Source organism: Taudactylus pleione, unplaced genomic scaffold, assembly GCF_031769625.1.
Source record: "Taudactylus pleione unplaced genomic scaffold, aTauple2 ptg000229l, whole genome shotgun sequence".
NCBI classification, from domain to species: Eukaryota; Metazoa; Chordata; class Amphibia; order Anura; family Myobatrachidae; genus Taudactylus; species Taudactylus pleione.
Window position 1 is genome coordinate 2013313 of NW_028284631.1, and position 140621 is coordinate 2153933.

General features: G+C 44.4%; 1 protein-coding gene across 2 annotated transcripts; it reads right to left on the minus strand.

Annotated features, from left to right (window-relative positions):
* Window positions 1-2664: 2664 nt before the first annotated feature.
* Window positions 2665-116619, minus strand: DGKD (diacylglycerol kinase delta). Of its 2 annotated transcripts, XM_088479209.1 has the most exons (30): window positions 116438-116619; window positions 84303-84413; window positions 59279-59359; window positions 53002-53106; window positions 52417-52549; window positions 50855-50961; window positions 47640-47765; window positions 39933-40035; window positions 39688-39850; window positions 39400-39508; window positions 39022-39161; window positions 38801-38885; window positions 38591-38685; window positions 36914-37013; window positions 36374-36629; window positions 35768-35914; window positions 33589-33687; window positions 33408-33504; window positions 31196-31306; window positions 31010-31106; window positions 28259-28366; window positions 28055-28168; window positions 27089-27223; window positions 25848-26014; window positions 23943-24048; window positions 21212-21304; window positions 19946-20065; window positions 18629-18743; window positions 13034-13164; window positions 2665-3846 (listed from the first exon to the last, which is right to left on the minus strand). In XM_088479209.1, the coding sequence occupies exons 1-30, from the start codon at window positions 116561-116563 to the stop codon at window positions 3760-3762; spliced, it is 3567 nt and encodes a 1188-aa protein (XP_088335335.1). In that variant the 5' UTR covers window positions 116564-116619; the 3' UTR covers window positions 2665-3759. The 2 variants fall into 2 exon arrangements, with proteins under 2 accessions (XP_088335335.1, XP_088335336.1); XM_088479210.1 differs by lacking the exon at window positions 13034-13164.
* Window positions 116620-140621: the final 24002 nt, after the last annotated feature.

Consider the following 140621-nt stretch of genomic DNA (forward strand, 5'->3'; position numbering starts at 1 on the left):
CCAGGCAGTACACACCATACACAAGCCTCTGAGTGTCCTGTATTTACAAATGAATGTGATTTAAAAGTTATGTTGAACTTAAAGTGTAAAAACTGGAGTAAAATGGTAAAAACATAGATATAGTACTTTTACCTGTTTATGGTTCATACTTATTGGAAGCTTTACAGAGCAGGGGACTCACTGTCATTATTATTGTCATTTGAAGTGAATGGTGTTCCCAGCTTGGTTGTCAAATACGCTTTATAGACGCTATGTACATTGTGTGGCTGTTTGATCTGTACCATGTAACCACTGGTCCAGTCACCACAAGGGAAAATGAGCTGGTGGGCCCGATTCATGGTGCGCGCAGACGTAGCTGCGTCTTTCTCCACAACTGCATTTGCGTCTGGGGACGTCTCACCCTGTTTGCAGCATATAACTAAGGTGCATGGACAGGACTTCTGCTACTGTAGCCCATACAATGCTATATGTGGTGTACTGATGAGGCCATCTAATTGGTGTGATTCAGATTATCCTTAATTTGATGCACTGTTGCCAGTCTGTGGGACTGAAGAAGTCAACCCACTCTCCGTTCACCTGGAGCATCCAGTAGCCGTTTACAACTACAGACCCTATGCAAAGAGCCAGTTTTTCTTCTGCTGCTCCACTGTGTGTACTCTGTAACAGCTGCCGTCCTCCAACAATTCACCAGTGCAGCCGTTTTGCTAATGCTCGCACTGCAGCTGCCAGCAGTCATTCCACGTTCAAAGTTTGTCAGATTCCATTGTTTACCCATCATTTCATGAGTGATTCACTTCATCAGTCTCTGCATACCTTCGCCTTTCCGTTCTTATACAGAGTCAGACATCTTACGTCAGCGTTATCTGCGGAATAGCTACTTTGCATAATATCACCTGATGGCCAGAATAATTTGGCCACTCAGTGTATAATTGCCTGTAACTACAGACAGCTAACAAATACTTTGACCCAGTACACGTGTCTCCTATTAATAAGAGCACTTACCATGATCACAATACGTACTATTGTCCTGAGCATGGAACGGTCAGATCCATCCCATGTGTGGGCAATTGGAAAGAGGTCAAACTGCTGGAGAATGAGTCACATAAAATGATCGGCCTCCGGCCAGCTTAATATTACTTTTATTGTTGAAGTCGCCATTTTTTTTCTTACTGTTCCGCTACATATACATGTTGACAAACATTGAGGTCTTACGGGAATATTTACTAAGAACTGGTTTGTTAGAGTGGCCAATTATTGGTGACTTTGACCTACAGTCTTGAAATGGCAATAAGAATAATTGCTAAGCCAGGCTTGTTTATTTCTTTTGCCGTTTTAAAACTATTGATCAAAGTAGGCCATGATTGGTGACTTTGACAAACCGGTCCTTTTGGTTTTGCCTTTTATACTATTGCCGCTTGCAGCCCAGATCACTGGAATCGTGCTGCTACTGAAAACTCGGACCCTATTACATGGCCCCAACATAACTGCTGTAGCAATGTGGCATTATAAAGACAGTGATATAAAATGGATAGATTTTGATGCAAATCTGTGCAGAAAAGTTACCTGGTGGTAAGCAATCAGCAATGGTAGTGTTATAAAGGGGGCTGGAATAAAGAGGGATCAATTTTCCTTTGTTGCTGAAAAAAAACTCACTACAGCCAGATGCTCGAAACCATTTGGCATGTGTGTATCCCAAGAGACATGAATAACAGATCTACACAGGGCTGAGGGGAAGTAAATGATGGCTAACCCCTATCCAGGTACATTTTTTGGCTGGTGAGTGGAGAAGAGACAGGTAATCACACAGAAATCACTGATCTCAATATAATGACAGAGCAAACAGGCACTAAAGAAAATGGGGGGAAATGATTTGAAAGCTGAGGCAAAGAGCGAGAGCCTCTATTGTAGGAATTAATGGCTTTTATTGTGCTCACTTTCCTAAGCGACACTGTGGGCTTGATGTATGAAGCTGTGAAAAGAGTGGAGAAGTTACTCATATCAACCAATTAGCTCCTACCTATTATTTTATAGAATGTACTTCATAAATGCAACCTCAAAGCTGATTGGTTGCCACGGGCAACTTCTCTACTGGCACACTTCTCTACTATTTTCACTGCTTCATACATCTACCCCACAAGGTAGCACATAAATGAGAAAATCTACCTCACACACAATTGGATTGTAAGGTATGGGAATATAAAAACATACATTTAATCCCTCCCATGTCTGGCTGCTGAAATTTTCAACGCTGATTTGTAATTGGCTACTGCCCTACTTATGATTGGCAGAGGTGCAAATGCTAATATTACAGCTAATGCTCTATTTCCCTCATCTCCACTCTGACATCACACATCTGTAAGGGGCTAATGTGCGCTGTCAGTGCATCTCTCCATAGGGATCAGTGATCTCTATGCCAATTGCCACCTGTCCCATGGTCTCTGGTGGAAAAACTGAAAGAAAGGAGATGAATAAAAAAAAAGAAGAAAAGAAAAGCCCCAAATATAACCATTAACAGTTTGGAATTGCAGTGCAGGATTAGGATATTATGGATTGTACAAATGCATATTATGTAAAATATCTTTAAAAACAACTTGTACACTTTGCACTACGATCTACACATAGCCCAGGAAATGCAATAGTCAATAAACAAGGCAAATATCATCATTAAGACATTATTTACTGTTAAAACAGAAACCAATTTTACAATATTGCTATTTACAAGCATTAACATCACTTTGGAAATGGGGTAGGGACTGCAATAAGGCACGGGAGAATAAATACACACAGGCGGGGTAGTCAGGCTTTATCTGAGGGTTCCAAAGTTTTTGTCTGTCCCCCATAAATAAACAGAAGCGAGGAAGGGACCTGCCCAGGATTAGCTTTGTAAAAGTGTCGGAACAGAAAGAGGAATGGATGCGGACACCTCAAACCCACTGTCCAAATGCAGCTTCAGGAAACAAGCCCTTCATCGTATCTCCCAGAGAGCGGTTTCCCACGCTCTCGTTAGTCAGAAGCAGATTATAGGGCAGACGGTTTCCTGCTTTATAAATGTACCTGGAAATGTAAACAATCTTTTGATCATAGACCAGAGTGGGATGTTGCAATGGTCTCACCTCACAGCTGAATTTTTACAAAAAGACCAAAGCAACCACCGATTAGAATATTTCTACACAATATCAGGAATACCTACCTACACACCAAACAATTTACATACAGAGCCTGAGAAAAGAGCATCCATCACAGCACAAAGTACAAAAACTCCACAGTCTAACGTTCATTGCATGTGTGAGGAAACCGTTATAGGCCCAATTCAGTTACCATGGTCTCAAAGTCTTCGGGCAAAGGACAGAGAGTGAGCATCTGCTCGTTGATGGTTTGTAACGCACTCACATCCTGGTAGAAATGCATTGCCTGTCCCAAGCAACACGAGGTAGCACATCAATGAGAAAGTCTACTTCAGTCACAGTTGGCTTTTGTGGTTTCTAGAACAAAAAAATCTGGCTTCAGAAGTACCCAGAATAAACAGGCTAAAGCCCTTGCTGTATCCATACCCTGGACACACCTCTTCTGTGACTGGCTGCAGAGATTTCCACGGCTCATTTGTGATTGGCTGCTGGGGATTAGTGATGCCTACGTCTTACAGGCTGCCATGATGCTCTGTACACTTCTTACAAGGCGCAATGATGCAGTAAAACTTTGGGCGGACCTGTGCTTTAAACGGTCACCCAGACTGGGCCACGCACGCTGTGAAAACAGACCCTAGTCCGCACTGACAGGAGGGGGGCTCAGCTCTCGAATGCTGTGGAGGATTCTCTTCATGTGACCCACTTTTGTCACACCCAACTCCTGCAAAACAAAAGAGGTTACCATCTACACTTTCATTTCATGTACTGGGAGAGCAGTCCCCATGCAGAACATGTCATGATAAAAAGGTGGTCATTCAATTTGCTGCAAAACTAATGATCGGTTTTGTTGGGGTTTTATTTTATTTTAGGTTACACCTTCACATAATGAAATGTATACCAATTATTGTCACTATCTACATTATTTATTACTTTTATATATAGTTATTTAGTGAGTACTCTGCAAGCATGTATTTCTCACCCGTATACTGCTGGTGAGCGTGGGAACATACGGCTTTTGCAGATTATTACCGCAAACATTGGTCCTGACTCTGAGTCAGACGCATCGGTGGCCTATTTTCCGTACGGGAGCTGTAGCCAGCTTACGCTAATACGAGAATCTGCCCGTGTATGAAGAACATTGTGTCTGCATGTGGAAGTCCTTCTAGCACGCTGTTTTTATGTCTGCAGCCATCATCATCTGTATTGGGACCGGCACACGCTCCATGCTGGGTACAAAGGATCCATTACAAACAGGCGTCCTATCTGCGTCCACACAATACGTACCAAGCACGGAAGATGGCGTACATGTCCGGGAAACTCCCACGAGATGGATCAGTTCCGTGCGTCTGCTCGGTCGCCACCCACTTACCTCCAGAAACACCCATGTTCAGCGCCTGCACGTTCTTTGATTTCTGTCTATAACGCATGCGCAGTATGCAGATGTCCACATTTCCACCTGTGTCTGACTCAAGAGGCAGGCCCATTATATTGGTAACTGCTACCCCCACTGCTCTGCGGGCTGTCTGCGTATGTTATTTCAGATTAAACCAATACCCCAATATTTAGTACAATAAACTGTTTTCAGGTTTGTTTTAATGGGTCTGATCCTATTATTGTATTTCCTAGTGGGTCTCAGGGTTAGGCAGTAAGGGCACTATATAGACAGACTGTCATCTGTGGTTCTCAGGGTGGGGTAGTATGGGCACAATATAGACAGACTGACATCTGTGGTTCTCAGGGTGGGTTAGTATGGGCACTATATAGCCAGACTGACATCTGTGGTTCTCAGGGTGGGGAAGTATGGGCACAATATAGCCAGACTGACATCTGTGGTTCTCAGGGTGGGGAAGTATGGGCACAATATAGACAGACTGACATCTGTGGTTCTCAGGGTGGGGAAGTATGGGCACTATATAGCCAGACTGACATCTGTGGTTCTCAGGATAGGGAAGTATGGGCACAATATAGACAGAATGAGATCTGTGGTTCTCAGGGTGGGGAAGTATGGGCACTATATAGACAGACTGACATCTGTGCTTCTCAGGATGGGGAAGTATGGGCACAATATAGACAGAATGACATCTGTGGTTCTCAGGGTGGGGAAGTATGGGCACAATATAGACAGACTGACATCTGTGCTTCTCAGGGTGGGGAAGTATGGGCACAATATAGACAGACTGACATCTGTGCTTCTCAGGGTGGGGAAGTATGGGCACAATATAGACAGAATGACATCTGTTGTGCTCAGGATGGGGAAGTATGGGCACAATATAGACAGACTGACATCTGCACAGGATTAGTACCATGACCTGAGAGTGTAGAATGTCTGCCTGAATGGTGCTTAGGACATTTTTCTGAATAGTAATTTAAATTGGTTTAAACGGTCTGATAACCTGGAAAATGACTGGTATACTTATATTAGTGGGGATTAGCTGCCACTGATACACATCTGTAAGGAGGGGAGTACTTATATAATCTCTAAAACACTCAATATTGAATATTGTTCATGCTGTACTTTGTAAGGCGCTGCGGAACACTTGTGGCGCCATATAAATAAATAATAATAATAATAATGGTGTGTTAGTAATCTTCCATTTTAAGCTATGTGCCTGTTATTGTAGACCTTAATTTTAAAGCTTTGCAACAAATTGAATAAGATACCCACTGCCATGTAACAGAGCTCACAGCTGTATCACAGGGGACAAGAATAAACATTGCATTGGTAGAGTAGTGCATATTATGACAATGATGGCATGTGGCAGTATAATATGAAACTAGGAGATGTTAGTAATAAATGGCATGCAACGATTGGTTATAGAGTACAGACAGATACTTGAGAGGATCTTGATAATCTCGGGCATACAACAATTGCTTACACAGTTAGGAAGTGTTACAGAATAGGGTACATAGTGATTATTTACAGGGTACAGATAATAGGCTGAGGGGAGTGGCAGTAAGGCATGCTACATTTTATTACAGAGCACAGGGAACTACTAGGAGAGCCTATAATATATGGCATGCTACATTTTATTACAGAGCACAGGGAACTACTAGGAGAGCCTATAATATATGGCATGCTACATTTTATTACAGAGCACAGGGAACTACTAGGAGAGCCTATAATATAGGGCATGCTACATTTTATTACAGAGCACAGGGAACTACTAGGAGAGCCTATAATATAGGGCAGGCTACATTTTATTACAAAGCACAGGGAACTACTAGGATAGCCTATAATATAGGGCATGCTACATTTCATTACAGAGCACAGGGAACTAGCTAGGGGAGCCTATAATATAGGGCATGTTACATTTCATTACAGAGCACAGGGAACTAGCTAGGATAGCCTATAATATAGGGCAAGCTATATTTTATTACAGAGCACAGGGAACTAGCTAGGAGAGCCTATAATATAGGGCATGCTACAGGGAACTAGCTAGGAGAGCCTATAATATAGGACATGCTACATTTTATTACAGAGCACAGGGAACTAGCTAGGAGAGCCTATAATATAGGGCATGCTACATTTTATTACAGAGCACAGGGAACTAGCTAGGGGAGCCTATAATATAGGGCATGCTACATTTTATTACAGAGCACAGGGAACTAGCTAAGAGAGCCTATAATATAGGGCATGCTACATTTTATTACAGAGCACAGGGAACTAGCTAGGAGAGCCTATAATATAGGGCATGCTACATTTTATTACAGAGCACAGGGAACTAGCTAGGAGAGCCTATAATATAGGGCATGCTACATTTTATTACAGAGCACAGGGAACTAGCTAGGGGAGCCTATAATATAGGGCATGCTACATTTTATTACAGAGCACAGGGAACTAGCTAAGAGAGCCTATAATATAGGGCATGCTACATTTTATTACAGAGCACAGGGAACTAGCTAGGGGAGCCTATAATATAGGGCATGCTACATTTTATTACAGAGCACAGGGAACTAGCTAAGAGAGCCTATAATATAGGACATGCTACATTTTATTACAGAGCACAGGGAACTAGCTAGGAGAGCCTATAATATAGGACATGCTACATTTTATTACAGAGCACAGGGAACTAGCTAGGAGAGCCTATAATGTAGGGCATGCTACAGGGAACTAGCTAGGAGAGCCTATAATGTAGGGCATGCTACATTTTATTACAGAGCACAGGGAACTAGCTAGGAGAGCCTATAATATAGGGCATGCTACATTTTATTACAGAGCACAGGGAACTAGCTAGGAGAGCCTATAATATAGGGCATGCTACATTTTATTACAGAGCACAGGGAACTAGCTAGGAGAGCCTATAATATAGGGCATGCTACATTTTATTACAGAGCACAGGGAACTAGCTAGGGGAGCCTATAATATAGGGCATGCTACATTTTATTACAGAGCACAGGGAACTAGCTAAGAGAGCCTATAATATAGGGCATGCTACATTTTATTACAGAGCACAGGGAACTAGCTAGGGGAGCCTATAATATAGGGCATGCTACATTTTATTACAGAGCACAGGGAACTAGCTAAGAGAGCCTATAATATAGGGCATGCTACATTTTATTACAGAGCACAGGGAACTAGCTAGGAGAGCCTATAATATAGGACATGCTACATTTTATTACAGAGCACAGGGAACTAGCTAGGAGAGCCTATAATGTAGGGCATGCTACAGGGAACTAGCTAGGAGAGCCTATAATGTAGGGCATGCTACATTTTATTACAGAGCACAGGGAACTAGCTAGGAGAGCCTATAATATAGGGCATGCTACATTTTATTACAGAGCACAGGGAACTAGCTAGGAGAGCCTATAATATAGGACATGCTACATTTTATTACGAGCACAGGGAACTACTGGGAGAGCCTATGATATATGGCATGCTACATTTTATTACAGAGTACAGGGAACTAGCTAGGAGAGCCTATAATATAGGACATATTACATTTTATTACAGAACACAGGGAACTAGCTAAGAGAGCCTATAATATAGGGCATGCTACATTTTATTACAGAGCACTGGGAACTAGCTAGGAGAGCCTATAATATAGGGCAAGCTACATTTTATTACAGAGCACAGGGAACTAGCTAGGAGAGCCTATAATATAGGGCATGCTACATTTTATTACAGAGCACAGGGAACTAGCTAGGAGAGCCTATAATATAGGACATGGTACATAGTACATGGAACTAGCTAGGAGAGCCTATAATATAGGGCATGCTACATTTTATTACAGAGCACAGGGAACTAGCTAGGATAGCCTATAATATAGGGCATGCTACATTTTATTACAGAGCACAGGGAACTAGCTAGGAGAGCCTATAATATAGGGCATGCTACATTTTATTACAGAGCACAGGGAACTAGCTAGGATAGCCTATAATATAGGGCATGCTACATTTTATTACAGAGCACAGGGAACTAGCTAGGAGAGCCTATAATATAGGACATGCTACATTTTATTACAGAGCACAGGGAACTACAGTAGCTAGGAGAGCCTATAATATAGGGCATGCTACATTTCATTACAGAGCACAGGGAACTAGCTAGGAGAGCCTATAATATAGGGCATGCTACATTTCATTACAGAGCACAGGGAACTAGCTAGGAGAGCCTATAATATAGGGCATGCTACAGGGAACTAGCTGGGAGAGCCTATAATATAGGGCATGCTACAGGGAACTAGCTGGGAAAGCCTATAATATAGGGCATGCTACATTTTATTACAGAGCACAGGGAACTAGCTAGGAGAGCCTATAATATAGGGCATGCTACATTTTATTACAGAGCACAGGGAACTACTAGGAGAGCCTATAATATATGGCATGCTACATTTTATTACAGAGCACAGGGAACTAGCTAGGATAGCCTATAATATAGGGCATGCTACATTTTATTACAGAGCACGGGAACTAGCTAGGATAGCCTATAATATAGGGCATGCTACATTTTATTACAGAGCACAGGGAACTAGCTAGGATAGCCTATAATATAGGGCATGCTACATTTTATTACAGAGCACAGGGAACTACTAGGAGAGCCTATAATATATGGCATGCTACATTTTATTGCAGAGCACAGGGAACTAGCTAGGATAGCCTATAATATAGGACATGCTACATTTTATTACAGAGCACAGGGAACTAGCTAGGGGAGCCTATAATATAGGACATGCTACATTTTATTACAGAGCACAGGGAACTACTAGGAGAGCCTATAATATATGGCATGCTACATTTTATTACAGAGCACAGGGAACTAGCTAGGAGAGCCTATAATATAGGGCAAGCTACATTTTATTACAGAGCACAGGGAACTACTAGGAGAGCCTATAATATAGGACATGCTACATTTTATTACAGAGCACAGGGAACTACTAGGAGAGCCTATAATATAGGACATGTTACATTTTATTACAGAGCACAGGGAACTAGCTAGGAGAGCCTATAATATAGGACATGTTACATTTTATTACAGAACACAGGGAACTAGCTAGGAGAGCCTATAATATAGGGCATGCTACATTTTAATACAGAGCACTGGGAACTAGCTAGGAGAGCCTATAATATAGGGCAAGCTACATTTTATTACAGAGCACAGGGAACTAGCTAGGAGAGCCTATAATATAGGACATGCTACATTTTATTACAGAGCACAGGGAACTACAGTAGCTAGGAGAGCCTATAATATAGGGCATGCTACATTTCATTACAGAGCACAGGGAACTAGCTAGGATAGCCTATAATATAGGCATGCTACATTTTATTACAGAGCACAGGGAACTAGCTAGGAGAGCCTATAATATAGGGCATGCTACATTTCATTACAGAGCACAGGGAACTAGCTAGGAGAGCCTATAATATAGGGCATGCTACAGGGAACTAGCTAGGAGAGCCTATAATATAGGGCATGCTACATTTTATTACAGAGCACAGGGAACTAGCTAGGAGAGCCTATAATATAGGGCAAGCTACATTTTAATACAGAGCACAGGGAACTAGCTAGGAGAGCCTATAATATAGGACATGGTACATAGTACATGGAACTAGCTAAGAGAGCCTATAATATAGGGCATGCTACATTTTATTACAGAGCACAGGGAACTAGCTAGGATAGCCTATAATATAGGGCATGCTACATTTTATTACAGAGCACAGGGAACTAGCTAGGAGAGCCTATAATATAGGGCATGCTACATTTTATTACAGAGCACAGGGAACTAGCTAGGAGAGCCTATAATATAGGACATGCTACATTTTATTACAGAGCACAGGGAACTACAGTAGCTAGGAGAGCCTATAATATAGGGCATGCTACATTTCATTACAGAGCACAGGGAACTAGCTAGGATAGCCTATAATATAGGGCATGCTACATTTTATTACAGAGCACAGGGAACTAGCTAGGAGAGCCTATAATATAGGGCATGCTACATTTCATTACAGAGCACAGGGAACTAGCTAGGAGAGCCTATAATATAGGGCATGCTACAGGGAACTAACTGGGAGAGCCTATAATATAGGGCATGCTACAGGGAACTAGCTGGGAAAGCCTATAATATAGGGCATGCTACATTTTATTACAGAGCACAGGGAACTACTAGGAGAGCCTATAATATAGGGCATGCTACATTTTATTACAGAGCACAGGGAACTACTAGGAGAGCCTATAATATAGGGCATGCTACATTTTATTACAGAGCACAGGGAACTAGCTAGGATAGCCTATAATATAGGGCATGCTACATTTTATTACAGAGCACAGAGAACTAGCTAGGAGAGCCTATAATATATGGCATGCTACATTTTATTACAGAGCACAGGGAACTAGCTAGGAGAGCCTATAATATAGGACATGCTACATTTATTACAGAGCACAGGGAACTAGCTAGGATAGCCTATAATATAGGGCATGCTACATTTTATTACAGAGCACAGGGAACTAGCTAGGATAGCCTATAATATAGGACATGCTACATTTTATTACAGAGCACAGGGAACTAGCTAGGAGAGCCTATAATATAGGGCATGCTACATTTTATTACAGAGCACAGGGAACTAGCTAGGGGAGCCTATAATATAGGGCATGGTACATTTTATTACAGAGCACAGGGAACTAGCTAGGAGAGCCTATAATATAGGTTATGCTACATTTTATTACAGAGCACAGGGAACTAGCTAGGAGAGCCTATAATATAGGGCATGCTACAGGGAACTAGCTGGGAGAGCCTATAATATAGGGCATGCTACAGAGAACTAGCTAGGAGAGCCTATAATATAGGACATGCTACATTTTATTACAGAGCACAGGGAACTAGCTAGGAGAGCCTATAATATAGGACATGCTACATTTTATTACAGAGCACAGGGAACTAGCTAGGAGAGCCTATAATATAGGACATGCTACATTTCATTACAGAGCACAGGGAACTAGCTAGGAGAGCCTATAATATAGGACATGCTACATTTTATTACAGAGCACAGGGAACTACGAGGAGAGCCTATAATATATGGCATGCTACATTTTATTACAGAGCACAGGGAACTAGCTAGGAGAGCCTATAATATAGGGCAAGCTACATTTTATTACAGAGCACAGGGAACTACTAGGAGAGCCTATAATATAGGGCATGCTACAGGGAACTAGCTGGGAAAGCCTATAATATAGGGCATGCTACATAGAACTAGCTGGGAGAGCCTATAATATAGGACATGCTACAGAGAACTAGCTGGGAGAGCCTTTAATATAGGGCATGCTACAGGGAACTAGCTGGGAGAGCCTATAATATAGGGCATGCTACAGAGAACTAGCTGGGAGAGCCTATAATATAGGACATGCTACAGAGAACTAGCTGGGAGAGCCTATAATATAGGGCATGCTACAGAGAACTCGCTGGGAGAGCCTATAATATAGGGCATGCTACAGAGAACTAGCTGGGAGAGCCTATAATATAGGGCATGCTACAGAGAACTAGCTGGGAGAGCCTATAATATAGGGCATGCTACAGAGAACTAGCTGGGAGAGCCTATAATATAGGGCATGCTACAGGGAACTAGCTGGGAGAGCCTATAATATAGGGCATGCTACAGGGAACTAGCTGGGAGAGCCTATCATATAGGGCATGCTACAGAGAACTAGCTGGGAGAGCCTATCATATAGGGCATGCTACAGAGAACTAGCTGGGACAGCCTATAATATAGGGCATGCTACAGAGAACTAGCTGGGAGAGCCTATCATATAGGACATGCTACAGAGAACTAGCTGGGAGAGCCTATAATATAGGGCATGCTACAGAGAACTAGCTGGGAGAGCCTATAATATAGGGCATGCTACATTTGATTATAGGGTTAAGAGAACTAGCTGGGAGAGCCTATATTATAGGGCATGCTACATTTGATTATAGGGTACAGAAAACTAGCTGGGAGAGTATATATTATAGGACATGCTACAGAGAACTAGCTGGGAGAGTATATATTATAGGACATGCTATAGAGAACTAGCTGGGAGAGCCTATACTATAGGGCATGATACATATGATTATAGGGTATAGAGAATTGGCTGAGGGGAGAGCTTATAATAGGGCATACTATGACTGGTTATAGGACATAGATAAATGGCTGAGGTGAGTGCAGGTAGTATAGGGCATGTTATATTTGATAGCAGGATGTAGATAAGTGATGAGGGAAGTTGAAACTGCGGGTGGATGGCTATGACTGAATGTACGATACAAAGATATAGCAAAGAAAAGACGTGTAGTATAGAACATGCAATGGCTGGAAGCAGGTATACAGAGAACTGACTGAATAAGAGTGCACAAGGACAATGATTGCAGAGAAGAGAACGTGCATTAAGCATAAATACAGAGCAGAGGAGGACCAGAATCCACTTTGGGTCGGACATCTGTAAGAGATACCTTGAGGTCTCGGCGCTCCAGATGTAGGAGCTCACAACCTCGGATGTCATGGCGAGTAAAGACCTCCTTGTACTCAGACAGACTGAGACGTTCCAACCAAAGAGACACCTCCTCCGTCCCCCAAAGGTGAGCTGTCAAAGAGAGTCCCTCAGTAAGAAATATCCCAAAGCAAAGGAAAACCACTTCCCAAGATAAAGGATTACCCACAGACCAGAGCAGAGGAATCCAATTACAAGATAAAGAACCCACCGAGGGACGTACAGTATACATTTGTGTACTACATGTAAGGCTATGTGCAGTGCTTTTCTACACATGATCTTCCCTATGAGTCAACCATCAGGCATATTATAAAACGATATACTAACTTTGGAACCTCCAAACCATCACCCATCTTTTGTCTTTTAACAGATTTTAGTGATTATGGATGACGATGTACAATACTACCATGAATCCTTATTGCATTCTACAATAAACTGGTTTACAACAGCATGTACTAATCTCAGCTCCATGTTCTCTGTTGTAACATAATATTTAAAGGAATAAACAGCTATAGCCTTTGTCAGGTTACGCCTAGGAGGTATGCGATAGTACAAGAGCCACTAAACCTAAAATACAAGTTTCCTTATATGAAATACCGATACGTTTCACAATTATAGGAGTAACAATGGCTGATTCCACCGCTTGAACCGAGCACCCAGCAACTGGATCGCTGTCCAATGTGGCCACAGATATCAGCTGTATCATCTCCAGTTTTTTGTGGCCATTTTTGTGTGGTCTTTAGGTGACCAAACACACAGACTAAAAGCTGGCTGTCATACTGCATTTAAAAACATACCCGAAAATAGGACTGTAATAGACCCAATATTATTAGCAGTTGATGTACCACACCTGCTACAATATTAGGTCAATGTCCCCATGTGGTAATATCGCAGAGTTTGGCCTCATGCAGTAACTTGACAGAATGTGACATGTTTGATATTGTAGAAACGAGCCAGAAATATTCCCCAGCACTCAGCTATGAACCAGTAATAAAGCAGTTATGCTATTAGTACATAAAATGCACAAGTTTCAGCTCTTGCTAATAGAGTGGACCAAACTCTAAACAAAGTTCCTGTATTGGGTCACATATTCCTGAGTTTTTAAAATGAGATACAATTTACTCAGCGGTAACCCAGGTGCTTTCATATATTTGCGAATTTGTGTAATGAAGTCTACAGCATTTTAAGTACAAATAAAATAGCAGCTTTCTCTACTTGTTCACAGGGGTGTGTTGGGGCTGTTTCCTGTGTGTCTCTCCTGTAGATTAGCCCTCATTTTCTATTACCTGCTGTGAATTTAAAAGCGGATTAAGCAACTTGCACGCTATCACTAATCAGACAATTCAGGCTAAAACAGGGCTGACTGCAGCATCTGCACTGGGATTACTCACATGAAGTCTGCAGTGTATAAGAAAATCTCTCCCCCCCCATATGATCACATTATGTCAAATATCTTCAGCTCTGGCAAGTTTTGACTCAAATGTATTTGTGATAGTTATTCGTATCTGATTCATATAAGACAACTTTTAAGTTAGGAAGACCTGTAACATAAAAACCATTAGCAGATTATACTTTCAATTCAGTGGCGCTTTCACATGGATTTTAACTCCCGTATTTAAAAACATATCGATACTATGTAGAAACGTTGGTACTGGAGATGAGAAATTACCTCACAGCCTACTGGGATTGTACAAACGTGGAGTTTGGACAGCTCAGTACAATGTTCGCATAGATGTCCTTTGAGCAAAGTACAAATATGTGGGATTATTTGCCTGAACTCTAGACTCAGTCACTCAACAAAACTCATATGTTTCATCTACATCAATTAATTATTGATGTCACAATCTCCATCCCCCACACAGCTAAGCCATTAAAAACAATATGACTTTACAGAACATGCCCTGCAGTGGTGGATCAATGGGATAAGGTACAGGTATAATGACTGGAAATTACACCAAAGTGGACATACTGTAACTGAGATGCACTCTGGTGTTTCTTACAATGAAATTAAGAGCCGATGTACACTGAATTGCAAAAAGTCATGGGGTAGATGCCTAGTATCATGTAGAACCCCCTCTAGCCCAGTGAAGTGCAGCAACTAGATCTGGCATCGATTCCACAAGTGGACGGAAGACCCCTGGAGAGATATTGACCAATGCCGTCTTAATAGCTTCCCAGAGCTCCCTGAAATTTGTAGGTGCAGGATCTTGGCTGCAAATAGACCTCTCCACCACGTCCCATAAATGCTCATTTGGGTTCATGCCAGATGAACGAGGTGGCCACACCATTCGTCGGAACTCCCTAGAAAGCGCCTTGAACCAATTCTGGACAACTTGGGACCGATGACACAATGCATTATCGTGCTGGAATATTCCATCGTTTTTGGGGTACATGAAGAGCTACAAATGGTCATCAAGCAATGCAATGTAGCGGTTACCAGTCAATGACGTGTTCAGGCGAACCAGCAGACCCAACCCATGCCACATTAAACACACCCCACACCGTTATGGAACCGCCACCAGCCTGCACGGTGCCATGTTGACAACTGGGGTCTGTAGCCTCATGAGTTCTGCCCCACATCCGAACCCTACCATCAGCCCGAAACAACTGGAACCCGTGACCACATGTTGCCAGCCTTTCAGGGTCCAAGTAGCGACGTCACAAGCCCAGATGAGGCACTGTGTTCAGTGTCATAGTGTTAACAGGGGTACTCTGGTGGGTCTTTTGTTCCCATATCCCATGGAAGCTAAAGAACGCTCCACTGACCTGCTGGATATGCGTCTGGCACCTCCTGCATTGAATGTGGATGGAATTTCAGCAATGTCGATTGTTTGTTACAACGGTGTTTGTAACAACGAACAATTCTGGCCAGACGTTGCTGGTCACATTTATTAAACACCCGTAGTTGGCTACTACGCTATCCACGGTGGGTGGTAATGCCTTCCATGAGGTATTCCTGGTACACACGACACCGTAGATTGAGGAATGTTAAATGTCCGCACAACTTTGGAAGTGAAATGTCCCATCCATCGGGCACCCACTATCAGTGTTCAAACTGACTCACAAGATGTCAGATTACAATTGATGCAGGTTTGGGTATTTCCAAGATGTCACAGTACAGTGATGCCACCTACCATTACCTTTACATACTGCCATCCCATGACTTTTGGCACTTCAGTAAACAGCCAAAGTGGCCAAAAGTTTTGAGAATGACATAAGTATTGGTTTTCACAAAGTTTACTGCTTCAGTGTTTTTAGACCTTTTTGTCAGATGTTACTATGGTATACTGAAGTATAATTACAAGCATTTCATAAGTGTCAAAGGCTGTTCTTGACAATTACACTAAGTATATGCAGAGAGTCAATATTTGCAATGTTGACCCCTCTTTTTCAAGACCTCTGCAATTCGCCCTGGCATGCTGAGAAAATCAACTTCTGGGCCACATACTGACTGATGGCCACCCATTCTTGCCTAATCAATGCTTGGAGTTTGTCAGAATTTGTGGGTTTTTGTTTGTCCACCCGCCTCTTGAGGATTTACCACAAGTTCTCAATGGGATTAAGGTCTGGGGAGTTTCCTGGCCATGGACCCAAAATTTTCGATGTTTTGTTCCCTGAGCCACTTAGAGCACCTTGCCATAAGGAAAAAGTGATAACTATCATGCTAGAAAAGGTATTGTTCGTCACCAAACTGTTCTTGGATGGTTGGGAGAAGTTGCTCTTGGGGGATGTTTTGGTACCATTCTTTATTCATGGCTGTGTTCTTAGGCAAAATTGTGAGTGATCCCACTCCCTTGGCTGAGAAGCAACCCCACACATGAATGGTCTCAGGATGCTTTGCTGTTGGCATGACACAGGACGAAGACTTTTGGAGGATGGCCTTGTGTCAAGAAGGGCAGCAAAGAAGCCACTTCTCTCCGGGAAAAACATCAGAGACAAACTGATATTCTGCAAACGGTACAGGGATTGGACTGAGGAGGACTGGGGTAAAGTTATTTTCTCTTATGAATCCCCTTTCAGATTGTTTGGGGCATCTGGAAAAACGCTTGTCCGGAGAAGGAAAAGTGAGTGCTACCATCAGTCCTGTGTCATGCCAACAGTAAAGCACCCTGAGACCATCCATGTGTGGGGTTGCTTCTCAGCTAAGGGAGTGGGCTTACTCACAATTTTGCCTAAGAACACAGCCATGAATAAAGAATGGTACCAAAACATCTTCCAAGAGCAACTTCTCCCAACCATCCAAGAACAGTTTGGTGATGGACAATTCCTTTTCCAGCATGATGGAGCACCTTGCAATAAGGCAAAAGTGATAACTAAGTGGCTCGGGGAACAAAACATCAAAATTTTGGGTCCATGGCCAGGAAACTCCCCAGACCTTAATTCCATTGAGAACTTGTGGTCAATTCTCAAGAGGCGGGTGGACAAACAAAAACCCACAAATTCTGACAAACTCCAAGCATTGATTAGGCAAGAATGGACGGCCATCAGTCAGTATGTGGCCCAAAAGTTGATTGACAGCATGCCAGGGCGAATTGCAGAGGTCTTTAAAAGAAGGGTCAACACAGCAAATATTGACTCTCTGCATAAACTTAATGTAATTGTCAATAAAAGTCTTTAACATTTATGAAATGCTTGTAATTATACTTCAGTATACCATAGTAACATCTGACAAAATGGTCTAAAAACACTGAAGCAGCAAACTTTGTGAAAATCAATACTTGTGTCATTCTCAAAACTTTTGGCCACAGCTGCTAGGTCACTAGAGCGGAAAAGAGTATAGTAACATTGCCTATTTCACTACCCTAACTTATACTGTCCACTTTTATTGTTATTATATGTTTGCCGATTACTCCTGAGTCTCTTTTCTTTTTATAACACTCCCTCTAGAGGTGGATTTTCAGATTACACTTTTCTGAACTCAAATTGACATTGAATTTTTGCAGTCACATCTCCTCTGTATATCACTGGCAATATTTTGTGGTTTCTTATTTTACAGTACATAAAAAACTCTTCTAGCTTCCTACCACAAATGATCTAAGTGTAAGCACTGAAATGTTCGTTTACGAAAAAGCTTATATGTATAGATTTAACAAGTACAATAATTCTTCTTGCACCCTCCTGAGCAGAAATCAGACTAAAGTGTTGGCCGCGATGCTGTTTTTCAGCTTAGTGTGGCGCTAACAGCCTCGCGGCCAGCACTTTAGTTAGATAATGCCGGTTGGCGTGACTAAACACCCAGCTTTAGTTGCGCTAACCGGCATTCTCCGGCTTAAGTCGGACTTCACAGCACAGTGAATTGAATAGCTACGGGAACTGCTACTCAGCGCTATTCACCTCGCGTCCTCATTATGACAACTAATGGACAAGAAAGTAGAGCTATAATCATCAGTTTAAAAAAATTAAAGCAAATGTCTGGTTGCTATGGGTTACAGCACTTTTTCCACATGTATTCCCCCATTATAAATAACTGTTCCTACTCTGAATACAATTAGCTGTAAGTGTCTAATCCTCTAGCAGAAGCTGTACAGTAAAGACTTCCTGCTACACATGAATTTACCAGGCGGCCCTGTGCTGCTCCGGGTCTCCTTATTCTTAACGTTCTTCTCCTTCTTGAACTTGTTGACCAACCTAAACCGACTGCTGCGTCTGAGTTTGGAGTAATCTAGGGCACCCTGCAAAGAAGTAGGTCACATAGACATGCATGAGGTGTCTCCATTTTACTGCATAGAAGAAACAAAAAACTAGACAGGAATATTAAACAACAAAAGGAAGAAAACTTTATTTATTTCATATGTTCATATGCACTGAGAAAGCAAAGACAGCTCAGGTTCTTCTGCAGCTCAGTGGTGAAACTATAACTGAGAAGAACAGTGTAGCAAGCTTGGTCTACTCAATCTACTGTACTTGGACATTTCCGGAATGATGCTGCAGCTTAGGCTCTTGGGAACTGATGCAGACTCAGGTACAAAATGATTGTAAGTTACACCTAAAAGCAAAATGAGTGATTTTCCCCTGTGCCCGAGATGCGTAGCCCTCTGCAACAGATGCACTGGTGCCTGCATTACAGAAGGAACACATCACAGGCACATAAGCCAGAGTTGAATCCACCTTTCAAACCACTTCCCTTATGTGTCACACTTGCATTTGCTATTCTGCATTGCTTTAACTCAGTGGTTCTCAAACTCGGTCCTCAGGACCCCACACAGTTTACGTTTTGCAGGTCACCCAGAAGGTGCACAGGTGTATTCTTTACTCACTGACACATTTGAAAAGATCTACAGGTGGAGCTATTTATTTCAATTGCGATTCTGTGAGGAGACCTGGAAAACGTGCACTGTTTGGGGTCCTGAGGACCGAGTTTGAGAACCTGTGTTTTAACTGATAAAACATCTCTAATAAAACTCCACTATCTACTGTATACAAAGAAAAAAGAAAAAAGAAAAAAACATTTTTTTCCGAAACATGCTCAAAGAAACATATTCTATGCCCGGGTGATGAAGGAAGCACCAATCACTGTCAATAGTTGGGGCATTCGCAAGCAGCCAATCAGAATTGGCTTGCTAGATCCGGCAACCATTATCCAATGATCCTTATATTGCCGGCATGTTTTGGTGTATTTATAGGTATGAATGTGTTTGAAATTACATTAACACCACCTTACTGTTCTTCCAACAGAATGCCCCTTCCCCAAACGCCTATTTGTAAGTGGTAAAAAGCTAGAAAGTAGCATATGTGTTTGCAGACAGTTCTGAGCATGAGAACGGCGATTTTGCGCTCCGACATCGGTTGTAATCCTCACTCTGCATCAGCCCCCTAGTGGCTAGATTGTAAGATTTATGTTGAATTGAAATGCAATGGAAGTAACAATACTCACCTCTTCTTCCCCAGCCTCAGCGCTCTGGCACAGCCATGGGATGTCAGCAAGTTTTCGCAGCTCATCTTCTGTGTTATTGAGCAGTGCCATCAGCTGCTCTTTCTGAGGAGGATCGAGTAGCTGCAGGAATATAAATGCAGGAACTGTCTTATAAGTCAGAAAAAGGTAATACATTCTTCCATATACAGTCCTAGGGGCAGCACACCCAAAAGTGCACTTCCTATTTCTGTCCAGGTTATATCATTTATTGTTATAAATAGCTATGTACTGAATCCAGGACTGGTGTCTAGCCTTATGATCCTGCCATTGTAATACTGTTGTTTAGGATGCTGAGAGAGGCTGAGTATGCTTTGTTTTAATATGTGTATTAATGAAGCAGACCCATGAAAAAAATTAGGCAAGTTTTTCTCATGACCTGTAGAGAGTGTGGGTCTCTCATAAACCGCAGAGAGATGCTAGCTCTCATGACCTGTAGAGAGTGTGGGTCTCTCATAAACCGCAGAGAGATGCAAGGTCTCTCATGACCTGCAGAGAGTGTGGGTTTCTTATAAACCGCAGAGAGATGCTAGGTCTCATGACCTGTAGAGAGTGTGGGTCTCTCATAAACCGCAGAGAGATGGAAGGTCTCTCATGACCTGTAGAGAGTGTTGGTCTCTCATAAACCGCAGAGAGATGCTAGGTCTCATGACCTGTAGAGAGTGGGGGTCTCTCATAAACCACAGAGATGGAAGGTCTCTCATGACCTGTAGAGAGTGTGGGCCTCTCATAAACTGCAGAGAGATGGACAGTCTCTCAAGGCCTGTAGAGGGGGTGGGTTTCTCATAACCTAAAGAGAGATGGACGGTCTCTTATGTCCTGTAGAGAGGGTGGGTCTCTCATATACTGCTGAGAGATAGGTGGTCTCTCATGACCTGTAGAGAGTGTGGGTCTCTCATAACCTACATAGAGATGGTGGATTTAATTTTCTATCACTACATTTTTGCATGAATTCTATCAATGTTATTAGCATTACAGTATGTTTTACCATCTATAAACAAATGTGCTACATACAATTGTTCCCCTATTACATGCGAATGTAGTAACAACTCCTTTGGCCCCACAAGCAGTACAGCTAACAAAAAGCATCTCATAACAAATGCATTAGTATAGGGTTAAGCATACATTTCACTTAATAATTGTGAGATAATAAGAGAGCTTCACAAGAATTGGGCAGCAAAATAGAACCTTAGTTGCAGCTAGAAACATCTACATTTTGTCATTACCCACCAAAGCCATCTTTCCTGCAAGCAGCAGCTCTGTCTCATTCAGTAATACTCGGACATTTGTCACCATTTCCATAACATGACTGGAGCACGGACCCTGCAACAGGACATAGCATTGGAAATCATTAGCAGATGCATCAGAAAATATATAATCCTAAATTGTGCAACAAATTATTTCTTTCATGCGCTGATGGGCGGGAAGAGGGGGGAGTGTCCCAGTCTTGCCTGCTCACTCCTATTTTTGGTGGATGGTGTGCTATTTTTTCTGCTCTCCTCTTTATTTTTCTAAGATGAAAAAGGAAGTAGTGCCTGTGTAACAGCTGGTTGACTGCAACTAGTGTATCCTTTTAAGCGTATCAAAATTACTTTGGTCAGATCTGGTAACTAGTTATAGCTTGTCAGTTTGACAACTGAAAAGGTGGAGCCTTGTTAAGGTAGATGCAGCGTAGGCAAAACAAAAATCTTGGCGTAACATAGCACGTCTTTTTGCAAGAGGGCACTCGGCCCATCCCTACCACATTCTCCCTACAAACATTAGGTAATAGCATGCTGTACTTGCTTAGTGCACTTGGTCATGGGCTTCCTGGAACTTTGGTGACCTCTCCAAATAAACTGGCCTGGATACGCTGCCTGACTAATGCCGGGTACACACTAGACCAGGCCTGGCCAACCTGTGGCTCTCCAGCTGTTGTGAAACTACATGTCCCAGCATGCCCTGCAACAGTTTTAGCATTCCCTAATAGCAAAACTGTAGCAGTGCATGCTGGGACTTGTAGTATCACAACAGCTGGAGAGCCACAGGTTGGCCAGGCCTGCACTAGACGATGTCTAGTGTGTACGCCATCGGCAGTGGCAGGACCTGGCGGGGGTGCCGGCATTGGCAAGTGCATACATACTGGCCGATGCCAGCAGTGACGGCCATACTGCATATGGCAGCATGGCCCCCGGTATCGATGTCGCCCGTCGCAGGTCCAACGGAGGATGTTGCTGATGACACACGGGAGCGCACATTGTCAGCGGCATAGTGGGTACAAACTGGCCGATGTGGACGATATGTCGTCCGATCCGCCGGATTGGGCGACATATCGTCAGGTGTGTACCCAACCTTAGTCAGCCAAAGGCCTGGTTAAAGTTAGAACACTTCTCTAACCAGGCCTCCAAAGTGCTGGACACTAATTGTGGTTCAGTCTTGGGTACGATCACACTGAATGTTCCACTAAGAAAAAGTTAAAGTGGAGGGGCTTCCACTAGACAACAGGTGGCAGAGGATGGGTGAAAAGGACAAAATAGATTTGTTTCTCAGTCTGGAAAAGACTCTTGGATCTCAGACAAACCTCTATAGTCTTCTGCATGAGGACCTTCAGGAAGATGGCCTTGATCTTCAAAGCTATATCGTACACACAGTTTTAGCCAAGGAAGTTCCAGATCTAGGTAATATCGAAATGGAACAAGTTCAACCACAGCTTGAAGATTCATCTCACCAGACTGTCCCCTAAGTCGTCAATCTCTCTGGGAAATGGAATCATCCTTTTGGTCACATATATTAACCATCAGGTAGGAAGGCGGCACTCTTTTACAATGAGGGAATCCAACAGACTTTTGCATTGGTCAGGAGCATAATGTTAAAACAATATTAATGGTGTTCATCCAAGGTAGACAACTGGGAAGCAGATTCTGTTTCGTCCAATAGGAAAGCTTCCAGGCATTCTCAAAAAGTTAGAATGGTAAAGTGTCCACACCAGACTACCCAAGAAGCTTGTTGTACTCAGATATTCTTAAAGTACATGCTTTTTTTGTAGGGTGTTATACAAGCAACCTCCATAAAATCCTTGTTATTTTACCGTGGGATTTAAGTCTGATCTTGGTGATTTCACAACATCCTCCTCAACTGCATCTGGTGTAGATGAAGTGGTGTTCCTGACGATTATTCCCACAGCAGAGTATTGGAGCTGGGGCCTCTGTCTTGTAGCTCTCCATATCTATTTTATATACACACTAAGGAGGAATTGTACTAGCTAGCGACTTGCAGGCATTGGTGAGATCCCAGCGAGTCTGGCAGACGTTTTAAAGTGGCAATCATTTAAAAGGCAAAACCAACCTGGTGTTGCCTTTTAAATTATAGCCATTTTAAAACATCTGTCATACTCGTCGGATTTTTGCCGATGCCTGCTAGTCACAGGCTATTACATTTCCTCCTAAACCTTCTTTAAACCTAAAGTGGTGCCCATATTCCATTTATATTAGGATTTGAGAATGCTTTTAGCCCAGTCTGTGGGTGCATGATGATCCAGTCACTTTTTGGATGTTGTTAGGACTTTAGAAATGTATTTCAAGAGTACTCTTGAGATTCAGAAGACTGATGATCTTTTGATCCTTTGTGTTGCCCACAACATAGGAGTTGGCCAGTGTCAGCTCAAACAATTTCTGTAAGTCAACGGGCTGACATCAGGGACAGGGAAAATGACTGAATGTAAAGTACAATCATGCAGTTATCCTATGTGTTACAATGGAGGACACAGGAATAGTGGGATATCACAAAGAAGTCTTCAAGAATCCAGTGCAGGCCAGAAGCCAGTAACACACACTGCAGCCTGCGCCACTGCAATCCCAAAGCTTGCATATGTCTCACAAATCTAGACAGGAACGAACAAACTGGCTGACTGCATGTGTGACAAAGTTACAGTACCAGAAGCAGATAAAGAGAGAGCGACAACACACAGACAATGAGACGTTACCTCTGAGTTCTTGCTGTAAACCTTCTCCATGGACTTTGAGCTTGCGTTGACAGCATGGGCCAACTCCTGTTCCATGCACTGGTGGGAAACAGCTATTTCTTTAATGCTGCAAACACAGTGACAAGTTCATTCTTTCACTGAGTTTTGTTTTGTTTAGCAATGAAATAATGTATCTTAGACCTTACTTATAACCTACAGATTGATTCTGAGACCATATTTAAGACAAAACACAAAACTCCAAAATAGAATAAAGATCCTTATTCTCAACACCACTGCTCCTTTTCCTTTTTTATATTTTTTTGCTAATGATGAAGTCGCCAGTGGGCAAAGAATCGCATTAGACCAGCTATACTCCATCACCTTCGTTCAGTAGGTGCACTATTGCCATTCAGACCACCACCATTTACAGTAGGTCTATACCACCTCTATTCTGGATTTTTTGTCAACTTTATTTTAAAAACTCTGTCGATGCCGGTTACTGGGCCAACCCGTCTGCCAGTCCTCTGCTAATTCCAGGAGACCATGAAAAACAGTACTATTATACATTATTCAAAAGGGACATATTGAACTGTGCAGTCTTGTCCTGGTAATGACTATAGTCCCAACATTTATTGTGAACTGTGCAGCCTTGTCCTGGTAATGACTATAGTCCCAACATTTATTGTGAACTGTGCAGCCTTGTCCTGGTATTGACTATAGTCCCAACATTTATTGTGACCTGTGCAGCCTTGTCCTGGTAATGACAATATTCCTAACATTTATTGTGAACTGTGCAGCCTTGTCATGGTAATGACAATATTCCTAACATTTATTGTGAACTGTGCAGCCTTGTCATGGTAATGACTATAGTCCCAACATTTATTGTGAACTGTGCAGCCTTGTCCTGGTAATGACTATAGTCCCAACATTTATTGTGAACTGTGCAGCATTGATCTGCTAATCCTCCTTTAGCAACAATTTCATTCCAGACAAAAACAAAAACTATATTATTAATGTAGTGGATCAATAAATGGCTTTGTATTCCCAATATGTGCAATTGCATTATAGATACATTGATTGTGTCAAGTTTGCACCACAGGCTATTCAAGTGTATTTATGTTGTGCTAGTCCTCATGGCTGACTTTTTTTTCTTTAAATGTATATGCCATGATGTCATTTTTCTCTTATTAAGTATGTTAGCAAATAAGTTTTGCATTAGATCCACATATTTGTTTGATTTATAATCGAAACCAAAATATACTAACAGGTTCTGGTGCTTATTATATAAAATTATCTCCACTCATGACAAAAGCGCTAATAAATGCGTAGACGTTGCTACACAAAGCTATGCGTTCTTGAGTGAATTTATTTTCTGGAGTGCCGCCTTTGGATGCATATGTTACAGAGGCTTGTCGTTATGATTCTTATGGTGGAAGGCACCCAGGCCAGTATTCATTTTACCCACTGAGTGCCGGATATTGGATGTGGGTGACTTATCTCCAGCAGTTTCATACAATGAACAGCCTGTTGGTTCTTTACACCCACTCCAGTGCTGTGTAGCAGTCATACAGCTTGTCTGACACAGAATGCCTAACACTACAGTAGCTCAATTTCCACAGCCCTGACTATACCTGGCCACTTGCTGGCGTCAGGAGCACGGACCACTCTCTCTCTAGTTCAGTTATATAGGGAAGTTTCTCTCTGCAGTCTGTTTCCAGGGAAACCCAGATTCTGGACTTTGGGATGGAGCTCCCTCACTAACCTCTCTCAGACTACACCCAGGTTGTAAGCCGGTATTAGTGGGTTCTCCCGGGTTCCGGACAAAACACTTTTTCTTTTGCTGTGACTATATATAAAACACATATATCCAGGCTATGCTTTCCTGCATGCAAAAAAAACATTTAAATGTTCCTAAAGGATAGCTACCTATGAATGAGGGCGCCAGCAGCATGGCCAAACCGTGACACTTGCGTTGACTCCTCCTCAGACAGCACTTCAGGGTGCAAAGAAGTCGGAGAGAGGGTTGAGGAAACTTGTCGGGAAAGCTCACATTTCTGCTTATCTTTCCAAGATTTTAATGTACTTTCAAAGGCCTGAAAAAAATGATAAAATGAGATTATTAATAAGCAGCAAATAGGACACGAATGGACAGAGATCTGAACGCTGCAATTTGTTAATCTATATAATAAGCGAGAAAGCGTGTCTGTCTGTCTGTCAGGCTTTTTGTCTTTTATGCACACCCAGAGTTCCAAAAAATTTTGCATGGTGGTGTAGTTTGACCATAATTAGGTTTTTGCCTAGGTTTGAACTTTGTCAGGGCCACACACTGTCGCTGAAAATAGGGACACTCTTAAATTACACAGATTCCTGGGCTGGCTCCAGTGGAAATTGGCAGTCTGCCAAAAACCTGTGAGAATGCAACAAAAGTATCCTTTTCACCTCTGAGCAAACTTGATAACTCATGCAAGATCATATTAAATCTAGAGCATCTGTGTTTACATGCAAAGGCGTAACCATGGGCATAGAGAGCTACCCGGGCCCAGGGAAGGAGGTGTGGCCTAATCACGGCAGGCGTGACCATGGCCCCTTAGAAAAGAGAAATCTTTTTTGCAGTGCTGTACAGTGGTGCAGCGCACTGGGGAGGCAGCAGCAAGCAGTCTCCCATCACAGCCCAGCACACCCGAGTTCTAATTGCCTCGCGACCAGCGGCGCTGTCTCTCCATGACTGTCTGCCAGTGCGCCAGCTGTAATCAGCTGGCGGTCCGGGACCAAATTAACATTGCTTACACCCAGGCCCTTCTCGATGGCCCTGACCGGACCAACCCACCTTGTGTGCGTGACTGGGTGCACGAGGAGCGGCAGGCCACAGAGGCAGCACACAGGCAGCATGGCAGCCGTACCCCTTGCACTCACGGTAGTTACTAACATGTTTGCATACATGTTAGTAAAGAGTGGTGTCCTTTTCTGGATCAATGGAATGGGGTTATAGACGAGGACAATGTAAAAAAATAAAGGCTGCAGATGTACTTCGGGGTCCAGTCTTAAACCTGGGTATCCCAGCTAGTACTTTTAATAATCAAAAAATAAAAATGGGAATTTTTCTAATAGATCAATCATATACATCTGCAATTTTTTGTTTTCAGAAGGACAAAAACTGCCAACTTTACCCTGTCTCTGGTGAGCGTCTGTGTCCTGTTCTTGTGCACTATGCGGATATAACCTGGGGGTTGGACCCAGGCCTCTCCATCTACTTGCACGGGAACTCCTTCATCTCCAAGTACTGTGATCTTCACTGTTCGACACTAATGAAAACAGCATATTATAGTGTAATGTCACAAAGTAATCAGACTCAAAAAAAGAGTAAAAAAATTAAACACCTTAAGAAGTGTAAATAAGAAAGCTTAATCATCTGGGTCTAATCATCAAGGAATATAATTTCACTGGAATACATTTTAGTGCTTAAAACTTGGGGTATGTTTCTATACAGTATAAAAATACAGCTCACCTGGCAGGGAAGCACATGCATACAACATATAGCATTAGCGGCAATACAGAATGGCCAAAATACGGGAACATTTTATAGGCCAATCTGATTTGGTAGTGTAAATCTGCTTGGTAAAACACTGCATCTGTGCTGGTCTGGTCATTTAGAATGACCCACAGATAAAATGATTTGTGCCTCTAGCGGCATGGACTTGGTGCTATGGTAATACGAAAATCTGATTGGTCATCAACTTAAGACAATCAAAAAAGAAATTCCTGTTGAACTGTTAGGTGCCGTCTTAGCTTATATATGTCACTTGCAATTCCTGTTGTCCGTGAGTAGCCAAAGGAAACTAATGCTGCATTCCTTGCTCAATACCAGCCCATTACAGTTATTAACAGTGGGCTGATCTGACACACGCATACCCCGGCTCTCGCTGCGCTGCGCATGCAGGAGATGGGCAGACAGTCTGGGATTATTATATAGATGATTCAGCTGCATCTTCTCCAATCACATTGAGGCAGACCAGGAATAGGAGTCAGCCTCACGATAAAACATCTCTATATGTGATAAGACCTTAGCAGTGACCACACTTTGTGACAATATCTGTGCACTAACCCTGCAGGACTCCATGTAAGCTTGGCGTTACCTGTGCGATCCGGTGATGCTGCAGTTTGATAACCCTGGACACAGCCATCTGCATGCTGCCAAACACAGCAACAACCTCCAGTATCTTATCATCAAAAGAAGGCGCAGCAAATGTCTGTGATGGCATGAAAGAACATAATGTAAGGACAGAAGAACACCAGGAGCGTATGATCTAGACTGACTCTACTTCACCCAGGAAACTTACATCATCCTCCTTACTGCCGCCCCAGAAGTTGGTGCCACCAGCGTAACTGGGAATATTCAGTACAGCGATTCCTTGCAGGCTGGGCAGGGGAATAGGCACCCCATCACACTGCGGGGGACATGGGGGTAAGAGGAGGTAGACACGCACATCCACTGAGATAGAAAGAGACAGACATCTAAAAGAAGAAAGACAGACACAACCAGTGTTAGGGACAGACACAGAGACATGCAAGGTGAACATACACGTTATAAACAAGGAAGCCAAGTAAACATAGATAGTGTGATGTGCATTGTAATCAGCATACATGTATAATGGGACTAAGACACAGCTGTAAGCTTTGCTTTATGTGACATGGCCATTAGCAAAATGAATGGGGAAACAAATCAATGTGCGGTAGGTTAAATATTGCTTAAAGTGAAATTATAATATATATATATATAATAGAAGAATCCATTTTATGGTCTGAATTAATAACCATAACACTGTGGCCTATTAATTCACAGAAATAGTCAGGCATTGCCTCGGTGATGACACTAGTTCTTGGCATGTTGATAGTTTGCAAACTGGTTCAACTAAAAGAAAATATCTCGGCCACCACTGTGTCAGTGGTTCCCAAACTGGGTGCTCTGGCACCCTTGGGCTCCGGAAGACACATGCCGGGGTGCAACACGTTGGTGGGCTAGGAGCAAATCAAATTATTTATGGTCAATGTGACTGGCAGCTGCCATCACTAGTTTTGCTATCAAAAATATGTGGACAAGCCGAATCTCAACTCTGTCCACCAGCACATACCTGGGTCTAAGGATGACATGAGCACAATTTACTTCATTTCATATTTTTTCCTGCCTTTCTCAATAAGAAATCTTTGGCCTAGGAGTGTGGCGAAATGATTCCCAACCTCGGTCCTCAAGGCACACTAACAGTCCTGGTTTTAGTGATATCCATGCTTGAGCACAGATGGTTAAATCAAAATAACTGAGGTACTACTTAAGTCACCTGTGCACAAGTATGGCTATCCTTAAAACCTGCACTGTTAGTGTGCCTTGAGGACCGTGGTTGGGAACCCCTGCTCTAGGGTTTTGGAAGCTCTGCGCTACCGTAGGTAATGATCATTAATGTCATTTAGAACTGATAATGGAGACATGGGAATGCCTCATAGCAATTAATATATGATGCCAAACCCAGCACATAGATATCATTTGCACAAAAATATATAAGTATTATTTTATATCAAAGACAACTCCACCAAAAAATACAACTGACTAATATAAAAGATCTTCTAATAATAGTACTACAAATACATATGAAAAAAGTTCCCATGTTTTGACAATACTTAGTACCCATTTGTTGAATGCAAGTTACTGAGATATCAGCCATTTCAGGGGGGAAATTTAATTAGCCGTGGTAATTTACTGGGGCTATCCAATTAGCCCTGAAGCGTGACTGCCTGCAGCACTTATCTGGGATTTTTTTCAGGACCTCGCAGGCTGGGATAACCATCGCCGGCCAACTGAGTAAGCCTCAGCTTACTCAGGCTGGCCGGCTTGTGAGGCCAGGAAACTGTCTGTGGACGCAGCCCTGACCTTGCCACTCACAGAAAACGAGGCAGACACGCCCGTTTCCCGGAACGCCGGCCGTCCCCGCCGCTTATATGCCTCTGTGTGTCAATCAGGCAGAGGTATAGAAGGGGCTGCATGCAATCACGCAGGACCTGTTCTGCACATTCAGCATTCCTGAATTTGCCCCTCTATGTGTTTTCGGGCGCAAAAAACAGGTTTTAATTGAATTGCAAAAGTTAAAAAATGCAAAAAAAAGTCCAGTGTTTTGGGCCATAAAAATGATAGGGGCCAATTGAATTCCCCCATTAATGAGGTATACCGCAAATAGTATTAAATAGAATTAAGGAATGCCTCCAAAAACTTTAGGATACAGTTGACTTAATAAGAACTGTTCTTCTTCACTGGGGTGCCATGCCCCCATTAACGCTTCACCAATCCTATGCTGATTTATTCTCTGCTCTTACCAGCTGATTCAAACAAGCAGCATAAAGTAGACAAATAAGTCCTCAGGACTTCTCCCATGCTTCTCCCAATCGGACTTGACTCCAGCCTTCAAATTTCCTTAAATTAATTTCTTCATTAAAGTCTACCACAACTCCTCCTAATCTCCACCCATGGCCCCTCTAGATTGTAATCTCTAACGAACAGGGACCTGACCTCTCTGTATTCTCTACATAATTATGTCATCTGAGCACTGCAATTATGTAGTTATGTATATATGTAAAGTTATGTTCATGCCTGTGCAATTTTCTACTTATGCGATGTGGAGCCTTTGTGACTCCATATAAATAAAAGATGATTAAAAAGTGAGTAAAATAAATGTAAAAAGGTAATCCCCCTTTCCCTATGAAAACTATGGAGGACTTAAGTGTATACTTTCCTTCACAAGGAAAAAATATAAGGAAATGCTAATCCTATCGCCTCTATGTGGAAAATAATACTTCTTTAGGGGATGATGAAAACATGTAAGAATATAGCGAAATAATGTTGGCCTTGTACATATAGTAAAGCAGTGAAAGGAAGAGGTTACTAGTTTTGTGAAGAAAGGTCAAGACTAGTGTATGTATGTGTCTTCTGAATTTTGGGTCATGGCAAGTCACGTACAAACAACACAATGGTGCAAGGGCCACCAGAGGAGAAGTAGGGACAGACACAAGAGGAGACAGAGGAGTAAGGAGCAGTGAGTATTCACCTCTAGCAGAACTCTCTGCTCCAGGTTCTTGTACGTCCTCTGTAGCAGCTCTTTGGTCCCCAGTACTCCGTACCACATCATATTCTTTGTGCGACTCCTGTTATAAGGGAAACATGATATAAACCAGCGGGTACACCAATTCACGTGTGCCAGTCTGCCACATGTATTTATGTGCCTACTTCTTACCGACACTTCTTGGGGTGTTCATCTCTTTTATTGTTAAAATCCAAGGAGATTTTTGCATCCAGTCCAATCCCAAAATAATTGTTCATCACACATTTTTCTGTGTAACAATCCCTGAGAGATGGAGCAGGTTCATTAAGGAGATCACATTTAGTTTGCTGATGAGCAGAAGCTGGTTCCGGACATCAATTACAAGACAGTGTGGCATGTGTACACCTATAGTGCGGTGATACATCACTAAGAACGTCACACAAAACACTATATACACATTTTACATGTCTGCACAAAGTTATCCACCTTTATGGCACATATAAATATTCATAGGTAGCGCAATAAGATATGCTCTATAACATAAGTGATGCATTGCTCTCTCCTAGCAAATCAGGCATCTTCCAAACATACAACTAAACATAGTCCCATTAGGATGTGCACAGATCTGGCAGTAACAGCATTTTACCAGCACTTCATGATACGATGTACTCGGCATCTCAAAGGACTGCTTCTATTTTATCCTGTTTAAATGAGTGTAAAGAATGAAGCACAAAAGATGTTTAATAGGTGACCTGAAGCTGCCCTCTGCTGGGGGAAGTCCCTGTGATGTCACTGCAGTTATGTCGCAGGATTTCCTTTTCCAACAAGGAAGCAGCATGTAACATTCACTTTTACTGCTTTGTACTGTATAAATGGGTACATAAACCTGGACTGTACATATTTCAGCACCAGCAGCCTGCATTGCATTGTTTTAATACAGTAGTACATAGTGCCTGATATAGTAAGGATCGCTATTGCGATTGCAATAGCAATTACGCACGCAGTATCACTGCGAAGATATGCTAATGATTGCAATCGCAATTCCATACGCAGCCTAACATAAGGACGCCCAGTTTACATCAAATAGTATTGCAGCCTCATGCACACTTGCACAAGGTCTGACCTTACTCAGGAATTGCTAACCTCGTCGCACGTAGTGAAAGCCAATGTCACCACCCCCAAAAGGTACTACCTGTCAATCACTCTACGATGGGTCTGCATAGTCACTGCGATCACGTTCCCGATCGCAGTAGAGTCTTTGCGCACTGCGATGCATACGCAGAACGCAACAATCGGCCGATTGCATAAGTAATCGCAGTTGCGATCCTTGCTGAATCAGGCCCATAGTGCAGAACTGAGGGTGCTGCCCTTTCATGTACTGTGCTCCTAAGAAACATCTGTAATATCATCAACCTTTAGGAAGTCTGACATTATTATACATATGCTCCTTAATGGCTCTTAATAATCACATGAGATTAGTTTTACATATTCAGCCCCCACATGATAATCCACAACAACACTGAATGTAAGTAATGCCTGCAGGATTAGAGCAAGCAGCACATGGCAGAGAGGAAAATGCACATTTTTAAAGTTGTTTCCCCCAGAATATAATTGTTAGAACAGTATTACAATAAGGTTCCCAATTAGGCTGCAGACTTTTATACACTAAACTACGATTTCAGTACAGTTCTGACAGCGTTTACATGTAGATTCTACAATACTACATTTTCATATAGGTATAACAAGTGTTGAGAATAGGGAATGTGCAGCATTAATGACCCAATTTCCAAAATGTTTGATTTCCCCATCTTGTGTCCCATTTATGTAACATAGGGTTTATGTATCAGCAGTGAAAAGCTTGGAGAAGAGGACCAGTAGAGAAATTGCCCATAGCAACCAATCAGCTTTTACCTACTATTTTACAGACTGTACTTGATAAATGCTACTTCAAAGCTGATTGGTTGCTATGGGCAACTTCTCCACTGGTCCACTTCTCCACACTTTACACTGCCTGATACATCAACCCCAGAGTGTCTCTTACAATAATTAATATATTTGCATGCTGTAAATTGTCATTTTTACACTGTTGAATTTAGTGGAGCATAAATGTAATGAAACTGTATCATAAATATATTGAAAGCCTAAAGACAACATAAATGAACTGATTACTTGTTATCTGCAGCAAAAAGTCTATTTTATCTTGAGAGATTACAGTTTCCATCCCAGTTCTAATGGTTTACCTACTGTACTGCTATAAACGGTAGAGTGACCTGATACGGCTAATGACATCGATTGTGCGTAGTGCTTGTAAAAGTAATCAGGGAAATACAAATGTCACAGTGGAAATCTATGTATTTTATTGTACTCTTATCCGCTTTATGGCATTCTTATCAAGTCCACTTACAAGTTGTCTGGTTCAGCGCTAAAGGGGTCAGCGCTAATTAACAGGCGACTGATGATGGAGTTCTCTGGCAAAGACCCAGACATTCCAGCTCTCATGTCTAGAAACAAAGAAATATGCGGCGTTAGAACAGTTACACACCGTGGGCCGATCATACACAGGATAATTTATCACAATATCTCACTTGGGTACAAGTGGTCCCGTTGGGTGTTAGCAGCAGGGAGGGATGCAGAGGCTCCTGCGGACAGGTTGCTTTTGCTAGTCCCTCGTTCTGACTTTGCAGCTGCAATCACAAGATATAGTGTAAACATTTTTTAGCAAAATTAGTATATGAGGAGTCATACAAAAATATATTCAAGGTGCAAAAAATAGAAAGTTATAGGTATCTATAGAGGTAATTATCATTTCTAGTTTTTTATTATTACCCTTACAAAGGGCCTGACGCAGCAGGTTTGCGTACATCTCTGAATACAGAGATTGGCTGTATGTTTGGGGTCGTTTTCCTGCTGCAGAATAAATTTGGAGCCAATCAGATGCCTCCCTGATAAGTACCTGCCTGTATTTCTCAGCATTGAGGATACCATTAATCCTGACCAAATCCCCAACTTCATTTGCTGAAATGCAGCCCCAAACTTGCAAGGAACCTCCAAAAGGGTTCACTGTTGCCTGCAGACACTCATTATTATACTGCTCTCCAGCCCTTCTGCTCGGAGCTGGCAGAAACCAGTAGGATCCAGGTACACCCATCTACTGTTCGGAGAAGTCTGGCCAGAAGGGGTTTTCATGGTAGAATTGCGGCCATCCCTTCAACGTGGAAACAAGGCCAAGCGAGTCAACTATGCACAAAACATAGGAACTGGGTGCAGATATATGACAGCAGGTGCTCTGGACTGATGAGTCAAAATTAGAAATATTTGGCTGTAACAGAAGGCAGTTCAAAGCCGAAGGGCTGGAGAGCGGTACAATAATGAGCCTACATACATACATACATACATACATACATACAGCCAATGTCATTAAGAACTATCTTCAGCATAAAGAAGAACAAGGAGTCCTGGAAGTGATGATATGGCCCCCACAGAGCCCTGATCTCGACATCATCGAGTCTGTCTCGGATTACATGAAGAGACAGAAGGATTTGAGCAAGCCTACATCCACAGATGATCTGTGGTTAGATCTCCAAGATATCTGGAAAAAACTTCCCTGCAGAGTTCCTTCAAAAACTGTGTGCAAGTGTACCTAGAAGAATTGATGCTGTTTTGAAAGCAGAGGGTAGCCACACCAATTATTAATTTGATTTAGATTTCTCTTCTGTTCATTGTGATGTGTGTCTAGCAGTCACGTAGTACAGAGCTGCGGAGACGCTCTGCTAGGCACAGCCCCATTTCCCCAGCCAGTGGTGTCAGCACCTGGAGACAGAGCACCCCGTAATCGCTAACCCCAACTCCATCCCACCTCGTGAGGAAGGGGACAGAGATTAAAGAGACGAAGGGGGACCTAGATGAAAGAGGAAGGGGGGAAAGAGGGGAAAGGGATGAAAGAGGGGGACAGAGATGAAAAAGAAGCAGACAGGGGGAGGCAGGGAAAGAGGGATAGATATGAGAGACAGAGTGGGGGGGGGGGAAAGCAGAGATTAGAATGTGGGGGAAGACACCTGTTAGCGCTTGAAGCTTCTCACCCTAATCAAAACAGCTCCCTGGCCCTTCTACAAATAATCTTCTCCCATTCAATAGGGGGAGACAGATCAGAGAATATGGGGGGACAGAGAAGACAGACACTGGGGGGGGGGCATAAGGCTTCAGAGATATGGGAGACATTAGGCTGGAGAGACACGGTGGCATATGGCTGGAGAGACACACTGTGTGGTATGAGGTTGGAGAAAAAAAGAGCGGTAAGAGGATGGAGAGAAACACAGGAGCATTAGGTTGGAGAGACACTGGGAGCATGAGGCTATAGAGACATGGGTGTCATGTGGCCAGAGGGACACAAGATGTGGCATGAGGCTGGAGAGACACAGGTCGGCATCGGTATGGACAGACAAGGGAACAGGAGGATGATGAGATACGGGGGTGGGCAAGAGGCTGAAGAGACACGGGGGGTGAGGCTCGCGAAATACAGGGTGGATGAGGCTGGAGCACCTGTACACACATATTTCTGACTTGCACGTGTATCTTGTAATCTGTTTGAGGGCAGCGCTCCTAAATGCTGTGTGTGATATGAACATGTACACATTATTTTCTGTATGCATGTATGTAATATATATATATATATATATATATATAATGTTCGGAATGTTCTGAAATCAGACAAACGTGTAGAGAGAAGGTTAAACATGTCAGCAGCAGTAGAATAAGGGAAAGTACCTCTGCTTGAGCCCCTTATTCTGGGCAGTGCATTCCCACTATGCAAGTTTACTGTGCTCGGAATGTTCTGTTCTCTGTCATCCTCAGGAGAGAAGGACAGGAGAAAGTCTTCATTATTTGGCGTCTGTGCATTCTGCTCATCGACAGCTGCAAGGAAAGTGTTAGAGACCATAAATGTGAAGTAGAGCACATTAAGTCTTACACTCAGGACATTGGCAGATTAGACCCATAGGAGTAGATGTACTAAGCCTTGGAGAGAGATAAAGTACCAAATTTCATTTTTCAAACATAGCCTGTATATTGACAGTTAGGAGTTGATTGGTTGGTACTTTATCTCTCTTCACTAAGTCTTATTATATCTCCCCCATAGAGAGATACCCATCAGTTTTATGCGCACATATAGTCATTACAAGAAGGGGGCATTACGGTGTGCTACGAGTACCTTTTGCCTGCTCGTGTGAAAATTGCTTGACACTTACTACTCAGAAGGAGTCACAACAGAAGGGCCTTTACTTTCTCATATATTATATTTATTTGCTTCTAGAGACTGCATCTTCTGCAGCATTTTACATACTTGCTGTACATATCTAGAACCCTTCCACCTACCTTTCTCTGCCTGCTCTATGATCTGTCGGATGGCTTTCTTGAGGCTGTTGGCTCTTAGCATGAGCTGCTCGCGTGGCCGGAAACTCTGCTGTCGTCCTGGGGATGGAGAGATTGCTGGCGGACATATCATCGTTTCGGAGGACTCCTCTGCCTCCTCGTTAATTGTAGGTGGAGGCTGAGAAAGGACTGACATAGCCTGAGACTCTTCATTTAAGGTTTTCAGGAGAGAGTCCAGCTTCTCTCTCAGAAGAGAGCACTGCAAAACAGGAGATCGGTCTCAAAAAAAAAAAAAATTAACTAAAGAAGAAACAGCATCAATGTTCAGGCCTCAGAATGCACGTGTTTCACTTATTATAGAAATATGGCAGATAAGGGTTAGAGAAACCTGAGCTAATATGCCTCTACACACCAACCCTCGCCACAAACCTATGCAGCCCCATCAATACAAAATCACAGTAATATAACGGCTAATTATTGCAGGTCTACATCCAATGAATTAGGGGAGGCTGGTTCCTGCTATACTGTAGATCACAATATTACCTTTCCTGCCATTGTTTCAGATTCTTCGCAGCTCTCAGTCATTCTCTCGTAGGCTTTCCCCACACGTGCAACAAAATCTTTTACAGTCTCACATAGAACCCTATAAAATAGGGAGCACAATATAAAACCAATGTTATGTTACTATGCAACTGGTCTTTATTTTTGTAAGACAGATGACAATGTTGCAACCTATAGGCTAATTATGTCACATAAAGGTACCCACATATGTCCAAAATCAGTTATTTGATTATTTTGATTAAATTTGACACAAATGTTTGTGTATGTGTGACACATTCAAATGACAAAATGAGATTGTATAGTCTTCATATACGTAAAATGAGGTTGAAAATGTAATATCCATTCAGCTGGATTGCTATGCGTTTTCTGTGGTTGTACAAGGTATACTGTTTTACCATAACATACAGGTTATTCTGTGTGTTTGTGGGACAATATTTTAATTTTTTACGTGTCTCATAAAACTGAAGTGTATCGTGAGGGGAGGAGGATTACTAGGCAATTGATACAATCTAAAGACCAAATTTGTGATTAGTTTGCAAATCATTGTTACATGTGTAGGTAGCTAAAGTTTTAAGAGACAGCAGGCAGTGATCTGATCGCCTTATATAGATATTTTCTCAGCCTCCCCTCTAGTGTGTGCACAGTGTCCCCCACATAGGACGAAATAGGAAATCTCTTTGTCAACATTCACTTTATACAGGCCTCAACAACCTGCAACTTTCTAGCAGAGGAAATCCATCACTTAGAATTTACTGACAGAATCCATGGATCAGGTTTAGTTTCAGGACATTTAGACAGTCTATCTTCTAGCTACTACACTAACTGAATATTCCTACTGTGATGAGCTAGCCACACTTTATAAAGATCCAGAGCTTTGACCAGAATGATGAATGGCTGAATCTGGGCTAAGTTTGGCAAAGCATTCTGGGAAAGGTAAAGTGGCCACATCCGCTGCGTCTTGTTTGGTCATCTTTAATGGTTGATAAAGTCCGATAACAGATGTGGCCAATTTTAGTAAAATCAAGCTCTACGTTAAAACACATTCTGCTATCATTATTATTATCAACATTTACTTATATAGTGCCAGAACACATTGAAGTGCTTTACAATTGCGATTAAATACAGTTATAATACAAGGCTGGGTATTTACAGACACAAAAAATGGGCGACTGACAAGCTCACAATCTATAGTACAGGTTATATGAATTTCTGACAAGCTCACAATCTATAGTACAGGTTATATGAATTTCTGACAAGCTCACAATCTATAGTACAGGTTATATGAATTTCTGACAAGCTCACAATCTATAGTACAGGTTATATGAATTTCTGACAAGCTCACAATCTATAGTACAGGTTATATGAATTTCTGACAAGCTCACAATCTATAGTACAGGTTATATGAATTTCTGACAAGCTCACAATCTATAGTACAGGTTATATGAATTTCTGACAAGCTCACAATCTATAGTACAGGTTATATGAATTTCTGACAAGCTCACAATCTATAGTACAGGTTATATGAATTTCTGACAAGCTCACAATCTATAGTACAGGTTATATGAATTTCTGACAAGCTCACAATCTATAGTACAGGTTATATGAATTTCTGACAAGCTCACAATCTATAGTACAGGTTATATGAATTTCGTCACTTACTTAGCTGATGAGATCACCACTGAGTGCTGGTCCGAGCTGAGAATCTGGGACAAATGAGCAGCTACAGAATCTTCATAGACCAGAATTTGCTGAACCTGGAGTGAGTCAAATACAAACGTCAATGTTCAAGAAATGAAAGTTACATTGATTGGATACTTCTATCAGTGACGGCAGAATAACCAGAACATGTAAAAGCGACTATGAATTCACCTCGCAGTCCTCGCTTGGCTCTGTGCCCATAGAGGAATCCGGGGCCTGACTGGACAGCTTTGTCTCATACACCATGATGCTCCACCTGCCAGGAATCAAACCACTAGGTCATTATGACTGCAAATATGAGGATGCTGAGTTTAACCTGATGTTAATGAATGCATTTAAACTTTGATGCATATAAGAATGAACACATTAGGATGCATTTCCATTATACTTACCTATCCAGCATTTTTGTCCCCGCTCTCTCCAGCTTCTCCAGTATCTGGGGGAGCTGCGTGTCGTCATCACAAGCAGAGCCCCAGCCAAGCACGCGTGCCAGGTCGTTACCAGTGCCCAGGGGCAGAACTCCCAGCTGACACTGAAAACAAGAAGAACAGGCATTAGACAAAGCACAGTGTGTTGTATCAACAACATTCACCAATGGCAACACATAAGCTGAAAAGGAAGGATACAGGAGACCTCACACCTTTATACAAGCCTTCATTCTATCATATACCGTTATTATCTGTGTTTCGCCGATTCTTAACACAATGGAGTAGTCTTGTATTGCAATGCAAATACATAAGAGCTGTGTAACATTGATATTGTGTGTATACCTGTTTGTGAAGGTTAAGTGTGTCTATTTCGGAGAGAACCCAGCCCACGCTGCCATCACCCCCACACACCAATATCCTGAAGGTGTCAAACTTTTGAAACAAGCGTAAACTAAAGGAAAAGAAATTCACAAAATCAGCTGTGCCCTAATGTATGCAAGATTTATTCCGTAAAACACATCAGTGGCGGTGTAAGTACCACTTTAATACAATATAGAAAACATTTGTGTTCTGCATGCATGAGATTTAGATTTTGTTCCCCTTGGGAAGCACATGGCCATATTGTCTCACCCTAAATGAGGGCCTCCATTCATCAGATCAAACACTTGGGCTGGGTTAAGTAGCTGTTTGAAACGTCGCAGAAACTTCACTCCTTGGTTGTCCCCACTTTTTGAATTAACAAAGACAAGCAGGGGACTAGTGCAGGAGGGCGGGCAGGTGGCCTTCCAGAACCCTGGACAATAAGGAAGAGATTTAGCCATCAGTGGAAAGTCTGACATCTGCTCATGCTCCTATGCTATAATGCACACACATACCGTCTGAATCAATGCTGTTGAGAGCTGTCGGGGGGATTACAGACACTTTACACTGACCAAGCGGACATTTTTCAGGTAGAAGTTCTTTACAGGAGGAGTGTACCTACAGTAAGCAGAGTACTAGTTACTTATCTGAAAGCAATAACGAATGCAACTTTGGCTACAGAATGCTCAAACAGTTCATGCTAAACTACAACTATCCATCAGATCCACATAAATAATGTCTGAAGCTTAGCTTTGAGTAGGGATGCCAAAGTTATTAACCATTCATATTGTATAAATATTTGTATTACTCTTCAGCGTCACTAGCTTTAGTTTATTGTGATACAGGCCAATAACTATTCATATTATTCCGTATTAGCTGATACGAAAGGAAAGTTTATAAATAAAAAAAACAACTTAATTTTCTGTGTTACAGAGGAATATGGCCAGTTGCGGATCTTACCTAGAGGCTGCAGCCCCCCCCCCAGTAAAATCTGCCGCTTCAGTGAACCAGGCTTCACTGTGACTGGAGGTGGATTCCCATTGGAAGCGCCACCTGCCAGTCACGCTGAAGACATGTAGCCAGGTGTCTCCTCCCCCTGGGACTGCCAGTCCGGGCTGCGATCAGCAGAGAGCGGCTTCCAGTGGAAGCCGCTGCTCTGCCATTCGGGCAGCCCTACAGGGCTTCTCGGGGCTGCAAACAATGCAGCCCTGGAAAGCTGGTGTTAAGTATGTGCATGCACGGCGCCACCGCCGCTCATGCCCATGTGCCGGTTCCGACGCCTGCCAGATTCATTGAGCAGGCACCAGGACCAAAGCCAGCAGCAGTGGCAGCCCCCCTCAGGTAAGAGGGCAGGAGCCGCTGTTGAATATGACTCGGTTCAAGTTGAGATCTTAATTGCAGTGTAGAATAAAGCTGGCCAGCATTTGTGGGCTACATGCAAAAGCAGCCAGTATTTACCCTGTATGCAAAAAATGTATGTATTTACACTCCTTGTATTGCAACATGGTTTGTCCAGGTACAGAGTTACTTGCTCTATCTTACTCTATTACCAAATCTGAATCAGGCCCTAAGATTATGAATCAGAGTTAGGAGCAAATCAAAAAAAGGAGCAAACAAGGAGAAATTCAGTCCTGGAAGGAATCATGTTGCAATGCAAAAAGGTGCAATTTAATTTCTTTTCTGCATGCTAGAATTAAGCTAGGACATGCCCCTTCCCAACTATAAATCTGTCTAACTCTGACTCGGGCCCTAAAGCTGGGTACACACTGGCAGATATATTGGCTGATCAATTGATCGGCCAATATATCTGGTGCCCGTCGATCAGTGTGTACAAGCGACGTCGGTGAACAACGTTGTTCACAGACATATCGCGCCGGCTGCACAGCCGATAGCAGACATATCTGTCCATTGGCAAGGGTGTACGGGCGATCAGCCGATCACCCGTACACATGCAGCGGCAACCGCGGGGTGGGGGTCTCAGCGCGACTCCCGGCCAGTGTGACCTGCGACTGCCTGAAAAGATGATGGTCGTTCAGTGTATATGAACGACCATCATCTACAGATATATCTGCAGATCACTCGACCTGCAGATATATCTTTGCACTTAAGGGTTCAGAGAGTTTCCCTTATAAGAGAACCAGAGAGTTACTGACACAGCACATCAGCCAAGGACAAATCTACTTAAGATGGCCCAAACTTTTTATATGATGTCCAAAACCATGGTAAAGCTTTGGGCCTTCTTAAGCAGATTTCCCCACGCCTGATGTGCTGGCTCAGTAACTGTATTGTGAACCATATAGAAGTAGCCTATCTAATTTAGATACATTTATAAAACAAACAAAATAAAAGCAGTTTTGTAAGAAATCCACAATAAACAGAGATGAAGTAAAAATAAGAAATTGAAACTCATATGAAGATAGACCGGTTTATATATCCGAATACACAAATTCAAATGGCTTTAAAATATCAAAGAAAATTATCAAAATAATAGAATGTATATTTATCAAATTAGCTTTATTTTCCTCAACCAGAGAACAATAGGCTACAGCAGTGGTCACCAAACTTTTTTGAATCACAGCGCCCTAAAGTATCAGCATTGTTTTCACGGCACGCCTAAGCCAAATACTGAGAAATTCAGAAAAAAATGAAGTAAAGTAAATTGTGCTGACCTGTCATCTTTAGGCTCAGTTATGTGGCTGGGGACAGGTTTGCGCTTCTGTTTGTCCACATATTTACATTACATTGACCACAATTAATTTGATTTTGTGCTAGACCACCAACCTGAGGCACCTTTACAAGTGTCCCGAGGCACCCCAGGGTGCCTAGGCACACAGTTTGGGAACCACTGGGCTACAGATTCAATTTATTGGAGTAGACTGAGGTCTTTTTATGTGTAACAAGAGAAATTGTATTAATATCATCTCTTTTTATTATGGCACCACCAAATGTCCATAGGGCCTGATTCAGACCCACTCGCGAGCGGCTGTCCGCTCGCAAGTGGGTCGATGTTGTGCACTGCGCATGCGCACGACGGCGGGAGCTCCGTCGTGCGCATGCGCCAGACGCGACGAGCGAAGGACTTTCCTTCGCTCGTTGTGTCTGATCAAAGGGGGCGTGCTGTCGATGTTGATTTGCAGCACGCCCCCTTTGGTGGGCGTGCCGGGGGCGTGCCTCCCTGACGGGGGCGTTCCCAAGTGAACGCCTACCGTCAGAAGCCGGCCCACTGACATCACTAGTGATGTCAGTGGGAGTGATTTTGGCTCTGATAGAGCCAAAATCACTCCGGGCCTTGCGGTTGAAAACCTCAACCGCAGGCTCCGGCTCGCAGTGGCGATGGTCGCGATGGTCAAGACCATCGCGGCCATCAAACTGCACGCTCGTATAGGCTGTGGGTGGTGACCCACAGCTATACGAGCGTCCAGGAGGACGCTCCATAATTATGGAGGCCGGCCCTCATTCAGAGCGTGCGCTCTGCTCAGAGCGTACGGCTCTGAATGAGGGCCATAGTGCAGTACTGGAAGAATTACAATGATATAAACAATCAATACAAAATAAAACGGTGTAAACAGACAGTATAACTAGAAAATGAAACAGTGAGATAATAAACCATGCTTAGCTAATACTACGTGCACTATTCTACGTACATGGTACTGTCCTCTTTTATATTTGTTTATTTTCAATTCAGACGTGTAAATCATTAGGTACTATGTAAATAAAATTATGTAAAAAACAATACGTTATTCAATCAATGTTGATCTTTAAATCATGCATTGAGGCCCTCAGCCCAATTATCATTGAAGCCTGTGGTTAAATTGGTCCCAGACCTTTCCCTGTTCTCCTGGTTGGACTTGGGGCTGACTAAGTGTCAGGATACACTGGAAAATACCGGTATCAAGGCAGTTGCAATCTCAATACAGTATCCCTACTCATGATTTTTATAAGTATTTACGAATTACCTTCAAACTTTGCAAATTGGTCCCACGACCCTAGCCCTACCCCCATCCTCTGTCATTTCCAATTTGTCCTCCCCTTCTCTTAAAAGCTGGGTACACACTGAGATATATTTGCTGATCACTTGATCGGCCAATATATTGGGTGGGTGCCTGGTGGCCAGTGTGTATCAGCGATATGTCTGTGAATGACGTCGTCCACAGACATATCGCGTCAGCTCTGCTGTACAGCCGATGGCAGATATATCTGTCCATCGGTCAGTGTGGATGGGCGGTCTGCAGCGGCAGCTGCGGGGAGGGGGGCGGGACCCTCAGCCAGAGACAGAGGATGTTTGTTCAGTGTGTATGAACAAACATTATCTGCAGATCACTCGATCTGCAGATATATCTTTTCAGTGTGTACACAGCTAAAGGTGTTATGTCAACGTGGTATAGATATCTTATAGCCCCTAATGAAACAGGACAAATCACCAGTTCAGGATAAATGGGAAGTGGATTTCTTTAGCAGATAAAGAGTGGGAGAAGGGATTTCAGAATGTGTTTATAATGTCTAAATGCATCAACCATTAGGAAATGCTCGGTAAGCTAATAGAATATATCTTACTCATAAACGTATGCATTAGTTTTGGCCCAACACCTCTTCACTCTGTTGGAGAAATTGTGGGGAGGTTGGCACTCTTTTACTAGACCCTCGGGTGTAAATACTCCAGTTCCACTGTCTCTTCATTGATTAAACGCAAGTTGTGTTTTGACTGTTTCTCTACAGCTGTGGCCAAAAGTTTTGAGAATGACACAAGTATTGGTTATCACAAAGTTTGCTGCTTCAGTGTTTTTAGACCTGTTTGTCAGGTGTTACTATGGTATACTGAAGTAACATCACAAGCATTTCATAAGTGTCAAAGGCTTTTATTGACAATTACATTAAGTTTATGCAGAGTCAATATTTGCAGTGTTGACCCTTCTTTTTCAAGACCTCTACAATTTTCCCTGGCATGCGGTCAATCAACTTCTGGGCCACATACTGACTGATGACCGACCATTCTTGCCTAATCAATGCTTTGAGTTTGTCAGAATTTGTGGGTTTTTGTTTGTCCACCCGCCTCTTGAGAATTGACCACAACTTCTCAATGGGATTAGGGTCTGGGTAGTTTCCTGAACATGGACTTAAAATTTAGATTTTTGTTCCCCGAGCCATTTAGTTATCACTTTTTTCTTATGGCAAGGTGCTCTATCATGCTGGAAAAGGCATTGTTCGTCACCAAACTGTTCTTGGATGGTTGGGAGAAGTTGCTCTTGTAGGATGTTTTGGTACCATTCTGTATTCATGGCTGTGTTCTTAGGGAAAATTGTGAGTGATCCCACTCCCTTGGCTGAGAAGCAACCCCACACATGAATGGTCTCAGGATGCTTTACTGTTGGCAGGACACCGCACTCAACTTTCCTTCTCCGGAAAACATTTTTCCAGATGCCCCAAACAATCTGAAAGGGGATTCATCAGAGAAAATAACTTTACCTCAGCAGTCCAATCCCTGTACCTTTTGATCAAAATCATTCTGTTCCTTATGTTTTTCCTGGAGAGAAGTGGCTTCTTTGCTGCCCTTCTTGACACCAGGCCATCCTCCAAAAGTCTTCGTCCTGTGTCCTGCCAACAGTAAAGCAGGAATGGTGCCCAGTCGGATTCAGCCCTGTCGGAGTCAGACTATTATATTTGTCCATGTGTTAACTACACGTATGGTTAATTGGGACAAAGATCCGGTCACTCAGCGGTAGGGAAGTATGGTCATTGGTCAACATAAAAAAAAACATGGATAAATGCAAATATTCATTGGATATCAATTATCTGCAACAAACAGATGCATATATATGAGGAAAGGCATGTGGCAGATCCTTATGTGGATATTACCATAGATGGCCACAAATGTCACACAAACTCTACATTTGGCTTCTGTTACCTGAGATCTGTACACTCTCTTTGTTTCACTTGACAATGGTCTAATTTTAAAGATTGATCTTATTGTTTCTTAGTTCCTCTCAGGAATGCTGACATATGGTCATACAGTATTGAGGTTTTTAATCTACTACTTGTAATTAGTCCTCCTTTCTGTGCTTACTTTTAATATGTAACAAATGTAATTGTTAACTACATCATGTCCTGTACTGACAATGTAATATTTAGCAAATACAATTATCCACATCTCTCATTAACACTTATTACAACAGTATCGCAAACAATTTCATTCAAATTTCATGTCACTAGCAACACCGATTACAAAACTTTGCGCTGGCTCAGCTGCGGTAGGATTACACAGGGGAAGATGTATTAAGCGTCCACAGTGAAAAGGTCAAGTAAAGAAGTTTCCCATAGCAACTAATCAGCTTGAAGCTAGCCTTCATAAAGTACAGTTCATAAAATGATAGGTAGAAGCTGATTGGTTGCTATGGGTAACTTCTCCATTCTTTAAAAAACTTGAAACATCTCCCTCATAGAAAGTAAAGAGTCACATTCCTAAAGTTGAAGTCAGATCAACAAGTGTGTTATCGTAAAGCATTCTCCAACATCTCAACTCCAAATTTATAGTCGCCTAAAGCAATGTTTTAGTACCATTGTAGTCAAACATTTAATCCGGTGACAAGATTAATCACTGCACATGTATTAATATGCTGGTAGGGCTGGCCACAAAGTCAGGAGTTTAATGGTGCATACACACAGTCGGATTTTCCTTCACAATAACGATTTAAAAAATCGTTGAATCGTTCATATCTGAAAGAAAATTTGCCATGTGTCCTTGAAACGATGAACGATGCGCGTTCCCGCATGTCAGATAACGATATCTGACATCTGATGTGTTTGCAGTCAGATTTGGTAGATTTTCATTCATTTTAACACTATCAAAAATCGTTCGTAAGATCGTTCAAATTGTTTGTAGTTCATAGTTCGTCTGACAGATCTGACCGTGTGTGTGCACCATTATTCTGTGTGGTTGATACACAGCAAGAATCTGATGGGTATTATTTCTTACAAAGAAAAATTTATGTATGCAGATTTCTTTTAAATCCTAATAAAATACAGGCAAAATATTATACATGCCGTCTACCCATTTTCACCCAAGCTTGTGTGCACATACCATTCATTTTCACATAGAAACAACCTATACCTATTACTGATGCATTATACTTCCTCCCCCACCATCTGGGTTCACTACATTCCATATGTGCACTTCAGCCCTAAGGGTTGTACTGAAAATATGTGGGTTAGACCGCACAAATCAATCCCAGTGACATAGAGACTCATGTGAGAAAGTGTAGTGAGCGGAGCTTCTTCCAAGTGACAGCAAATTAATATTCATATAGAAAATGGTTATGATGGTCAAACACAGCAAAACACCAAACATTTATGTGAACGCATGGGACGATCAAAAAGTAGAATCATGGCTCTAATTCAGAGATGTACGCTATGCTGAGTTCTACGTGAATCGAACGATTGTGTTAGCCGCACTGCACATGCGCAGCCATTGTTTTGCAATTACAGCAGCACAGATCCATTCGCAAAGTGAGTGACATGTAGTCAGCAATTGGGGGAGGTTACGGGGTGGCTAGGCAAACGCAGGCCTGTTTGACCGTTTAAACACCATTTCATGGGCGTGCATAAATGAGCTTTTGTAATCTCCTACGCAGCATGAGAGCTCTCAACGCATCAGGGGAGCTGCAGTGTTTGCGGCTGGTCAGACTTGCTGCATGGCTACCTGATCTACATCGATGTTACCGATGTTTACGCTGTTGTACGTCATCGGACCAATATGAGAAGGCAGCATTGGGCATCCCTTTGCTCGGCTGTGTTTTGGAAGGCGTTAGCATACTTTAGCACCTGCGATCCGTGAGAGAATGCAGCTGCGATTGCATTAACATACATCTCTCAAACAGGCCCTCTATGTCCGCTAAGATGCACTGTCTGTAAATTCTCATTGCTCATCTATAAACGTGATCACATAAAAAATAAAAAGGGTATAATGTGCAACTATCTACATCAGTGGTTCTCAAACTCGGGCCTCAGGACCCCACACAGGTCACATTTTCCAGGTCACCCAGCAGGTGCACAGGTGTAGTCATTACTCACTGACACATTTTAAAAGATTCACAGGTGGAGCTAATTATTTCACTTTTGATTCTGTGAGGAGACCTGGATTACATGCACTGTTTGGGGTCCTGAGGGCCGAGTTTGAGATCTACATGAATTGTACACTTATATCCCAGAGATTCCTCGGAACACCTTACCATTGCCCTGCACCACAGACACTGCCAGTCCTGCAGACGGAGTACACTGCCACATGTTTTCTCACATACGGTGCACTTAGCGCTCACAGGTAGGTTTCCTTCCAGCCACTGGTGCGGCATTGATACCTACAGGAAATTTAGCAGAATGATGCCAAATGCCAAAAGCAACCTCCAAGTACATACCATTCAAAAAGTAGTTAGAATTGTGCATAACTCCCACAGCAAAATATTACCATCTCCTCTGTATATTGCTCTCAGACTTCCCCCTCTTCATTATAATCTGCACAGATCTGTATGGTCATCCAGTGGGTGAAGCAGGGTTAGTGGTTTGCAGTGGCAGTGAAATAGACACGGCTGTCTGCACCTGCTCTCCTTGCGGAACACACACAGATGGAGGAGGGACTGGGAACTGATGGGCGAGTGTGGTTGCTACAGAATAGGCCCATATATTCCAATAAGTAATGTAAATTAAAGGAACATTATTCCTATTTGTCTATGTAAATATTAAAGGATGACTGTGTAAAATATCTGCTTGCAGAATAGGCCACTAAGTAAAGTAATCAATGTTTTTACTATATTGGATAATAAAAGAAGCAGTGCTGTCCTAGAGTTGACTTCAGCCATCACCCTTGCTGGGCCCTGGGGGTAGGTGCATGCACCTCCAAGCTTGGCAGTTACACGGATTGTTTTCAACTACATTGCTAAATTATCAGTATCATTGGTCTCTGATTGGCGAGTCCTTGGCTCAAGGCCAGATGCAGAGTCTAAGAAATCTCTAGAATCCCTACCTTTTTCAGTTACTGTCTCATTCAGACTTGAGTTTAGTGGGATTATTAGTAGGGCGACAGGCCGAGAGAGTTCATTTTTACAAGTTAATGTGCCAAAAAGTGAGAGCTTTTTGTTTACAATCCTATCATTTTGCTATAACGAGAAGAGGCCAAGTGTGTAGACGACAGTTCTCAGCTCCATCTGGAAGATATCAGAGCCTGTTTTGAAGAACAGGCTTGTTCTTCAAAAAATATTTGGGCCAAATTTACTGACAAAGAGTTGGTGTAACAGGCAGTCTTCCCACCCTGAAAAAGCTGCAGTGGAGGACCATGCTACTCTCTCATGATCAATAGTTCAATTTCACTTTAGGTTCCTGAATGAGTAGCATTATGTATTGGGGATGCATCCTCCTCAGAGCTCCATCTCAATGTTTTTTTTGCCACTGATCTTCCTGTAACTCAGGAAAAGCCATTCACATATTACTCACTCCCCGGGGTGATGATCCTTCTGTCAGTAAAAGACAAGGGAACAGATTTTTTTTTTTTAAATCATGTTTTAGTTGCAAAAAAATAATTCTTTCAGCCGATTGTGAACCTCAAGTTACTGAACACTCATGTTCAAGTGGACAGGGTCTAGATGGAATCGTTGGTCAAAGGTATGGATGAGTACATGGCATCCATGGAAGTCAAGGATGCTTACTTTCCAAACTGGGAAGGTCACCAGTACCTTTGCAGGTGTGCGGTACAAGATCACCATTTCTAGTTTCGAGATCTTCTTTTTGGACCGGCAAGCACTCCCGATAGTCACAAAAACAATGGCAGTAATGGCTGTTCTCCTCAAGTCCAGAGCAGTAATGATTGTCCTTTACCTGGACAATTCCTTGATGAAGGCAGAGTCCCCAACTTTGCTTCTGGAATATTGTCAATTGATGGCTCTGAAGTCCCATAGTTGGATTATCAACTACCAGATATCCAATCTAGTCTCTATGTGGAGTCTAGTTTTTCTGGGTTTGATGTTCTCCTCTTGATTTTAGAAAATTGGAGGATCGTCTGGTTCTATATGATGCTTACAACAGTGGTTGGCCTGTGTCCAAACAGACAATTGCTAGATGGATTATGGCTGCGATTCTCCATATTTATATTGTGGTAGGATTACCTGTTACTTACAATCTAAATGCCCAGGATGGGTAAAGAATGAGGAGTTAACTCTAAAGTACCAAAATCCTGAAGGAGACTCTACATTCCCAGTGTGTCCCAATATATGCATATTTAGAAAAATGGTGTTTTAGTGGCACGGAATATATGTAACATAATTAGGGCATGGCATGATACCAGTGGGTATAAAACAAAATAACCTACACCTGCACTCCGCCAAAGCAGCCTGAATAAATAGAAATCTGGATGTCACCTAACGCCTATTTATTAATACAATAAAACACAATGGTACACAATACACTGGCGCTTAAAATATAAATGCTCTAGTCCATTAATGTCTCCATATGCAGTAATAGAAAAATCAAAGCTAACAATGTTTCAAAATAAATACAATCTTTAACAATAAATCATCCAGTGACTGCTTTAAGCTTCGAAACGCGTCAGCGGAGTGGGACGATCTACCATTGTTTACATCTGCAGGATATAGTTGGAGGACTTTTTCCCAGGACTCATCTATAAAAGACTCCAGTGATTTATATGTGTCTGCTTATCTTTGCTATCCGGTAGGGAGACACACACTCTGCTGTGATGGATGCCATTGATATTTTTATTTATGTGCCGATGTATTATTGTTTTTATGTGGTTGAACTACATCTCCTTTAATGTTTTAATAAAATAATAGGAGATAATGCAGAGATTTTCTCATTTATTTGCATATAAACATTGTTGGAACAGAGCCCATGTTTACAGGAAGGATACAGTACATTACTTGAGATATGTCTGCTATTCAGTGCGATCTTTTAGAACACTGCAACTGTAGAATGTAAATGTACTTTTACTTTATTTCTTTATTATATACATTATCATATGGAGACATCTCTCAGTTATGTGTTTTTTACATTGTAATTTACACTGCATCGTGGTGGCGTTTGTTTGTTCCTTCACACGCTACACCCTTCTGAGAACGTGGAATGCTCGCTGGATGGTTTATTTTTAAAGATTGTATTTATTTTGATAAAAAAAAAATTCTCATTATTTTACATGACTGCATATGGAGACATTAATAGGACATTTAATCCAGTAACTCTATACACTTACAGAAATAAAGCAGCTAGTATAGATGTAGTCCTGTATAGGGCAGGATTACCACTGAACAAATAATCCTAAATGTAGGGGTTAGGGGCAGATTTTGGGAACCATTTACATCAGGGTGCCATGGCTGGTGCATGGACTAACGTTATATCACTGAAGGCAGGTAAGTATACACTACTTCACGAAAGCATGTATACTAACCCCATCTTCATCTTCAATAATGTCCTTCCCAATAGAAGCCAAAGTGGTCCATTTGCAGTTATTGGTGGCCCTCACTGCACACCGTCTGTGAGATTTAAACTTGCACACTGTATATAGAGGTAAAAAATAAACAACACATATATAATAAATTAGAGGTACAAAACTTAACACATATCACTATTATAATTTATATATAACACATCAATACCTAATATCCCAGCGACACCATCTACACTGGTTTGCTAATCCTTGCATTCATCTACAAACATAGGCTACTTTATATGATGTTTTCTGCTATATTTTATAATACAAAATAGTGCTCATCAGGCAACAAAATGTCTGTTTGCCTGGGGCTGAACTATTTTATATATCTCAAAGAGGCTCTAAAACTCCCAGCAGACTCTAGTAATTGCATGATGTAGGTTAAACAGGAACTAGAAAGTGGCACTCTGTCAACCTTTGGTGTATACACATCATGTCAATGTATTTATAAAAACAGAGCGGCTTGTACTTATTCATATTCCACAAAAGCAGGAAATCATGTCATGCTGGACAAAGTCATTGACTTTAAGTACATAGTCCTTTATGACAGACACACCTAGAATAGCTCTGAAAATATGAGCCTCTCTTAGTAACACACTACAATCACCGTCTCCACTGACGTGAAATCACCAAGATGTGTAACAATGTTCTGGCTGCTATTTATAATGCAAAGCTAACACTATGAAGAAGAACAGTTAACAAGGGTTTGACTTGACAAAAGAGGACTGTAGCAATAATGTAAGGTAATGACACTAGATACGGAGTCATAACATTAATTATTTATACTACAGCAGCAGCAATCTTTACAGGATTTACTAACAGACATAAAGTCAGGTCAGCAAGCGTGTTTTGGGCAACATACTACCACTTACCTGCTCACGTTTAGCCCTCTGTCACTGTTCTGGTGATAGATAGATAGATAGATAGATAGATAGATAGATAGATAGATATTTTTTTAAAGATAATGTCACAATGGACTGGCAAGTCTGATAGTTTATAGCCCAGAAAACATAGGAAAATTACATGTGCAGCTTACGGTGTGACATTGGAAGTCTCCAGTTTATAATTATTTAGATTAATGACACCCTTTAGGATTTCACCTGGCTGACAGAATAAAGATTCACATATTAGGGTTAGGACAGGTACACACTAGAATGATATCGGCACGATTTATCATTTATATCTTGTAGTTTGTATGCACAATTGAGCGCTCCTGCGCATCATATACGACATCCTCTGGTTGGCCGTGCTGCACAGCCAATCAGAAGATATCATGTACGAGGTGGTGCACTTAAATAAAGGATGGACCGAGATAACATTCAGTCGTTCATTAAATCGCAGTGTGTGCGGGCAATAACGGATGGTCCGGGATGAAGGGAATTCGTCCCAACCATCGCCCTGATTGCCAGTTAATCTGATGTGTACCCAGCCTAAGAACTGTAACTTAAAGCTCTACAAATCACTGAGTAGATAAACGGACAAATGAAACGTTATATATGGCATATTAGTCCATTACATACCTTCACAGGAAAGTCCGTGGGAAGTAACCCCAGAGAGGGCTTCATGACACACATTGCAGTAAGTGGGCCGGGCATGAGAACATGCATACCAGTTGTGCGATCCGGAGAAATGGTCCATACTGTACTGGGCAGACTGAAAGTATGAAGAACAGAGCTGTGGATCGTGCAGGTAATGTGCACACACAGGCACAGCAGGTCAGACCACTGCCTATCAGGATTCTTATGCAAATTATAGGAGAAGTAGTACTACCTTAACTTAAGAAGAAAACTATTTCCTGATTTTTCTTTAGCACAAGTAACAATATATAGACAGGAGAACATAGAACAAAACACAGTTTATGTCGCATACCTACATTTGACTCTGCAAATAAAAACAACAAAAACTTTTAAGCAGATTTTACAAAGTTTGAGCTAGATCTTTATCTCTGTCTGTTTACCAGCACTGGCCACTCCTGCAGGACAATAATGAATACAATGTGCCCTTGGGCGAGTGACCCAGCTTCACCTGAAGTCCTCTTCTAGGCAGAGAACACTATGGTTTGTACTAGTGCAGGTAATTTCATTGGCTGCTGACACTATCACTACCTCAAACAGTTCTCGGTTCTGCACAGACTTGAGAGCCGCCATCCAATCCTCCATGTCTTTTCTGTTGTCCGCACTGAGGATCAGTTTGCGAAAGGGAGTGAATACCTGGAAACAGGAGAAGGGAGCATAAAGTGTATTAGGGGAAGGAGAAAGTAGGTTGCAGTCAGCTAAATGATAAGACCAGAGAAGCACAAAGGGGGAGGAGGGAGTAAAAAGATCTCATTTAAAGGAGCTGTTTGCTAAAGGCATGGATCCAAGTGTGCATGGTGGCACTGGAAAGACAAACAAGGGCTTGTCTATAAACAACTCGGAGATCACAGAAGGTTGTGACTAGAGAGTAAGGTGCAATGTGCTATAGTGGTTGTTTCAAAGAGATGCTGATGGAGATTTAGGGACTGATGCAAAGTTGCACCCAAGTCTAATTTCTGGACGGGTCTAGTGATTTTTGGCAGTGCGCATACAGCCGAGCGCATGCATCCATGGGCAATTCAGAGCCAACTATATCTCCACTTGCAGCTGAAAAGGTGTAAATGGGCAGCAAGGGCCCATTTGCACCTATGCCAAGTATAGTGAGAGCAAGTCTAATTTTAGATGGATCTCCTGTACCAGAGATAGGGGTGGTGCACGTGCCTGATGATGATCACGGCTGTATGAACAAGCGGATTCACAGGAGAGGTGCGGTCGCAGAGATGCGTACAAGTCTGCATATGGCAAATTTCGGATGACTTACATGCATCTCTGAATCAGCCCCTTATGCTGGATACACACTTGCTGATCGCCCGATGCGGTGGCCGATGGTGCGGATGAACGATATTACGTGCGTGCAGTACACACTGCAGGATCGGGTGACCGACCACCCAATATGGTGTTCACCGGCACCATTGACCTTACCGACATTGGCAGCTGGATCGCACCGTAGTCCGTGCATGGAACGAACCCAATGTCGGCCAGCGGCGGCGCGCATAGTGGGTACACACTAGATGATGTGCCCGACATGTCGGCCGCATCCGCGGGATTGGATGACATATCGTCTGGTGTGTACCCAGCATTAGTCTGTAAGATTTTGTCCTCATTATTTATGCACAAAGCTGCATAGATGGTTCTATCAATCCCTACATCATTTTAGGCACAACTCTGATATCGCACCTAACTCGCTCTAACTGACACTACTTCAGCAATGGCAGCTAAGGCAGGTTCTCACTTTACCTCATCTTATGGTGCATACACACGGTCAGATTTTGTGTCAGATCTGGACGATAACGATTTAAAAAAATGTTCAATCGTCCATATCTGATGTCAGATAACGATATCTGACATCTGATATGTTTGCAGATCTTACAGATCTGACCGTGTGTATGCACCATTAGGCCCAGTCCTGCAAAAGACCTAGTCTACAGTATATAAAAGCACATCGGAGAGTATAAAACATAGACTGTTACAGCTGGTAGAGATAATCTTACTCTGGAATTTACAATCAACTGTAAGCAATACAAAATAGATATAACTATGTGGAATGAAGGCTAAAACAAATACTGAGGCGTTATCTGTGTATTTTCTGAAAGGTGAATGAAGGAGAGACTGAAATTCATATAGACATCAATCAAAGCGGATCTCTGTTATAAAAAGTAGAGCATGTACATTTCTTATTTCTTCCCTTTATGTGCACACACTGCACACAACCAAACTGGATGAGATATGGATCCTCAGCACTTTGGTTGAGTGGCTGGATCACATCTGACAGTAAGGTCACATTTATCAACAGGAAAGATGATATATTGCCTAATATGGTCTGCATTATCACAGTGTGCATATGCATCAGTGGGATAAGACAGGTATGTGCGGTGTCATTGGAGCACTTCTTGTAAATGCGACAGTTGATATTAATGTAATGATTTAATAACAGGCCTTAAAAATACCAATATTCTAAAACTCATAACAACCAATCAGAAATGAGCTTTGAACTGCATAGGGCACAATAAATGGCAATGTATAATTGGTTGTTATAAGTCAAAACACATCAGTTAATTGTACATAAAAATGAATGAAAGCCAACGTTTGTGGCCTATTGTAGTATAACCCGCTAGAGTAATTACAATAAAGCATTGTACTTGGTACATTTTGGACCTCATTCAGAGGCGGTCGTTAGATGCAAGCGGTCGTCTCCTTGTCGATCGTTAAGCTGTGGGTTACATCGGGGCTTACGACTAGACCCTAAGGTTGGGTCTGGGCACTCGTAAGCCCCAGGGAGCTTCCTGCTCTGATCAAGCAGGAAGCTCCCCACTGACATCAGCAATGATGTCAGTGTGGCCGCCCACAAAACAGTAGGCGTTCATAAAGGAACGCCTCCATTTTGGAAACCACCCCCCGGCCTGCCTACCAAACGGGGGCAGCTGTCGATCAACATCGACAGCCGCCCCTTTGGTAACGAGCTCCAGAGCTCTCTGTCGCTCCGGGGCTTGCGCACGCGCAGTGCGGCCGCAGGCCAAGCCATCGAGTCGGTTATGAGCACATCAGCGCTCGCGACCGACTCTGAATGAGGTCCTTTGACTTTATTATCAACAGCATTTGGCTACTTCATATGTTCAGGTACATTGGGACTCTTATATTGCATACACACGGTCAGATTTCTTATCAGATATGAACGATAACTATTGTAAAAATCGTTCAATCGTTCATATCTTTGACATGTAGGGCATGCATCGACGAACGATGTGCATTCCCACATGTCAGATAACGATCTCTGACATAGACTGTTTGCAGTCAGATTTTGACGATTTCATTCATTTTAATATTGTCCGAAACCATTCAATCGTTCATTGTTGATGAAATCGTTCAAATCGTTGTATAAATCGTTCAGCGATCATCAAATCTGACCGTGTGTATGCACCATTACACATCAGCATAACATGGCTGATATTAGGGTAGCAATGTCTTATGCTCCAAAGCCAAAAGGATATGTTTGTGGCTGAAAGGAACATACATATTACTGAGACACACTAGCTGTGTGACGGGTGTATTAGAGGAAATGACTCTTGGGAAGGAAACCCACAATTCAGCCACAAGAGGGCTGCACGCGGACGCTAGGCCATGTGTTGTCCAGCACTGCTTGACAATAATGTAGTGTTAAAGTGCAACGGATTTTGATGTTTTTACATTTAGACTATGGGTAAAAGATAGATTGTAGGAAAAGATTAATATCACATGTGCAAGTGTACCTAGAAGAATTGATGCTGTTTTGAAGGCAAAGGGTGATCACACCAAACATTGATTTGATTTAGATTTCTCTTCTGTTCATTCACTTTGCTAACTGATAAAAATAAACTAATAACACTTCTAGTTTTGAAAGCATTCTTACTTTGCAGGATATTTTCCAAAAATTTGCCCCTTGGTAAATTATATTGCACTGCAGGCTAGGCATAATTAAAATGTGCAGAGATATTTAGATTTGGGCAGCGGGGTGTCCTAGCTTAATTCTAATTTTTTGGTGTAAAAACAAAGCAGCTCAGTATTTGTTGGCTACATGCAAAAGCAGCCAATATTTTCTCTGCATGCAAAAAAATAAAAAATGCATTTGCACCGCTTGCATTGCATCGTGGTTTGGTCCAGGAACTTCTTGTTTTGATTTGCTCCTAAACTCTGAATCATTCCGAAAATGTATGCTGATAAACTTAATATCCTAACATAACAGCTTCAACCTGTAACTATACTGTTACACAGCCACATAGGAACTGACAGCCGTGCGGTATTGTGTGAACAAAAGTTATAATCTACATATGGTAAATCTAAAAGGATGTAGCATTGGATGTCAGAGATCTGATAAGAAGTGAGGTGCAGAAAGAAAAATATGGTTCATAACTCCAAATAGGCAACAATGAAAACCACTACCCACGTCGTACATAGAGGAGGAGGTTCTACACAGCTGATACTACATTATGATCTCACAAACAAACAAAATGATGAATATTTTAAAGGCTATTTTTAATTATATACAGCATGTCCTCCATTAACAGATCATGAGCTCTGTAACAGTTATATTATAATATGCTTTATTAAGCTCATAGTCTAGATGTGTGGGTATATGTCTAGAGTTAATGGTTGTTTGGGATTCTATTGTATTGTCAGATTGGTATTGTTAAAACAATATATAATAATAATAATAATATAGTTCTTAAAAAAGTAATTTTGGATAAATGCAAAAAAGGGACAGGAAATACAAAATGCTTTATTTTAAAACAAACTATATTGAACTTCTTTTTAGTTACACAATTTAAAAAATTGGAACTTCCCTAACTACAGAATAAAAGGACGTGCTATATGTAGAAGTAGAAACACTAAGCATAGTGAGAATAATAGTTGTAGTCCGGTGTGACAGCACACTTCCCTTACAGGAATGATCCTGATGCAGAATTATAGCTGACCAAACAGCTTGCAGCTAGCAAAGATGAAGTAATGTTTAAGCAGTAAATCCAAAAGGGAACTACTTAAAATAAAAGCATATATGATAGTCCCAGTTACCTTCCTGTCAGCACAAACCATATCTAGAGGTTTAACTCTCACAAACGCGGTGCCTTATGAAGAAAAGAAGAGTAATTACAGACAAATGTACATATGGAAAGACAACTAGCAAATGATTATACATACAGTATATGTGTGATCATGACGACACTTATAGTCCCTCTGGTTGATCTCCCCTAATATAATGTATAGAGTGACATTTTCCTTAGTGTCCCTAGGCTGGAACAGCAGATAAAGTGACAGTGAAATGAAATCTGTCTCTTTTACTGTCTCTTTTACTGAGACAACAAGGGTCAGGACGCCAAGGCCTTCCAGCCACCAGAGGTGTGACCCCCATACACATGGGCCTGCCCTTACTACTTTACTCTTCATACTGATAATACACCCAGCTAGGATCCTGGCAGCTTCTTACACTGTTCAAGAGGACCACAATTTATACTCATGGGAGACCACGAAGGACAATCTGACACCATGCTCCATGAATACACATTTACAGAAGCACTTTTATGTGGCTGAAATGTACATCTCATTCAGTTTCAGTTATGAATCCAGGCTCTTAGGGGTATATTTACAAAAGTGCCGGTTTATAGAAGTGGAGTAGTTGCCCATAGCAACCAATCAGATTCTAGCTATTATCTTCTAAAAGGTGCTAGATAAGTGATAAGTAGAATCTGATTGTTTGCCATAAACTACTACTATGAACTCACACTTTAGTAAATATACCCCTTATTGTCATTGTTCTGCAACTAGTGAGACATTTATTGACACAAGCATGTGGAGAATGCCCTGCTATAATTGTGACAGCTCGGCTATTAACCCACATCCTGCCCTGCAGAGCACTGCTCTGGTAACCGCATGCTGCATGATACAGAAGGTGTGTGCTGACAAGCATTAACCATAGCAATAAAACCACTCCCTCACTGCTAACGGACTTAACCTTTAGTAATGCAGAAAAATCACAAGTGTTCAGATGACATAAAGTTTACATGTACTACCTCAGGCAATGTGCACACGAGTAACCAACTCATCTCTGGTTCGATTTTTATGGATGCTTACAGATATCACTGTTCTCTATGGTGAGACTCCAATACAAGGCACACAAGTGCTTTGCCAAAGTGAGTGATTAAACAGGGAAGGGGGACAGTCATCATGTTTTATTTACCCCGTCCCTGATCTGTTTCTGTACGTGAGATCGTCTCTCCTTATTTACCTATAAAAACAGAGGAGCAGCAGACACAAAGATGTCTGTGCACACAAGCCTTGCTTCTGATGTGAATATTACTACATACTGCATGCACCTTGCTTTTTCATAGTTGTATATTTTCATGGCTTAGCCGTTTAAAGTCCAGAACCAGCCTAATAGATTTAGTAAGGAAAGAAAAAAACAGATTCACATGAGAATTAAAGTGACTTGGATACAAGTACCAACAACTTACTCCAATTGATCATTATACTGGTAAGCAAAGACCTCTGGAGAGTCAAAGGTGCTCACAGTAGGCATGAATCAGTAGACACAGCTGTACCTGTATACTGAAGTAGAAGTACCCTAAATTGCCACTAGCCGTTCTGAGGCAAATCTCCATCTTCAGCTGACATTAATGAGGTCGCTGCATTAATGTCCTTTGGTGGGAGATGTATAAACAATGAACACCAGACTGAGGTGCACAACGGACTAAACTCAGAGAAAATGAAAATATTATTAGCATGTGCACATCTATGGCAGGCTGCTGATATAGAATGTGATACTGGCTGGGGTACTTACTGTGAAGCTGTTGTTTAGATTCTTGGTGCTTGACTCAGCAACACTGGCATCTGTTATGTCCACCTCTTCAAATATTATAGACTACAGGAGAAAATCAGAGAAATAGCGGGTCAGAGTGATTGCATAGATATAAAGATGGCACAAGCGGTATACAGGTCTTCTAGTCTGGCCTATAAGAGAGCTGAAAGCACAATTAATGGCATATGTTAAGTAATTTGAATCAATCTCTCTCTCTCTTCAGCCGGTGCCTTCACAATAAAGAGGTATATACACGTCAAGGTGCGGCACTCGTGGCTCAGTCATCCAAAATAAAGGATGCGGATAGCAATACGCTATCCGCAGCCTTTATTTTGGGTGACTGAGCCACGAGTGCCACACCTTGACGTATGTATGTATTGTGATAGAAGCACTGGAAAAGTGTGGAATGGCTTCTATATGTGTCCCAGGTTCCTTTCCTATGTGTTTTAGCCCCCAGGAGAAGTCTGTTTTACAAACAGGTTTGAGTGTCGGCTTTTGGTAAAAGCCGGAGTATGGGTCCTGGGGGTGTGGATGTGAGAGAGAAGGGAGGGCTCCATCCACAGAGACGTTTCAGGTGTTAGGGCTTTCAGCCTGAGAGCAGGCTAATGAGTGATTACACCTGGAAGTGGCTCATAAGAGCAGTGTAATGTCTTGGTGCAGTGTCTCACACCTGGGAGAGCAGACCCACAGGTTAGCTTGCTCTGAGACACTGTTTGCTACAAACCTGAAGGTACTGTGGATGTGAACTTATTTTAGTGTTCTGTTAGTGAGAGAACCTACTGTCTAGTTAGAGCCCAGAGAGGGCTAGGATTTATTTTATGTTTTGTTTATTTGACTTTTGGTGTGCCGACCAGCTTGCACGAAAACCCACATCTGGAGTGCTGTTCCTGGCTGCTGCGTGTAGGGAGGTGTCCATCTACTCCAGGAGAGGGATCCCCCTACCCCAATCATATCACAGCATGTATGTATGTATATATATATATATATATATATATATATATGCTGTATATACATACATACACACATACATATACATGCACACACCCACCAGCCCACCCAGGTTCCAGCACTCATCAATATGGCAGCATCTGGCCCAGGTAGGTTTGTTTTATGTATTCTTCTGTATCCCTCAAGACTGTTAAATACACCAAAACATTGGAAACCTCACACTTCTAGACTGTCTTCTAGTCAAATCCATATGTACAGTATCCTCCCCAAACTATTATATCTAAATACCTCTCCTCTACACAGTTCACACAAAACTTACATGTTCTACACTCACACAACCTTCTAACCTCTGAGCAAAATTGCTGTATGTATGGATCATATAGCCACCAAGAATCTTTGCAATCTGGCTGGATTCAGGTGTTAAATTCCTATTTCCCTACAGACTGTACAGTAAGCTTGGGAGCAGGGCCCTCTTACCTCTCCGTCTGTCTGGTGTTATCAGGTCTTGGTTTATTACTATTTTACTCCCAATTGTAAAGAGCAACAGAAAATGCTGGCATAATATAAATAAATGTTAGTATATTATTGGCCTCTCTACATGAGAAACTCCTAGAATCAGCAGTCATACAACACGTGTGACAGATCATATGACAGTATGGTGTTACTGACCTCCCTACATGAGACAATGACAACATCTGACCATCAGCAGTCATACAACATGTATGAGAGATCTTATGCCAGTAAGCTATTACTGACCTCACTGCATGGAATGAGACGGACTCTGACTGATTGTATATCATTGGAATGATCTGAACCTTACTATAAAATATCATATAAAACATTAGGTGAGTAGTGATGTCATCACATTTTGGAGAGACGTGATTTCACTTTAAATTAACTCAATTTGAAAGTTTTATGTAATAGAGTACATAACTTTCAGTAAACACACATATGTATACGGGGTTCGCCTCATAGAAGCAATTTTCCCTGTTTCAAATCACCCTTGTATATCATAAGGAATAAAATACTCTTTTAATGTAAAATAAAACATATTACAATTCACCTCATTGTTCCATGACATCTTCCTGTGTCTTTGTGCTTATATATAGCGGCATCTAATATCCTTATATTTTACATACGCTCAAGTGACTTATGTAATATGTGTTGTTCTGCATTTATAAAAAAAAATGTATAAGCACACAACTGTAAAAAGCATAGAAATACAATAATGTAAACATAAATCAGTAATAAAAGCAATAAAGAATCATTATGGAGAAGTATAAGTAGCATACTATGTAATAGAAAGCTGTAAAATATAATAACATGAATAAAGGTAGCTCTTGTTTCTGCACTGGTATATTTTATTTTCATTATCTTGTTATGTTAGTGTTCAAGCATACCGGATAAAACCACTGGAATGACAGTTATGTTGCAGTTCTGGTTACTGTACAATCCAACCACTAACAAAAAGATATATAGGTGTACAATTGGCAATCCACCCAAGGCCTCCTTTGGGTTTCATGTTCTGCACCAGTTTATTTATAGACCAGTGGCTGGACTGCCATTTTCAATTAACAAACGTTGTAATCAGAGCAATAAAAGATTAGTAATCCATACATCAAACTGTTATGGTGCGTACACACGGGACAATTAAAATGCATTTTTTGGTCCCTTCCCACCCACCAATGACCTGTGATGCGCGGGCACGCATGGACAAAAAAAGATATCGTCCTTCGCCATGTCAGCAGGCCAACCTGGTCGATATCGACCAGGTTACTATAGGGACCCGCGATCGTTGATCGCGTGTCGTTGGCCGCCCTTGGTGGGTTGGTGGTTTGCTGGATGATCGATATCGATCATCCAGCACACCCGGAAGATTGTTCAGCGATATCGTTAACGCTGACGGTCGTCTCGTGTGGGTATAAATACACTGCATCCGGAAAGTATTCATAGCACTTCACTTTTTCCACATTTTGTTCTGTTACAGCCTTATTCCAGAATGGAATAAATTCATTTTTGTCCTCAAAATTGTACACACAATACCCCATAATGACAATGTGTAAAAAGTTTTTGTGAGATTTTTGCAAATTTAATTTAAAAAAAAAAGAAAAAACTAAGAAATCACAATGTACACAAGTATTCACAGCCTTTGCTCAATACTTTGTTGATGCAGCTTTGGCAGCAATTACAGCCTCAAGTCTTTTTGAACATGATGCCACAAGCTTGACACACCTATCTTTGGGCAGTTTTTCCCATTCCTCTTTGCAGCACCTCTCAAGCTCCATCAGGTTGGATGGGAAGCATTGGTGCACAGCCATTTTCAGATCTCTCCAGAGATGTTCAAATCGGATCCAAGTCTGGGCTCTTGCAAGGACATTCACAGAGTTGTCCTGAAGCCACTCCTTTGATATCTTGGCTGTGTGCTTAGGGTCGTTGTCCTGCTGAAAGATGAACAGTCGCCCCAGTCTGAGGTCAAGAGCGCTCTGTAGCAGGTTTTCATCCAGGATGTCACTGTACATTGCTGCATTCATCTTTCCCTTTATCCTGACTAGTCTCCCAGTTCCTGCCGCTGAAACACATGCCACCACCATGCTTCACTGTAGGGATGGTATTGGCCTGGTGATGAACGGTGCCTGGTTTCCTCCGAACATAGCACCTGGCATTCACGCCACGAGTTCAATCTTTGTCTCATCAGACCAGAGAATTTTGTTTCTCATGGTCTGAGAGTCCTTCAGGTACATTTTGGCTGCCATGTGCTTTTTACTAAGGAGTGGCTTTCATCTGGCCACTCTACCATACAGGCCTGATTAGTGGATTGCTGCAGAGATGGTTGTCCTTCTGGAAGATTCTCCTCTCTCCACAGAGGAATGCTGTAGCTCTGACAGAGTGAAAATCGGGTTCTTGGTCACCTCCCTGACTAGGGTCCTTCTCCCACGATCGCTCAGTTTAGATGGCCGGCCAACTCTAGGAAGAGTCCTGGTGGTTCCGAACTTCTTCCATTTACGGATGATGGAGGCCACTGTGCTCATTGGGACCTTCAAAGCAGCAGAAATTTTTCTGTACCCTTCCCCAGATTTGTGCCTCAAGACAATCCTGTCTCGGAGGTCTACAGAAAATTCCTTGGACTTCCTGCTTGGTTGTGCTCTGTGGGACCTTATATAGACAGGTGTATGCCTTTCAAAATCATGTCCAATCAACTGAATTTACCACAGGTAGACTCCAATTAAGCTGTAGGAACATCTCAAGGATGATCAGTGGAAACAGGATGCACCTGAGCTAAATTTTGAGCTTCATGGCAAAGGCCGTGAATACTTAGGTACACGTTATTTCTTAGGGGGTTTTTTTGCTATTAAATTTGCAAAAATCTGAAAAAAAACCTTGTACACGTCGTCATTATCGGGTATTGTGTGTAGAATTTTGAGGACAAAAATTTATTTATTCCATTTTGGAATAAGGCTGTAACATAACAAAATGTGGAAAAAGTGAAGCGCTGTGAATACTTTCCGGATGCACTGTAGTATCTGATGAAGAAACCAGTATGCATTGCTGTAAATCCACTGCTAAAGACAACATCCTTCAGTCCATGGTCAGGCAGGCTGTCCTCTAATGGAGGAACTTTAATATAATTGTTAATTTTCCCATGCCGGCTGGCCATCAAATATCTTGAAAGCTAGTCTAGTGATAGACACACATGCACAATTATCATAATCGGCAAATAGACCCGATCGCAGCAGAAGTTCTCACTCCTCATTAGACCCCCACTCACTGTATGTCCCACTTCTCAAGAGATCCCTCCCACTCACCGTATGCCCCACTCCCCATTAGATCCCTCCCACTCACCGTATGCCCCACTTCTCATTAGATCCCTCCCACTCACCGTATGCCCCACTCCTCATTAGATCCCTCCCACTCACCGTATGCCCCACTCCTCATTAGATCCCTCCCACTCACCGTATGCCCCACTCCTCATTAGATCCCTCCCACTCACCGTATGCCCCACTCCTCATTAGATCCCTCCCACTCACCGTATGCCCCACTCCTCATTAGATCCCTCCCACTCCTCATTAGATCCCTCCCACTCACCATATGCCCCACTCATTAGATCCCTCCCACTCACCGTATGCCCCACTCCTTATTAGATCCCTCCCACTCACTATATACCCCACTCCTTATTAGATCCCTCCCACTCACCGAATGCCCCACTCATTATTAGATCCCTCCCACTCCTCATTAGATCCCTCCCACTCACCATATGCCCCACTCCTCAGTAGATCCCTCCCACTCACCGTATGCCCCACTCCTCATTAGATCCCTCCCACTCACTGTATGTCCCACTCCTCATTAGTTCCCTCCCACTCACTGTATGTCCCACTCCTCATTAGATCTCTCCCACTCACTGTATGTCCCACTCCTTTTTCAATATAATAATTTTCAGTCTGCAGCCAACCGGCTATTTCATAATTCCACCCGGCTTGAAAAAATACTGATGATCTGACCTCAAGTTAATTGAAATACTGAGGCATGACCTACAGAGAAAATACATTGTAAAGAAGTCCACTGTTCTAGTCATAATTCAGGGTGTGGGGCTGATCAGCAGAGACGTGACACACCCGAAGACCATATATAGAAACATAGATTTTGACGGCAGATAAGAACCACTTGGCCCATATAGTTTGCCCCATTTTTAAACATATTGTTACCTCAACCCTTATTGATCCTTACTTCTTCTGGAGGATATCCTTAGGTCTATGCCATGCATGTTTAAATTGCTCAACTGTCTTAGCCTCTACCACCTCTGATGGGAGGCTATTCACCCAATACTAAATCAAAAATATACACAGACAGAGGGAGGCATTTACAAAAGCACACTCAGGGCCTGGTTCTGAGTAGCACGCTATGCCAATATGCACACAGTTGGCCAATGCTTTAGGTATTATGCATGAGTCTGAGGCACACTGCACATGTCTCCTGGCCACCGCACCGAGACGTAGAACCGAACAAATCTGGATGCAGGGAGTAAGGATTTTAGTGGGCGTTCCGGGGAGGTAACAGGGGGAGGGGGTGGCTAGGCAGACGCGGGAGTGTTACTTACAGTGGCTGCATCTAAAGATGCACAACCGCTCATACAGGAGCCCACACTCAGATGGAGAAACTGTGCCTGCCATAGGGCGGTGTAAGTTTCAAGCCATGCACCGAGACGGATTTGCACTACCGAAGGCAATGTAGTGGGTGTCTCAGTTTAGAAGAAATAGGTCGCAGCATTGGTATAAAGATGCAGCCACGTGCAACTCAGACTCAGGTCCTCAATGTGCAGCGCAAAACACCTGGATTAGCTCAGCACGCGGTGCACGCACGGTCTCTACTCTCATGAGACACATCCACAAAATGTACAAAAATAAATAAATAAAAAGAAAAAAAAAAAGCAGTAAATCGATTAACTGTAAAGCTGTTTGTGTGTCATCTAAATTAATTATATAATCCAATATATATTTAAAGTTCATACCAATTTTGAAAAACAAAGGCAGCTTGCAAATAATTTCTGGGTGTGATACAAAATGTTGACAATGAAAAGGTCGACACTAATTTGGTCGACACCAGAAGGTCGACGTGGAAAAAGTCAACTTTACAAACGTTAAACAGTACAGAAGGTCGACAGGTACAAAATGTCGACACCTAAATGATCAACACTTTTTTTTTTTCTAACCCAAATCTTTATCCTAACTCTAACCGTCCCTCCTAATGCCTAACCCTAACCATCCCTCCTGTTGCCTAACCGTCCCTCCTAGTGCCTAACCCTAAACCTATCAATAATAATAATAAAACATGTCGACAATGTCCATGTCGACCTTTTGAACCTGTCAACCTTCGGTAAGGTCAACATTTTGTCACGTCAACCAAATCATTGTCAACCTATTCATTGTTGACATTTTGTATGTAACCGATAATTTCCAATTAAACTGACCACGATTTATTAAAGCTACTTTATTACATTTGCATTAATTTAACTAACCAATAATTATGCATTAAAGACTGAATGAAAATAAATTGTTACGATCGTTAAAACCATACACATCAAACTGCCGTCAATCCTGCTTCATTTAATAGTAGATATAAGAACAAAATGAATCTATGCTTATACAGTATATCAATTCTATGGTCCCCAGCGAAGAGTGGGCCTGAATCAGACCCATTCTCTAGGCTGATTGCACGTAGCCAGCCTAGGTTTGCATTCTGCGCATGCGTACAAGACACTGCGTCTTGTACGCATGCGCAGAATGCAAACATCGGCAGGCTACGTGCGCGAACTAGTCCATGCGATCGGGAAGCATTCGCACCCTGTACACAAATACTCCGCAAGCATGAGTGACAGGGCGTGCCATTTGTGGGTGGTGACATAGGGTGGTCGATGGTAACGGGGGTGCTAACGCAGGCGTCTGTACGTCTGAACGCCGTTTCAGGGGCGTGCATAATTAAGACGCATCGTCAGCGTACACGTCACATGGCTGAATTACACACAGCAGCACCCGCAGTGCTTGCGGTAGGGTATGGTCAGCCACAAGTGCTGCGTATGGGTCCGATGTTACTCGAAGTTACAGATTGTTTAAGACACTTAATGGAGGAGATGATGTATGTTACTAAGGGAAAGTGGGCGTCTTGTGTCAGGCTGGTGGGCGTCTAAAAACATACCACGATCGCACGGCAAGACATCGCAGGATTTGCATACTTTGGCTGCTGACGGCTTGCGTCTTGTAGGAATTATCCAACATGAACAAAATGACAAATAATATTCACCTCCAAATTTATATGTTCTATAATTAAATTCCTGTTGTTTCAACTCAAATGTAATATAGAATTGTACACTGGGTGTATAGGGTATTCAACAGGTTCTTTTTATACTAAATAATATTATCATATTAAGTTGGGTCATATTATTTAACAGTTTATGGGAGATTTGAATTACAATATAAGCCTGCAAGATGTTCTCTCTCTCTTAAGGTGGCCATACACAGGGTGATTTTGTACACGATTCAGCCGTTGTCGATCAATCATAACTACCAATCGCATAAAAAGTGGCGTATTCCAGTATGATTATGATGGTGATGCGCGTTCCCGACGTCTTGTATCGGCATCGCAGATCAACTGAATCTGCAGTATGATTTCGACCTATCGTGTAGTATTTGACAAACATCGTACGCTGTTTTGCTTGATGTACGAGTTACGATGTCCCTGGCCACTCCCCTCCTCAATTGTCTGACAGACAACGGGAGAAGTGAAGAGAAGCAGCAGCATTGTCTATCTTGCGGAGGTTTGCAGTATAAAAAGTTAGTAATCGCCTGTATTCTATGTACACTCTGAACCACCAATGTACCCCTGCCCCACCAATGCATAGTAACCACTGCACCCCCAATGCGTATTAACCCCTGCCCCACCAATGCATAGTAACCACTGCACCCCCAATGCGTATTAACCCCTGCCCCACCAATGCATAGTAACCACTGCACCCCCAATGCGTATTAACCCCTGCCCCACCAATGCATAGTAACCACTGCACCCCCAATGCGTATTAACCCCATGCCCCACCAATGCATAGTAACCACAGCACCCCCAATGCGTATTAACCCCTGCCCCACCAATGCATAGTAACCACAGCACCCCCAATGTGTATTAACCCCTGCCCCACCAATGCATAGTAACCACTGCACCCCCAATGCGTATTAACCCCTGCCCCACCAATGCATAGTAACCACTGCACCCCCAATGCATATTAACCCCTGCCCCACCAATGCATAGTAACCACTGCACCCCCAACATGCGACCAACGTACTAGCCCATCAATGGTTAATATCCACCGCACCCGCAATGTACCCACTCCCCTAGACAATGTTATGACAGTGTAGGGCAATGCCAGTTGTCCCCCCATTGTTTTGTTTTTAATAAAAAAATACTATAAAAAAAACCTGTCACGTTTATAAAGTTATTTCAAACTCATTTAAAACATATCAACTCATTAAAATAATTCAACAGTTAAAACATTAAAGCTGTAAAAAGTAAAAAATTGTTTATTTCTATTTTTCCACAGAAATGACAAGTGCGCGAGAACGTCAATTTGTCACAGGGTTTCTCAAGCGCTATCACACCCACGAATGTTTGTGGCGAATCAAGGGGCCCGTTTACAGCTTTTGCAATCGAAGAACTGGTCACGTTTAGCAAGACCTTCCATGAAGAGGCTTCACCAAAGTGGGTGAAATCCAAAATTCGAAATTTGTGTACAGTGTACGTTAAAGAAAATAAAAAGCAGGAAGATTCGTTGGCATCTGGAGCGGGGGCCGATGAGGTCTACACCAGTAACTTCTGGTACTTCGACCTCCTAAAGTTCCTGCACGAACAGGACCCGCAATGCCCATCTTATGCACTTATGGTTGAGAATGTCCCTGGGGAGCAGAAAGAGGACTTCGCGGAAACCGAACTTCAGTCCTCTTTGTATGTGGTAAGCACAGACATAGTGCATACACAGCATGCCAAATGTTTTATAAAAGTTCAATAGTCCACAAATGTCCATATCACACTAGCAGATACTGCTATGGAATTGCCCCCACTCCATGAAAGTAGGCCAGGTATTGCTCCCTGATTTCTTAAGCCAGCACAGTCCCTGTTGATTCCACCTTAGATCAAATTCCTCAGCAATGGTCTGCCACTCCTCCACCGTTGTTTGGAACTAGAATAAAGAAAGAAACTAAAAGAATAGAAAACATGTTATTAACATTAATCTTTTCTCTCTCTCCTCCAACAGTCTACAACACCAGACCTTGCCCTCCTCATCAGTAGTCCGCAAATGGCCACCCGTCGCGAGTGTGAGGCAGAATTACCCCAGCCTGCTGCATGACGACATCGTTACCACCGCAAGACCCAGGCGCAGCAAGATCCCCTGCTTAAACAGGTCGAGCAGGCCCTACAAAAGATCCATGACATGTTCGACCACCTGGGCACTCACATAGCCAGTAGTCTTCGTGAAATGGACGAAGGTCAGCATATCCATGCCCAGAGGGTCATATATGAGATAGTGATCCGGGAGCGTATGAAGCAGCTGGCTACAACAACTAGGCTGACAGATGAGCCTCTGCACTTGACAATGGTGCAGCCTCGCTATGGGCCATCATCATCATCACAGTCATACCCGCCACCAAGCTACCATGCCACACATCTGATGCCAACCACATCCCACCCTACACCCCATCCCACTTACGTTACTCCTGAACCCACCAACCCCTCCACATCCACCTCTGAGGTTCTATACAGAGCCATGTTGGTGGAGGAAGAGGAGCCAACCCATTTTCTAAATTTTTTAAAATATAGTAAAGTTAAAACATCAACAAGTTTTATCTCTCCCAATAGCTACTGCATGGTACACGGTGTGGATGATGCGGATTGGACAGGGTCACTAAATGCATGGCGGACAGATTGGGGAATGCCGGGGCCTCAATCTGGACTTGCGCCATTTGCTCCTTGGCCTATTCAATGCATCATCTGACACACCGTATACCATGCAGCTGCCTAGCCCTTGGGAGAGAGAAAACTTGTTGATATACCAGTTTTTATACATTTAAAACCATGTTGGTTTTGGTAACCATTAAAAAGCAGCCATATTGGTTTTGTTTTTAAGTAAAATTACGTTTACTGATATTTACTGCCATGTTGGCTGAGTTTTTCCCAGTTTGAATAAAAAACAAAAACATTTTCTTTGACCAGAAACAAATGTATAGTGTTTTTAATCAAAGTAGTGGAACTTCAGGACATTCACAATGGCTTGACAGGTGTGATGCGCCCCAAAGCCTGGGGGGAAATAAGGGTCCCAAACTTCAGGTCTTCAAAGGACCTTCCTGTAGCTAGGTACCTCAGGGTAGCAATGAGCCTCTCTTCAGCCGGGATGACCCTCCTCATGCCGTTGTCCTGCCTCTGGATATAGGGGGTCACCAGACGCAGCAACTCCTGGAAGGTGGCATCATCCATATGCAGGTAAATGCGGTAATCGTCCGGGTTGTTCTCCCTAATCTCCATCAACAAGGGCATATGGGAGCGAGTCTCCCTCCTCCTTGGTCCAGCTAGACCTCATCCACCTCCTCTCCTCAGCTCCATCACCTTTCAGCTTCAGCTAGCCATAGGCTAGCAGAAGCTTATAGCAATAGGAATCCATGACCACAACATTAATTTAGTATAGAACACACTTTTGGTAAAAGGCAAGCCCAAAGCAAAGCACAACAGCAATGTACAGCGTTCAGCAGGGTAAAACCAAGCCTCACTATAGAGCAGAGTGTGCCCAATGGATGCTGCCTTTTATACCCCCTAGATAAGCCCTCCCCTATTGAGATTCTAGCAGATGCATTGTGAGGCTGTTGCTCAGATACGATATACCTTAAACGATTGCCAGACGCTTAAGACACATCTAATCGTATGTACAATCGTAGTATTTTTTGGCACAAATCGTATAGAATTTCAAGGGAAGTATTTTCACGGGAAATTGTATACAAGATCGCATCTTATGCAAATCGCACCGTGTATGGGGGCCTTTAGGGTTGCCCATCTGAACAATGTATACAAATGCCATTTAAACTGCTTCCCTTGTGTAAATCATGCGGCCGAATGTGCAAACACTGAGTCGCCACTGAGCGTGCCCTTGCACGCTGGAATACCAATCGGTGCGTCCTGATTCGCCACCATCAGTCACACCATTGAGATTTGAACCATCCCTATGGCAGGCACAGTTTCTCCGCCTGACCATGGCCTCATAAGCTTGTGTCTATGCAGCTTCTTGCATAGACACGCCCACGCCACTCCCACAATATGCCCACTGAAGGCACCATTTTTGGTGTGCCCTACTAGCCACCTTCCAGTCACCGCCCAGGAAGGCCCATCACTTTTCCTCCACATGTCGGATACTGACTGAATCGATCGCAGCAGCACCTTTGTGCGTACACTCTGTATGCGCCATGTGGGTTTTCAGCAATTTTCACGCATGCACAGTTGCAAATAAACGACATGAATATCGGCATTGCATGCAGACTGCGCATAACTCAGAATCGGGTCCTTAGATACTTGTCCCTTATACTTGAGTGTGTATATAACACATATAAAGATTTCGTGTTAGATCTCCAAGATTAATCTCACTAGAATGAAAGATGGCGGGCTATAAGGATTCTGTGTAGTGTAATGATCCATCTGGCAGCTTCTGTTTGATGGAATCAAAGGATGTGATTTAACATGTTATCCAGAACTTTCTGAGAGTCCTATTGCTAAGACCAGTTTATTTGATGTACTGCTGCAGCCATGGGGACCGAAACCTTCAGACAGCACAGGATCAAAGAGCATTCATCACTGCTGCTTTACATTATATCACTGCTGCACCCTACCAAAGCTATACATGCTACTGCTTTTACCTTATCAACATAACTTATGTATGTTCACTTCACAACATAGGTGGTGCCTTGTTTTGTGTATCTGCACCTATATAAGCACATTTCTGCCTACTTGGCCAAGCCTCACCCAGCACTTTACCCTGACAGTGATGAGACTGCAAAAGTGGAATTATCAGGATAAAGCCGCTATCTAGATCTAACATAAGTATTCTGAAATATAAAAAAGCATTGGAATATTAGCCTATTGTTGAGCACCGATTCAGAGTTGTATGCTAATGCCACCGCATCTGTGTATGCAGCCGCAATGCGACAATATGCAAATGTTCCAGCCACCAGGGCAAATGTGCTGAAATGCCCAGCAGCGACTTTGCAAATTCGAAGATCTGCGTAAAATGTTGCATCATCTGTGTACAAAGACGCAGCATTGGCCGCAGGTCATTTGGTTGTTGCAGTCCTGAGTCTATGGTCCTGCAGAATGACTGTGAATATTGAGACGCCGGAACTATTTTCTCTGTGCATGGGCTTGCAGTCTAGGGTGAGACACGCCCCTGAAATGGCCACTCCCACTTGCCGCGATCCAACGCTCCATGACTGTCAATCACGCTGCAAATAAATACTCCCTGCAAGAGACTACAAAATTGTACCTTGGCGCATGCGTGGATGGGACGATAATCGATCAACTGCAAAAACATCGGCATGGCGTACGACTCTCAATCAGGCCCCATGCGCACAATGCCCTTTTAGATTTGCCAATTGGCACTCAATTGAAAGTAGATATTTATAACAATGCCAAGGTGGTGTTATAATGAAGGCGTAAAACGCCTGTGATGATCAACAAATTAAATAAACCTGCAAGGTTGTGCCAACACGGCTTGTTGTGGCCCATTTCATCTTGTGCACGTAACAAAATCCTATTTTAGCCCCATCACTGAGCTAATCCTTTCTCCGTCATAAAATAAACTGTGCAGCGAAAATCCATATGCAGAGACAAGAAAGCCACGGGGAACACACAGCTGTAGCCATGCGCTATTTATATAACTCTGTGTAATTGACTTCCAGTGGCTGTCTGTGCACATAAAGCATGTTACCTAACTAGTACCAATACTATAAAAAAGATTAAGCAGTAGCGATGTCCTGATCCATCTATGATGCAGAACAAAATAAGGTTACTTTGCAAAAAAGGATAAATGAAATGGGGCAGACCAGATGGGCTAAGTGGTTCTTATCTGCCGTCAATTCTAAATGCTTTCCGCTCTTCAAAAGATATTGTGCCAGGTGACTTTTTCCCCATTTTTTAAATTAATAGAACATAGTGAAATAGTGATATTGGAACTGGTAATCGGGAAACAAACCTACCGATTAAAAGATTTTGATATGTCATTCTCACCCAATATTCTAGTAAGCATATTACATTAAGGAGCTTTGTAGTGGAGTCTGGTGGTAATTCCTGATATTGGCTTGGCAAGAATGATCCTACACACCTTTTGAGTGAATCAGGGAGGTGAACGTTTATTTATATTACAGTATTATGTGTTTTTCTTTACACCTTACTAGCTTGGATACCCAGTGTTGCCTGGGTTGAAGACTGGACCCTGAAGTACACCTGTAGCTTTCATTTATTTACATTATCCTCACCTGGATAACTATGCAAATTAGGAGCAAATGACAGTCCAGGCAGCGGATTCTCATACCGTTTGGAATGGGGTATATCAGGAGCAGACTGACTTACAGAACAGAAATCATCATAGCTTCCAAAATCACTTGAGTTTGAGAAATCACTGCAGAACAGAGGGGGTGATTCAGCTGTGGACAGGTATGCTATCCCAGCTAATAACATGATAGCAGCTACGATAACTGTAATATGGTGATACAGCAGGAGGTGTCACACCTCCTGCATGCATTACTGATCCGAGCTGCGTCCAAGGATGCAGCATCAGATCATCATCGATTCCTTCAGCTGGCTGAGTGACCATGGGGTCATGCAAGCCGGCCGCTGCAGAAGAGTAAGAGAGTCCAGGAAATCTTAGTCAGCCGAAGGAGATCCTGGTCTCTCCACTCTCCCCCAACAACTTCCCAATCTGGGTGATCTCTGTCCCTGCATCCGCACTCTGAAATCACTCTGCAAACCAACACTGAAGACCATATCTAGCAGGGCTGCCATCAGGGGTGGAATACCAGGACTGTATTCCAAGATTGTGGATTAATTATGCTGTCTGCCATAGTCTGAATGTATCGAGTGCTAAGCTGCTCATGAGCCTGCCAGGCACTCTGCTAAGACCCCCAGGATGGCTGCAGTAAGATGAGTCTTTGAGTGAAATGCTAATAATACACATTGTTTAATGTCAAAGTTTATCATGCAAACACAGAGTAACTCTGTATTTCATGTATGCAGCTGTTGGAAAAGTGATATAACACAGCACTTTGAAAGAGATGAGAGTATGACAGTGTGTGTATGAAGCCAGCCCCAGAGTGTAATTTAAGAGTGTCTCGGTTTTATGGAATCTGTGTGACAGTGTGTGGCCCAGATACCACTATGCTAAATTTGGTCGTTCATAAAGGACAAGCAGACAGACACACACTTATATTTTATATTATATACAGTACCAGTCAAAAGTTTGGACACACCTTCTCATTCAATGGTTTTTGTTTATTTAAATTATTTTCAACATAGTAGATTAATACTGACGACATCAAAACTATGAAAGAACACATATGGAATTATGTTGTAAACAAAAAAATGTAAAACAAATCAAAATATGTTTTATATTTTTGATTCCTCAAAGTAGCCCCCTTTTGCTTTGATGACAGCTTTGCACACTCTTGTATTCTCTCAATCAGCTTCATGAGGTAGTCTCCTGGAATGGTTTTCCAACAGTGTTGAAGGAGTTCCCAGAGGTACTGAGCATATGTTGGCTGCTTTTCCTTCACTCTGTGGTCCAACTCATCGCAAACCAGCTCAATTGGGATTAGGTCAAGTGATTGTGGAGGCCAGGTCATCTGACGCAGCACTCCATCATTTTCCTTCTTGGTCAAGTAGTCCTTACATAGCCTGGAGGTGTGTTTGGGGTCATTGTCTTGTTGAAAAACAAATGATGGTCCCAGTAATTGCAAACTAGATGGGATGGCATGGCGCTGCAGAATGCTGTGGTAGCCATGCTGGTTAAGTGTGCCTTGAATTTTGACTAAATCACCAACAGTGTCGCCAGCAAAGCACCCCCACACCATCACACCTCTTCCTCCATGCTCTTCACAGTGGGAACCACACATGCAGAAACCATCCGCTAGCCTTCTCTGCGTCTCACAAAGACACGGTGGTTGGAACCAAAAATCTCAAATTTGGACTCATCAGACCAAAGTACAGATGTCCACTGGTCTAATGTCCATTCCTTGTGTTTCTTGGCCCAAACAATTCTCTTCTTCTTGTTGTTCATCCTCAGTAGTGGCTTCTTTGCAGCAATGCGACCATGAAGGCCTGATTCACACAATCTCCTCTGACAGCTGATGTTGAGATTTGACAGCTACTTGAACTCTGTGAAGACTTTATGTGATCTCTAATCTGAGGTGCTGTTATGTAGCGGTTTCTGAGGCCGGTAACTCTAATGAACTTATCCTCTGCGGCAGAGGTAACTCTTGGTCTTCCTTTCCTGGGCCGGTCCTCATGAGAGCCAGTTTCATCATAGCATTTGATGGGTTTTGCAACTGCACTTGAGGATACATTCAAAGTTCTTGAAATTTTCCGTATCGACTGACCTTCATGTTTTAAAGTAATGATGGACTGTCGTTTCTCTTTACTGAGTTGAGTGGTTGGTGCCATAATATGGATTACAACAGTAGTCAAATAGTGGTGTCCACTGTGTACTAACCCTACCTCGGCACAACACAACTGAGACTACCTCATGAAAATCAGGTTATCTATCATGCACTCTTCTAAATAGAACCGGAGTGGGTGTGGGAGCGGCTATTACTGGTGAGGTCACCACTCTCCTAGATTGAAACACAAATTTAGTTTGGGGCAGCTAGCGCTCACCTTAGGATTTTAAGTCTGTTTGCAAGAAAGGTGTGACGTGATTAACATAAGTCCTAATATTCTAAGGTCTTGTGCAGAATTAAACTAAAATAAAAATAATAACTACTATAAGGAGACTCTGTTATTAGTTAAATTGTGGAGTTTTATTGTAATCATAGGCTCACATTAGAGACAGACAGGCTTACAAAATACTTACGGGGAAAAAATTAGGGAAAGGGAGGGAATGAAAGTGAGGGGGGGGGGTATATAAAAAAAGGGGGAGTTATTTGTAAAAAAATATAAAAACCTTTAAAAGAAGATGAATGGAATTCAAGATGAAATTAAAATATCGGAGTAAAAAATTAAAATTAATTAAATTAATAAATTGATTTAAAGTTGTCAATGCAAAAGGAAAAAGGTCTTATACATCCAAGTGAAATAAATGAATGGAGTTCCGATGGTTAAGAAATGGGTCCAGGAATGATTACAGGACAGTGTCATTGTTCCTAATAGATGCTGCTATATGTAAATTTCTCTTTGGGGATCCAGAGTGTAGTTGCGGGTAGTGTCGACCGTCAGTTCTGCAGTAACTGACAGTCTCGCCCAGCAGTGAAGGGGTGGTGAGGTAAGCATTGTCGGATGGCGCTCACATGTACTGCTGCACGGTAGTGCTCGTGTAGCGTCTCCTTAGTGGTTCAGAGGCGGAATCAAGTGTAATTAATTAATTTCGGGTGGACAGCAGAAGCGGCAGGTGTAGCACTAGCAAGTGCTGTACTCCAGATGTCTCCCAGCTAACACAGTCTTCCCCTTTTACATGAACCAACTCTTACCTTGACTTGCGGCTCTGTCCGTCCCGGGTGTTTGCCGTTGCTTCGTCCCTCCTTATAGTTATTATTTTTATATTTAATTTTTATTTTAGTTTAATTCTCTACAAGACCTTAGAATATTAGGATTTATATTAATCAAGTCACATCTTTCTTGCAAATAGACTTAAAATCCTAAAGTGAGTGCTAGCTGCCCCAAACTAAATTTGACTACCTCATTAAGCTGATAACAAGAGATATGGTAAGAACTTACCTTTGTTATCTCTGTTTCTACGAAGTCCATAGGGTCCACAGGGTGACCTTGGGGTATAGCTGGATCCTGGATCCTCGGGCACCACGGAGTTAAAGCCTTTAGCTGCTCCCAGGATGCACCTGGGTCCAACCTCCCCTATACCCCGCCCCCGAGCCACAGGCACCTCAGTTGGTAAGCAGCCCAGGCCGGAGGAGGAGACAAAACAGAGAGAAGGAAGACTGGAACACACAAGAACCATACTCACAGAAATGGGAGACGGAAAACCGGTGACCAGTCACAGAGCCCATATGAAGCCAGGTGCGTCAGGGCGGGTGCCCTGTGGACCCTATGGACTTCGTAGAAACAGAGATAACAAAGGTAAGTTCTTACCATATCTCTTGTTTTCTACTTCAGGGTCCATAGGGGTCCACACGGTGACCTTGGGGATGTCCCAAAGCAGTCCAACTAAGGGCGGGGACGCTCCTGTGCTGATAGGAGAACCCGGCGCCCAAAGGATGCATCCTGAGAGGCAAAGGTGTCAAATGCATAGAACCTCAAAAAGGTCTGAATGGAAGACCAGGTGGCCGCCTTACATAGCTGAACAGCAGAGGCGCCACGGCTAGCAGCCCAAGAAGGGCCCACAGACCGAGTGGAATGAGCCTTAACAGAGGCTGGAACAGGTAAACCCTCCTGCATATAAGCCTCAATAATAACAGAACGAAGCCAACGGGCTAGAGTCTGTTTGTTGGCAGGCCAACCCCTCTTGTGAAAACCAAAGAGGATAAACAAAGAATCCGACTTCCTCACAGAACTAGTCCGGTCCACGTCTAAGGAAGTCTCCCCAGCCGAAAGATCAGGCGACTGAAAGGCTGGTACAACAATTTCCTGATTAATGTGGAACCTGGAAACCACCTTAGGCAGGAAATCAGGACGAGTGCGAAGCACCGCTCTGTCCTGATGAAAAATCAGAAAAGGGGGACGACAAGAAAGCGCCCCCAAATCTGAAACCCTCCTGGCAGAAGCAATTGCCAAGAGGAAAACAGTTTTAAAAGTTAGCCACTTGAGCTCCACTGACTCCAAGGGCTCAAAAGGCGGACCCTGTAAGGCCCGAAGAACCACCGCCAAATCCCACGGGGCCACAGGTGGCACAAAGGGAGGCTGGATTCTTAAAACACCCTGGAAAAAGGTGTGTACGTCTGGCATAGCAGCAATCCTGCGCTGGAACCACACCAACAGAGCGGACACGTGCACCTTCAGTGAGGAAAGACGTAATCCTAAATCCAAACCCGACTGAAGGAAAGCCAGAATACGCGAAACCCGGAACACCTGGGGATCATATTTTCTGGCCTCGCACCACTGAAAGTAAGTGTGCCACACTCTGTGATAGATCCACGCGGAAGCAGGCTTGCGCGCCCTCAGCATGGTGGTAATAACGGAGCTAGAAAAGCCCCGAGACCTCAGGACGGCTGTCTCAAGAGCCACGCCGTCAAAGATAGTCGACCCAGATGAAGACAGGGCCCCTGAGACAACAGGTCCCGCCGTTGAGGTAGGAGGTATGGAGCGTCGATGGACAAGCTCCGCAGATCGGAGTACCACGGCCTTCTGGGCCACCAGGATCAGTGTGCCTCCGTCCTGTTTGAACTTGCGCAGGACCCGAGGCAGCAGAGATATCGGAGGGAACAAGTAAGCCAGTTGAAACAGCCATCTCACCGACAGCGCGTCTATCAGACTTGCGCCTGCGTCCCTTGTCCTTGACCCGTACACGGGCAGCTTGTGATTGTGACGGGACGCCATCAGGTCCAGCTCTGGCAGCCCCCACTTGTCCACGAGTAGTTGGAATACCTCTGGATGAAGCGACCATTCCCCGGGATGCACGTCGTAACGGCTGAGGAAGTCTGCCTCCCAATTGAGGACTCCCGGGATGAAGACTGCCGAGAGAGCTGGAAAATAGCGCTCCGCCCAAGCCAGGACGCGGGACACCTCCGACATCGCAGCTCGACTGCGAGTCACTCCCTGGTGATTGATGTACGCCACCGTGGTGGCGTTGTCTGACTGCACCTGAACGGCCCTTCCGTGAAGAGCGGTGCCGGACGACTGCAGGGCTCTGTATACTGCCCGCAGTTCCAGGATGTTGATGGGAAGAATCGCTTCCTCCGCTGACCAACGACCCTGAAGTGACAAGGAGCCCGTCACCGCCCCCCAACCCCGGAGACTGGCGTCTGTCGTGAGCAGAACCCATTCCGGGATCCAAAAGGGGCGCCCCTCGAGGAGATGAGCCGTCTGCAGCCACCAGGCTAGTGACAGACGCACCTGCGAGGACAACACCAGCATCTGAGAGCGGATCCTGTGTGGCAATCCGTTCCATTACGAAAGAATCAGCCCCTGCAGGGGCATGGAATGGAACTGGGCAAACTCCACCATGTCGAATGCCGACACCATGGACCCCAAAACTCTCATCGCTGAGTGCACCGACACTCTGCCACTGCTCAGACAACTGTGAATCCGCAGCTGTACGGAGACCTTCTCTGGAGTCAGAGAAATCCGTTGCTGACGAGAGTCCAGCAGGGCCCCCAAATGAACCATCCGCTGTGATGGGATGAGGAAGGACTTCTTCCAGTTGATCAACCAGCCGTGCGCCTGTAGACAAGCGACCGGCAGGTGGAGATGCTGGATCAGTACCTCCGGGGAGCTCGCCAGCAAGAGGAAGTCGTCTAGATACGGTAGCAATCGTATCCCCTGGCTCCGAAGGTGAGCCGCCATGACCGCCATCACCTTGGTAAATACCCTTGGTGCCGTGGAGAGACCAAAGGGTAGAGCCCTGAATTGGTAGTGGTTGTGGAGAATAGCAAACCGCAGAAACCGTTGGTGCGATGCTGCTATAGGCACATGGAGGTAGGCGTCCTGGATATCCATGGAGACCATATAATCCCCCGGTTCCATCGCCAGAATGATGGAACGCAAAGTTTCCATCCTGAATTTGGGAACCCTGAGAAACCTGTTCAGGGACTTCAAATTGAGGATGGGGCGATGAGAGCCATTGGGTTTCTGCACCAGAAACAGCGTAGAGTAATACCCCATCCCACGTTGAGACTGTGGTACGGGTATAATCACCCCCGCCGTCAGCAAGGCCTCTATGGCTTCCTGAACCTGCAAGGCCTTGGTTTTGTCCTGAGAAGGACATGTGCAAAAAAACTGGCGAGGCGGCCTGTGCCGAAAAGACAGGGCGTACCCCTGGGAGACCACTTCTCGCACCCAGGCATCCGTGGTGGTATTGTGCCAGCACTGGGCGAATTGAAGAAGACGGCCTCCCACTCTGGGGTCCCCCAGAGGGAGGCCCGTCCCATCACGCAGAAGGCTTATCTTCTTGCTTGGAAGAAGGGCGCCTAGCACTCCAGGCTTGCTTCTTTGGCTTTGAGGCGGTCTTGGGTGCGGACTGCCTCAGGAAGGACTGACCCTTTGCCTTGCCCTGTACCCGAAAGGAACGAAAGGCCGAGCTCCGGACCTTAGCAGGTGTAGCAGCTGAAGGGAGGAAGGCTGACTTGGATTTTGCCAGGGTATCTACTATTTTGTCCAGGTCCAGACCAAATAGTAACTCTCCAAGCCTTTCTTTGAATCCGCGTCTGCTCTCCAAGACCTCAACCACAAGGATCTGCGAGCAGACACTGCTGCCGCCGAAACCCTAGAGGTCAGCAGGCTAGCATCCAAAGATGCTTCTCCAATGTAGGAGGCGGCATCTCTCATCTGTCCTAACAACGCCCTCTGGACATCCGGAGCTTCATCCGTAAACGTGTCCTCCAAGTCGTTGGCCCACCCCTCAATGGCCTTGGCCACCCAGGAGATGGCCATGGACGGCCGGGCTACAGCCCCTGAGAGAGAATAAATAGACTTTAGACAAGTCTCCACCTTCCTGTCCGTAGGATCCTGCAGCAAGGATATAGACGGCAATGGCAAAGTAGCACTCCTGATGAGGTGTGTTACATGGGAATCGACCGTAGGCGGAGTTTCCCATTTCTTACAATGCGCTTCCGGAAATGGATAATTGGACGCCAAGCGTTTCTGTGGCAGGAATCGCTTACTGGGCGTCTGCCAGGCCACCGCCATGTGATCAGTCAACTGATCAGACAAGGGGAACGCTGCAGAAGGAACCTTAGCTTTTTAAAAACTAGGATACCTCGACTTGGGAGCGGGTGCCTCATCCTCAATCAGAAGAATGGCCCGCACCGCCCTAACCAGAGCCCGCACATTGATGGAAGACTTAGTGTCTAACTTCTGGACTGAGGCATCTGAGGCTGAGTCATCCTGCACCTCACCATCATCCGAGGACCCCTCAGAGTCCGAAAAGTGCGCAGCCTGCGCCATAACTGTGCGTTTAGACGCCCTGGAGGGCACGTCACTGCGCAACATCGACTGAAAAGCCGAAGATGCTGCCGCCAAATCTTGGACAGTGTGGGAAAGCGCATCCACCCAGGGAGGAGGAGCTGCCATAGGAGCCTGAAATGGCACCACAGCCTGCTGCGCCACAGGGGTGGACTGTATATACATTGGCAACCCCGCATAGGGACCAACAGGCTGAGACCCCGGGGGAGTCTGCAATAATTGTGGGACACCCGGGGAATGGGGGATGGCTGGCTGGGGCAACGCCCTAGTAGGGGCGGCAGTCGGGACCGACAGACGGTCCGCGATGGACACCAGCACCTGGGAAAACATCGCCCATGGTGGCTCCTGCGACATAGGAGGTTTAGACATACCAGGGACCGCCTGGCACCGTCCGCACAGGCCGTCCTGTGACAAATCCTCCCTATCCACTCCTGCGGAACAGCGCCTGCAGGAGAGCAATACCGGGACCACGGAGTGCTCAATCTCCTCCTCAGACATGACTTAGGAAGAAAACGTGCGCACTCACCCGTGTGCTGGACAACAGCCCACAATATGGCACTGTGTAGCACACAACTGTATGTGACGGACCTCACAAATACGTGATCTATATAAGTGAGGTCAGTAGAAACACCCTTCCCCCGCACACCTGTAGGGCTTGTAGGAGAAGGAAAGGGATAGGAATAAGCTGACAGTAAGTAGAAAAAAGACACAGACAGGCAGCACTAGCAAAAGTCACATACCATGCAGGAAGATATACTCACTGCACCTTTCCACTACAATCAACCTTCCAGATTCAGTGTCTGGGAGGGCTATAGTGCTGTGTACACTGTCCTTTTGCAGGGGAGAGGTACACAGGGGGACCGGTCCGCGTGCTCCCTGAGTATCCGCGCTGCCACTTGAAGAAAATGGCTGCTGGAGACCTCAGAGGAGGAGTGGCCCGAGTATCTGCAGCTCAGCGACGCCAGACTACTAGCTGAAAGGCGCGCTGAGCTGAGGGGAGGAGCCGCTAGACAGGGAAGGCTGCCTCCCCTGGCTAGCAAATTTAACCCCCGGGTTGCCGGCATCCCGCTTGCCGTTTATTTACCCTGGTGGTCTAGTGGTCTGGCGGGGTATGCCTCCGCTGGAGGGGGGGCCCGCCGCCACTGCTAGCGCCCCCGGTCTGTCCCCTGGACCGGGGGCATGGGACTGCATTTAAAAGGAACCCGCGCACCGCCGCTATTCAGCGGTGCGCGGCTTACCTTGATCTCCCCGGCGTCTCCGGCAGCAGTCCCGGGGGAAACAAGAGTCCGGCTAGTACAGACTCTGGCTTCCCCCGCCGCGATCCCCAGTCAGCACCTGAGATATCTGAGCAAGTTCCATTACTCTCCTGGTTCTCTGAGGTAACAAGCTTTCCCTTGTGTCTATTATAAACACTCTCCTTATATAATCCCTCTACTCTCCACCTCACAAGTTAGTAAAGGAAGAACACCTTATATTGTGGTATCAGGGAACGGCAAATAAATCAGTGATACCTGTCTAACATGATTCCAGTATTTGTGCTGCATCATCCAGAAGAGAGAGGAAGCAAGAAGCTTCCAGAAGACCTTAGAAATAGCTGTTGTGAATTATCGGAATTCGAACGGCAGGACAGTGGCTGCCCGACATACGGGACATTCCAATTCTGAAGTTGTCAGTACAGTCAACATTCCTCAATCTATGGTGTCACATGTGTACCGAGAATACCTCATGGAAGGCATTACTAGCCACTATGGACAGCACTGCTTGATGATCGTAACTAGCGGCATCTGGTCAGAATTGCCCGTGGTAACAGACAAGTGACACTGGCTCAAATCACATCCACATTAAATGCAGGAGGTACCAGACGCATATCCGGCAGGTCAGTACTGCGTTCTGCCCCAATATCCCATGGAAGTTAAAGAAGACCTACCAAAGTGCCCGTTAACACTATGACACCGGACACAGCACCTCACCTGGGCTCGTGACATCACTAATTGGACCCTGGAGGACTGGCAACATGTGGCATGGTCCGTAGAGTCACGGTTCCAGTTGTTTCTGGCTCACTGTAGGGTTTGGTTGTGGCGCAGACTCCATGAGGCCATGGACCCCAGTTGTCAACAAGGCACTGTGCAGGCTGGTAGTGGTTCCATATTGGTGTGGGGTGTGTTCACGTGGCATGGGTTGGGTCTGAACACATCATTGACCGGTAACAGCTTAGTTGCATTGCTTGATGACCATTTGCAGTCCTTCATGGACTTGTGTACCCCCACAATGATGGAATATTCCAGAAGGATAATGCACAGTTTATCGGTCCCAAGTTGCCAGAATTGGTTCGAGGAGCATTCTGGAGAGTTCCCACTAATGGTGTTCTCACCACATTCATCAGACATGAACCTAATTAAGCATTTATGGCACATGGTGGAGAGGTCCATTCGCTTTCAAGATCCTGAGCTGTGGGAAGCTATCCAGATGGCACGGGTCAACATCTCTCCAGAGGTCTTCTGTCCACTTATGGAATCGATGCCACGTTGAGTTGCTGCACTTTGCCAGGATAGAGGGGGTCCTACAAGATACTGGGCATCTATATACTGTATATATCTTTACTAGCACCTTGCTGTGGGCTAGTCACATCTTGTGAGCATACGTAGGAGTAGTTGACACTACACATTGTGTTCTAGCTATTTACACTTGAAGGCATGCAAAGACTTACTACTAGATGTTTACGCATAAAGACTGTCCTAAACCTTTTAAATTCAGCTACCATACAAGAACAGCTGCTGTAATTTGTAGGGCAAGATGGCGGCTTTTGCAAAATACAAGAGCATAAAATCTTGGACATTAGGAGGTATATTTACTAAAGTGTGGATTTTTAGAAGTGGATATGTTGCCCATCGCAACCAATCAGATTCTACTTAACATTTAACTAGCGACTTATAGAAGATAATAGCTAGAATGTGATTGGTTGCTATGAGTAATATCTCCACTTCTATAAACCGACACACTTTAGTAAATAAACCCCTAGGTGCACAAGTGACAACAGGGGTAGAAGGCTTTTGCTTTGCGCTAATTTCTGGTTCATAATTTGTATGCAGTGCATAGACATAGAACAACAACAAGCGGATTATTCACACATTACCAATAGAAAATACAATCAGAGAAAACAGGTTATAATGCTTTTAATTGTTTACAGAACTTCCATTCCATGTCTGACCTTTGCAGTCTTGGCATAGTAGAGCGTCCGGCCTCGCAGTTTGAAGTAGCGTCGCCTCCATCGTTGAAAGGAGCTTGTCTGCTTCTGCAGGTGACCCTCCTTCACAATGGCCTGTAAGAAGTGAAGAAGAAAGAGTAAGAATTGTGTTGCAGAGAGATGGCGGTGTCCTTCATGGCATTAATTTCTGGTCTACGTTATGCTGCTCTAAGCCTTATTCTTTCTAGTTCTTTCATCCTTACCCATTGTCACATCTTCATGTGCAGTGATCATACAACTCTCACTGGGCCTGATTCAGATGCATGTTATTGCAGCCGCAACTGTGACTTTTTGTGTGGTTGCAGCTGCAGTAATATGCAAATGCTATTTTCAGCATTCCCTTTGTGTACTAACAAGTGCCGAAGAGTGCAAGCCCTGAGACACCCACTTTCAATGACTGTAGAAGGTGCAACTTCGCCGGTGGTTCCAACCACTCCACCATCTGGTTCACCATTTCTTTTGCGCGCACTTCAGGCCACCACCCAGTCACCACTCAGGAATGCCCATGGTTTTGTCTCACCGTTCCTAATACCAGTGATCCTGCACGCAGCAGCGCATTTGTGCGGACACACAGGGTAACGCACCTTTGGGTTTTCAGTATTTTACGTGCATGCGCAGTAACAAATAGTCGCTCAACTCGGTCAACATCGGCATTGCGTTGTTTGCATCCACCTGTGAATAGGGACCACTATGAGGATCTGCTATTATCAGCAGAAACACCGGTCTAGGCCTGTTTTAGGATTAACACAATTAATTTCAGGTCCTAGTAAGCTATGGGCAGCAATTTTTGTTAGAATGGGTCTCTATAATTATCATTCGTTTTTTATATACAGTCAGGTGCATAAATATTGGGACATTGACAGAATTTTCATATTTCGGCCTCTATTCACCACCACAATGGCTTTGAAATGAAACAAACAAGGTGTGCTTTAACTGCAGACTTTCAAATTTAATTTGAGGGTAATTATATCCAAATCAGGCGAACGGTTTAGGAATTACAACGGTTTCTATATGTGCCTCCCACTTTTTAAGAGGCCAAAAGTATTGGGACAAACTAAACAAACCTACATCTAACTTTCACTTAATACTTTGTTGCAAATCCTTTGCAGGCAATTACAGCCTGAAGTCTGGAACGCATAGACATCACCAGACGCTGGGTTTCATCCCTAGTGATGCTCTGCCAGGCCTCTACTGCAAATGTCTTCAGTTTCTGCTTGTTCTTGGGGCATTTTCCCTTCAGTTTTGTCTTCATCAAGTGAAATGCATGCTCAATCGGATTCAGGTCAGGGGACTGACTTGGCCTTGCATAACATTCCACTTTTTAGCCTTAAAAAACTCTTTGGTTGCTTTTGCAGTATGCTTCGGGTCATTGTCCATCTGCACTGGGAAGCGCCGTCCAATGAGTTCTGAAGCATTTGACTGAATATGAGCATATAATATTGCCCGAAACACTTCAGAATTCATTCTGCTGCTTTTGTCAGCAGTCACATCATCAATAAATACAAGGGAACCAGTTCCATTGGCAGCCATACATGCCCACGCCATGACACTACCACCACCATGTTTCACTGATGAGGTGGTATGTTTTGGATCATGAGCAGTTCCTTTCCTTCTCCATACTCTTCTCTTCCCATCACTCTTGTACAAGCTGATCTTTGTCTCATCTGTCCATAGGATGTTGTTCCAGAACTGTAATGGCTTTTTTAGATATTGTTTGGCAAACTCTAATCTGGTCTTCCTGTTTTTGTGGCTCACCAATGGTTTACATCTTGTGGTGCACCCTCTATATTCACTCTTGTGAAGTCTTCTCTTGATTGTTGACTTTGACATATATACACCTACCTCCTGGAGAGTGTTCTTGATTTGGCCAACTGTTGTGAAGGGGTTTTTCTTCACCAGGGAAATAATTCTTCTGTCATCCACCACAATTGTTTTCCGTGGTCTTCCGGGTCTTTTGGTGTTGCTGAGCTCTCCGATGCATTCTTTCTTTTTAAGAATTTTCCAAACAGTTTGGATTTGGCCACACCTAATGTTTTTGCTATCTCTCTGATGGGTTTGTTTTAATTTTTCAGTCTAATGATGGCTTGCTTCACTGATAGTGACAGCTCTTTGGATCTCATATTGAGAGTCGACAGCAACTGATTCCAAATGCAAATATCACACCTAGAATCAACTCCAGACCTTTTACCTGCTTAATTGATAATGAAATAACGAGGGAATAGCCCACACCTGTCCATGAAATAGCTTTTTAGTTGATAGTCCCATTACTTTTGGCCCCTTAAAAGTGGGAGGCACATATAGAAACCGTTGTAATTCCTACACCGTTCCCCTGATTTGGATGTAATTACCCTCAAATTAAATCTGAAAGTCTGCAATTAAAGCACATCTTGTCTGTTTCATTTCAAAGCCATTGTGGTGGTGAATAGAGGCCAAAATATGAAAATTCTGTCAATGTCTCAATATTTATGCACATGACTGTAGAATCACCATATTACAAAGCCCTGTTCAGATAATATATAATTATCCCCACACACATTAGGGTCCATTTCCCAGTATGTCTGTGGAATGTGGGAGAATAGCAGAACACCCAGAGGAAACCCACACAAGTATGCAAGCTCTGACTGCATACTACCAGTCCTGATCACTGGAGAAGCAGACGTTACCATTGCAGGCTGTTGTACATCAGGAATCCAAGGCCTCAGTGCAGTATTATTAGTTTGGCAGATGGGGGTTTATTGGCCTGGACTTAATTTAAAAACATCTGTATTATTCAGTCTGCCGTAGCTTTAATTTCAGAATAGAACAGTGACAGGCAGAATACTCAGGGAGGTACAAAGTGATAAACAAAAACACACCCTAGGCGATGGAATACTGCAGATATAGTAATTGAGTAGAATAATGAAAAAATGTGAATGAACCAAGCAGCTGTTTAATGGCTGCAACCAACAAAAATAGGTAATAAAGAAAAAATGTAAACAGCGTGCATTCAATAATCTACATATGGAATATTAATTAACAAATAATGCTGTAGATGTGCTAATATTTAATATTAACTACTATAAACACAATAATAGACAATACAAATAAAATAGGAATAAAAAATAATGAATACAATTAAATTTTCACATCGAGACAGCCACCACTTAGGTATCATTTGTTGATCACACTTATAGATACAATTAGTCCTGAAATTGGTAGTTAATGAGGGCTAATCAAAGGACTGTAACTGTATCCAAAGATATATATATAGAATATCAATGTATCAATATAGTGTTGATTCTAGGTCCCCGTTTGGGAACCTCTGGTATAAACCGTTCGAGTGTTCACTCTAGGACCGCATTTGGGATCCTCTGGTATAAGCCGTTCGAGTGTTCACTCTAGGACCGTGTTTGGGATCCTCTTGTATAAGCCGTTCGAGTGTTCACTCTAGGACCGCGTTTGGGAACCTCTGGTATAAGCTGTTGGAGGTGTGTAGAAAAGCATCTCGTAATCAGTACAACGGAGTCTGTTTCTTGCAGCACAGCTTGGAGTAGGGTTCTGTGATGTTCTGGAAAAAGGGTAGGAACCCTAACGTGTTTCTTCCCGTCACCGGGATCTCCGCTGAAGGTTTGTACTGTGGGATGGCCATGCTCAAAGTGATTTATTTCCAACATATTTTTGCTTTAGGAGTCATTTTTGCATTAGGAGTCATTCTGTGTTACAAATAAGGTACATTCGCCAACCAATGTTGCCATAGCCTCAGAATACAGAAGGGAGAGGCCCTGTTACTGGATAAACAAGAGTTCTCTGATGTCTTAGTGCCTGCTACACAATGGAATAATCATGGAAGTCTGACAAGTTCCAACAGCCCCTTTAACTGACCAACATGGAAGTGATACAGGCAGGTAAGTGGTCAGTTTCCGATGACAATCTGGCACCAGAATAGCCATGCATAAGTCCCTACAAGTCCAAATGTGGACCCACTATGCCGCGAGCGGAGGCGCAGTCTTAACCAGGGACCACAGGAAGAGGGTGATGGACTTTGCTACAGAGAACCTACAGGTCTTGAGCCCCAGTCTAGTTACGCTAGTAAGTCAGGAATGACAGCTTTGGTGCAAAAACTGTTAAAAAGTCCAGGTGTCAGTCACCAACAAACAAACACAAGCTAAACAACAAGCTGGATCAACAAATAATTTAAACAAAACTACAAGAAGCTCGGATATCATTAGACACAGATCTGAATCGGGCAACAATCGAAAGCACAAAATTCTTTCTAAAGAGGCCTGTTGACATCCCGCAATGAAATATGTGCACCACCAACAGAACTCGGGATTCCCACAAATATTTAGTATCCTCCAGATGTATTATGGAGGGACAGCAGCAAATATCTCCAATATCTGCTTCGGTCCCTCCATTTTGGACAGCAGCCACAGCCCCAATAGGTTTCTATGAGGATGCAATGCTCTGGAATGCAAACCCTCCCCGGCACTGGCCACCGGAGGTCTCTTCACTCCAACCACATCGCAGGAACATGTCAGCGCTATCATCGCATCCTGCAATGCGATCATGGATGCTAATATTGCCCCCAGATCGCATTTGCGATTATTGATAAATGGGCCCCTATGCAATACAGCAGCTCAGCCTTACATGAATAAATACAAACAGCACTTCAAAAAAGGCTCCGTATGCATAACAGCCTGTGCATTTGCATAAAATAAATACTACCTAGAAATAAATCTAATTCGGATAGGTACACTACCGTTCAAAAGTGTGGGGTCACTTAAAAATTTCCTTATTTTTGAAAGAAAAGCACTTTTTTTTTTTCAATGAAGATAACATTAAATTAATCAGAAATACACTCTATACATTGTTAATGTGGTAAATGACTATACTAGCTGCAAACATCTGGTTTTTAAATGAATATCTGCATAGGTGTATAGTGTTCACTCTACCTCCGGCGGCAGGCAGGGCGCCGAAGCTAGAGAGGGCACTTTTATGCGTGCACCGGAAGCGCACACGCCCAAAAAGGGGGCGTGGCCATTGAAAAGGGGCGTGTCTATAAGACGCGTCCCCTTTTCGTCACTCTTGGGGGCGTGCGCGGCACTTACGGACATGCCGGGCAGCCCCCAAGCACTGCAGACAGGGAGAATAGACGCCAGGCGCGTGCGCCTGCCGTCTATTCTCCGGCGGTGACCGGATCACTGCACATTTCTCCACCTGCGGGACACTGCGACCCGCGGGTGAAGACGGCAACAGCAGGCTGTGAGGGCAGGGCGCTTTTTGCCTTCCTTCTGGAGGGCAGGGCACCGCGCCTCGCTAAAACAGCATAGCAGAAAGGCTAGGTGTATAGAAGCCTATTTCCATCAACCATCACTCCAGTGTTCTAATTGTACATTGTATTTGCTAAGCGCGTTAGAAGACTAATGGATGATCAGAAAACCCTTGTGCAATTATGTTAGCATGGCTGAAAACGTGTTTGCCCGTTAGAGAAGCTATAAAACTGGCCTTCCTTAGAGCTAGTTGAGTATCTGGAGCATCACATTTGTGGGTTCGATTATACTCTCCAAATGGCCAGAAAATATGAGATATGGTAAGAACTTACCCTTGTTATCTCTATTTCTACGAAGTCCATAGGGTTGCACAGGATACCTTGGGGGTATAGGCGATGGCGGCAGACATCCAGGCACCACAGAGTTAAATTTTCAGCCTCCCAGGATGCACTGGGGTCCCTCTCTTATACCCCGCCCCCGAGCCTCAGGCCACTCAGTTTCGTAACAAGCCATAGGCCGGAGCAGGAGCAAAAAAGAGAGAGAAGACTGGAACACACAAGAATCACATTCTCACCAGAAGGAGACGGAGAAACCGGTGACCAGATCAAAGCCCATCTGCAGTACAGGTGCGACAGGGCGGGAGTCCTGTGGAAACCTTTGGACTTCGTAGTAATAGAGATAACAAGGGTAAGTTCTTACCATATCTCATATTTTCTACTTCAGGGTCCATAGGGTATACACAGGATACCTTGGGGATGTCCCAAAGCAGTATCCTTTAAGGGTGGGGACGCTCCTGTGCTGTAAGGAGAATCCGCCGCCCGAAGGAAGCATCCTGAGAGGCGAAGGTATCAAAAGCATAATACCTTCCAAAAATATGGACAGATGACCACGTGGCTGCCAATCACCGCTGAACCGCTGAGGCGCCACGTCGAGCTGCCCATGAAGGACCCACAGACCTAGTGGAAGAGCTTTAATAAAGGATGGAACAAGAAGACCTGTGAATCCATCCTGCCAAAGTTAGCGTAGTGGCAGGCCAACCCATTTTATGGAAACCAGAAAGGACAAAACCGAGAGTTTGATTTCCTAAATGGACTGGTACGGTCAACTTAAATTCTTAGAGCCCGTACCACATCCAAAGAGGCCTCACCAAGAAAGGACTGGGGAAGTAAAGGCAGGTACTATAATTTCCTCATTGATGTGGAAACTAGACACCACCGTAGGTAAAAAAACCTAGGAAAGATGAGAAAAAGGGTGGTCTACATGACAGAGCCCCCCATTCTGAGATCCTACCGGCCGAATCAATGGCCAGAAGGAATACAGTCCTAGCCGTAAGCCATTTGAAATCCACTGAGCCCAGTGGATCAAATGGCAGTCCTCAGAAAGCCCTAAGGACCACAGCCAAATCCCAAGGAGCCACAGGTGGAACAAAGGGATGCTGAATATAATGTACACCCTGCACAAAGGTGCGGACATCAGGAAGAGTAGCAATCCTACGATGAAACCAACAGGGCAGAAACCTGCACCTTCAGGTAAGCAAGGCGAAGACCGTTATCTAAGCCCACCTGTAGGAAAGCTAACACTCTGGATATCCGGAATACCCGAGGAGCATAGCCTCTAGGGCGACTCAACTGAAAGAAAGTATGCCATACCTGATGATAAATTCTTGCAAATAAAAGCTTCCGAGCTCTTAGCATGGGCAGAGGCCCTGTTGACTATAGAGCTGGAAAAACTCCTAGACCTTAAGAGGGCAGTCTCCACCGCCACACCGTCAAGGACAGACAACCCAGGTCTGGGTATCAGCCAGGATCCTGAGACAACAGGTCCGGTCGTAGAGGCAACAGCTTTGGAGTGTTAACTGAAAGGCTCCAAAGATCTGAGTAATAGTGCCGTCTGACCCACACACGAGCTATCAGCAGGAGCGCGCCTCCTTCTTGCTATTACTGGAGGAAGAAGGGATAACGGAGGTACGGGGTACACAATTTGGAAGGTCCACTGGACCTACATACGTCTACCATAAGAGTCTCATCTCTGAAAGGCTCCATTTGTTCACCAGAAGATTGAACACCTCCTGATGAAGAGGACATTTCCCTGAATGCACGTCCTGACGGCTGGGAAAACCTGCTTTCCATCTGAGGATTCCTGAATGAACACTGCCGATGACGTCAGAGATATAGCCTTCCACCCAAGCCAGAATTCGGGACACCACTGTTAGTGTCGCCCGACTTCGGGAACCTCCTAGGTGGTTTACATAAGCCATCATGATGGCGTTGTCAGACTGTACCTGCACGGTATTTCTGTGGAGGACCTGTCCTGCATGCTGGAGAACCTTGAATACTGCTCAGAGTTCTCAGATGTTTATGGGAAGCACAAAAACTACTGGTGTCCACCTGCCCTGGAACAAGTGTAGACCCGTCACTGCTTCCCAGCCACGGATACTGGCGTCCGTCGTCAGAAGGACCGTGTCCGCAATCCCAAAGGGGGTGCCCCTTGTTTAGGTGAGCTTTCCGCAGCCACCAGGCCAGAGAGAGACAAACCTCCGGGAAAAGCACTATTGACTTTATCCTATGGGGCAACCCATCCCAACCGGAGAGGATCAATTTTTCTAGAGGTTCAGAGTGAAACTGGGTACTCTCCACCATGTCGAACAGAGACACCCTGGAACCCATGAACCACATTGCCGAGTGAATAGACACTCGGCGACTCTGCAGGCAACTGCGTACCTTTGCCTGTAATGCAGAGATCCTTTCCTCAATCACAAAGATCCTCAGATGTTGGGATATGGAGCATCCTCTGTGAAGAATCAGAGACGACCATTTCCAGTGTATCAGTCAGCCCTAACGTAGCAACACAGATATTGTCCGTTGCAGATTGCACTGAAGTATCTCTGGAGACCCTGGTAACAACAGGAGGTCTCCCGGATTGGGTAACAAGCGGACCCCCTGCATCCGCAGGTGGGCTGCCATAACTGCCATGACCCTGGTAAAACGGGAAATGCTTATCGACCACTGCAAACCTGAGGAAAAACACTGGTGTGCTAAGAAAATAGGGACATTCAGGTAGTCACCCTGAATATATCCAACCACACCACAAAATTCCCAGGATCCATTGAATGATGGAATGCAGGGTCCCCCTCCTGAACTGAGGAACCCTTAAGAATTTGCTGAAGGATTCGAGGTTGAGGATGTCCAGGTAAGACCCATTGAGTTTCTGTACCAGAAAGAGGATGGAGTAATACCTCGTTCCCCTTTGGGGCAACTGAATAGGTACTATAACTCCTGCCTGTAGCATAGAGTGTAACACCCTCAAAAATTACAGGGCCTTGTCTTGAATTGACAGAAGACCTGTAACTAAAAACCGTCTGGGAGGCTTTTACCGGGAGGAGAGGACATACCTTCAAGAAAATACTTCCCTTACCCCAGTGTCCGTGGTGGTCAGACACCAGCACTGAGCGAACTGGGGAAGCCGGCCTCCAACTCTGGGGTCCCCCGAGAGGAGGCCCGTCCCATGAGGCTGAAGGCTTAAAGTCCAACTTGGGAGTAGGACGTCTTGCACTCCAAGCCTGTTCTTATGGTTGAGCAGATTTCCTGGCTACTGACTGTCTTGGAAAGCTATATTTTAGACTTACCCTGGCCTCACAGGGCCGAAAAAACGAAGCCCCAGACCCGATGGGACTGTAGCCGATGGCAGACACGCAGACGTAGCTGCTGCCTGCGGGGCCACAATTGTGTCCAGATGAGGGCCAAACAGGACCTGTCCTGTAAAAGGCAAAGCATTCCAAATGGAATCTGCGTCCGCTTTCCAAGAGCGCAACCACAGGGAGCGGTGAGCCGCTACTGCTGCCGAGGAGATTCTGGAAAGGAGTAGGCTATATGTAAGACTGTCTCATTATGAACGTGGCTAAGTCTCTGAGAATTTGCCACTATCCACCTGCTCTGCTGGAGAGTCAGTGTGCAGAGATCCAGTTACCTACCCAGCGCTCCATGGCTCTGGCCCCCCAGCACACGGCCATAGCCGGGCTGGAAGCCCCTCCAGCAAGGGAATAATTGGATTTTAGATATATTTGCACCTTGCAATGTGTAACCTCATTCAAGGAGGACCTGGATGGCATGGGCAACGTAGCACCCCTCACTAGGCGTGTAACATGAGAATCTACCCGTAAAGGTAACTCCCATTCGGAAAAATAATTATCCGCAAAGGGGTATGCAAAAGGTCCACCGTTTTTGAGGCTGGAACCGCTTAGCCGGATTTTCCACGCCTCCTCTAAATGATCCACCTGACCAGATAGAGGAATTACAGTGGCAACACCCTTATCCTTAAAGAAGGCATATTTGGATTTAGCCACGGGGGATATGTAATAACCGAAGCCGCACGGACTGCCCGTATAAGGCCAGGTATATAGACTTTAGACCCAGACTACGCCTCCTTTGCACTAAGGGGCTCGTGTCTGAAAAAGTCAATAATGTCACAGTCATCAGACGTCATGTCCTTACCGGTCTGAAACCCGAAAGGTCATTTAGAACGCCGAAATAGTGGCTCCCCCTGTAAAACGTCCATCAGGCGCTATACCATTTGGACAATAAATTCACCCACACAGGCTCCTGCGAGACCTGGGGGGCAAAAAACAGGATACACTGGGGTACCATTAACTGCCCAGGGACCCCTGCATGTGATGAGACCACCACTCGCTGCGATAACCCCTATGGGGAAACGCAGGGGGCGTTGCCCACAAGGGCTGTAAGCATCTTAGCCAGCCGAGGGCAGTCCCCTTTTTGTGCAGGCACAGTGACAGAAATGGGGCGTGATATATAATACAACATGCCCTCCATAAACCCTCAGCGTCTACATATCCCTCCGCTAACTGTACATGATATCAGTACTATATAGCTGGAAGAGGATATCCTCGTTCACTTTCAGACATGAGGAGTGTGAACGGAGCGTATGTGACCTCCCACACAGAAAAACCACGTTTACTGTGAGGTAATAAACACCCTACAACACCACACCGCAAGGGCTGTAGCAGAAGAATAACAGGGATAGGAAAATGGTTGACAGTCAGAAATGAAAGTACAGGCAAACAGCGCTAGCATTTAAGTCACATACAATGCACAGATAACATCCTGCATTACAAGCACTGCGATCAACTACACAGACCAGAGCCTGGTAGGAAACAGTGCTGCATACACTGACCTTAATTGAAGGAGAGGTATGCGGGGGACCCGGACCGCAATGGCACCTGTAACAGCTTCCAGCAGCGTTTGTCATTCCCAGCACATGTAGTGAGAAAATGGCCACCGAGGAGCAGAGAGGAGGCGGGCCCGGGGGAGCACTGACACAGCCCGTTCAGACCGTTGTGGAATGGCACTGTGCAGCGGGGGAGACGCCAGCTGTGAGACAGGGAAGGCGTTCTCCCCTGGCCTGCTATTAACCCCTGGGACGCCGCGCTGTACCGCACATGCTGCGGTCCACTGTCCCTGGTGGTCTAGTGGAAGGCGCAGGATCAGTACCTGGCCCCACGCGCAGCCGGTCCCCAGGGAGCCCCCTGCCTGGGGACCAAAAAGGACTGTGTTATCGGCAGGTGCCCACCGCGGGACCCCACCGCTTACCTTTTCCCCCGTGCATCCGGCCACAGTCCAGGTAGCCGGGGTCACCGCTAGCTGTGACCCCAGCTACCTACCAGCATCCCCGGATCGGTACCAACGTTCTGGTACCGGCGGGGTGTAGGAGTGACAGCATGGACATCAATACTGACTGTCCTATGCTGGAGCACTCTAGTTGTGCAGCCACAGCTGCGAAGAAATCTTCAGGGGCCTTGACCCCCCTCTGTACGGTGCGACTGGTCCGGCCAGGCACCGACGAAAACTGAGTGGCCTGAGGCTCGGGGGCAGGGTATAGGAGAGGGACCCCAGTGCATCCTGGGAGGCTGAAAATTTAACTCTGTGGTGCCTGGATGTCTGCCGCCATCGCCTATACCCCCAAGCTATCCTGTGGATACCCTATGGACCCTGAAGTAGAAAAAGAGAACTTTCATGTGAAACTCGACAGTCTATTCTTGTTCTTAGAAATGAAGGCTATTCCATGCGAGGAATTGCCAAGAAACTGAACATTTCCTACAACGGTGTGTACAACTCCCTTCAGAGAACAGCACAGGCTCTAACAAGAGTAGTAAGAGAAGTGGGAGGCCCGGTGCACAACTGTGCAAGAAGTACATTAGAGTCTCTAGTTTGAGAAATAGGTGCCTCACAAGTTCTCAACTGGCAGCTTCATTAAATGATACCCGCAAAACGCCAGTGTCAACATCTACAGTGAAGAGGCGACTCCGGGATGCTGGCCTTCTAGGCAGAGTGGCAAAGAAAAAGCCATATCTTAGACTCGCCAATAAAAAGAGAAGATTAATATGGGCAAAAGAACACAGACATCAGACAGAGGAAGATTGGAAAAAAGTGTTATGGACAGACGAATCGAAGTTTGAGGTGTTTGGATCACACACAAGAACATTTGTGAGACGCAGAACAAGTGAAAAGATGCTGGAAGAGTGCCTGACGCCATCTGTCAAGCATGGTGGAGGTAATGTGATGGTCTGGGGCTGCTTTGGTGCTGGTAAAGTGGGAGATTTGTACAAGGTTAAAGGGATTTTGAATAAGGAAGGCTTTCACTCCATTTTGCAACGCCATGCCATACCCTCCAGACAGCACTTGGTTGGAGCCAATTTCCACCTCCAACAAGGCAATGACCCAAAGCACACCTCCAAATTATGCAAGAACTATTTAGGGAAGAAGCAGGCTTCTGGTATTCTGTCTGTAATGGAGTGGCCAGCGCAGTCACTAGATCTCAACCCAAATGAGCTGTTGTGGGAGCAGCTTGACCATATGGTATGCAAGAAGTGCCCATCAAGCCAATACAACTTGTGGGAGGTGCTTCAGGAAGCGTGGGGTGAAATTTCTACAGATTACCTCAACAAATTAACAGCTAGAATGACAAAGGTCTGCAATGCTGTAATTGCTGCAAAAGGAGCATTCTTTGATGAAAACAAAGTTTGAAGGACAATATTATTATTTAAAATAAAATTAATTATTTCTAACCTTGCCAATGTCTTGACTATATGTTCTATTCATTTTGCAACTCATTTGGTAAATAAAAGTGAGTTTTCATGCAAAACACGAAATTGCCTGGGTGACCCCAAACTTTTGAATGGTAGTGTAGATCTAATCTTGTGCTAATCTTGTGCTGCAAAACTGCTTTTAACAAGCATCTCTTTTCAGTCTAATCTATGGGGTCAATCCAATTATACACAGTTGCGAGTCATCATGACAACAGCCACACTTGACAGCAGCCTGAACTCACTCAATACGGTGCACAGCCCCATACAAAATTGAGCAAGTTCAGCCTGAAAAAGAGTGCGTTTGAATGCCTTGGCAATGGCAAAAAAACCCTCAAGGTTAATTGGATTGCCCCCTATAACTTCAAATGTTGTTAAATTGGCAAAAAAAACAAACAAAAAACAAATCAAACAACATTCCGCAAAAATACAGATGTGTCCACATACATCTATCCTCCGTGCGCTACAAGTACTGCCACACATAACGTGGGAGCTCTGTGCGGCTCGGTAGCGCAGAGCGTCTTTTTGTGCGACTCTTTACCTCCAAATGCGGTGCGAATAGTTAGCACAAGAAGCTTCTGCTGATTAAAATGACATGCAGCATGCCTATATTCTGTGTACAACTGCGGGTGCATTTGTATACAAAACGCTACGTTACAGTGTTACAGCTGCATTTTGCATGCAGTTACACCCGCAGTCGCTCACAGAATATAGGCATGTTGCATATCAATTTATATCTGTATATAAAAAAGTAAAAAAAAAAAAAAGAAAGTAAACACCAGAAGGATGTGGTATAAACAAAAGTTAAAACAAAGTTCAATAGAAAATTTACTCATTGAAACCACATTTGGCAAAAAATGTATTTGCTGCACCAAAATAGTATAGTAAAATGTGGGGGAAAAAAAACGAAATTAGACAAAAAAGTTTTTATTCTTAAGATATTTGATCAACTGCTTAACATTTAACATTTTAATGATAGAAATGTTAAACAAATGTTAATTCTGTTTTAAACCACATAAATTACTTACGGTTAGATGTAATCACCACAATTTACATTGTAAGCTCTCACGAGCAGTGCCCTCTTCCCTCGAGTGCTCTTCCTTTCCTCACATACTATTATCTCCTTCCCCTGACAGCAGTGAACACTCTAGTTCAGCCAGCGCTACTTTTGTGGGTGTGTTGACTGTACTTTCAGTAATGTTTATATGGTTTGTATCCTCCTATGTTCTGACCCGTTTTCAACTGTAAGGTTTTATGCACTTTTTAGGTTTGCTCTGTATCTGTATAAGCACTTTGCAATGTGTTGCAGACTCCTTCTGGTGCCCTATTTTAAATGTTCAATTCTCAGTTTGTCATTTATCAAAGGAATTAAGAGCTCTCTGTTGCAGAACATCTAATGTACTTTTCTTAAAATGGCCCTCCACTATAGAGATTGTTGTGAGCAATTAAAAATGGCAAAAAACGGTTGTGATCTTTTGATTTGATCTTTCATGCATGTCTAATCGGTCAGCCGTCATTCTGCAGATTTCGTTTATTCTTATGTACTGTAAAACTGTGAAGATAAATCTCTCACTGTATGGAGTCACAAGAACTTTTGCATCTCTCAGAAACTTTGCACCTTTGTAAGACATATCTCTAGTGTGTGCCAGCTGTACCCGTCTCAGCTTGAAGCTGCTAACCCTAACACTATACTAGACATTTCTTTCCTTATAGAGACGATTGGAGCTACATGTAAATTTTGTGCTAGTCACGCTTGTTGCAGAACAACCAATTTGCAGAGATCCAGATTTCCAGCATATACAGTAAAATTGCTTTGCTATTCTGCGGAATGGCCACTTTGTTCTTCAATTGTACATTTTTATTTAATTGAATAATCTATGAATAGAGCTGGGACTACTACAGTCATTTTATTCTGCTTAGTGATTTGGTTGGCTTAGAACGAAGAACACTTAGGGCGGAATTCAATTGATTTCGCGGCCCGCATCTCCCGTCTAAAGTGACAGGAGATCGCGGGCCGCTATTCAATTGTTCCAGAATATCACGCTGATCGCGCCCATAGAGGTCAGGTTTAGCCGCGTAAAGCAGCTAAACCCGACCAAAGTGCTGGGCGCGATCGCGAAAAGTGATGTTTGGGCGCCCAAACATGTAACTTTTCGCACATTTCAGCTCTCATTCCCCAGGGGCTGCAAGCTGAAGTGTAGCGCTTGGCAGCTGATCGTGCCCGACAGGAGCAAGAATAGAATAGCTCCGTCGGGCGCGATAGGGGCTGGAGAGAATTGAATTCCGCCCTTAAAGCTAAATTCTGCTGGTAAAACGTTTTATTGAAAATTTCGCAGCCAACTACAGAATGAGGGAAATATTTACAGAACAACTTTGAACATTTTGCTCATCTCCTTGCGGTATATTGTCAGATGAATACATAACTCTATGGCCTGATTGAGAGATAGACGCAATGGCGACAAGGTACGCATTGCAATAACGGGTGCACAGGGCAATCCATTGCAAAGTGAGTGACAGTTTGTCAGCGTTTAGGGGTGGTAATAGGGGGGTGGTCAGAAAAAAATGCAGGCGTGTCTGACCATTTAAAAGCCGTTACATGGGCGTGCATATAAATTAGCCCTTGCGATCTCCTATGCAGCATGAGAGCTCTCTGCGTGTCAGGAGAGCTGCCGCAAGGGCAAGATGGCCGCTCTATGTGAGTCGTTGATACAGATATTTATACAGGTAAGCAACGTCGTACGCATATAAGAAGGCAGTGGTGGGCGTCCTTATGCTCAGGAAGCTTTGGAACTATTATATGTTTTCGCAGCTGCGTTTCATGCAAAATCGCAGCTGCGATCGCATTAGGGTCCATCTCTCAATCAGACCCTTTGTACAAATCAGTTTTGTTGTTGTGACAGCACATTGCATGTCATTATGCTCTCTTCTCTGCTTGCCTCCACCATCCTGCATTGTAGACAATCTCTACAATTTCATGGCAGTATATTTCAGGCATACATTACTCCCTACTCACCCGACTGCCCACAACACACCTTCTGGTTCTCCATAACAGCAAACACTCTCTTCCTGGCTGCTCACAACAAATAAGACATATGGTCACTGTAACAAACATTCCTCATCACCATCTGTGGCATCACCACTCTCCCTAGCTGGGCATGATAACAAACACTCCTCATCACCACCTGTGGCTGCACCACTCTCCCTAGCTGGGCATGAGAACAAACACTCCTCACCACCTGTGGCTGTACCACTCCTACTAGCTAGCCATGAGAACAAACACTCCTCATCCCCACCTGTGGCTGTTCCACTCTCCCTAGCTGGACATGATAAACACTCCTCATCACCACCTGTGGCAGCAACACTCTCCCTAGCTGGACATGATAAACACTCCTCATCACCACATGTGGCTGCAACACTCGCCCTAGCTGGACATGATAAACACTCCTCATAGCCACCTGTGGTTGTACCACTCCTACTAACTAGCCATGACAACAAACACTCCTCATCCCCACCTGTGGCTGCATCACTCTCCCTAGCTGGGCATGATAAACACTCTCCCTTGCTGGGCATGATAAACACTCCTCACCACCTGTGGCTGTACCACTCCTACTAGCTAGCCATGACAACAAACACTCCTCATCACCACATGTGGCTGTACCACTCTCCCTAGCTGGGCATGATAAACACTCCTCATAGCCACCTGTGGCTGTACCACTCCTACTAGCTAGCCATGAGAACAAACACTCCTCATCCCCACCTGTGGCTGTTCCACTCTCCCTAGCTGGGCATGATAAACACTCCTCATCACCACATGTGGCTGCAACACTCTCTCATCAGCTGGGCATGATAAACACTCCTCATAGCCACCTGTGGCTGTACCACTCCTACTAACTAGCCATGACAACAAACACTCCTCATCCCCACCTGTGGCTGCACCACTCTCCCTAGCTGGGCATGATAAACACTCTCCCTTGCTGGGCATGATAAACACTCCTCACCACCTGTGGCTGTACCACTCCTACTAACTAGCCATGACAACAAACACTCCTCATCCCCACCTGTGGCTGCACCACTCTCCCTAGCTGGGCATAGCAACAAACACTCCTCATCCCCACCTGTGGCTGCACCACTCTCCCTCGCTGGGCATAGCAACAAACACTCCTCCTCACCACCTGTGGCTGCACCACTCTCTCTAGCTGGGCATTATAAACACTCCTCATCACCACATGTGGCTGCACCACTCTCTTATCAGCTGGGCATGATAACAAACACTCCTCATAGCCACCTGTGGCTGCACCACTCTCCCTAGCTGAGCATGGCAAGGAACACTCCTCATAGCCACCTGTGGCTGCAGGACTCTCCCTAGCTGGGCATAGCAACAAACAATCCTCAATCCCACCTGTGGTTGCACCACTCTCTCTTTTATGGCATGATAACAAACACTTGTCATTGCCACTTTTGGTTGCACTACACTACTTAACTGGGCATGACAATAGACATTCCTCATCAACACATGTGGCTGCAACACTCTCCCTTGCTGGGCATGATAAACACTCCTCACCACCTGTGGCTGTACCACTCCTACTAGCTAGCCATGACAACAAACACTCCTCATCCCCACCTGTGGCTGCACCACTCTCCCTAGCTGGGCAAGATAAACACTCATCACCACATGTGGCTGACAACAGTGAACACTCTCTCTAGCTGGGCATGATAAACACTCCTCTTAGCCACCTGTGGCTGTACCACTCCTACTAACTAGCCATGACAACAAACACTCCTCATCCCCACCTGTGGCTGCACCAATCTCCCTAGCTGGGCATAGCAACAAACACTCCTCCTCATCACCTGTGGCTGCACCACTCTCCCTAGCTGGGCATGGCAAGGAACACTCCTCATAGCCACCTGTGGCTGCAGCACTCTCCCTAGCTGGGCATAGCAACAAACAATCCTCAATCCCACCTGTGGTTGCACCACTCTCTCTTTTATGGCATGATAACAAACACTTGTCATTGCCACCTTTGGTTGCACTACACTACTTAACTGGGCATGACAATAGACATTCCTCATCAACACATGTGGCTGCAACACTCTCCCTTGCTGGGCAAGATAAACACTCCTCACCACCTGTGGCTGTACCACTCCTACTAGCTAGCCATGACAACAAACACTCCTCATCCCCACCTGTGGCTGCACCACTCTCCCTAGCTGGGCATGATAAACACTCATCACCACATGTGGCTGTACCACTCTCCCTAGCTGGGCATGATAAACACTCCTCATAGCCACCTGTGGCTGTACCACTCCTACTAACTAGCCATGACAACAAACTCTCCTCATCCCCACCTGTGGCTGCACCACTCTCCCTAGCTGGGCATAGCAACAAACACTCCTCATCCCCACCTGTGGCTGCACCACTCTCCCTAGCTGGGCATAGCAGCAAACACTCCTCATCCCCACCTGTGGCTGCACCACTCTCCCTAGCTGGGCATGATAAACACTCCTCACCACCTGTGGCTGTACCACTCCTACTAGCTAGCCATGACAACAAACACTCCTCATCCCCACCTGTGGCTGCACCACTCTCCCTTGCTGGGCATGATAAACACTCCTCATGACCACATGTGGCTGCACCACTCTCTTATCAGCTGGGCATGATAACAAACACTCCTCATAGCCACCTGTGGTTGCACCACTCTCCCTAGCTGGGCATGGCAAGGAATACTCCTCATAGCCACCTGTAGCTGCAGCACTCTCCCTAGCTGGGCATAGCAACAAACAATCCTCAATCCCACCTGTGGTTGCACCACTCTCTCTTTTATGGCATGATAACAAACACTTGTCATTGCCACCTTTGGTTGCACTACACTACTTAACTGGGCATGACAATAGACATACCTCATCCCCACTTGTGGCTGCAACACTCTCCCTTGCTGGGCAAGATAAACACTCCTCACCACCTGTGGCTGTACCACTCCTACTAGCTAGCCATGACAACAAACACTCCTCATCCCCACCTGTGGCTGCACCACTCTTCCTAGCTGGGCATGATAAACACTCATCACCACATGTGGCTGACAACAGTGAACACTCTCTCTAGCTTGGCATGAAAAACACTCCTCTTAGCCACCTGTGGCTGTACCACTCCTACTAACTAGCCATGACAACAAACACTCCTCATCCCCACCTGTGGCTGCACCACTCTCCCTAGCTGGGCATAGCAACAAACACTCCTCCTCATCACCTGTGGCTGCACCACTCTCTCTAGCTGGGCATGATAAACACTCCTCATCACCACATGTGGCTGCACCACTCTCTTATCAGCTGGGCATGATAACAAACACTCCTCATAGCCACCTGTGGTTGCACCACTCTCCCTAGCTGGGCATGGCAAGGAACACTCCTCATAGCCACCTGTGGCTGCACCACTCTCCCTAGCTGGGCATGGCAAGGAACACTCCTCATAGCCACCTGTGGCTGCAGCACTCTCCCTAGCTGGGCATAGCAACAAACAATCCTCAATCCCACCTGTGGTTGCACCACTCTCTCTAGCATAGCATGATAACAAACACTTGCCATTGCCACCTTTGGTTGCACTACACTACTTAACTGGGCATGACAATAGACATACCTCATCCCCACTTGTGGCTGCACCACTCTCCCTAGCTGGGCATGACCACAAACACCGTACCCAGTATTTCCCAAGACTACAAACACACTCTTCCTGGCTGGCCATAATAACATCTGGCTGTACCTGACAACACCACCTAATCTGCCCCTAGCTGCCTATAACAATAAGAACTCTTCCCGTGACAGACCATAACATTGCCTCCTTGACATCACCCGCTCACTGCTTCTTCTTTCCGACAACACTTTCTCCAAAGCGTTTCCTAACAAAATTCATTCACTGCCTGTTCCTGACAACACCCACTCGCTGCCTGCGCCAATGTTCTCACAATGCTTGTCCCCATCCACCTGGCTGCATGTCAGTAACTTGTCACAGATCTATCCCAAGTCTCTTGCTGTTCCTGTCGTATAAGCTTTCCCCTATTCCTACCACTTCCCCCATCATGTATGTCCCTGCCACGTCCTCCCCACCTCCGCTTGTCTCTGCATCCCATCCTAATAGGGCACAAAACATTCCTGAACATCCCACAGTACATTTCCCAGGGACATATTTTAAACTAATTAAGTAAACAAATGACTCTGACTGCAGCCTGTGTTATTGTATGTTCCTTCCCCTATTCAGATTCAAACTCTCACTAGAGATATGCTTTCACACATGACAATGACATCAACATGTATGTACAGATGTGTTCTCATACACCTAAGCCTCAATACACCATGCGGCGCCAGTGAGCAGCCAGGTGCCGTGCGACTCCACTTGTGCTGAGCGTCTTTTTTCTGTCTTTTTCACCAGAAAATACATCTTAGTCACATACAGATGGGACAAACAGCTTCAAGAGACTGCACTAACTCATTTGATATGCGACACTTGTATATCTGTGTGCGACCGAGTCCGTATATGAAAAATAACAGATCTTGGCGTAGAAAAAAGCTGTGGCACCATAGCACTTCCTACACAGATTCTTAAGGTGCCTACACACTTGGCGATGTGCTCACGATCCGACATCGTGTACGATTTCCCTTGAACTCTCCCCTGGCAGCTGCCCAGCAGTCTTACACACGATTTGGTGTAAAAAGTGTCCAATGTGACAAACGATCTATCGTGCAACCTTAACTTTTTCCAGTGCATCGTGACTGAGATTGTCATATACGCCCTACAGCACGGCAGACCTGAAGATGCGATGTACGACCTGCGGAGACGCGCATCGGCATCTTGAGTGGACACCCTCGATTTGGGCATATTTTACACGATTTGTCGTCATGATGCGTCGGAATGGGCCAAATCGTGTAACATATTGCTAAGTGTGTAAGCACCTTAACTCCATTGCACAGATACACACGTGTCATATTATTTTTTGGTATAACCAACAATATTTTATTTTGGCTTTCTTTTGGAACAGATAGGGCTTTCACTTGGTGGCATATTAGAATAACTATTTTTTTATTTTAATGGATTGATATTGTTAAAAATAGGCATGATTCCTCACAAATCCTCTTTTAGGTAATCAGTTCAACCCCAAAAATGTACCTCAAACTTTCTTGTTAGTATAGAGAAAGCAAATATGTGCACTTTGCATGAGTTTCGATGGACTTAAAGGGAAACCAGAGACAAATGTATGTAATATTAAATGGGCTTAAGTGTCAGATTAGCAGTTGTGCAGTGAGAGCGGAAGGCAGGTCTCACGCCCTCACAGATCTCACTGGCTGCTAGGAAGCCCCGGCTAGGAAAGAGCTAAAAGGAAGCCCTTACACACTAATGTACATCAGTTTCATCAAGTTTTGTTGAGTATAGCAGTTAAGACCATCCAAAACAAAATGCAATATACTTAATTATCGATGTACAGTACACTTTACCCCATTCATCACAGTTTAAATGCATTTATTCACTATATAAATCCACTATACTAGGTAATAAATGAAGGGGGAACTCCTCAGTATTTAAAGAAATAACAAGCATTTGTTTTACAATGTTATTGCCTACAGTATGAGTATTTACACAGCTTAAACTCTCTTGCTAAGATAAATGGCATATAAAAGTGTAAGAACAAACTGAAACTTGCACTGAAACATACAAGAATTTTGCCTATTGGTATTGACCGTGAATAAGGGGGTGGAATAGGTAGAGAGGGGGGGAATAGGGAAAATGGGGGGAAGGTGATAGGAAAGTGAAAAGGGGAGGGTGGGGAATAAGGAAAGAAGGGAGGAATCGAGAAGACGGAAGAGGGAGATGGGAAGTTTAATCTAGAGGCATAGGGGGGAATTCAGTTAGGTGCGAGTTTGCAAAAGGCGTTCACTTTAAATTCGCACACTTCGTCTTCATGCGCGCACCCGAAAGAAATGCCAATTTGCACTACTCACAGCGAGAATGTGTGAAGTTTATCCAAAAAGCAAACAGGGAAAAGTGCATAAAAATGGTGGGAGACCTTCCTGGACCCAAAAAAAGTGACCACTTTGTTAGCAGAGTCATATAGAAGACTATGGGCCAAATGTAATAGGGTGAGAGATTAGACAATGTGAGAGTTTAGCAGTGAAACTCTCACACTAATACATTGATCGAGCTGTATTTTCTAAATAGGAAACACCTGGATGAGAGTTGAAATCTTCAGAGTTTTTTTAGTCTTTAAAACCTGCACGTTTGTATGTTCTGTGACTTTATTACATTGGCTGAGTTTAAAAATGTGAGAGTTTTCTAACACATTTTCTAAACTCTCACCCTACTACATTTGGCCCTATAAGTGGCCATACGGAAGGTACTATACGCTTTTAAAAGGTGTCAAATTGATGATTTGTTCATTTTTTTTAAAAAAAGGAAAAATGTAAAAGCTGTAGAATTGTGTTTAATTACAAAGGAATAAACAGAAAATGCTAAATAAAAGTAGAAATAAAAAAAAAAAGATGTTTATGGGGTAGTTTGACACTACTTTAAAAAAAAGAAAAAAAAATGATAAATAGCAATTATGTTTCATTGAAATAAATGCTTTCATTGAATTTGGGGGGCATTACTTAGCTAAAAGCTTATTTTGTGGTAATTTGAGGCCATTTCTTTTTTTTTTTTCACCCCAAAAATTACATGTAATTATTGGCCAATAAAGCTTACTGAAAACTTCTGGCTAATTAGTCATTAGGGGGGCGTGAACAAGCAAATTTACTCTGAAAAAGAAATGCGAGCTTGGAATTGAATTGCAAATGTGATTCGCAATGTGAATTTGCCTCGTGGGACCAAACTCGCACCCAGTTGAATTCCCCCCATAGAGAGAAAGGAAGGAAAATAGGAATGTGGAAAGGGCAGAGGATTAGGGAGAGAAGGGAGGAATAGGGAGAGAAGGGAGACAGTGGAGGAAGATTAGAAGGGGAATAAGGGAGGATAGGGCAACAGAGGAGGAATAGGGGAGACAGAAGAGGGCGATAGAGAGAGAGACGAGGAGCAGGGGAAGACAGTGGAGGAAGATTAGAAGTTGAATACGGGAAGATATGGCAACAGAGGAGGAATAGGGGAGACAGAAGAAGGTGATAGAGAGAGAGACGAGGAGCAGGGGAAGACGGTAGCGGAAGATTAGAAGTTGAATACGGTAGGATAGGGCAACAGAGGAGGAATAGGGGAGACAGAAGAGGGTAATAGAGAGCGAGACGAGGAGCAGGGGAAGACGGTAGCGGAAGATTTGAAGTTGAATACGGTAGGATAGGGCAACAGAGGAGGAATAGGGGAGGTAGATGGCAAGGCGAATAGGGGAAAGAAATAGGGATAGAAGGGGATGTAGTCAGTAAGCCGACGGTCTAAATGCCGACTGCCGACTTTCCGACTGGCAAATCCCGGCAAGGTACTAATGACAGGCGTCGAAAACCAGACGCCTGTCATTATACCTACACCGGGATTACGACGCCTGGCATGTCGAACGAAGGTAAGCCAGGCGCGGGCAGCCGCGGGGGTTCAGGGTTGGGTATTAGGGCTCCCGGGGGGACTTAGGGTTAGGCACCCCCACTGGGAGGGTTAGGTTTAGGCTAGGGGAAGGGGGGTTTAGGGTTAGGCACCCCCAGGGGGAGGTTAGGGTTAGGCACTCCCCCGGGAGACTTAGGTTTAGGTTGCGTAGAAGGCGGGGTTACGTTTAGGCTTTTACAGGGGAACTAGGCACTAGGGGGGAGGTTAGATTTAGGTACCCCTAAGGGAGGGTTAGGGGGGAGAATAGGGTTAGTTATACTTACCTTATTAGCGATCGGGATCTTCACCCCTGCCGGGCTTCTGTTGTCGGGATTTGAACCATGCTGCCGGTGGTAATACCTACTACACCCGAAGAAAAGAAGAGGGGAGACAGAAGAGAGTGATCGAGCGAGAGGAGCAGGGGAAGGCAGTGGAGGAAGATGGGAAGGTGAAAGGGGGGGAGGAATAGGGAGAGAAGAAAGGAAAAGGGGAAGGTATGGGACAGAGAAGGGAAGTTGAATGGAACGTGGGAATAGGGTGAGAGGGGAGAAACACGGGGAGAAAGTGAAAGGAGGTGGGAAGGTGAACAGGGTGAGGAATAGGGGGAGAATTTTGGAAAAAGCAATTTGGCAACTACACATTAGGGTGGATTAAAGTGGGCATAGGGTGTGACAAACACAGACAATCATTGCTGTGATAGTGCTTTATTTGTAGGTATGAGAACTGGAAGGAAAATCTCTAGGTTTCTGTGGCCCCGACAGTCTAATTTTGGGTGTGGTATGATATGCCGATAGTCATGTTGACATAAGGATGTCAACATGGTTATAATGCAGACATTGACTAGACAGTGGTGAAAAGTAGATATGTCAGAATGTTGACATATCATCCCTGGTGACCCAGCGGAGACTTACCTGCTGTGGGTGTCTGCAGCGGCTCCTGGGTCCCCGCAGTCATTTGACTGTCACTTCCGAGTCAGACGTCCGATCCTCCTGCGTTCTGGTATTTTTTTGCTAGCCATAAAAGGCCCCTACACACTAGACCAGTGGTTCTCAAACTCGGTCCTCAGGACCCCACACAGTTCACTTTTTCCTGGTCACCCAGAAGGTGCACATGTGTATTTATTACTCAATGACATGTTTTAAAAGATCAACAGGTGGAGCTAATTATTTCACTAGTAATTATGTGAGGAGACCTGCAAAACATGCACTGTTTGGGTTCCTGAGGACCGAGTTTGAGAACCTGTGCACTAGACGATATCTTGACCGATATGGACAATTCCGATGCATCAGAACGACAAATCGTCAAGTGTGTACACACTATGCACGTCCCGTGGCATCGTCCGTCGCATCTTCAGATTTTCTCTACAAGCAGGAAGATCTGACAATCTCGTAACGATTCCCCTGAGATCGTGCAGTGTGTACGCACTACCGAATGACCAGGCGATATGGTTACATTATATAGTTAGTGATCTAACCAGCCAAGATATATTGTTCGGTCGTTTGGTAGACTACACGGTGTGTATGCACTAGATCGTTTGTCGGGGAGTTCAAGAGAATCATTGACGACATTGCAGCATTTGCAAGTCGTCTTTTGACTACATCACCCAGGCTCCACTGTTCTAGCACAGCATCTCAGGCTTAGATGAAGCTGGTTATAAGTAATTTGGCAGTGAGTAAGCAGTTATAACATGGTCAGCTGTATCTCATTGTAATAATGAGAAAATGTTCCAGGGCGGACTTGAAGCACCAACATGATAAATGGCAAAACATACTAATTGCTTGTGCCACAAATATGGTCCTTAAACAAGAACTGTATTATCAGTACATGCACAGATAACAGTACAACAGTGTCACACAATGGCCCAATTACAATGAAATATAATATGCCACGTGTGATATAACATTTAACAGAATCCGGTACTTGTGTACTTTATGGACTCATTGCAGAGAGAACCCAATGAATGTTTTAAATCGGGTGGGGAACCTTTTTTCTGTTAAGGGCCATTTTGATATATATAATAATATTCGAGTGCCTGGTACAGGCCACGCTCTCTCCGTGTGATGTCTCATGGAGGTCACAATCGCGCCGGTGATTACAGCAATGCCTGGAGCATCCTGAGGATTATACGGGGAGCTGTAAGGGCAGCGGTGTGACCCTAGGACGCTCCAGGCGGCACTACTGCATAGAGTCTGGCTGCAGGGTGCTATTTTAGGCACCCTGATAGCCAGATAAGGCTAGCAGAAAAAAGCTCAGAGGGCCAGACCAAATGATTCCGGGGCCTTATACAGCCCCCGAGCCTGAGATTCCCCATCCCAGTTTTAAATGGTACTTTACGTACACAAGTACCGAAAGTTGTCCGCTCGCCACAAGGTTATATTCCCCCTCTATGCCCACTTGGTTGGTAGGGAATGACGCTGGACACTGGGAATGACGTCAGGGTCCTCTCCGTGAAGGGGATTTAGACATTACCATGATTGATAATAATAATAATAATAATAATAATAATAATAATAATGAGTGTAGGACACTTGGGTTCTCTCTGCAATGAGGGCCTGATTCAGAGACGGACGCTCTGAAAGAGCGCTCGCTCTGAATCAGGGCGTTTTTCTTTTATTTTGAAGCGGCCTCCTGGTCGCTCGCATAGCTGTGGGTGACCACCCACAGCTATTGCGAGCGGCCAGGTTGATGGTCGCGATGGTCAAGACCATCGGGCTTGCGACGAGACCCTTGTGGTAGGGTCTCGTGGCCGCAAGCCCCAGAGAGCTTCTGGCTCTAATAGAGCCGAAAGCTCTCCCACTGACATCACTGGTGATGTCAGTGGGGCCGCCCACAAATGGCAGGCGTTCGCTTGGGAACGCCTCCGTTTGTGAAGCCACCCCCTGGCCAGGCCTACCAAACGGGGCGAGCTGTCAATCACCCTTTGGTGCGAGACCCGGAGCGACAGAGCACCCGTCGCTAGCCGGGTTTCGCGCATGCGCACGACGGAGCCCACTCCGTCGTTCGCATGCCCAGTGGACAAACCGACTCGGTTGAGAGAGCTCAGCGCTTGCAACCGGGTCTGAATCAGGCCCAGAGTCCATAAAGTACACAAGTACCCAAAATCCTTCAGACATACAAATATTCCTCTTTCGCTCAGCATCCAGTGCTACAAAATATACACATACATACATACACACAGTAAATTCAGTGCGCAAATCAATCAATGCATAAACACATATAATACTGTGAAAAGTTTTTTAGAATCCAATAAATAAATGGACTTTTGGAACAAAGTAAATCTGTGTCACAGACGCCAGATATAGCACAGGCCATAGGTACCACACAGGCCGGCGTCTTCCTCACGTTGAAAACCCGGATCCAAGCGGGTATTGGTTTATCTGGAATTGAGAGCAAGAAAGAAGGGGCGCCACATAGTGCATGGGAATGGGTATGATATACTGTCGGCCGCATGGCCGGCGGTTCGATTCCCGTCAGCGGCAGCCCGACAGGAGCAGAGTGCGACGCAGCTGAAGCCTGACAGCGCTGGAAATCCCGATCGTGGATAGGTAAGTATCCACTAACCTAACCCACCTAACCCTAACCACCCCCTTCCCCGCTGCCTAAACCTAATTCCCCCGGGGGGGTGCCTAACCCTAACCCTCCCTCCCAATAGCCTAACCCTAAACCTCCCGGGGGGGGGTGCCTAACCCTAATCCGCCCCCCCCCCCCCTCGTGGCTGTCCGATCGTGATGCCGGGCGCCGGTCTCCCGGCGTCGGGGAAATGCGGGCGTCTACATCCAGACAGTCGGGAAGCCGGCTGCCGGTATATAGGCAGTCGGCTTCCCGATTGCTTCCCAGTGCATGAAACTGTAAAACAGATTTTATTTCAGACAGCGGACATAAAACTGTCGATCAGTAATGGAAAGCAACGCCAAACCTCCTGACGAAGTCGATGATGAAACGCATTTAGGCGTGGTTTGGCGTTGCTTTCCATTACTGATCGAATAGCCGACGGAGTCCCCGGAGACGTTCGAGTTGTATTCAGGCTTCTTCATTTTTATTACTGCAGTGGTATCTCACAGCGGATTGTGGTACGCATATTCATTGAACGAGTTTTATGTCAGCTGTCTGAAATAAAATCTGTTTTACAGTTTCATGCACTATGTGGCACCCCTTCTTTCTTGCTCTTAATTCCATATATTATATATATAAAATATGTAGCCAGTAGTGGACGGCACTCCACTGGATTTCTCCAAGAATAGAGACTACAGAATAAGCTGTATAGACCTATGTCTGAAGGATTTTGTTAAATGTTATATCATACGTGGCATATAATATTTAATTTTAATTAGGCCATTGGGTGTATTGCTGGAAGGTGGTGTTAAATGCCAGGCATGCGATGCGCTATATATGTATGATAGTTGCATTTAAAACTGCACTGTGATCTACCACAACAACTTTACTAAAGGCCCTCATACATCTGCCAGCCGTTTCCCGACTGGACCAGAAACACTGAACGGCAGCCATCGATCACCGATCCACCAGGGAATCCATGAAATTCTTCATGATAAAATCCCTGATTTGATGATCACGAGCAAATGTTGGATTTCAACGATGCCCCGACCCCGGCATCTGGGGATCGGGGAATTGGCCCAATACATTGCAGATGTATGGGGGCCTATACTCTGACTCCTTTAGCAGGGTCCTGGTGCTGCTCTGTGCAGCCACATTTCCCGTAGCTCTGATGGGTCCAAGCACGTTTTTTCCTGTATGTATATTAAACAGCTTCCTTCCCTAGTGTAGCGCAGAAGCTGGCTGTGAGTACTAGGACTTGTAGTTACACAGTGAGTAACTGAAGCGGCCTCTGCTTGCAGTTTACATTGGGAGCAACCATGTTGTAGTGCAAGCGGTGCAAATACTGCACATTATTTTTATTTTTTTTGCATGCATGCACACAGAGCAAATACTGGCTTCTTTTGCATGTAACCCACAAATACTGGACATGTACATTTTTACACTGCAATTTAGATTTGAGTTGGGTGGGGTGTGTTCTAACACATTATAAATCTGCCCCACCTGCAGTGCAATATGGGTTTAGCAAGTTGCCAAGTTACTTGCACTTTTTCGCTTTGCTCTCAACTGAGAATCATCCCTCATGCATAATGAAAGTGACTGACGAGTTCTGTGACCATATAAAGGCTCAAAGACACTTACTGTGAACTTTTCCATAGGCAAGGGCTTGTGTGAGGACATCTATAGAAGGGATTATGTTATCCCGAAGACATGAACAGTGATTGGATATCATATACTGAGTGGGATGCTTGACGCATCGCACACGTGATGCGATGCATTCCACCAGTCATCGCATGCATGCCGGGTTTGGTAACGCCGGTATGCATGAAGATCCCCGCAAAGGACCGCTCTGTTGGTAAGAGCGGCCCTTTGCGATGGAGGGACTTCCGGGTCTCTGATCCAGAAGCCCCTCCGGTGTTCTTCTGCGCATGAAGGACGTGCGTGCCGTGGGGGGTGCTGGGAAGGATCCGATTGGATCCCTCTATCAGCACTCTGCTGAGAGACGCCCATAGGCTTCTATGGGGTAACGCCGTCTGGCTTAACCCACATTTTCGGGGTTTGACTGCATTTCTCCCCTTCCTGCATCTCGCCCACTGAGTATCCAACTCATTAATTCTATTAATGCCATCGACTACAGATTATCAGATAATTACTATCAGCATGTTATTAAACCAGGGTTTCCTGACACTTGGTCCTCAAGGCACCCTAACAGTCCAGGTTTTAAGAATATTCATGCTTGTGCACATTTGGTCTAATAAAACTGACTGAGGTACTAAATAATAAGTCACCTGTGCTAAAGCATGGATATCCTGAAACCCTGAACTGTTGGGGTGCCTCAAGCAACGAGTTTGGGAACTATTGAATCATAAACCCTTCTTGTCATATGAATAGGTTTGTCCCATATACCTGTAGCTGACTGCCAGAAGTAAATTTGCATTTGCAGCCCTTGTATCAAGGTGACCTCATAACCCACAAAAGAAATTTGATTGACAGCTTTGGGCTCAAGTGGCCAGGATCCCTCACAATTGCTGGACACCCCTGTAATGTACAAAATCATTCCAAACTAATGCCATGTATACCTTAGTTGGGAACCCGAAACTTCCCCAAGGAGCGCAGGAAGTAATATGATATCACGATGGTGACATCATCAGGAATTTCATCCATTGTAGGGAAGCAAATAATGCTGCAGGGCAGTCCTGTCTCAGGTCTTCCCGGCTTCTCTGCACCGGTATACTCAGAGTAAAGGCTGACATGTACATGCTTCCGTGAGCACCAGGTTACACCGAATCTATCACTAATGTACCACTGCCGGCAATAAGGTAAACCAGAAGCAAGCTGCCCAGTTAAATTCAACATATTAAAAATAAATTAAAATAAACATTTTTAAAAGTAAAATTTACACATAAAATTGTTCGATTCCTACGATCAATAACGGTCATACCTTACATACTTTATACATATTTGGTATCACCATTATCAGGAGAATTAAGGAATCGATTTTTGGGATATATTTCTATTTGTGCTTGCTGGGCAATAGAATATTTAGAAGAAAATTGTTTATTTTTTGTTGCCCATTTTTAACCCATGTGATGCACTTAAAACCATAAAAATTATTTAATTGTGCTCTTGAAAAAAAGCAGTATCTTCCCCCCCAAAAAAATTAAATTATATTAAATTTACCAGTGTACACAAAGTAGTGTAAAATCTGTTTAACAAAGTAGTGTAAAATCTGTTTATCAAACACATAGCAAGACATGTAATCATGGTCTGGCGATAAGGTATGACATATGGCTGGTCATGAAGTGGTTAATGTACAGCATCCCTCTTGGTTCAGCATTACCCCCAGGTGTCATATTCATTTTTGGCTATGAACCGGAGATCTCTCTGACATCCTGAACAATCTATCTGCTAAACTGAGAACTGTCCCATGACTTAACCTGTTACCTTCAGCTGTCTCTCTCTGACCTCAATATTCCTTTCTGCTAACCGCATCATGTGTATCTTGCCAGCTGTCTCTTTATTACAACTCCCTCTGTTGTCGGTCATCAGCCAGTTGGATATCAGACTCATACCTGTTACTTTATGTCAGCCCTATTGTTACTGAACTATTGTACAACTTAGTCTCCTCTCAAATCTCAGACCCTAATGTCTTTTTGAGCTGTCACTCTTCCCTTCCATGACCTGTCGCTTACACCATTTTTTACGTCTAAGGGGCATATACAATTAGTCGCGAAAAGTCCCGGTACTTTTCGCATGGTGCACTTGTCGCCGACATCGCTGGTTTTCAATGCGAAAAAGTATCACGCGCGTTCACGCTTATCCCCGTATTCAATTACAACTCGGCGAAAACGGGATCTGGCTTAACTGTAATATGGGAAAAGTGCTGTCAGATTTGGAGAAATCAGTCTGGCACCCCCTAAAAGATGTACTAACATTGGGGATCACTATAAAAACCCCGAATAGGCCTGCCCGTATTTGGGGTACTTAAATGGTCTCAATAGCTGCTATTTAGCGTCTTTGCAGAAGTGGTGAAAAATAGCATTTTGCAGTTTTTTTCAACAAGATAAGTAGTCCCAGTATATTTGGGGTACCTGCGAATGGGGGCTAGCATATTTTGAAGTTGCTAAAGTGAAGTTTTAAAAATCGTAAAAAATCCACCTGCCGCAAGCACCTGCAAACTCCTGGGGCATACTTGGGGACCCCCCTGGAGTCTATTTTGCTAGTTTTTAAGTTTGTCCCCCAACTTTGGACTTTTTAGCCCCCAAAACGAAAGTACTTTTTTGGGGTAATCTAAGGACTTTTTGAAACTTTTTTTTAAAGCAGTTTTACCTTCGGGGGACTGTCACAAGGGTGCAGGGGGGTTCCCGCAGCTTTGCACCCCAATTCTGCACTTTTTTTTTACACCTATTCATAGGCGAAACTTATCGCAAGTTGCATTGAGTTTCCACACCGGCAAAAAGTCTTTGGAATTGAATACGGAGGAAACTTTTCGCATGGTGAAATGACATCACCAGCGATACTTCTCCGCAGAAACTGACTTATCGCGGCTAACTGAATATGGCCCTAAGTGACATTTATACAATGTTTCTCTTCAATTGCCATCCTGGGATGTCTCTCACATGTTACATGTCACCATACAATACATTCTGTTACACTAGAAATAGGGGTCTCTGCCACTAGGATGTCCTGCAGTAACCTGGTCTCTCTCACTGATGTCACCAATGGATATCTCGCAGATTGTCCTGTCTGTTTTAACTCTCTCACAGTTGTCACTGATGGATGTCTCTCAGCAAGCATCTCTATGAGCTCCCTCATAGATGTCACCCATGGACATCTCAAAGTAACATTGTCTCTCTGAACTCACTAACATGTCACCCATAGATGTCTCAGAGTAATCCTGACTCTCTGAGCTCTCACACAGATGTCACCCATAGACGTCTCGCAATAACTGTCCCCTCTGATCTCTCACAGATGTCACCCATGAATGTCCTGCAGATTACACTGTCTCTCTAAACTCAGATGTCACCCATGGATGTCTCAGATTGCCCATTCTCTCTGAGCTCCCAAAGATGTCACCCATGGATGTCTCGCAGTAACCCTTTCTCTCTCAGCTCTCACAGATGTCACTATAGATATCTCGCAGATTGCCCTGTCTCTCTGAACTCTGCCAGACTTACATGGGTGAAATCTGTGAGATTATGCGGTCTCTGAGCTCTCTTACAGATGTCACCCATGGATGTCTCGCAGATTGCCCTGTCTCTCTGAGCTTTCACAGATGTCACCCATGGATGTCTCACAGTAACCCTGTCTCACTGAGCCCCCATGGATGTCTCACAGTAACCCTCCCTGTCTCTCTGAGCACCCATTGATGTCACCCTTGGGTGTCTCACAGTAACCCTATCTCTCTGAGCTATCACAGATGTCGGTCATGGATTTCTCAGATTGCCCTGTCTCTCTCTGAGCAGTCACAGATGTCACACATTGGTGGTCTCGCAGATTGCCCTGTCTCTATAGCTTGGCCAGTTTTCTCCATGCAGTTCTCTTTCTATGAGCTGCCTGTTCCCTTCCTATGGCCTCCCTACTGCCTGTGTCCCCCTCTCTGTAACCTACATGTCTCTTGCCAGTGGTGCTCTCCCTGCCTGTGCCAGCCGTCTCTCACCTTCCTCCTGATTTGCCCCGATGTAGACACTTTCCTGCGCAATTTCTGTGGCTCGGGCTCCGGCTCACTATCCGATGAATCCTCGGTCGGGGCCCCGGGAGTCATCGCAGCCAGGGAGGCCGCCATCACTACCAAAAGCCGGGGACATGGACACAGGGCCAGCTATAAGGGGACCGGGATCATCTGAGAGACATCGCCATCTGCTGGCCTCTTGGCGCCAGTGACACGGGCGCAGCGCCATCTGGTGATGACATGGTGTGACTGCACCCCCTAGAAGTGCAGCAGCCGCAGGAAGTCACGTTACTTTGCAGCAGACCTCTCTGTAAGAAAGGTCTCAGGTCTTGGATGCCAGTAACGCCATATGTTGCTTCCATACCATACATGCAGAGCAAAAACTATGCATTTTGCTTTATCCAAGTTCCCAGCATTTTTTTAATATATATTTTTATTATGACTCATTAGCACATAAACAAGAGTAACACATACTTAATATATAACATAGCATGCAACATAATATGATAATATATATCATTTTCATTGCAGAAGTTCCCAGCATTTTATAATATATATTCTCGGCAGGCCTTGGAGCAATACAAGTCCTGTCACGTTTTCTGGAGCTGATTATGGAGGGTTTTTGCATTTGAAGACGTACAGATTTTCAAATATTGACTCAGAGGTACCCAAGCTTCGCCATTACAGTCCACATTTTACGGCTATCCATGCTTGAGCACAGGTGACTTAATTAGTACCTCAGTCAATTTGATTTAACCATCTGATCTCAAGCTGATATCCTTAAAACCTGGACTGTAATGGCAGAGTTTGTGAACCTCTGGCCTAGAGAGTAAGAACAGACGGTAACCGCTGCATCTAATGGTGCATACACACAGATATGTCTGATGAACGATTTTTCCAACGATTTGAACGATTTTACAAACGATTTCAGCCTGTACTAAAGTGAATGAAATCGACCAAATCTGACTGCAGACACATCAGATGTCAGATATCGTTATCTGACAAACGGGAACGCGCATCGTTCATCGTTACAGGCTCACATGTCAGATTTTCTGTCAGATATGAACGATTTTTTTAATCGTTATTGTTCAAATCTGAAAGAAAATCTGACCGTGTGTATGCACCATAACATGCACATCAACGTTATATAATTGAGCAATATAAAAGAAAGACATAAATTTACAAATCTTTAATATATAGATTGAAAACTATGAATTACACATGTACTTTATGTGTCAGAGCTAAAAAAAAAGGCAGTCTGGAAATAAATGGGGATAGTCAAATATTTCTGTCCCTACCAGTTACTGAGCCTACCTAACAGCTGTTCTGCTTCCCAGTTCGAGAGCTCTGAATCTCCTTCCAGATCTGGAAAGCTTTGTCCTGAGCAGAATGTAAAGTGGTAAAATGAGAGTTATGGTAAGAACTTACCTTTGTTAACTCTCTTTCTTAGAAGTCCAAGAGACCTTGGGGTGTAGGTGATGGATCTGGAAGCCGGGCACCACCCATTAAAAAGCTTCAGCTCCCAGGATGCACTTGGTCCAGTCTCCCTATTCCCCGCCCCCGAGCCAGAGACACATCAGTTCGTAATAAGCCAAAGGCTGGAGGAGGATAAGAGAGAAGGAAGAATGGTACACTCAAGAATCACATTCTCACAAAGAAGGAGACGAAAAACCGGTGACCAGCAACATAGCTCATATGAAGTCCGATGCGTCAGGGTGGATGCCCTGTGGACCCTATGAACTTCAAAGAAAGAGTTAACAAAAGGTAAGTTATTACCATAACTCTTATTTTCTTCTTCAGTGTCCATAGGCTCCACAGGGAGACCTTGGGGATGTCCCAAAACACTCCTTTTAATGGTGGGGATGCCCCTGCGCTGAGAGAAAAATCCGGTGCCCAAAGGAAGCATCCTGAGGCGCGAAAGTATCAAAAGGCATAGAACCTTAGAAAGGTCTGGACAGAAAACCACGTGGCCACCTTACACAGCTGAACAGCCAAAGCGCCACGGCGAGCTGCCCATGAGAAACCCACAGACTGAGAGGAAGGTGGCTATCCGGAAGCAGAGCAAGTCTTCATTGAAACCATACTTACAGAGAAGAGACATGCACTTTCAACGTGAAATGAGCATTAACAGAATCCGGAACAGGAAGGCCTGCCTGCGTGTAGGCCTGTGAGATAGTAATATGAAGCCATCTAGCCAATGTTTGTTCATTGGCTGGCCATCCTTTTTGTGAAATCCATAGAGTACAAATAAGGAGTCCGATTTTCGGAGGGAACTGGAACAGTCCACATAAATCCTGAGGGCACGGACCACATCCAAAGAAGCCTCACCTGCCGAGAGGTTCGATGATTGAAAGGCCGGGACTATAAATTCCTCAATAATGTGAAAACTAGAAACAATTCTAGGAAGTAAGCCAGGATGAGTCCGAAGCACAGCCCTGTCCTGGTGAAATATCAGAAAAGGGGAGTGACAGGAGAGCGCCCCTAAATCTGACACTCTTCTGACAGACTCTATAGCCAGAATAAAGAGTCTTTGCTGTTAACCACTTGAGTTCCACCGAATCTAAGGGTCAAATGGAGGACCCTGGAGAGCCCGAAGAACTACGGCCAAATCCCGAGGAGCCACTGGGGGGACAAAGAGAGGTTGAATCTGGAGGACACCATGGAGGAAGGTGTGGATATCCGGCAGCGGAGCAATTCTATGTTAGAACCATACTTCAGTGAGGCCAGGATGTCAGATATCCCAGGGGGAGGCCCGTCCCGTCAGGCTGAGGGCTTCTCCTCGGATTTTGAAGCAGGGATCTGGTGTTCCAGGTCTGCTTGGTCCTGGGTTTTATCGGCCAAAGTGGAAGCCAACTGCCTAGGAAAGGACTGACCTTTAGGCTTCCCTGAGGAGGAAAGGACTTAAATTATGAGTTTTTGATGCTGCCAACTTGGTTGCAATCTTGTCGAGGTCTGGGCCAAACAAGATCTCTCCATTGTAGGGTAACCCTTCTAGGCCTTTCTTGGAATCCGCATCTGCCTTCCATGAGCGTAGCCACAGGTTATAGCAGGCAGACACAGCAGCGGGCGAAACTCTGGAGTTTAGGAGACTGGCATCCAATGTCACTTCTCCAATATAGGAAGCTGTATCTCGAATGTGAGCAACAAAAGTCATATGATCCCTAGAAGCATATGAGGGAAAAGAGTCTTCAAGTGTGTAAGCCCAGCTCTCTATAGCTTTAGCCACCCATGCAGTAGCCATGGTTGGGCAGGCAATAGCCATTCAAAGAGAGTATATCGATTGCAGGCAAGCTTCCACTTTCCTATCCATAGGATCCTTCAAGGAAGTAACCGTAGAAATATGCAACGTAGCGCTTTTAATTAAACGTGTAACATGTGAAACCACCGCAGGGGGTGTTTCCCATTTGCACAATGAGCCACAGGAAAAGGGTAACATGAGGTTAGACATTTTTGTAGTTGAAACCTCTTACCAGGCGATTGCCAGGCTGCAGTCATGTGTTTAGCTAGTTGATCCTATAGAGGGATTCTGCTGAAGCCACATTCTGTCATTTAAACAGCGTGCTTGGATTTAGGGGCTGGCTCATCATCTTCTATTAATAAGATGGATCTGACAGCTGGTACCAAGGCAGGAATATACATTTTTGACCGACTCTCATCCTCCTCCAGAGGGGAGTCAGGGTTAGAGAGATCAGCATCTACTGCCTTCTCAGATGAGAATTCCGAATCTGAGAACTGCGTGGACTGTGACGATAACACAGGACGCTTAAAGGGCTTACATGGTTTGAAAGGCATTAGATGTAGCCATTAGATTCTCCACAGAGTAAGAGAGTACGTCTACCCATGGTGGGGGCACAGGAGGTACCTGTATCTCCTGAACCTGTTGTGGCAACCCCAAAGGGGGAATTATGGCCTGCTGCTATAACCCCATAGGGGGAATGACAGCCGGAACCGCCAGGCGGTTCTGATTGGCCTGGTGGAGTATAACACTTACTATATTATCCATATTGTATCAAATTCTCCTCACTTTAGCCTCCAGCACATCATTTACATGATAGCAGTATGGGTGCAAATGCCTGTATGTTACTCTTGCCTTTGCTAGACATAGCTGCAGAGTAATGTGGCACACAATATGGCACTGGGTATAATGCAAGCAGCGTGTATGTATGCAATATATTGGTCCTATCTAATGCTTGGGTAAGCTGCAGGACCACGCAGCCCAAATATGGCACAGTGCAATGACCAACTGTATGTGACAAGCCTCACAAATACTTAGTTCTATATATGTGAGGTACAGGAAAACCCCTGAATACACCTGTATGTTAGGGTAAAGTCAGAAAAAAAGATAAAGATATATGCTGACAGTAGAATATAAAACAGACAGGCAGCGCTAGCATCAGTCACATATAATGCAAAAATAACAAAACTGCAAACTGGCACTACAATCAACTACACAGACTCAGTGTCTGGTAGGCTATAGCACTACCTACGCAGACTCCAGGGAGAGGTATGCAGGGGGACCTGATCCTGCATATTCCTGAGAGCTGTGGCTGTGCCTTAGAGAAAATGGCCGCCGGAGACCTCAGAGGGGGCGTGGTCGGATTAGGAGAGCAGGGAAGCGAGACCTCAGCGGAATGGCGCCCTGAGCTGAGGGTCCGCTTTAACGGGGAAGCTGACCTCCCCTTGCCAATTATTTACCCACCGGGATGCATGTATACCCTGGTGGTCTAGTGGATCACAGTGGCTGGAGCCTGCGTCCACACTGCACCTCCGGTCTGTCCAGAGACCGGAGGTGTTGACTGCCTTAACGCGCGACCCGCCTTACCTGTCCTCCTTAATGTCTGGCTGCAGTCTGGGTCCTCGCCGGGGGCCCTGGCTAGCACTGACCCCCAGTAAGCCCGCCAAGATCCCCAGACCAGTACTGGCGTCGCAGCAGCGGAGGGGTGACGGAGCGGCAGCGCAGACGTCCCACGGACAGTCTGCTGCTGTGCGCTCTGAAGAATGAAACTAAATTAAATCATAAAAATAACAAGCTTAAGGGCTGCCTAAGCAGCCCCCTGCGTGATGGTGACCAAGCCTGGTCGGGCACCAACGAAACTGAGGTGCCTCTGGCTCGGGGTATAGGGAGAGTGGACCAAGTAGATCATGGGAGCTGAAAGCTTTTAACTGCTGTGATAACTTGGGGTTATTAGCTCGGTAGATTAGGGTCAGTGGTGCTGTGATTAGGTGCAGAATTAGAGTCCACAGATTGCGTTCCAGTAAAAATAAATGAAATTGGTGCTTTACTTCCAGCATGGAAACCAGTAAACAGAAAATAATAAACAACCTAGCCCTCTCTTAGGATACTAGCTCACTTCTTGAACCCTCTCTATAGAAGCAGCTAGTCTGCATGAAAGTCTCTCACAGTCTCTGAGATTGGTGGTCCTGCCACATGCAGGACTGGACACTGGCCCCCTGGCCTGGTATAGCTTTCTTTGTTGGCTGCCGCCTCTCACAAGGACAGTGTCAGAGTTATAGGGATCTCCCTGCCTACTTGCAGGTATGATCCTGACCACCTGGTCTGCTTCACTCACACTGCAGCCCCACCTGGACTGTCTGACTGTGTCCACCAGCAGCCTCACCTGGGCTCTGGTCATATGGCAGCCATTAGGGATCTTCCCACAATGCTTTTCTACTCTATGTGGGCGGATCTGTCCTGCCCCACACAGAATCTGCTGCTCACCAGCACCACCTCTGGTGATACTGCCACATATCCCCCTCCCCAGCTTGAAACCCCTTGGTTCAGCTACATGGGACGAGGCATACACATTGCGAAGTCCCTCTTCATTATTCTCAGAACCATCCACCGGATCCAAGATCATCCAGACTCTGGTCATTTCTGGGGCTCGCATCCTCCAAGTTCCGGAGGTAATTTTTCTCCTTACTTTTTTCCCCACTTTATGGTACCAATGGTGGTACTTGCTTTCTTTATACAGTACTTCAGGCTCACCCTTGGGTACTGCAACAGGCATTAAGAACTTGAAGTAACTTTTTCCAAAGTGACACTTCTTTACTCTTGCCACTTAAACCTATTAAAGGCACATCTTTTGGCCAACTCCTACTTGACCCATCTTTAACCTGTAGCTTTGAAGCCCTGTATTGGCTACTGGCATATTTCACTGATGGCCCCTTAAAAAAAGAGGAGCTAACATTATCCTGAGAGTCACCAGCATCACAACTTCTAGACCTTGGCTTTATGTCAACAGACCATGTACTGGCATGGTCACCTTCATACTCCAGACTCTCACGTCCACATAAGATACTTGAGCGTTTACTCCATTGATCCACAGACTTTATCTCACGGCTTTGATGGCTATCAGCCACTTCATTAAGGCATAGATCTCTTGGATTTTTTTGTGCTCCCGATTTTTGAGCCTTGAAAATATAATGAACTTCCACATGTTCCATCAGCACAGGTTGAAGTTCACTTTCCACAAAGGTCTTTATTTTCCAATTCAGTTTAGCTGGACAGTTTGCTTCAAGCTTTGTAATTTGAGACCACTTCACTTCCTCACAGATAAATTCAGTGGTATTGCAAGTTTTATCCTGGTTGCATGATGGCATTACTTAATATACATGAATTACTCTTCACAAGACTGTTACCATTAACTGCCTGTAAGGTTCTGTTTTCCACTGCAAAAATGCATGACTTGGGCACATTCACATCACTGTGATCATATAGTAACATCAGAGTCTCATCTTTGGAATCCATCAACATATCTGTAGACCTTGTACACTGGTATTGTTAATGAGAACGTCTCTATAGTTCCATTGCTGCTGAAAGACATAATTCTGGAACATCTTACGCAGTTCTCGCAATTCAGTTTGTCCGCTGCTCATCACACAAGACACTGTGTACCAGAAGCATATCACTCTGCGCGCCAGCCTTTTCAGGATCAACTTGAACCAATTACTGCTTGTGGTTATGTACTTCTGCCACACTGCAAAGACATCAGACGCCATTTTGGTTCCAGAATCCAACTTCAGAATGTTATTTAACTTATTTTCCTCTTCTGATTTTCCCACTACCATGTGGAACTTTTCCTGAGCCATAGATAGTTGTTCTTCCAGATGGGCAATTTTCACCATGGTGCTTTTCAACTTGCTCTCGGATTGCAGTAGATTGCGCTCCACGACTTCAAATTTAGCAACTCTCGACTTTTGTACAATTATTTCAGACTCTGCCATGTTTAATTCACATTGCAACTCCATTTTCTTTGGTATTCCACTCCACTTGGAATCTTTGCAACTGGTCCTGTGTACTTAGCAGACACTTCTCAAGGTTCCCACTCTGTTCTTGCAACATGCAAGTCCTGCCATGGGCAAGGTTAGGCTCTCTCTCCAAAGATTCACTTTGCTTGGCGGCTTTATGCAACTTTCCTCCAGGAATACATTTCTTTCCGTCAGACCTGAAACTGCTCTAGCTGCAGCTAGATTGGAGTGGAGAGTTTGTACTTCCTCCTTACAGCTGACTTTAAGATGGATCTCTTTACCTTCACGGTCAGTTTCCCACTGAGCGCGAGTCTGCAGTATCTGGAGATACTTCTCTTTTACTTCACAAAACTTTCCACCAGAGAACTTTTCACCAATTCACAATCTTTAAATTTTACTTGTGTGGACACAATTAAAGAGTCTTTTTCCTTTAATACCAGAGTCAGATTCGCCACTTTCACTTGCGTGCGCTCTGCATCATCCCGATGTCTCTGAATACCTTCTTTCAATTCCTCCACTTCACTGCTGAAGTACCACACACTTTTGCTGCAATTCAACATCTTGCTCTAATAAGTCATTATTTGCTAGGACACATCATTCTCATACTTTGTAACACATTGGAAAAGTTTAGCTTCCTCAAGGTGTTCAGACATAGCTGCCAATTTGAGGTCTGTCTCTTTAAGAACTTCACATTTTTTATTTCTTCCTGCTCAAATGCCATTTTCAAAGAGGACAATTCACTCCGTAATTTCTTTTCAGCCTGTTCATGAACATTTCTCTCAGCCAATTGTTCCATTAAGTCATCAATTTTCCCAGCATAATATGCATTACTTTCATTCAAAACTTTACGCATACTGTCAAATTCTTCCAGGCTGATATAGTCCTCTCTGGACGGACCTTGCACCATACACTGACCACTTTCTTTTTGTCCCTTGAGCTTTGCCCACTGTTGCTTGTTGGCTTCTTGCTGAGCTGCTGCAGCCAGCAGCAAGGCCTTCACCATGTCATCCATTTTGTCTCAAATGGTAAGAGTGAAGCAGAATTTGACTTGCCTAATAATCATTGGATGACACCTTCATGGGGAACATGGGACGATAGTCTTTTCAGCCACAACCAATTGAGTGTCTGTCACTTTAAGGTTTAAATGCTTTTTTTTTTAAGCACACAGTTTTTAACTTGAAACACTTGGCTTTCAAATTTATACACTTCACAACATAACACAGTAACTGCTTTGGTTGTCACTTGCACCAACTTTGATTGCAATGAACAGCATATAACAAGTCTCTTTCCCTTTAATTGCAAAAAGAAAATGTCCAGTACACAGAATAGCACACCTTGAAATTAACGAGCAGGTCCTAAGCATTCAGCAGAATATACCACTTTTTCTTGCAGGTTTTCAACATTAGAGGTCACACACACATTATATATATATATATATATATATATATATATATATATATATATATACATACATACATACATACATACACACACACACACACACACACACACATTCACAGTATATACTGCATAACTGGTCATTTCAATAAATTTGTACACCTTTAAACCATGATTTGCAGGCATGCATATAACTTTTCCATGAAATACTTCAACAGATTAACTTTTCTCTTTAGCAGAAAATATACTTGCAACTTCACTTTTGCTAAACACTTCAATACTTGTGTGTTTCTGGCAAAATTTGCCTCTCCCATAAGCCAACAAGTCTCCAGGAACTTGTGTAACACTTATTTCTCTTCCTTTCCAAGGAAAAGTGCACAATTGCAGATGATTTTTTTAAACACTTCCCAAAAGACTTCTCTTCACTCACCACCTTGACGAGCCTTCCATCACTCAGGTGCAGTGAGAGCCTCCTTTGGAGAGTCCAATTATGTAGTGCAAGATGCATCCATACTTCCATTTGTATTTTTGCGTAGAACCTTTATGCATAGAATCTTCTTGCGCAGAATTGGTTGCCCGCATTCACCACCATGTGATAATTTGGGGTTATTAGCTCGGTAGATTAGGGTCAGTGGTGCGGTGATTAGGTGCAGAAATACAGTCCACACATTGCGTTCCAGTAAAAATAAATGAAAATGGTGCTTTACTTCCGGCATTGAAACCAGTAAACAGAAAATAATAAACAACCTAGCCCTCTCTTAGGGCACTAGCTCACTTCTTGAACCCTCTCTATAGAAGCAGCTAGTCTGCATGAAAGTCTCTCACAGTCTGAGATAGGTGGTCCTTCCTGCCACATGCAGGACTGGACACTGGACCGGTATAGCTTTCTTTGTTGGCTGCCGCCTCTCACAAGGACAGTGTCAGAGTTATAGGGATCTTCCTGCCTCCTTGCAGGTATGATCCTGACCACCTGGTCTGCTTCACTCGCACTGCAGCCCCACCTGGACTGTCTGACTGTGTCCACCAGCAGCCTCACCTGGGCTCTGGTCATATGGTAGCCAGAAGGACGCTCCATTTTCATGGAGGCCGGCCCTCATTCAGAGCGTGCGCTCTGCTCAGAGCGTACGGCTCTGAATGAGGGCCTCTGTTTGTTAACTGGCCAGCCTTGCTTGTGAAAGCTATACAACACAAAAAGAGAGTCTGATTTCCTAAAGGAGTTGGTATGATCCACGTAGATACGGAGGGCGCGTACAACATTCAGAGAAGCTTCACCTACAAAGAGGTCTGAAAACTGGAACCACAATTTCTTAATTTACATGAAAACAGGAAACTACCTTAGGAAGGTAACCCGCCCTGATACGAGCAACAGCTCTATCCTGGTGAAAAATCAAAAAGGGGGAGCGACAAGAAAGCGCTGCCAAATCAAAGACCCTGCGGGCAGAGGAGATAGCGAGAAGAAAAACTTTTGCTGTCCACCAGGGTTCAAATGGGGGAGTCTGTAGAGCCCTGAGAACCAAAGACAATCCCACGGAGCTACTGGAGGGACAAAAGGGGGGCTGAACCCTCAGAACACCCTGCAAAAACATTCTAACATCAGGCAGGGGGGCGATCCTTCGCTGAAACCAGATGCAGATTTTTAACTTGAATTCAGAGTGGCCAGGCAAGGACCGAGGTCTACCCCAGCCTGGAGAAAAGCAAGCACTCGGGAGACCCTAAAAACTGTAGGGTCATATTCTCTATGGGAACAACATTGAAAATAGGAGTGTCAAACTCTGCAATAGATGCGGGCCGAGGAAGGATTTCGTGCCCTAAGCATTGTCTGAATTACAGAGCTAGTAAAATCCTTAAGATGGAAGACCCAACGGCCACGCCGTCCAAAACAGACGAGGAGGGTCCGGATGCAGGCAGGGACCCTGAGCTAACAGGTCCGGCCCTAGAGGAAGAGGCCACAGAGTGTCTATGGAGAAACTCTGAAGGTCAGTGAACAAAAGGTGTTTGGGCCAAGCAGGAGCTATCAAGTACTACTGTGCTGCTCTCTTGCTTGAATTTCCTGATGACCCTTAGGAAGAGGGAGATTGGAGGAGATAAGTATGCCAGATTGAAGTCCCATCTTACTGCCAGAGCATCCACTAAGGCAGCTGAGGGGTCTCTGGTTGTGGATCCATACCTGGGGATTTTGTGATTGTGACGTGAAACCATCAGGTATACTTCTGGTAGTCCCCATTTGTCCACTAGGATCTGAAAGATATCCGGATGAAGAGCCAATTTCACTGCATGTATGTCCTGATGACTTAAGAAACAGACTCACAAAAATAGTTTCCGACAGACCTCTATGAACCCTGAATATATCTTTAATACATATAAATTTATTTGATTAGAGAGTCCTATAATCCCAAATTCACATTTACATCATATATAGAATTCAGTAGTGAGGGATGTGCCACCACCAGACATATATTGATTGATACAAAAACAGAAAAAGGAAGTCTATCAGGCAGTGCACTAGGACTAATATAAATAAATAAATATCAACACGAAATAATGATGACTGATGACTTAAGAAGTCTGCTTCCCTGTTTAGGACTCGGGGAATGAATATTGCCAGAAAATGACATTCTGCCCAAACCTGAATGTTTACAACTTCCTTCATGCCGATTGCCTTCGCGTGCCTCCCTGATGATTGTGATAGGTTACTGTGGTCGCATTGTCGGACTGGATTTGGGCAGGCCTGCCCTTTAGGATATCCTGTGCTTGAATGAGTGCTTTGTACACTGCTCGAAGTTCCAGGATGTTTATGGATAGTTGACTTTCCTGAGTAGTTCATCTTCCCTGAAAGGTATGATGGCATGTCACCACGCCCCAACCGCAAAGGCCGGCATCCACCTTGGAATCCAAAAGGGGGCGACCCTTGTTCAGCTGAGATGTTTTCAGCTACTATGGGAGGGAAAACCGAAGTTCCTGAAAGAGAAGGATCATCTGGGACCATATCAGATGATACTGCCCTTTCCACCGGGAGAGAATCAGTCGTTGCAGCGGCCTGGAATGGACCTGGGTATATTCCACCATGTCAAAAGTGGATACCATGGACCCCAGGACCTGCATTGCTGTGTGAATGGATACCTTCTGGTTGCGGAGCCATTTGCACACCCGCAATTGTAGAGCTGAAATCTTGTCCACTGGTAGAAAGAGCCTTTCTGCCAGGGATCCCGTAGCGCCCCCAGATGTACCTTCTGCTGTATTGGAGATAGAGAAGACTTTTTTTTCCAATTGATTATCCAGCCTTGCTCCTATAAACAGGCAGTGGTCAGCTGGAGAAGATGTTGCAAAACCTTCGTAGACTGCCAATATCAGGAGGTCGTCTAAATATGGCAGTATCCTAACTTCTTCTGAGATGAGCAGACATGACTGCCATTATCTTGGTAAACACCCAAGGGGCTGTGGACAGACCAAAGGGCAATGGTAATGTTACTGACAAACAGCAAAACTGAGAAATCCCTGGTGGAATAGTGCAGATATGCATCCTGTATGTCCAGAGAACCATGAAATCCCCAGGTTCCATTGCCAGAATTGACCGTAGGGTCTCCATAAGGAAACTGGGCACAAGAATGAACCTGTGAAGATAATTTCAGATTCAGAATAGAGCAATGAGACCCATGTAGCTTCTGAAACAAAAACAAATCTGATTAATAACTCCTTCCTTGTTAGCTAAAGGAACCAGGATTATCACCCCTGAACTTAGCAGGGCATGAATGGTCTACTAGAGGACAAGGGACTAGATAGAATCTGATGGAGAGTTGCAAACAACCTTCCGGGGAGTAACCCTTTTAGGAAGGAGTCACGTAAGAATACCCAGTAGAGAGGGGGATTCCCCACCTAATGCACTCTCCCTGTGAGAGGGTAAAAAGACACTAGTCTTTTTTGGAATCTGGAACAGTTAACTGGAGTTTTCTATGCTATCCCCATAACCTCTGTGAGCTGTTCAAGTAAAGCAGCCTAAATCACCTTCTGGTGTCTGAACACCAGGTTTATTAGGCTTTAGGAGCCGGTACTTCATCTTCTATAATGAGGAATGAATTAACTGCCCCTGCTGGAGGAACATCCACTGATGACTGACGCTCCTCATCTCCGAGATAGGCCCAGAGGGAGAAACCTACGTGTCCTCTGCCTCCTCAGATGATATATCGGAATCTGAAGGCAGGGTAGACTGAGAGGATAGTGCAGGCCATTTATATTCTTAGACAGCTGATGCCATATTCGCCTGTAACATCTGCAGATAGGTAGATGCTAAAAGCCAGATTCTGAACTGAGTGGACATAACCCTCCATCCAGGAAGGATGTATGGGAAGAGGAAACATAGCAGGCTGTAATCCCTGTGGGAAATCCACAGTGAGAGGCAGTGTGGGGGCTAATAAGCAGTACACTAACCGCTTCATAACCTGAAACCAGAAGGATATTCAAGATGACCCCTGAACAGGTGCTGGCGAGGTGGACTATTGTGGTGTATAACAATCAACACACAGTCCATTCTGTATGAAACCCTGAGAGGCCTACTGCACAGGATTTACATGAAACCAGCACAGCAACAACAGTCTTCTGTTTATCTTTGTGCTGAGACATGGGAAACATTTGCAAGTAACCTACAAGTGTAGGGTTAACAATGCAATGTGACCACCTTCACAGATAAACATAAATGTGAAGTACTCTCTAACACTTATACACCAGATAGTTGGGGGTTAGGAAAAAACAAAATTAAAACAAACTTTTTTTTTTCAACAGCAGAGTTAGCGTAAGTCACATAAAATGCATATAATATATTTGCAAAAGGGCATTAAAATAAATTACCTAAACACATAAGTTTGGTAGGATCTACATGTATATATATTTGCAAATGGGCACTAAATCGCAGACACATAGGAAATAAGTGCAATGCATACAAATATACTTACAAATCGGCACTGAATCAACTTACAAACAAGTTGGTAGGATACCAGTGCTATATACCTTGGTCCTAGGAGGGAGGGAGGGAGGGAGAGAAAGAGAGAGAGAGAACAAAAGAAAGAGAGAGAACAAAAAAGAGAGAGAGAGAGAGAGAGAGATCAAATCTCCCCTCAGCAAACACTCAATTGCAGATGAGCGTCTCAGTAGAGCACCTGAAAGTGGTCTCTGGGCATCTCATATACAAGGGACGCAGGGAGGAGCAACCCAGACACACGAAAACCTCACCTCTGGCTCGGCATCTGGCCTGGGGGAGGGGCTGCCGGGGTTAGCCTACCTCCCCTAGGCTGTATCAATCCACCAGGCACACTAACCTTTTACATGGCCGCCCCCACTGTCCCTGGCACCAGATATTTATGCCCCGGTGGTCTAGTGAGAGAAGCAGTCGTCCCCAGTTCCCCACTACAGTCCGGAGGCACGGACTGCCACGTGGTTCCCACAAGTTGGGAACCACCTTACCTGCATCTTCTGGCTGCAGTCCCGAACCCAGCGTCTAGTCAAACTCCGCTGGTGCCCACCAAAATCACCAGTTCCCTCACTGGTGTTGCGGCGCCGGCAGAGGTAGATAGAGCAGCAGCATGGGTGTCCATAAGGATGCCTAGCGCTGCTTACTCGTTGAGGAGAAAAAAATAAACAAAGCTTGGGACTGCATGAGCAGTGCCCTGTCTAACATAGCGAACTGATCCTGCGCATCAAACAAAAAACTGAGTGCCTGTAGCCAGGGGCGTGGTATATATGGAGGAGGACCCAGTGCATCCTGGGAGCTAAAGCTTGTAACTGTTTGGTGCCTGGATCACTCCAACCACAAACCCCAAAGTAATTCCTGTGGACCCCGAAGAAGAAATTAGGATCAGAAATCTGTTGGACAAGGCACTTAACTCCATAACTCGACAGGCCAAAGAAAATGGCAGAAGAAAAACTACTTTCCACATGAACCTTTAAGTCCATCAACTTCAAAGGTTCAAAAAGGAGGGTGTTAAAGAGCCCAGAGAACTAGAGCCAAGTTACAGGGTGCCCCAGGAGGTACAAAAGGTGGTTGAATGTGGAGTACACCTTAAAAGGATTGTCTGTACTGCAGGAAGGACTAATCGCCTCTGGAAATAAAATGAAAGAGCAGGAACCTAAACCTTCAGGGATGACAGACGAAGGACCAAATCCAACCCCCCCCTGTAAGAAAGACAGAATCTTAGAGGTACGGAAAATTGCTGGATCCAGCTTCTATAGAGCACACCAGGAAAAGTATGACTTCCAGGTGCGGTGATATGCCTTAGCTAACTGGTTTCCTAGTGCAAACAATAGTACGGACTGCAGTATCTGAGAAACCTCTGGCCTTCAGGAGGGCTGTCTCAACAGCCACTCCATCAAAGCCAGTCGATGAAGATCCTGATGGTGTAAAAGGACCCTGTGAGAGAAGATCCGGCTAGGAGGTGCTACCAATACGCGTCTGAGGTTGGCGTACCACATCCTGCGTGGCCAATCTAGAGCGAACAGCATGACTGTCCTACTCTCTTCTTTCAGTTTGCAGATTAACCAAGGCATAGAACAGTTTTCCTATTTTGGGGCACTCAAGGACTGATATTAATTACACCAGAAATGTATAGTGACCCAAACTAAATATAAAACAACTTTTATTGCATCCTTAAAATAAGGTCAGCAAAATATTTAAAGAGACTAAGTAAAAAGACTAAGTAAATTTACAATTATTATTATAACAAACAATTATTAGTGTATGGGTGAATTAAAATAAGTGTTATCCACTACTTGTATCCCATAATTTGTTCATTAGTATGTCTTTACACCACACTGAAACACAACAGGTAATGAACTCACTACCTAACTCCCAGAGCTAATAAATGTTAATATTATAAACAGCATATAAAAACCAGCAAAAATGTAGGAAGTTCGGCAACAACTTCAAGAATGATAGGATATCAGAAAAAAGAAGAAGACGCTGTGCTATGTAAATGCCTAAGTGAATGCTAGAGTAGATAAAATAAACTAAGAGGCTCAAATATAAATGCATAAACAATTTTACTTTAAAGCAAAATGGACACAATTAAGACATAAAATAGTAACATAGTAATAATATGGAAAATCTAGTGTGTCTAGTGAACTATACTGATACAATGCTGCTGATAAAAAGCGGTTCGCATGGACAAATTAAGTTTGTCAAAACAAAAGTTCTTATATAGAAGACGTGCTTCCACTAGTACAGGGATGGGGAACCTCCTGCCCGGGGGCTGTATAAGGCCCTCGGAATAATTTAGTCTGGCCCTCTGAGCTTTTTTTCTGCTAGCCTCATCTGGCTAGCAGGGTGCATAGAATGGCACAATGCAACTAGAATCTATGCAGCAGTGCTGCCTGAAGCATCCTTAGGACGCTTGACGGTTACACTGTTGTTCCTGGGGATGCTCCGGGCATTCCTGTAATCATCGGAATTGTGGACCCACCACCGTGTGATGTCACGCAGAGGGGCGTAGTCTGCACAGAGCCCACAAATAATGTTATATATAGAAAATTGGCCCTCGGCAGAAAAAAGGTTTCCCACCCCTGCACTAGTAGCACACTGTGTTAATATCCAAAGAATGAGAAATTTAAAATCATGCAGACTAGCAGCCAGTCATAAGGTGCGTACACATAGTTATCGTTCAGTCGTTCACTATATGGTCCATTTTTTTACACCAAAACGATGAACGATAACGATGATGCGCGTTCCCAAGGGTTGTTCGTCATTGTCGTTCATCGGGGCAAACATGCAGGCCAATCTGACGATATCGTCAGGTTGCTGCAGGTTGGGGAATGGGGGAGAGAGCCAGGCGCTGAACGATATCGTTAATGATATTGTTCAGCACTTGTGCTCAATGTCATGAACAACATTGAGCACACCCTGCCAGGGACACACTAGACGATATCGCTCAGGGAACATATCGTCTAGTGTGTATGCTCCTACAATGTGTTACCTCTCAGAAGAAATTGTAGTTGCCAGCACAGATGTAAATTTGCCTGATGTGCCGCAGATTAATATTCAGGAGTTGGTGTTGAGCAGACTCCTCGGACCGGAGAATACTGTGTGATATTGCCTGCTAAGATATTGCCTCCAGTAGCTCACTCGTGTAGCGGCTGTAGTGAAGCAGACTGCCGCCTTTGTGGATGTCCTATATTTCCTGATGACCTTTATACCACATTGTCAAAAGACATATTCCAAGGAAAATACTTGAAATATTATCCAAATCATATGCCACTGCTAAGACTCACTGTCATGAATTAGAGTAAATCCCCAAATTTCATATCACATGGTAAATGACTGTAAAAAGAGAGAGTATGTTCCCACGTGTGATATTGGGTATTACACCCTCACTCAATATCATATAATTAGGAATTTAACAAATCCCATAACGAACTGTACACCATTCATGTAAAGCATCAATATATGTCTCATAAATAATATTTAAAGATTTGGGATATAGTTTTTCAAGGCATGTACACTCAGTGTTATATTCCATTGCCTGTGGTACAGTCCTATTTAGTTCTTAATGTCATATCACACTATGGGTCATTGTTACCCAATTTTATAATTATGGATATATCAATCTAAATTAGTCTATCATAATTAGGAAATTAGCAAATCTCATATATTCACATATCCTGAGTACTTGAGATATACTGTATGTTTGTTATATTATCTCCAATTAGAGTAGGGGTGTGCACCGGCCACTTTTCGTGTTTTGGATCTGGATCTTTCTTCGTGTTTTGGATCTGGATTGGTTTTGCCAAAACCACCCTTCCATGTTTTGGGTTCTGGGTTTTGTATCTGTATTCTTTTTTTAAAAAAGCATAAAAACAGTTAAAATCACAGAATTTGTGGGTTTTCCTGCTCCTATGCTATTATTAACCTCAATAACCTTCATTTCCACTCATTTCCATTCTATTCTATTCTGAACACCTCACAATAGTGGTTTTATGTCCAAAAGGTTGACCGAAGTAGCTGGATGACTATGCTAAGCGACACGAGTGGGCGGCACAAACACGTGGCCCATCTAGGAGTGACACTGCAGTGGCAGACAGGATGGCAGTTTGAAAAACTAGGCCGCAAACAGTACATAATGCAAAGAAAAAAAAAAGAGGTGCAAGATGGAATTGTCCTTGGGCCCTCCCACCCACCCTTATGTTGTTTAAACAGGACATGCACACTTTAACAAACCAATAATTTCAGCGCCAGGGTCTGCCACACGACTGTGGCTGAAATGATTGGTTCTTTTGGGCCCCCACAAAACAAGCTGGCAATTAATCTGTCCCTGCACAAACTGGCTCTACAGAGGCAAGATGTCGTCCTCATCCACCGAATCCTCACCCTCTTCAGTGTTGTGTACATCCTCACAGAGTATTAATTAGTCCCCACTGGAATCCACCACCACAGGTCCCACTGTACGTTCTGGAGGCTGGTCTCCCTGGAAGAGTTGATAATTCATTTTTATGAACATCATCTTCTCCACATTTTGTGGAAGCAACCTCCTATGCCTTTCGCTGACAAGGTGCCCGGCTGCACTAAACACTCTTTCGGAGTACACACTGGAGGGATGGCAACTCAGGTAAAATAGAGCCAGTTTGTACAAGGGCCTCCAAATTGTCTCTTTTTCCTGCAAGTACAGGTACGGACTGTCTGACATGCCTACTTGGATGCTGTCACCGATGTAATCCTCCACCATTCTGTCAATGGTGACAGTATCATATGTAGTGACAGTAGACATGTCAGAAATTGTTGCCAGGTCCTTCAGTCCGGACCAGATGTCCAAACTTGGTCCTGCCTGCCCTGCATCACCGCCAGCGGGTTGCTTAGGATACCTAAGTTTTTTCCTGGCAGTCCCAGTTGCGGGAGAAAATTAAGGAGCTGTTGCGTGTCACGTTCCACTTCAGCTGACAGTGTTTTCACCAGCAGGCCTTTGCACCTCTGCAGGCTTGTGTCGGCCGGAAAGAGACACCGCATAGGCTTTAAACCTAGGATTGAGCACGGTGGCCAAAATGTAGTGGTCTGATTTCAACAGATTGACCACCTGGAATCCTGGCAAAGCGAATGAAGGGCTTCATCCACAAGTCCCACATGCCGAGCGGAATCGCTCCATCTTAGCTCCTCCTTCACTTTCTCCAGCTGCTTCTGCAAAAGCCTGATGAGGGGAATGACCTGACTCAAGCTAGCAGTGTCTGAACTGACTTCACGTGTGGCAAGTTCGAAGGGCTGGAGAACCTTGCACAACACGGAAATCATTCTCCACTGTGCTTGAGTCAGGTGCATACCACCTCCTTTGCCTATGTCATAGGTGGATGTATAGGCTTGAATGGCCTTTTGCTGCTCCTCCATCCTCTGAAGCATACAGAGGGTTGAGTTCCACCGCGTCACAACCTCTTGCTTCAGGTGGTGGCGGGGCAGGTTCAAGAGTGTTTTCTGGTGCTCCAGTCTTCGGCACGCAGTCGCTGAATGGCGAAAGTGGGCAGAAATTTTTCGGACCACCCAAAGCATCTCGTGCACGCCCGTCGCTTTTCAGAAAATTCTGCACCACCAAATTTATTGTGTGAGCAAAACATGGGACGTGCTGGATTTTGCCCAGATGTAATGGCCGCACAATATTGGTGGCGTTGTCAGATATCACAAATTCCCAGGAGAGTCTAAGTGGGGTAAGCCACTGGGCGATGATTTCCCTCAGTTTCTCTAAGAGGTTGTCGGCGGTGCGCCTCTTACTGAAACCGGTGATACACAGCGTAGCCTCCCTTGGAACGAGCTGGCATTTCTGAGATGCTGCTACTGGTGACGCTGTTGTTGTTGCTGCGTAAGGTGATACATCTACCCAGTGGGCTGTCACAGTCATATAGTCCTTAGTCTGCCCTGTTCCACTTGTCCACATGTCCATGGTTAAGTGGACATTGGGTACAACCGCATTTTTCAGGACACTGTTTCTGACGTTTCTGTACAGTCTCAGTATCGCCTGCCTAGTGAGTGAAGTGGAATCAAGATGGGATTTGGAACCGGAGACACACTACCTCCATCAATTGTCTAAATCCCACTGCACTAATGGCGGATACCGGACGCACGTCTAACACCAACATAGCAGTCAAGGCCTCAGTTATACGTTTTGCTTCAGGATGACTGCTGTCGTACTTCATCCTCCTCGCTAAAGACTGTTGGAGGGTCAATTGTTTAGTAAAAGTAGTGGTGTTCCTACTTCCTCTCTGGGATGATGAACGACTCCCAGCAGCAACAGCAGTAGGCGTAGCAATGCAGGATCCTCCGGAGGAATCCCGGATAGGAGAGTCAGTCATGCCAGTGACATGGTCTGCAGGACTACTTCCGATCCCGACTAAGGAGGAAATTGACGAGGAGGGAGTTGACGGTGTGGTTTGCAGGCGCTTGGATACAACAGGACAAAGGGATTTAGGTGTCCCTGGACTGCATACGGTCTTAGCCAAAGTTTCTGAACTTGACAGTAACTTTTTATGAACACGCTGCAGGTGGCGTATAAGGATGTTTCTAGGTGGTTAACATCCCTACCCCTAAATATTTCACCTTTACATATGGTACATATGGCAAGACAGTTGTCCGGATTTGGATAGAAATATTGCCAGACCAAGGAGGTAGAATGTTTAGTCTTCTGTCCAGGCATGACCGTGATGGGCTTTTTCATCCCATGGACAACAACTGTCTCCCCCGAAGCCTGATTTAAACAAACCACATCACTATCAGAATCCTCCTCGCCAACTTCCTCCTCAGCGTCAGCTACACCAGTATCCTCATCCTGTTGTACATCAACAGTGACATCTTCAATTTGCATATCAGCAAGTGGACTGTGGGTGCTCCTTTCAGCACTTGCAGAGGGTGTGCAAATGGTGGAAAGAGCCACCTCTTCCCGTCCAGTGCTGGGAAGGTCAGGCATCGCAACCGCCACCACACTTGGACTCTCCTTGGGGATTTGTGATATCTTCTTCGAAAGCACAGTTCTTCGCTGTGCTTTTGCCAGCTTAACTTGTTTGATTTTTTTAGCGGGATGAGGGCTTCCATCGTCATGTGAAGCTGAACCACTAGTCATGAACATAGGGAAAGACCTTAGCCGTTCCTTGCCACTCCGTGTCGTAAATGGCATATTGGCAAGTTTACGTTTCTCCTTAGATGATTTAAATGTTTTTTTTTAAGGTCATTTTCCTGAACTTTGTCATTTGATGGCATGTTATCGTCTATGTCATGACTAGTGGCAGCAGCTTCAGCACTAGGAGGAAGTGGTTCTTGATCTTTCCCTATTTTATTTTTAATCGGAGAAAGTTTGGTCCTCCATTTATGTTATATTGATATATACGTGCGGCTAAGGCGCACACAAACACTGAATTTTTTTTATTTTTGTTGGAGACTAGTGCACTTTGTGGGTTACACCACCCTTTAAGAAATGAGCCAGCCGGCTCTTTACTTATGGGACACAGGCGCACGCTTGGCGCCGCTCCTTTGTTGATGCACATGCAGCTACAGTGCACACAATTCACAAAGACAGAAAAAAAAGAATTTTTTATATTTTGTGGAGCGCACTTTGAGGGTTACACCACCCTTTAACAGACAGACGCACGCTTGGCGCTGCTGTTTTGAGGATGCACGTACAATGCACACAATTCACAAACACAGAAGAAAATGTTTTTTTTTGTTGGAGTGCACTTTGGGGGCTTACACCACCCTTTAAGAGATGAACCAGCCGGCCCTTTACTTATGGGACACAGGCGCACGCTTGGTGCTGCACCTTTGTTGATGCACATGCAGCCACAGTGCACACAATTCACAAACACAGAAAATAATTTTTTCTTTTGTTTGGAGTGCACATTGGGGGTTACACCACCCTTTAACAGACGAGCCAGCCGGCCCTTTACTTATGACACAGGCGCACGCTTGGCACTACTTGGTTGATGCACGTGCGGCTACTGCGCACACAATGGAGTGCACTTTGGGGGAGCACCCCTGATGCACCCCCTGGGACACTGCACAACACAGTCCAGCCAGCCCCTATAGACTTTGGAGTGGACACAGAGCCCCTATGGACAACAGCAGCACAACACAGCCCAGTCAGCCCTAGCTCCCACTCTCCCTCTTCACTGTAGATAGCCAGAGTAAGAAATGTTGCAGACGCGGGGACCAAAACCTGCGAGATCCGAAAGGCGGGATGATGACGTTTTGCCTCGATTTCAGATCAGAGTCAAGCGGGAAAAGTCGAGCCTGACTCTGATACGACTCAGATCGGTGGGGCTCGGATTTCAGAAATCCGAACCCGCTCATCCCTAATTTAGAGTAATTCCTATCCGGGATTAATAGTTTGTATGTATGGAATATAGTTATTATCTCTCCTCAGAAATATATCCCTTTAAATGTAGTAACAGTTAGTTATCTACACTAATCATTTTCATATAATTAGGGATTTGGCAAGTCCCGTCGCGTAATATAATAGATGATTAGAATATATTCTTATTATCACCTCTCGATAATAGTAACTCCCATCGGGGATTAGTTATTATAAATACGGAATATTGTTACTATGTCTCCTCAAAAATATGCTACCTTTCATATGGGGATAATTCATAACTTATTCAATCACATATGTTAAGGATCATATATTTGTAGGCAGGCCTTAAAAATTATGGCAATTGAAAGTGCATTGATTTCATATGCTCCCGATTACACATACAGAAATACGAGGTGTGTCTATTAAATAACTCATCTTTATTTATTGGTATTACAAATTTAATGTTTGTCCCCTTCAATATACTCCCCATTTGCACTAATACATCGCTGTAGATTTCCACTAGTGGAAGGCATGGAGCAAATCAATTTGTTAGTTGTTCCAACATATCTGCCATCTTCTTCATTACAACATCAACTGATTCAAAATGTGGCCCTTTAAGCACTGATTTAACTTTTGGGAAAAATATGAGATATGGTAAGAACTTACCTTTGTTATCTCTATTTCTACGAAGTCCATAGGGTTCCACAGGATACCTTGGGGTATAGGTGTGACGTCAGTCATCGGGCACCATAGAGTTAAGCTTTCAGCCTCCCAGGATGCACTAGGGTCCCCCTCCTATACCCCGCCCCCGAGCCAAGGCACCTCAGTTAGTTACCAAGCCATAGGCTGGAGGAGAAGGAAGAGAGAGAAAAAAGATCTGGACACACACAAGAATCACATTCTCACCAGAGGGAGACGGAAAAACCAGTGACCAGAGCAAAGCCCATCTGCAGCACAGGTGCGACAGGGCGGGAGTCCTGTGGAACCCTATGGACTTCGTAGAAATAGAGATAACAAAGGTAAGTTCTTACCATATCTCAAATTTTCTACTTCAGGGTCCATAGGGTATCCACAGGATACCTTGGGGATGTCCCAAAGCAGTATCCTTTAAGGGTGGGGACGCTCCTGTGCTGAAAGGAGAATCCGCCGCCCGAAGGAAGCATCCTGAGAGGCGAAGGTGTCAAACCTGTAATACCTCACGAAGGTATGGACAGAAGACCACGTAGCAGCCTTGCAGATCTGGACTGCAGAGGCACCACGTCGAGCTGCCCACGAAGGACCCACAGACCTAGTGGAATGAGCCTTCACAGAAGGAGGAACCGGCAGGCCTTCATGAAGATAAGCTTCAGAAATAGCCATACGGATCCAGGCTGCCAAAGTTTGCTTTGAAGCAGGCCAACCCTTTTTACGGAAGCCATAGAGGACAAACAAGGCATCCGACTTCCTAAAGGAAGAAGTGCGGTCAACATAAGTCCTTAAGGCCCGCACAACATCCAAAGTGGCCTCACCCACTGAAAGACCAGGTGAGTTAAAGGCCGGAACAACTATTTCCTCGTTAACATGAAACTGGGAAACAACTTTGGGAAGAAATTCAGGTCGAGTGCGGAGCACTGCCCTGTTCCCATGAAAAATCAAGAAAGGGAGTCTACAAGAGAGAGCCCCTAAATCAGAAACACGTCTGGCCGAAGCTATGGCCAGAAGGAAAACAGTCTTAGCTGTTAGCCATTTAAGATCCACTGAGCCCAGTGGTTCAAACGGCGGTCCCTGGAGAGCCCTCAGGACCACAGCCAAATCCCAAGGCGCCACAGGTGGAACAAAGGGTGGCTGAATGCGGAGAACACCTTGCATAAAGGTGCGCACATCCGGGATTGTAGCAATCCTACGGTGAAACCAGACAGACAGGGCCGAAACCTGTACCTTCAAAGAAGCAAGGCGAAGCCCATGATCTAGTCCCGCTTGTAGGAAGGAGAGTATCCGAGACAGACGAAATTCCCACGGTGCATAACCTCTCGGTCGACACCACTGGAAGAACGTAAGCCACACACAATGGTATATCCTTGCGGAAGACGGCTTCCGAGCTCGTAACATGGTACGCACCACAGAGCTGGAAAACCCCCTGGACCTCAGCATGGCTGTCTCAACAGCCACGCCGTCAAAGACAGCCGAGTCAGGTCCGGGTGAAGACAGGGACCCTGTGACAGAAGGTCCGGTCGTAGCGGCAACCGCAG

Coding starts and splice junctions, on each gene's coding strand:
- DGKD (XM_088479209.1), bottom strand. CDS start 116,563: ATGGCGGCCTCCCTGGCTGCGATGACTCCCGGGGCCCCGACCGAGGAT. Junction 84,414..116,437: donor CGGGGCAAATCAGGAGGAAG/GTGAGAGACGGC, acceptor CACTTCTTACAG/GCCATTGTGAAGGAGGGTCA. Junction 13,165..18,628: donor GAGCAGCACAGGGCCGCCTG/GTAAATTCATGT, acceptor TCTCTTTGACAG/CTCACCTTTGGGGGACGGAG.